This window comes from Zalophus californianus, chromosome 9, assembly GCF_009762305.2.
Source record: "Zalophus californianus isolate mZalCal1 chromosome 9, mZalCal1.pri.v2, whole genome shotgun sequence".
Taxonomy (NCBI): Eukaryota; Metazoa; Chordata; class Mammalia; order Carnivora; family Otariidae; genus Zalophus; species Zalophus californianus.
The window spans coordinates 135803338-135947516 of record NC_045603.1 but is presented as its reverse complement, the minus strand read 5'-3'; positions in this window follow the sequence as shown (position 1 = coordinate 135947516).

The window sequence follows — 144179 nt, the reverse complement described above, 5'->3', positions numbered from 1 at the left end:
CAAATCAACTTTGCCTGACCTCCACTTGAAATCTCTGCATTGCACGTTATTAGATAAACATTCTGGTAATTATGCTTGCCTGAATAATTCGGGGGTTAACACTCTAGCTCTCTGCCATTTCTTCCATCTGCCTCGCCAGTGAGGTAACTTTTTAAGAGATGGTGTGCACCAGAACGGGAAGGGGCTTTTTAAAATGCAGACTTGGGGGAGCAGCCATTGCGTATTCTGATTGGTTGGTCAGATACGGGCCCCAGGAATCTGCAGCTTTAATGAACATTCCAGGTAATTCTAATGCACTTACCATCATTATTAAATTCAGTACTAGGGAATTATGGGCTCTCTACACTGAAGTCATTTGCCTTATCTTAGAGTATATTTTGATATCAGATGTGAGCATGACAACTCTCAGAAATGGAAAAGGAGAGACTGGAGCTCCATGATACAAGGTGTTGCAACATGCTGTGAGCCAAGCAAGGGCATACAGTAATGATTCCTCCAGTGCTTCTTCAGAGGAATTGACATCCATAGCCATGCATAACGGGAACATTACAGGGCGTAGCCAGACATGCTGGGAGCCATGGCAGAGGGTCCAGGTTGCCTCCATACCTGACGACCTGAAGCCTTGCCATGGAGTCCTCTTAGATAGGGGGACATCAGAGTCAGCACCCTCCCCCGCTGGGTCCCTTGAGTCCATGGACTTATTCAGGAGTCATTTCTCTACCCCAGGTGTGTATAGAAGCAGCATTCTTGACATCTTAATGACACTGAATCTTCCAATCCCTGAATATGGTATAACTTTCATTTTACGTAGGTCCTTATCTCTTATATCTCTTCAAAGTCTTGTTGTTTCGAGTGTAGAGGTCTTGTATACCTTTTGTTAAGTTTGCCCCAAATACTTTATGATTTTTATGCTACTCTAACTGCCGTTTTTTTTTTTAATCCCTTCATATCTACATTTTTTCCCCAAGGCTTTGCTGCTACACTGTAGAAATACAATTGTTTTTGTTTCTTGACCAGGCACCCTGCCACCATACTATTTTTGCTTACTAGTCTGCTAAATGTTTTGTAGGATTCTAAGGATTTTATATAGAAGTAATAATGACCCCAGAGAATAAAGACAATTTTACCCCTTTGTTTTCTATTGTTATGATGTTTTCACTTTATCAAGGCTCGTGACATTGCCCTCCAGTACAATGCTGACGAGCAGTGGTGAGAGCCCACATCCTTGCCTTGTTTCTTATTTTACATAGGATGTTAGCTGAACAATTTGGTAGGTGCCCTTTATAAGTTGAGAAGTTTCCCCCTCTATCCCTCTTTTGCTGACAGTGTTCATCATGAATTTTTTTGAGTTTTGGCAAGTGATTTTTCTGCATCTTTTTAGATCATCATATAGATCTCTTTTGTTCTAACAAGATGGTGATTTTGTGTTTTGTGGCTTTTATATCAGGAAAATAAAATGCATTTTATTTTTACTTTTTTGCTGGATTTGATTTACCAATATTATGTTAAGATCTTGCTCATTCATATTCATGAGAGATATTAGTCTATAATTTTTTTAAAAATGTCTTTGTCAGGGTTTGATATCAGACTGGTACTAACCCCATAGGATGAGTAGAAACTGTTATGTCTTCTTCTAAATATCTTAAAGAACTTGAGTAAGTTTAGTATATTTCTTTCTGAAAGGGTTGATGAAATTTACCAGTGAAACTCTCTGAATGTAAAGTTTTCTTTGTGGGAAGATTTTTAATCAAGAATTTCATTTTCCTTATAAACATGGTGCTGTTAAGTGAAACTACATACCCCAGTCCTCAGCCCCACGAATTCTGACTATGTTAGCAGCCTTGAATTTCAGTTTCTGTCTCCTAAGTTCAAGTGCTTTCCTGAGGCTCCTTCCCCTCCAACATCCCAGTTTCATAGTCACCTCTGGTGGAAAGGCCTTCCACCATCATCCAGGATTATTTTAAGTGCCACTGCAAAGTGATTTTCTATCTAATGGAAACAAGTCACCTCTTTTCTTCTCCACCACCTCATAAATAAACTCCTTAAAAGACTGTCCTGTTCACCACCATGAACAAGAGATTATAGCATCAAGCATACGACCTAGTAGTTCCTCAGTCAACATCCCTAGACAGAGGCAGAGTAGCGGAGAGGAAGGTGGACAGTAATCAGGACAACAGGAGAGAGAGAGAGAGAGAGAGAAAGTAGGGCTGGGTTTGGGGAAAGAGCAGAAGACGAAGGAGCCAAAAAATTTTACCAGAATGATGAAAAGAAGAGAAACCTTCGTAGTCACTGAATATTCAAGAAGACATTCGCAAGATGTTTAATCTTTCTAAAAGGACACTTATTTTAAGTGCTTGGAAAGTTTGTGTGCCCTCTGTCAGTGACAGCTTCATGCTCTGTAAAATACATGGACTGGGCTTTAGTAATGACATCCCCCAAGCAGATTTTCTTTTACAGTTTGTTTGAATGCACTTTTTCTTGTCGTTTCTAACCATTTCAAATGAATTTGTTTGAACCACATAAACTTATATGATCAATATTTGATCACTATTGACCTACCAAAAGAGCCATGACTATAAAATGTGCATAGAGTATCTGTTTCATGGGTTCGACTGGATCGTGAACCATAGGGTTCAACTGAATACATTAATGCCTGGACTTTATTTTAGGAAATGTCTTTCTTCCGTGACGACAGAAGGTAACTTTATGCACATTTTTTTTGCCATCTCAGCCAGAGTAAAACAGTGGTAACACACACACACACACACACACACACACACACACACACACACATATATATATATATATATATACTGGTTTAGTAATCTTGTGCATGTGACCTTATGAGTTAGTTTCTTTGACTATAAAATGTGGATAGAGTATCTGTTTCATGGATCATTTGGAGAATACAAAGTGCTCGGCACAGTGCCTTACACATACACTCTCAGCAAATGTTAACTGTTACTAACATTATCACTATTATTATTAAGTGGCTTTCTCCTTTACAATACTCTGGACCAGATGGTTAAAATGGGTTATGCATTCATTTTTCAGGTATTTTTCAAGGACAAGGATTTTTTTCAAAAAGAATCTTAAAAAAAATCTTTAAATTTTTATCCCAGTTACTTGCAAATGGGCTCTACTAACCATATATCCTGACCATTGGTATATATAATTTGTCCCTGAGTTAATGCTCACAATGTGTGCAAAGGTTAATATAAAACAAGTCTACGATGTTCACAATGCAAAGTGTCAGCTTTCTTCTTCTATTTAACTCCCGTAAAAGTCATGTGAAAAATGTCAACACTACAATAGAAAAATGGGCAAAGCATGAACATAAAAGGAGAAGCAAATGACAAGTAAACACGTAAAACATTCTAGCGTTTTAGCAATAAAAGTTGCAAATTAAAACAGCAGTAAAACATGACTTTCACTGGCAAACCAATATATGTTCATACCCCACATTTGTAAGAATGCAGGATAATGGACATCTACTCTGATGGCCAAGCTGCAAATTAACAAACACAACCTTGATGGATAGCAGTTGTCAGTATATATTGAAGCAATAAATATTCAGAACTTTTGGCACAGAAACATCATTAGGAATATACTTGAAGGTAATAATAAGAAGTAAGGATAATTGTATTTATTTTATACTTATTTTGGTTTATATCAAAAGTTTATCACCACATTATATGAGTGCAAAATAAACAATAACGTAAATGTCTAACTAAAATACTGGTCATATAAATGATGATAAAGTCAGAAAGGTGAGAATTTAGAAGACCATGTAATACATATTAGCAGGACAAATGTGCGGGTAATTATAATCTAAAGTAGTAGAGAATCCTAGTTTTATTTTTTTATAGATTTTATTTATTTATTTGACAGAGAGAGAGCACAAGCAGGGGGAGGGAGAAGCAGGCTCCCCACTGAGCAGGGAGCCTGATGTGGGGCTCGATCCCAGGACTCTGAGATCCCAGGACTCTGATATGATGACCTGAGCCCAAGGCAGACACTTAATCAACTGAGCCACCCAGGTGCCCCAAGAAGGATCCTAGTTTTAAAGTTCACCTGATTAATGGGTGGTGGAATTACAGAATGTTTTCCTCTTCCTCATACTTTCTAGCATTTCATACTAAACATACATTATTTTAATAATTGAGGAGCTTGTGCATGCACTTATTTTAAGAAGTGCACTACTATAGTAAGAATTCTGGTGGCTTTCAGATTCTCTTTCAGTGTAACAATTATTTTAATATAATATCATGATGAGGTATTTAAGGATGCCCACCACGCTAGTGTTCATCTAACTGAGGTAAAGGAAATGGTGCCCCTTATAGAGCAGTGCAGCATATAAAACCAGCAGGTGCAATGTCCACAATAGCCAAACTGTGGAAAGAGCCAAGATGTCCATCGACAGATGAATGGATAAAGAAGATGTGGTATATATACACAATGGAATATTATGCAGCCATTAAAGGAATGAAATCTTGCCATTTGCAACGTCATGGTTGGAACTGGAGATTATTATGCTGAGCAAAATAAGTCAATCAGAGAAAGACATGTATCATATGACCTCACTGATATGAGGAATTCTTAATCTCAGGAAACAAACTAAGGGTTGCTGGAGTGGTGGGAGGTGGGAGGGATGGGGTGGCTGGGTGATAGACATTGGGTTGGGTATGTGCTATGGTGAGCGCTGTGAATTGTACAAGACTGTTGAATCACAGATCTGTACTTCTGAAACAAATAATACATTATATGTTTAAAAAAAAGAAGAAGAAGAAGAAAAAGATAGCAGGAGGGGAAGAATGAAGGGAGGAAATCGGAGGGGGAGACAAACCATGAGAGATGATGGACTCTGAAAAACAAACTGAGGGTTCTAGAGGGGAGGGGGGTGGGGATGGGTTAGCCTGGTGATGGGTATTAAAGAGGGCACGTTCTGCGTGGAGCACTGGGTGTTATGCACAAACAATGAATCATGGAACACTACATCAAAAACTAATGATGTAATATATGGTGATTAACATAACATAATAATAAAAAAAATAAAACCAGCAGGTGCTCTGCTGGCCTTTCCATGTATTCAGTAGACCAGCAGAGTTTCTACTGAAGAATCATAGAATCCATTGCAGAGAAAAACATAGCATTCAGTCAAATGACCCTCTGTTTCAAAAATGGATAGGAGTTAGTTTTGTACAGTAGCTGTGTAATCTAGTTCTACAGAAGGTCTTTTAATGCGTCCACAGAGTTCACCTCCTCGCACTGAATGTCTGTTAAGGTCAAGGATCTGGGACCCTGGTGTGTTCACAGTTCATGTGATCTGCCTTGATACTGCATTTCATGGTGTATCTCTAAAAACAGGCCGAGAAATTGATAAGAATAAACATGTCCTTTTGGGCTGTATTACTCTTCTGACACATGATTTTCATACTTTAATACTTCATATATTTCTTATATATTTATATATATATTCATGCTTATTCTAAAAATATTCAGATTTTCAAGAAGATTGTGTGCCTTCATACAACCAGATGATTTTTTTGCAAGTAATTGGTGGTAGAACTCATAACGTCCTATTTTCCTTATGTATAAAATAACGATAATTTTATCCTTACAAAATAATATGTAAGGATAATTAGATTATAGAGCAATTGTAAGAATTAAATATAATTGTATATGTGTGTGTGTATATATATATTAGCACAATGTCTCAACCAATTTTACAAGAATTATCAGCTCTTTTGAAGTCATTTAATTGGCATTTTATAGCAATAAATTATACTTTTATAACTTTAAAATTGCCCAAAGAAATATAGTAAAAATTATCCTCATGCAAAATTTGAGTCTCGATTCAACCATGCTGGGAGAAGAATGGATTTTCTTTTTTTTTTTTTAGGATTTTATGTATTTATTTGAGAGAGAGAGAGTGCACACAGGAGAGAGCACAAGCAGGGGGAGCAGCAGAGGGAGAGGGGGAAGCAGACCCCCCACTGAGCACGGAACCCAATGTGGGGCTCAATCTCAGGACCCCGAGATCATGACCTGAGCCGAAGGCAGCCGGTTAACTGACTGAGCCACCCAGGCATCCCTAGAAGAACGGATTTTCATAAGATAAGGAAGGATGACTCCATATGGTCATTAAGGGTGGGAGTCTCTCTCTCTCTCGCTCTCTCTCACACACACACACACGCACACGCACACGCACACACATGACAGTGGGGCACCAATGCCCACTGCCCCCCCCAAGATATTATAACGTCTATGTGAGTCCTCTTGTGGTCAGTATGGGGAAGTAGGGTGTTGGCACACACTGTGATTCCTACTGTGTCGATATTGGTATAAACCTTTGTCTGGAATTCTTTTAATGCATCTACTGAAGTTTAGAATATCATAAATTGATTGTTCTGTGTTCAGATTTTGATCTTAGATTGGAACATGTAAGAGAAAAGGGACCATTTGTACAGATTTGCCTCTTCTACTTTCTGATTTTGTTGTGTGTAAGTGACCATGCAAAAATTCTCAGAATTCAGCCAACCAGTAAGCATTTATTAAACATCTATTGCAGAAGTTTACAAACTGTGGCAAATATTATATTTACCAGGGAAATTTATTCAACATACAATTGCCAATGTACTACTTTAGAAACCTCCTATTGCAGTTGCTACAGGACATTATTTAGAACATTATCTACCACATCACACAGTGTCCGTGCTATAATTTTCCATATGAATGATGCATTTCAAAAGAGTTCTATTTTCTTTCATGCATGGGTAACCCCCTTCCCCCATTGGTTGCGGTACATAAGGATTGCCAAAGTGTTGCTAAAAAGAAAACCAGCAATACCCCATATCATATCACTTGTAATCTGGATAAAGAATCGTCTCTAGAGCACCATGAGTCGGAAACATGATCCTGATCCATTTCTTGTACACAGTGGTTCAGACAAGGAGCTCATTGGGAAGCAAGCATGTGCATTGTTTGTGATAGCATTGTTTGCTGAAGTATGGTGGGATGGGGGAGGTGGGGAGAAAGGACAGAGGAACCAGCAGAACCAACACGTAGATCTGAGTTTCTGCCTTCATTGCCACGAATGATGCAAGACCCTACATGGAACCGTGCGTTCCTTGGATCACATTACAATACATTTGAATAAGAGGCCTTTTATTCAACAAAAAATCATGGTTCCGTTTTTTAAAGTTCCATTTAGCAATAAGGCATGAGATATGACAATTGCTTAGAGAAATTTATGGTGCCTTTTTATTATTATTACTTTTGCAGCCTACTAGTGCTCTTTGATTCATGAGACAATTGCAAAAGTGGAAAAGAAAGTTGTCATTGTTTCCAGTTGCTGTGAATAAGATTATATGTAACAATTAAATAGTAGACTTAAGTGTCAGAATAAAAAGAAATAGCTCTTATTAGTTCCCAAAGTTCTTTGTGTGTATTTTCCTTTGTAACACAGAGCTGAGAGGAATGTAACTTCACCAAAAACCCATTTGCACATAGTTAAGGGCTACACGTCCAAAATTGCTGTGTCTTAATGCACTGACTTCCCTACGAGAGATGCAAATTTTGTGACTTGACTAAAAGATTCTTGTTTTAGTTGAGTTGTTTCTATTTTTACCAAAAAGCATTTATTTTAAATATATAGTCATACACTAATAATTCATTAGTGATATATTTTAGGGTGACATAGATTTTACTCAAGTGGAATGCCACACTTCTCAAAACATGTAGAGGAATATAGTGAATGTTTAATTCTTTATGAGCAAGTCCACCACAAGGCATTAGTTTTTCCTCCACTGTTTGAATAACCTCATAAAATCTCCTTGGTAATCCAGACCAAGTTAGTTGCAAAGCATTCTTTTAATCCTTGTCGGTCTTTACCATTTCTTCCTAAAATCATCAGGGACATGAAAATAAAAAGCCTGCACTCCATTTCTTTAAAACAGTCAGGATATGATACAAATTCTGGAAAGTAAGTCTTTATATCCATCTGCATGTGTCACCTTATAGAGGAAGCATGTCATTGTGTGTGTTCCTATGTGGGTGTGCTGTGTGTGTGTGTGTGTGTTCCTATGTGGGTGTGGGTGTGCTGTGTGTGTGTGTGTGTTCCTATGTGGGTGTGGGTGTGCTGTGTGAGTGTGTGTGTGTTCCTATGTGGGTGTGTGGGTGTGCTGTGTGAGTGTGTGTGTGTGTTCCTATGTGGGTGTGTGGGTGTGCTGTGTGAGTGTGTGTGTGTGTGTTCCTATGTGGGTGTGTGGGTGTGCTGTGTGAGTGTGTGTGTGTGTTCCTATGTGGGTGTGTGGGTGTGCTGTGTGAGTGTGTGTGTGTGTTCCTATGTGGGTGTGGGTGTGCTGTGTGAGTGTGGGTGTGTGTGTGTTCCTATGTGGGTGTGTGTATGTGCTGTGTGTGTGTTCCTATGTGGGTGTGGGTGTGCTGTGTGAGTGTGTGTGTGTGTTCCTATGTGGGTGTGGGTGTGCTGTGTGAGTGTGTGTGTGTGTTCCTATGTGGGTGTGTGGGTGTGCTGTGTGAGTGTGTGTGTGTGTTCCTATGTGGGTGTGTGGGTGTGCTGTGTGAGTGTGTGTGTGTGTTCCTATGTGGGTGTGGGTGTGCTGTGTGAGTGTGGGTGTGTGTGTGTTCCTATGTGGGTGTGTGTATGTGCTGTGTGTGTGTTCCTATGTGGGTGTGGGTGTGCTGTGTGAGAGACAGAGAGGCAAGAAAGAGAGAGACGTAAGAGGAGAAATCATCTGCTTTGAAGTGACCTTTAACTTGAAAAATGATAGAACTTAATACATATTCAATTCATATATCCACTGACACAGTCCTCAAAAGCAAAGGTAAGAGTCTCCTACAGCCCAATATTGTGATCTTGCAGCTTCTTTTAGCTTCTCTAACACTGGGCACAATCATTCCTTTCATTCTTGACCTTGTTGAGAATTCACTGGTGAATTGTCTGAAACACAAAACCAAAATACTCCCGACAGAGCAGATACAGAAAGAGAAAGCATAAAATAGCAATGCATCCCTCTCCTTCCTCTTTTTTCTTTTCCATTCTTCTTCTTCTTTTTTCCTTCAGATTCAAACACTTGTCACTTTATGCAAAGGAAAACTTTTGCAATAAGTAAGTTTTGGAGCCTTGAGGTAATGTAGTGATCCAGAACCTTACTGAATATGCATCAGGTTGAGCCAGGCTTGATCCTGTTCATTGCATAAATTATCTGCCCCCACAATAAAACAAATTTGGTATTATTTACCTGATTTTATTTCACGGTACTAGAGGACACTTCAGTAGGCCTAGTAAAGTGCTTTAATGTCTTCTTATTTAGCTATGTTTGTTTATATTTAAGAGCCTCACTCTTTCTAAGTAAATGTCCAAAGATAGGACACCAAAAACCCATCTACAATTAAAATACTTAGTACCAACTTCAAATATTTTTCTTGATTTTTATTTCACATTTTTATGTCAACTTCTCATAGTTATCGGATTAGAAGACTGAGTGTATTCATATATTATTCCAGGCCTATACAAAATGTAATCTTCCAAGTGAAAAGTAAAACCAAACAACCCAGATGTAAATCCTGTAGTTAAAACTTCCTGATCTCGTGCTTGCTTTGGAGCTCCAAATTGATACTCTTATATTATGCTAAATTTGTCTTTACTGTCAGCGTTGCTGCATCAGACTAGACTAATTCGATGCTAACATTTCATTGAGTATTATTTGTTATTGAGTATCATTGGACACGATTTACAAAAGTCTATTTGCTAAATTTAAATATTTTATGTAAATTCTTTTTCCAATAGTAGGATATATATTTAAATAAGAAATAATACTCTAAGGTATTTTCAAATGTAATAATATTGAGGAGATAAAAGGAGGGATTGAAAAGCATGTTTTCTCCATGCTTTGTCTCTTTGTCCTAAAGGAGAAAGTCAGTGAAAGGGATTGATTTAAAAAAAAAAAAAAACTCACTTAGAGGATATCCTATGAGAGATAACTTGACATTAAAAGTGATTGATAAGCTTATCTTTTAAAAGTTGAAGCGAAGAATAATTTCAAGTAGCTCAATGGATTATGGATTGTACCTAGTTCTCGGACAGACTAAATTCCCTAGCTGGGTATTGAAAGAGCTTTGCAACTCATGTGATTGAAAATGAGGATGACCAGATACTTCAGCATTCATAATTAGGACTCTTAGAGGAGTAAAAGAAAGACATACCTAATAATTACACAGAGATCCTAGGCATAAATGCAGATTGTTTCCATCTGAGCTACCTGAGATATTTCCCTCCAGGAGCAGAACACATTTTCCTTCGGATGTAAGTTACAACAATCCAAATAAAATGCTTAATCAAGATGAAGTAAAGAAAATACAAGGGACCAAGAATAGCCAAAACAATATTGGAAAAGAACAAAGTTGGAGGGCTCACTTTTTTGACTTCAAACAAACTACAGGAATCAAAACTGTATGATCCTGGCATGAAGATAGCCACATACACCAGAGGAATAAATTTAAGAGTCCGTGAATAAATCCTTGCATTTATGGTTAAGTCATTTCAACAAGGGTACCAAGATAATGCAATGGGAAAGCAATTATCTTGTCAACAAATGGAGAAAGAAATGGACATCCACATGTAAAATAATGAAATAGGACCTCTGCCTCACACCATATTAAAAAATCAACTCAAAGTATACCAAACACCTAAATATAAGAACTAAAACTATGAAAACTTTTAAAAGAAAATTTAAAAACAGAGGTAAATTTTTGTGACTTTTGCTTAGTCATGGATTTCTTAGACATGACACTGACAGCATAAGCAACAAAAGAAAAATAGATTAATTCAACTTTATAAAAAATAGCAGTGTGTATATGTCAAAAAACGCTATCAAGACAGTGAAAAGGCAACTCATAAGATGGAAGAAAATGCTAACAAATCCCAAAAGGGACCTGTATCTAGACTGTATAGTTCTTACAACTCAACAATAAAAAGACAATTCAATTTTGAAAAAAAATGAACAAAGGATTCAAATATACATTTTTCGAAGTAAATATTTAAATGGCCAATAAACACCTGAAAAAAATACTTAACATCACAATCTGTTGGGGAAATGCAAATCAAAAACACAATGAGATACTACTTTTACCCAGTAGATGGCTATGCAGGCATACCTTGGAGGTATTGTGGGATTGGTTCCAAACCACCACAGTAAAGCCAATGTCACAAGAAAGCAAGTCAAATGAAATTTTTGGTTTCCCAGTACACAGAGAAGTTATGTTTACACTATAATGTAATCTATTAAGTGTGCCAATGGCATTATGTCTAAAAAAAATGCATATACCTTAATTTGAAAATACTTCATTGCTAAAAAATGCTAACCATCATCTGAGCTTTCAGTGAGTCATCACTACTGGTCATGGGTCACCATAACAAATACAATAATAGTGAAAAAGTTTGAAATATTGTGAGAATTACCAAAATAAGACACAGAGACACAAAGTGAGCAAAAGCTGCTGGAGAAATAGCACTGATAGACTTGCTCAACACAGAGTTACCACAAAACTTTAATTTGTAAAAAAAAATGCACTATCTGCAAAGCACAATAAAGTAGAAGGCAATGACACATGGTGTGCTGGTAATTAAAAAGACAGTAACAAATTTTAGCAGGGATGTCAAAAAGTAGAAACCCCTCATACATTGCTGATGGGAGTGTAAAATGTTACTGCCATCTTGGAAAGCAGTTTTGCAGTTCTTCAAAAAAACATAGTTACCATAGGACCCGGCAATTCTAACCCTAGGTGCATGCCCAAGAGAATTGAAAACACATGTCTACACAACAATGTGTACGTGAATATTCAAAACAGCATTACCTGTAATAGCAAAAAGGTACAAATAGCTCAAATATCTATCAATTGATGAATGAATAAACAAAAGGTACTGTATATTCATACAATGAAATATTATTTGACAATGAAAATAATTATTTGACAATACAGCATGGCTGATTCTTAAAATATGGTGCTAAGTGAAAGAAGCCAGGCACAACAGACCACATACTGGGTGAGTCTATTGATATGAAATATCCAGAATAGGTATAATGCATACGGACAGAAAGTAGATTAGTGTTTGCCTGGTCTAGGAGAGGCAGGGAATGGATAGTGACCGCTAATGGTATGTAGTTTCTTTTTGAGGCGATGGAATGTTCTGGAGTTAGGAATGGGTAGTGACTGCTAATGGTATGTAGTGTCTTTTTGAGATGAGGGAATGTTCTGGAATTAGAAAGTAATTGTATTAATTTGCTAAGGCTGCCATGACATAGTACCACAGACTGAGGGGCTTAAATAGCCAGAATGTATTTTCTCCATAGTTCTGGAGGCTGAAAGTCTGAGATCAAGGTGTGAGCAGATTGGTTTCTTCTGAGCCCTTCTCCTTGGTGTGTAGATGGCCAGATGGCGTCTTCACTGGTCATGCCTCTGTGCCTGTCTGTGTCCTGATCTCCTCCGGTAAGGACAGCCAGTCACATTGGATTAGGGCCCACTTAACCTTCTCATTTTCGTGTAATCACCTCTTAAAGACCCTGTCTCATCATCTGAAGTACCAAGGGTGATGATTTCAACATAGGAATTTGGAGGGACACAGTTCAGCTCATAACAGTGCTGATGGTTCATAACTTTGTGAATATAGAAAAATCACTGAATTATGAGCTTCAAGTAGGTGGATTGAATGCTATGTGAATGATCTCTCAGTGAAGCCATTATGAAAATGAAGTAATGAAGTGTGTGCTTTGAACAATAACAACACCACCAACAATGGCAAAACTGACTACCTTTGCCTGTCTGCCCATGTCAGGCACCAGACTAAAAACAGCACACATTCAATGGCTAGAAAAAACCTAAGTTGTTACTGTTATACTCCAAATCACTCTTCTACGTGTGCTTGTGCTAGAGGTAAAAAACTCAGCATCTGCTGAATTCAGTTACTCACTGCCCTCCTGGGACGCTAGGGGTCACTGTTCTCGGCTCCCATTGGCCAATCTCTTCTCAGTGCTCACCACGCCCGTTGTACATAACATGGCACTCTATCCTTGTAATGACTAGAGCAGTGGATGTCAATCTCCTCGTTTCCTGCAGGAGCATGTTGGAGGACCACAGCCACTGACCAGTTCTCCTAAGGCCACACACTAGGAAGGGGTGGGTGTAGGATTCGAACTCATGTCTTCTGGGGCTGGAACCATTACTTGAACCTCGGGCTATTAGCTTCAGAAGAACCAACATGATGGTCTGCTCTTTTTTTTAATCTTCTTTGTTTCTCTTGACCTTTCCTCCCCAGTCCCAGTGTTTGTCTCTCTCCTGGTCTTAATGTGAAGCTTTCCAGTGCACCCCTGGTAGGACACATCCACGTATGAACATGTGTGACCCCCGCAGGGACGCATCCACATGCGAACATAAACATATTTATATGTTTATATGTATACACAAATGTTTAAAAGTAGGATTATATTAATATACAAAGTTTCCTTTGTTCCTCAACATTTTTTATTTAAGTTTTCATTTAAATTCCAGTTAGTTAACATACAGTGAAATATTCATTTCAGGTGTACAATATAGTGATTCAAAACTTCCATACAACACCCAATGCTCATCACAGCAAGTGCACTCCTTAATCCCCATCTCCTATTTAACCTGCCCCCCCCACCTCCCCTCTGGTGGCCATCAATGTGTTCTCTAGAGTTAAGAGTCTCTTTCTTGGTTTGCCTCACTCTCTTTATTTCTCCTTTGCTTGCTTACTTTGTTTCTTATTCCACATATGAGTGAAATCATACAGTATTTGTCTTTCTCTAACTTATTTCACTCAGCATAATACATTCCAGTTGCATCCATGTGGCTGCAAGCGGAAAGATTTCATTCATTTTATGGCTGAGTAATATTCTGTTATATATACCACATTTTCTTTATCCATTCATCAACTGATGGACACTTGGGTTTTTTCCATTTCTTGGCTATTGTAGATAATGCTACTGTAAACATTAGGGTGCATATATTCCTTTGAATTAGTGTCTTTGTATTCTTTGGACAAATACCCAGTAGTGCAATGACTGGATTATAGGCTAGTTCTATTTTTAACTTTTTGAGGAAACTCCATACTGTTTTCCACAGTGGCTGCACCAGTTTGCATTTCCACCAACAGTGCAAGAGGGTTCCACTTTCTCCACATCCTCGCCAACACCTGTTGTTTCTTGTGTTGCTGATTTTAACCTTTCTTACAGGTGTGAGATGGTATCTCATTGTAGTTTTGATTTGTATTTCCCTGGTGATGAGTGATGCTGAGAATCTTTTCATGTGTCTCTTGGCCAGGTGTATGTCTTTGGAGAAATGTCTGTTCATTAATGTCCTCTGCCCATTTTTTAATTGGATTATTTGTTTTTTGGGTGTTGAGTTTTGTAAGTTCTTTATATATTTTAGATATTAAGCCTTTATCAGAGATGTCATTGACAAATATCTTCTCCCATTCCGTAGGTTGCCTTTTAGCTTTGTTGATTGTTTCCTTCACTGTGCAGAAACTTTTTACTTTGATGTAGTCTCAATTGTTTATTTTTGTTTTTGCTTCCCTTGCCTCAGGAAACATCTAGAAAGATAGTGCTATGGCCAATGTCAAAGAAGTTACTACTACCTATGTTCTTTTCTAGGATTTTTATAATTTCCGGTCTCACATTTAGGTCTTTAACCATTTTGAGTTAATTTTTGTGTTTGGTGTAAGAAAGTGGTCCAGGTTCATTATTTTCCATGTTGCTGTCTGCTTTTTCCCCACACCATTTGTTGAAGAAACTGTCTTTTTCCCATCGCACAATCTTTCCTGTTTTGTCGAAGATTAGTTGACCATACAGTTGTGGATCCATTTCTGGGTTTTCTATTCTGTTCCATTGATCTGTGTGTCTGTTTTTGTGCCAGTACCATACTGTCTTGATCACTACAGCTTTGTAATAGAGCTTGAAGTCCAGAATCATGATGCCTCCAGCTTTGGTTTTCTTTTTCAGTATTACTTTGGCTATTTGGGATCTTTTGTGGTTCCATACAAATTGTAGAATTGTTTGTTCTAATTCTGTGAAAAATGCTTTTAGTATTTTGGTAGGGATTCCATTAAATGTGTAGATTGCTTTGAGTAGTATGGACATTTTAACAATATTTGTTCTTCCAATACATGAGCATAGAGTATCTTTCCATTTCTTGGTGTCATCTTCAATTTCTTTCATCGATGTTTTCTACTTTTCAGAGTACAGGTCTTTCACCTCTTTGGTTAGGTTTATTCTTAGGTATCTTATTATTTTTGGTGCAGTTGTAAATGGGATTGTTTTCTTAATTTCTCTTTCTGTTGTTTCATTATTAGCATATAAAAATGCAACAGATTTCTGTACAGCGATTTTGTATCTTGTGACTTTACTGAATTCATTTATCAGTTCCAGGAGTGTTTTGGTGGTCTTTCAGGTTTTCCATAGATAGTATCATGTCATCTGCAAATAGTGAAAGTTTTACTTCTTCCTTGCCAATTTGGATGCTTTCATTTCTTTTGTTGTCTGATTGTTGTGGCTAGGACTTCCAGTACTATGTTGAATAAAAGTGGTGAGAGTGGACATTCCTGTCGTGTTCCTGACCTTAGAGGAAAAGCTCTCAGTTTTTCACCATTGAGTATGATGTTCGCTGTGGGTTAGTCACCTATGGCCTTCATTATGTTGAGGTATGTTCCTTCTAAACCTACTTTGTTAAGGGCTTTTCTCATGAATTGATGTTATACTTTGTCAAACGCTTTTTCTGAATTTCTTGAAATGATCATATGGTTTTTATCCTTTCTTTTATTAATGTGATATATCACATTGATTGATTTGTGAATATTGAAATACCCTTGCAACCCATGAATAAATTGATCATACTGAATGATTCTTTTAATATATTGCTAAATTCGGTTTGCTAGTATTTTGTTGAGGATTTTTGTATCTATATTCATCAGAAATATTGGCCTGTAGTTCTCTTTTTTAGTGGTGTCTTTATCTGATTTTGGTATCAGGGTAATTCTGGCCTTATACAATGAGTTTGGAAATTTTCCTTCCTCTTGTATTTTTTGGAATAGTTTGAGAAGAATAGATATTAACTCTTCTTTTAAATGTTTAGTAGAATTTGCCTGTGAGGCCATCTGGTCCAGGACTTTTGCTTGTTGGGAGTTTTTTGATTACTGATTCAATTTTGTTCCTGCTTATGGGTCTGTTCAAATTTTCTGTTTCTTCCTGTTCAAGTTTTGGTAGTTTATGTTTCTAGGAATTTGTCCATTTCTTCTGGGTTGTCCAATTTATTGGCATAGTTTTTCATATTTTCTTATAAATGTTTGTATTTCTGTGGTGTTGGTGGTTATTTCTCCTCTCTCACTCGCAATTTTATTTATTTGGGTCCTTTCCCTTCTTTTTGATAAGTCTGGCTGGAGGGTTATCAATTTTATTAATTTTTCAAAGAACCACCTCCTGGTTTCATTGATCTGTTTTACTGTTTTGTGTTGATTTTTGGTTTTTGTTTTGTTTTATTTTAGTTTCTATGGCATTTATTTCTGCTACAATCTTTATTATTTCCTTCCTTCTGCTGGCTCTCAGGTTCATTTGTTGTTCTTTTGCTAGCTCCTTTAGATGTAAGTTTAGATTGTTTATTTGAAATTTTTCTTGCTCCTTGAGGTAGGACTGTATTGCTATATACTTCCCTGTTAGAACTGCTTTTGCTGCATCCCAAAGGTTTTGGGCCATCGTGTTTTCATTTTCATTTGTTTCCATGTATTTTTTTAAATTTTACATGTGGTTGACCCATTCATTGTTTAGTAGCATGTTTTTTAACTTCCATGTATTTGTGGTTTTTCCAGATTTTTCCCTGTGCTTGATTTCTAGTTTCATAGCATTGTGGTCAGAAAGGTATGTGGCATGACTTCAGTCTTCTTGAATTTCTTGAGGCCTCTTTGTGGCCTAATATGTGATCTATTCTGAAGAATGTTCCATGTGCACTTGAAAAGAATGTGAATTCTGCTGTTTTAGGATGGGATGTTTGAATGTATCCATTAAGTCCACCTATCTGGTCCAGTGTGTCATTCAATGCCATTGTTTCTTTATTGATTTTCTGTTCAGATGATCTGTCCAGTGATGTAAGTGGGGTGTTAAAGTCCCCTATTATTATTGCTTTACTACTATTGATTAGATCCTTTATGTTTGTTGTTAATTGTTTTATGTATTTTGGTGCTCCAGTGTCAGGTGCATAAATGTTTACAATTGTTATATCTTCTTGTTGGATTGTCCTCTTTCTTATTATGTAGTCCCCTTCTTTGTCTCTTATTACAGTGTTTGTTTTAAAATGTAGTTTGTCCACTACGAATATTGCTACTCCAGGTTTCTTTTAGCGTCCATTTGCATGATAAATGTTTCTCCATCCCCTCATTTTTCATCTGCAGGTGACTTCAGGTCAAAAATGAGTCTTCTGTAGCCAGCATATAGATGGATCTTATTTTTCTATCCATTCTGACATGTTATGTCTTTTGATTGGAGCATTTAGTCCATTTACATTCAAAGTAATTATTCGTAGATATATATTTATTGCCATCTTATTACTTGTTTGATGGTTGTTTCTGGAGATTTTCTCCGATCCTTTCTTGTCTTTCTCTCTTTCATGTTTTGATGACTTTCTTTAGTGATATATTTGGATTTCTTTCTCTTTGTTCTTTGTATGTTCATTAGTAGTTTCTGATATATGGTTACCCTTAGGTATGTATATAATGTCTTCCGTATAGAGCAATCTATATTAAGTTGATGATCACTTAAGTTTGAACCCATTCTTTTTGCCTCTCTTCCCCACAGTTTAGGTGTATGTTGATATATTTTATATCCGTTTTTTGTTAGTTCCCCGACTGATTTTTTACAGAAATCTTTATTTCTACTGCAATTGTGTTTTCTACCTTTATACTGTCATTTTTGGCCTCTCCTTTCCACTCAAAGAATCCCCTTTAATATTTCTTGCAGGGCTGCTTTAGTGGTCACAGACTCTTTTAGTTTTTGTTTGTCTGGGAAACTCTTTATCTCTCCTTCTATGCTGAATAGAGTATTCTTGGCTGCAGATTTTTCCCATTCGGCACTTTGATATGTCATGCCACTCCCCGCTGGCTTGCAAAGTTTCTGTTGAAAAATCTCCAGCTAGTCTTATGGGTTTTCCCTTGTAAGTTAATGACTTCTTTTGTCTTGCTGCTTTTAAGAGTTTTTCTTTATCACTATATTTTGCAAATTCAATTACAATATGTCTTGATGTGCATCTGCTTTTGTTGATTTTGATGGGAGTTCTCTGTGCCTCCAGGATCTGGATGTCTGTTTCCTTCCCTAGATTAGGGAAGTTTCCAGCTATTATTTCTACAAATAAATTTTCTGCCTCTTTTTTTCTCTTCTTCTTCTAGGACTCTTATAATATGGTTGTTATTGTGTTTAATGGAGTCACCCAAGTCTATTAGGTTGCATAATTCTTTCTTTTCTTCAGCTTCATTACTTTCTATTACTTTGTCTTCTAGATCATTAATTTGTTCCTCTGCTTTTCCCAACCTGCTGTTCATTGCACCGGGCGTGTTTCCAAACTCAATTATTGCACTCTTCATCTCTGGCTGATTGTTATTTAACTATATTAACTCTGTGGTAAGGGTCTCACTGATGTCTTCTATTCTTTTCTCAAGCCCAGTGAGTAGCCTTATGATTGTTACTTTAAATTCTCCGTCAGGCATGTTACTTATATCTGTTTCGCTTAGATCTCTGGCCATGGCCTTATCTTGTTCTTTCATTTGGGATAAATCCTCTGTCTTTTCATTCTGTTTTTCTTGCTGCCCTGCCTGCCGGTCTTTGCACCCTCAACATTGCTTTTAAGATTTAGACATATTGATTAATCCTGATCTTTCTACCAATGCCTGGTATTTTATTGTGTGAATATTATAACATTAATATATATTATTATAATATATATTATATATTTAAATATATAAATTTAAATATATATATAATATAATATAATTAATATTATAACAATCCTTTCATTCCCAACCGAAGGATGTTGCAATAGACATTCTTGTATACACCTATTTGGGTATATTTGCAAAACTTTTTTCAAGAGGAATAACCCGGCTGACCTTAAAATAAAGAGATTATTCTGGATTATCCAGCTGGACCCAATGTAATCACAAGGGCACTTACATGAGGAAGATGCAGAAGAGTCAGTTCCAGAGAAATGGGATCCTTAGAAAGACCACAACAACTATTGCTGACCTTGAAGGTGGAGAAAGTGCCCTGAAGCAAGAAACATGGATGGGCTCTAGAAATTTGAAAGACAAAAGGAATCACCCTTGGAGCTGGCACAAAGGAACATAGCCCTGCTAACATCTTCATTTTAGCCCAGGGACACCCCTTTTGAACTTCTGACCTTCAGAACTATAAGATAATAAATTGTATTCTTTTAAGCCACTGAATTTTTGGTACGTTGTCATAGAAGCAGAAGAAAATCAATACAATAGGTATTCCTTATATAATATGAACGATAAACTTTTTTCTTAACACAGAAGTAGCAAACATATCTTCTTATCTGCTACTTGTTTTAAATTTATAAAACCATTTGAATTTCATATTTTCAGTCTTTAAAATATATCTTTTTCATCCTTTTCTACCACAAAGCTGTCAGGATCCTGTATATTTTTATTCTAATAGATTTAATGGATTTTTTTACTTACAGGTCTTAATCCTAAATTACTGTTACTGGCTGAGTTCTTGCCTCCTTTGTACTGATCTCTCTGCCCTCTTCCTGTGTATCAGCTCTCTGCTTAAAATTAACTTTATGATAGTAATTAACAAGATATAATAATAATGATAATACTCACTGAATGCAAACACTTAAAATCCTCACAGTTATATATTTTATCCCCCTCCCCCACTGTGCTTTATTTTGTATTATACTTTTGTTTTGCTTAGTGTAAGTAATTGGATTTATTTGAGTACATATTTGCTCTCTATTGAATCCTATATTCAATAAATGTGTTAGGGAAACTGTTTCACCAATTCTTTAAAAAACTTTCAATTTCTAGTTCATGTCTTATATGAAAATAAATTCCCAGAGATATAAGTATTAAACTTTTAGAAATAAACCTCCAAAGTTTTAGAAGAAAACATCTGTCTGGGGCACCTGAGTGGCTCAGTCAGTTAAGCGTCTGCCTTCAGCTCAGGTCATGATCTCAGAGTCCTGGAATCGAGCTCCATGTCAGACTCCCTGCTCAGCAGGGAGCATGGTCCTCCCTCTCCCTCTGCCCTTCCCCCAGCTTGTGCTCTCTCTCTCTCTCTCTCTCTCTCACTCATTCACTCATTCTCAAATAAATAAATAAAACCTTTAGAAAGAAAGAAAGAAAGAGAGAGAGAGAGAGAGAGAGAAAGGAAGAAAACATCTATCTATAAACATGGAGTAGGGAAGCTCTTTCTAAGCTGGACATAAATACACATACCATAAATAAAATATATATAACTTTAATTATACAAACATTTTAATTTAAAAATATGATAAAGCCATGAGAAAAACACATTGCCAAAAAATGCAATGTAATTTTTAGGCAAATAGCTAATGTTTTTATTTTAAAAGTTAATGAGAAAGGGAAAACAAATCAGTGGAGGCAAAGGGCCCTGGACATGATCAAGGTTCACCAAAAAAAAAAAAAAATCAATCCAGTTGGATTTTACAGAAAAAGCATGAAATTTGCACTCTACCTTATGATTGAAACAACACGGTAGGACAGTGAAGGTTTTCAAGTGATAGAAGATACTGACTTCTGTTTACTCTTTGCCTTTCTCTGCTATAGCCAGCAATGCAGCAGGGTTTGTGGGTTCTCCTGAGAGAGTTAACTTCCTTTTGCTGCTTCATTTTTACTGCAAAAAGGTCCACCACCTGAACCAGCCCAGGCCGGCATGGGTTTTAAGAATGGTTAAAATGATGATGTAGGTTCTGTATCATTTTGTTTGCACTTTAGTATCAGAAACAAAAAATAAGCAAACAAAAAACCAAAAGAGGCACAAAGAACATACATCAAAGACTAAGACTTGGGGGTAAATAGCTCCAGCTGTCCAGTGCTTTTCTAGATCCTCATGAATGCACACTGAAAATTCTGACCCTCATGAAGGAATCTACAGGATTTGGGAGTGTGGATCTTGGTCTTGCTGCCCTTTAAAGAATTAGGTCCATGCAGGAACCACCTCAAAATCTAAAGGTCTGCTTATGATAATTATAAATACTCCTTTTCAAGCCACATTGCATTCCTTCCTGTGGAATGAGGCCTTCAAGCAGGCACGACACTGACCTAGGCAACATCCTCACCAGCCTTGTGTGTGAGCACTGGTCCGCTAGGACTTCCCAGGTGTCAGTGCCTGCCAGGAAGCAGCAGAGGTGAGCCGGGTCAGTTGGGACCAGCTTGGCTCATGATGAAGCCTAAGACATGCACCTGTCCTCTAGGAGTGAAAGCTTCACGGGGAAATCCGAAACTCCCTCCCCACTTGCATGCAAAAATCTTCTGCTCACTCCCCTCCTCTAGATCCAAAGGAGTCTTTTCTGATTTCCCCTTGAATGGAGGAGGGAAATTAAATTTCATCCCTTATTAGCACATAGCAACGTTTTGCTCCTCATAAGCACCAAACCTTTGCTAATTGAAGTGGGCATTGTTTGAGCATTGAGCCACAGAAATAAATATTCCAGGACCGTTTTTTGACTTCACCAACAGCCACTGATTCTCAATTTTTGGCCTGTGTTATAATTTCCTTGTGGACATAGCTGCCACTCAAAACCTTCCTCTTTATTACAGTAGCACATTCCAAAAAAAAAAAAAAAACCCACTTTAACACAGAAGCTGATAGAAATGTGATTTGAATTTAGGATAGTCTCTTGATTGCATATGATATGGCAGGCCTGATGTGTAATAACTAATGAAGAATTGAAGAAAATCATGATTATCTTCTGTAAGAAGTTATCAAGATGCTATCCTAGCCATTTTCTCGATCCTTTGTATTAATAGATATCTGTAGCTTATAAGCACTAGATTTATAGGAGAGAATACTGAGTATTAACTATGGAATCCTACTGTTTATTCCTAAATCAGTACCCATAAAGCATTGAAATAGTTTTCACGTTTTGCTGCCCTTGAGTTGACAATGTTGTTCACAGCTCTGTGAAAACATGGCACTTTTTGACATTTGTAGAAATAGCAATTACCCATAGTAAGAAACGAAAAGGCCCCCGTCAGCCTGTCTTACTTTCACTGTGTCCAATGACATGATCAAAATTGCTTCAGAAACACAGTTACTCAAGTGAATAACTATTAAAGTAATAAACCTGAGGAAGAAAATCCATCTCTGCTGAACCAAGTAGGAGTTAAACACTAGGCCAGCATCATTGCAAGTAAGCAGAGCATATATTTACCTTAAAACAAGACAAAACAAACAAAAATGAAGGTTTGCAGCATTTTGCCTGATTTCTCCAAATTGTCCATTCCTGAGACACAATGTAATTGGAATAACGTGGCCATATAGCTGGGGGAAGCATGCTTGTGATTCCCAAGACCCAGTACAGTCCTCCGGGATGAAGCATGTTTCCAATTACTGTAGATGCTTAGAGCCCAGAGCTTGTCCCCCGAACATAAAAGCTGCCGGTCCAAGTCCCATGGTTCAGGCTCCGCTGCTGATTTCCAAAGCAGTTCTGGCCATTTCCTAGCCTGCTCTAACCCACTCTCCTCATCTGCAGGAAGGGTCAAAAAAGTTCCCTTGCGTTCATTCTTCTAATCTTAAAATGGGGTTAAAATGTTCCTCAGTCTCACAGGTATATTGCTAAAAGGATATTCTTCAACTTCACTAAAAGCGGGGGAAAAAATAAGATAAAAATCACGGCCACACCAGCGCGTTGACAATTGCCATGTTTAACCCCCTTGCAGATCTTGCAGTTATGAAAACAGAGTATAATTAGGTATTTTTAAAGCTTCAGAATCTATTATCAATAGGGCCTACCCTAATTTGTTCACCTTCTGCTCTCTCTGTCTCTCCATCTCTCTCTCTCTCTCTCCCCACATTGCTACACAGAAAGACTGTGCAAATTTTCATTGCCAGGGGCAAGTTTCAGCAAGTCAGGCATTTCCACAGGGAACTCTTCCTCCATCTCGTGGGTCAGAACTGGACATCGTGCCCATTTCTCTACAAGAATGAGATTTCTTTTGATGGGAATTTCCCACCATTATGTCAGGTTACCATCACGTGCCACAAAGAGGCTGTAGGTGTGCCAAGATGTTGACACCCTTCATCTTCAGGGCCAGAGAGCTAAGACCTCCTTCCACTGCAGCCTTATCTGTTTACCCCAGTGCTCTGTATAGACTCCTAGTTTCCTAGAAGGGACTGGAGATGGTTCAGGAAGGACTGCATTATACTATTCATCTTAGATGTGCTGTGGTCCTTATCCAGATACCCACAGAATGTTATGGGCAGACTGTTTGTGTCCCCCCAAATTCATATTTTGAAACCTACTCCACAGGTGATGGGATTAGGAGGTGGGGGCTTTGGGCGGGCATGATAAGATTAGTGCCCTTAAAAAGAGACCTCAGAGAGCTTCCTCACTGCTCTCGCCAAGTGGGACATGGCAAGAAGATGCCATCTGTGAACCAGAAATCAGGCCGTCGCCAGACACCCAACCTGCTGGCAGCTTGGTATCGGACTTCCAGCCTCCAGAACTGTTAGGAATAAATGTCTGTTATCTATGAGCCGCCCAGTCTGTGCCACTCTGTTATAGCAGCCCTGCATGGACTGACAAGGAACAAGGGGCTCTATGCTCCAGCATCTGGCGGTGCTGGCTGAGAATCCTTGCAAGAGCTCCATCCAATGGCAGCAAGAGCCTTGCGCAAGTGTAGGTCCCATCCCGGGCGCAGCTCACATTCAAAGTCTGTCTGATATGGGTGCGTGGCCCAGACTCATCGCCTGGACTGGGGACACTGGCCAAAGGGCCTCCCTGGCTTCAGAGCTCTCCGTGAACTTTGCCAAGACCTCTGCCGCAGCTGTGTGGCTCACTCCCGCTTCCTTCAATCACAGGGTGTTCATCAGGAGAGCACTTCCCAGTTAGTACCTGCCTCTAGAGGCAGGTCTCTGCCTCAAGGTCTGTTTGCCGGGGAGCCAAACCTCAGACAAGGATTAATCCCTAAGAAGGTGATATGGTCACTTCCCACATCAGGTAGATTCTTAAGCCAAATCAGTGTTGTTTTCGTAAAGCAGAAAGGGAAATGAAATTCAGGTTAACAACAATGTCTGACATTTTTCTAAAAATTAATTGGCTTCACTGCTGACAACTGCAGGGCAGGGCCTTACCAAACCCATTTCAGTCACAATATTAAAGACATTTAGCAACAAGTAATCAGTGATCGTCACGTCTTGTGAGAACTAGTATAATCATAATTTAGGTGTGGAGACCATGCCAAGTTTGAATGTTACTACTGCCCTAGTCATAATCAGCCTTCAGTGGTTGAAGTTGGGAATATAAGCCCGTTTTTAACAGATGGAGTAATGAAAGTACGATGTTAGCACGGCTTGTCAGGGGGCGTTGGTAGGATCCCACAACCTCGAAGGCGCAAGAAAACTTAGAGTCGCTCCCCAGCACCCCTGCACCACCCGATAAGGGGGCCACTAGCCACATGTGGCTGGGAGCTCCAGCAGGTGTTACTCAGTCCGAATCAAGACCGTAGGCAAGACTTAGTGCAAACATTAAAAGCAAAACATCCACATCATTTTTCCTTACCACTTGTTGGAATGCTATATTCTCGATGGACTGGGTTAAATAAGCCTTGGCATTAATTTCACCTGTGTGTCCTTTTCCCTTTCTTTTATGTGGCTAATAGATAATTTAAAAATTACATATGCAGCTTTCATTTGCAGCTCCCCCCCCCTTTCTTTTTCCAGTGGATGGTGCCGTGCTACAAATATATCTCTCTCTTGTGCTCTATGGACATTTATCTCCTGTTTACCACGCATGCACACACTTCTTCAGAATTTAGTCTGTCAAAAGAAACACATATATATTTGGTTTCTTCCTCTGTCTGAAATTTCAGGTGCCAAATCCCTGGCGTATTTAATTGGTCTGCAATTAGAACTGGAATGTTCCTTTTAGTCCCACCAAAAACACGTCTCTGCAATCAGTCACTCTTATTACCATTCTTAGAGTAATGTAATTTGGCATGATCACACGAAATTAAGATTTGGTATTTTCAAGTTCTTCCCCCCCTTGAATGAAACAATTGCAAAGAACACATCAAATAACCCACAAATTTTACACTCAGCAGAAAGTCCAAACCTACTGTTTTTCCCCCTTACTGAATTGATGTTTACAGTGACAGTACTAGGAAGGATAAAGCCGTAATTTAGGTTTGAGGTATCATTTTTTTAATTGATGGAAGCGATTACCAGATTTATGTAATATAGTGTCCTCCTAACAGATGATACTGTAGGACAGAAAAGAGAATTAAGCAAAGCAAAATATGAAGCAGACCGAAAGGAATTTTAATTGGCCTAACCTCTAACAGTCGAGGAGTTGGGAGTATTGGAGCTGCTACCTGGCTATATTTAAGGACTTAAATTTGAATTCCATATACTCATGGAATACATTTTCTTGCCATGTCCCCTGTCACCAGCATTCTGAGGGCTAAGCTTGCAACATGCTGAGTACATTGCCTCGTTTAATGATAGCGAGGCTTGTCAAAGAAGGTGACCCTTTCACTCTGGCAGTCCAGCTAAACTCGTTTAATCCAGCTCTCTAAATTGTCCTGTATTGTGAATTTCAGTGTGTCATGTGTAACAGCTTTGTTTCTAGAAGTCATTGTTGCCAATGGATTTGGGGGGGGGGCGGTTCTCTTTATTTTTCATTCTCAGAGGTACTCAATTTATGCCCACTTAAAATTACATGATTAATGACACTGTTAGCTACATGATAAAATTTGAAAAGAATAAGCACAAACCACTTAGCTAAAATAAATAAAACTTTTTTGGTTAATTAACAGTGACATATTAAGGTCATATGCTGTTCAATTCCCAAATCACCCATTATTTCCATCTGGCTTAAAATTCTTTTTACCTGTTTGATTTATTATTAAGGAAATATCACACACACACACACACACACACACACACACACACACACACACACACACTATCTTTTCTTGGGAACGCATAAATTGAGATTTACGGCCACTCTGTAAAATACTTACTTATACAGTCATTATGGTAATTCAATTTAAAAGTCACAGCATTTCCTTTCCTTATAAAAATATCCATCCATGTAGCATCAAAAGACATATTTTACATTTGTTCTAACAGTTAAGTTAGTTGTCTATCATCCTAGACCCTGGGAATCATCCCAGCGTTGTTCGAAACCTAGTCACTGGTGGTGGTGGATGCAAAGGGCACATTATGAAGTCCTGCCTCAGTGCAGTTTCTTTCCCTATGAAGCTGGCGGGAATTAAAAACCAAGCACAAACAATTCTGCCTGAACACTTTCATCCTTTTGTAGTAATTCTGTTGCCCCACACATGTATGTAGGGAGCCATCAGGGAAGAGCAAAATGCATTCTCACACACACTGTGTCCAACCACTGACTGAGACAGGACAGTCACTGTCTGCCTCAGGGTATTGCAGATTCATGGGAAATATAACAGGCGAAACAAACACCTGCAGATACAGAGAGATGGCATTTTAATGATTTCTTACCTTTCTTTGCTTTCACTAATATTCAACAAAAACATATTTAATTGCTGTTCATTTTGCACTGTAATAGGTGCTGGCACCCTGTCTGCATCCACGAATTATCCAAATGACAAGCAACTCAGATTCTTGCAGCATGCTTCACATGTCTGCAGCCCTTGCCATTTGCAGCAGTTTTCCACATGCATTTTCTCATTTAACAGATTTGACTGATAATGATAAAATTACGATCTGGTATTATGTATGGTGCAAATGCTCTTTTTTTATGTATTATGTACTGGTTGGCCACTTTGCTTATCCAAGATACTGATTATGCCAGATACTTGGTAGTTCAGAAGGCATCAGGAGCCCCTGATTCTGACGTCTGTAGAATCCAGATAATGTGCTGATTCATTAAGTGAACCAACACATTTTTCCCTTCTTCCTTCAGACTTAAAAAAAGTCAAGTTGGGTAGGATATAATTGAATAATACATTTGACTTACCTAGCAGGTATGTTCTTTCAGTGTAGCCTAATATTAAAAACTAAAGTTCACCATATTGTGTATGAAATTCTCATTCCATCTAGAGCTTCCAAATGTGTTCAGAAAAAAATTGTATTTTCCTACCTGAATCATTAGGAAAATTTAGGGCAAGGAACATGAAGTATCACATCTATACCTCTTGGCATGAAAACTTTGACCATTGTGTGGATTCATGTTTCATCATGTCTGTTCCAAGTCAAAGTGTTATCAAACTCAAGTATTCAATGAGTTGCTATCAAATTATAAATACCTTTCAATTGGGCCTTATCTTTTTTTTTTTAAATGGTAACTGAATTGATCATAGTGAAGTTTATCTTTTAAAAGAAAAAAAATCTTTTAAAGAAAATTGTCTTCCTTCATGATCCCCTCACGGGTTTCAAAAACATTCTAAATAAATTTCCATGTACTAGTTTTCCACTCTATTTCCCTCTTTCCCACCCAGCTTTTGAATTCTCAAATTTTCATGGGTGGTCAAAGTAAATGAAAATCTTATTTTTATTTGTTTACAATTAAGTCATACAAATGAGAGCTATTTGATGTTTAGAAAACCTCAAAAGCCCCTTATAGATTTCTTTCTTTGAAGAAGCAAGTTGTCTTTTGTTAAGCGTAAACCAAATTCAAACCCCAAGAGCTTTTTAAGTTCAGTTTGAAACTCATAATGACACTATAACGAATTCTACTTTGAAAACGTATTTCCTTACCCTCCATATGAAGAAGACTTTACATCAGGCTATTTGGCCATTTTCTTTCAAATGGAGACAGTATTATGTGTGTCATTTATTGTTAATTATCGGAAAGATGTGACGTCCAGCAAAGGGAAATAGAAATAGGATGCTGTGCTATTTTTCAAACACTAAAAGACAAAATCTGTGTTACTTCATTGTGCAAAATATCCAGTTCTGTTTTATTTTTACTTCTCTCATTTCTGCATTATCTGCATCTGCCAATTTAGCCCAGAAGCACTAAGTCAGACAAAAGTAAGAAACTGAAAAAGCCCATTCATATCCCAATCTACCTTTTGTTTTAACACGAAGTAGAGGAAAATGTACAAGACCAAGATATTAATGAAATTCTAACACCAATTATTTTATATCAATCCATTTTCAATTATTTTACTTATTCATTCATTCATTTTTTATGTAAAATTCATAACTATAAAGTTCACCTTTTTAGCATACCATTCAGAGTGGATTTTAATATATACACCAAGTTGTGCAGATCACCACCACTATCTAATTCCAGAATACTTTTGTCACCTGAAAAAGAGACTATATATCCTTGGTAGTTAATCACTGCCCGCTCCCCTCTTCTCCCAGTACCTGGCAATCAGTGATTGACTTCTTAATCTCCATACATGTGCCTATCCTGGATATTATGTGTTGATGGGATCATACAATATATAACTATTCATGTCTGCCTTCTTGCACTTAGCATAGTGTTTTCAAGACTCATCCATGATGATGCTGGTATTGATACTCCATCTCTTTTTGTGGCTGCATAATATTCCATTATACGGATTCAGCACATTCTGTTCTGCCATTCATCCATCAGTGGATCTCAGCGTTGTCTTTACTTTTTGGTTGTTATGAATAATGCTCTAGTGAACGTGCACATACAAGTTTTTGTGTTGACATAGGTTTTTCAATTCTCAGCTATGCACCAAGGAATGGAATTATGAAGTGGTATGGTAACTCTATGTCTAAAATATTGTTCCAGAATAGTTACTACTGAAGGTTTGAATGCACTGGTAGCGATTGTATATGCTTCTAAACATACTGTTGCCATATTCCTTCCACAAGCAAATTCCGTCTATGGGCAAATTTTTCATGTTAAATATTTTGAAGCCCATATTCTACCTTTTTTAAATGCTGTTAATATCAGCAGCTTTAAAAAGTAAGAATTTTCTTGAATTAGACTGATTGTAAAAAAAATCTTTGTTTTCTGAGACAACAGTTGGGGGGGTGATTTTCAGAGAGTATGGTGAGTATAACCACATTATTTGTTTTCATTGTCCATCAAATACTGTGAAGTTTTATTCCCAACAAACTATTTCTTTAGAAATACACATGCTTTTGCAAAAGTATCTTCTTGGCAACAATTACACATGAATTATTTCAATATAATCATTCATTCAGGATAAACCAATAAAAAATTCAGCCCATTTTCCATGAGCACAATTCATGAGGACCATAAAAAAGTGTGTGTCAAGAAATTAGTGTTGTGTCATTGACAGCAATGTGAAATAGCATATAACTAATGGAAGGAGTGACATGAAACTAATGAAATCCCGAGGAGAATTAATATGATGCCCTTCCTGTTTCTAAAAGCATTTAGGAAAAAAGGCCCAAACTCTAATGGATCATACAGGGTGATTATCTCCAGCTTGTAATTTTAAAACAATCATTGATCATGTGCAAGAGATTTGCTAAAAGCCATGCCTTCACCAAAGTTAAAAACCTCTCTACCTGCAGTGACTTTGAAATATATGACATATCAGCTGCCAATTATGCTAATTTAAGAGCAGAAACCAACCAACGTGAATGACTGGAGCGCCTACCAACGTTAGCGTCACATTGCATTGTCAGTTTTTCAGCCTTTGTTCTGATTTCTGGTTTAATGAGAAACAATAAGTCTCTGTCCCTCTCTCTCTCTCTCTCTCTCTCTCTCCTTCTCCCTGTTTGTCAGTGTCTCTCTCTAACTCTCTCTCCAAACAAGCCATTATAAAATTAATGTATTAACGCCTCAAAAGAAATAGCTATTCCTGACAATTTCATAACTGTTTTTTTATTAAAAAATTACTTTTGCACCGTTATTCTATAAGAAGAATATGGTGGCAAGTGAGCATGCCGGTCAAAGATAAGTAGGATATGCTTTGGAGTAGACTGTGCTTTAGCAGCCAGACTGGCCTCTAAAATGCAGAAAGACTTGTCACTGGCTCCTTGATGATGATATGAGGATCCAACAGATCTTCTTGCTCCTATATTTTTTTATTATATTCTGTTAGTCACCATAACAGTACCTATATTTTTTAATTAAAATTTCCATCACTTTTCTTACAGTCATGAATTTTTCCTTTTTTTTAAGATTTTATTTATGTATTTGTCAGAGAAAGGACAAGCCAGGGGGAAGGGCAGAGGGAGAAACAGACTCCCTGATGAGCAGGGAGCCCAATTCAGGGCTCCATCCCGGGACCCTGAGATCATGACCTGAGCCGAAGGCAGATACCCAACTGACTGAGCCACCCAGGTGCCCCAAGTCATGAATTTTTCTAATTAAAGAAATTCTATTTATCCTCATGTGGAAAAGGGTCTACAACTTATTTATCCATCTACCCATTTTAGTCTTTCCTCTTTTCCTCATTTTTGTATAGTTCTGGTTTTGCACGGAGAAAACATCTGTCGTTTCATGTCTGGGAAGCGTGTTTGTGACAAACTTGCCACATGAAAGCTGAGTCTTTTTCCCCTTTCCAGGGTCCACGTCACTTCCGCGGGCTCCTCCTACATTGGGGCAGGTTTCCCCAACAGCACCCGGTAATCCGGATTACAGAGCAACCGTTGACTGATCAGTGGCCTTGCATTGTTGCCAGAAATACCTTGGCAGCAAGTCTCTAGAGGCCCAAAGTCAACATGAATGTTCTCATTTTGCAGATGAGAAGGCAGTGGCTCACAGAGCCTGACACGCTTATTAACATGAAAGGGCAGGAATACAACCTCAGAGTTTTGAATTCCTGGCCACAGCTCTTTGATTGGCACAATCTGCCAAGTACAAGAACCCCTGAAACTGACAATAATATTTGGCAAGATAATGTTCCTTTCTTCTTTTTTACTTTTTCTAGACTCATATCTATATGATCATGATAAGATTGTAAAAAAGGGCATAATCCCACAAATCCATAACTCATTATTGCTAGTGAGATAGAAAATATAGGAACATATCAAAGAACAGAGTGTCCTATTGACTTCCTTGGGAGCCCCTGAAAGAAGAGCAAAAATAAAACTTTGGTGAATAAAGGAAATCAAAACAAACAAACCAAAAAGAGAAGAAATAATAGGACAGAGAATCTAAAGCTAAACCTAAATGTAGCAAAGGTGGCTGAATGAAACAGGAGTCCTTACTTCCCCTGGTCATCACGATGTTAGAAGAGTTGTGCCAGGAATGTCCTGGGGCGGGGGGGGTGGGGGCGGTGACATGGCCCCTAATGCTGCCCGTATGCATCCACGCCACCCATCTTCAGGCATTACCTGCAACGTGTGGTCATTGCATGGCTGGAGCGCTCCAGGATGGGAAAAGGGGTTTGGCGTGCCTGCTTAGCACTTTACTCCCTTAATTCACTATGTCATAATTAATCAATATTTTCATGTTGATTGATTTTGTTAAATTTGCTATATGTTGGGGGTATGGATATGACACAATATCCCAGGAAAGCAGACATCGTTGCTAAAAACTGTTAACATGGGTTGTAGCTGAACTCAGAACCAATTATCATGCGTATTGAGTGTTAAACCATCATTAACTCTCTCCTCGCCTGGTGGTTACAGTAGTAATATGAGAGTACAAAGAAGCTGTGGGTGCTGTTCTTAGTGAGTGCTGCCATGAACAAAAGAGAGACGCCTGAAAGGTTTAGCTGACCTGGGAGGACGTAATGATGAGTCTAGTCTGAGCCATTCCCATGCATGGAAATGTTCCTTTACACACCCCTCCTCAGGAACCACATGTGTAACTTGGCAAAGCCCGATCTCCTGGGCCCAAGATCACATTCAAAAGAAACCATATTTTAAAACCAACATCCTTGAAAAATAATCTGTTTACTGTCGATCTTCCTAAAGTGGTGAATCAGGGGGTGACATAGTCATTCACACATCCAAACTTTCCAAAATTATTCTTCAGACATCTCTCCCCCTCCCCCATGTTTCACACTTATGAGTAAAATTTAACAGCAGCTGTTAAAATTCTCTCCCCCTCCTTCTTCTGGGTTCTTGGCTTAAAACATGCATATGTTTTCTTGCCCTCCCTCTAGCCCCGGCCCCTACACTGCTCATGAAGACTCCTGCTCTGACAAGTGACACCTCATCTCACTGGTGTCTGGGAACTGTCTCCTGCTCTTACTTAGATGGATTTTCTCATGAGCACAGCTGCGCTGGAAACGTGTATGCTCTGTCCTCCATCACATCAATTTTCCCCAAAGAAAATTATTGTAACGTTCTCAAAAAGTTGGATAAGGAGAGGACAAAGAAGCTTGTTACTGTGACAATCAAGACTCCTCTGACGAGCAACCCATAGTTCCTTTTTTTTTCCTTCTCCTATTGCTTGGGCGCTAGGCTGTCCGACATTCCCAAGGACAGGAAGGTATGTATCAGCTTACTGTTCCGCAAGTGAACAGCTTCCAGTATTCTCTCTCCCCTGTGCTTCTCATCCAGTGCCTCCATGGGCTCACTCTAAAAGTGACAGGATATTGGTTTCATCTTGTTTTTTATTGCTGCATGCACGTCCCGTCAAACTTCTCCAGATCACTTTGACAAGCAGACAATACCTAGGGCCAGAGAAGACAGTCACTAGGGTTCTAGCTTACATTGCAGAGCAGGGAGAGACTGCCACCCACTTCCCACCTCTGTCTGAGAAGAACCTGAATTCTTAAAGCAACCAGCTTTTGTATTAATAACTAATTTCCCAGCTATGATTCATGAAATAATGAATAGATGTGCTCAACTTAGAGAAGTTGTACAATGCATAAGTTTCATTTTTGATATGGTATATCTGGTCCTTGACTACATATTCTCCCCAAAGTGCAGTTAAGATCTTATGGTAGTCTACATAATTTCTTTCTTCCACGGACGGCATTTTGAGAATCATAAAAAAATACAGTCACGTATGCCCTAAATATGCCCCACATTTACCCTTCTTATATGATTGTAAGCAAATAACCTAATTCCAGTGATGTACCTTCTACATGGGGTGAAGCCTACTCTTTTGGAACTTAATCACTGAGTTATTAACACTTATTAAGATGTCTTATTTCTTAACTAAAATAAGCACATTTCTGGAATTTATAGGGGGTTTCAGGGAACTGTTCTACTAGAAAGTCTGGCCACCTCACCAACTGGGGAAGAATTCAGTGCTTTCTGGTCAAAGAGCATGGAAGAATCCCGGCAGGTGGGGTAAAGCACGCTGTGGTTGTGTTTGTATTAGTAAGTCTTGAGGTGGGGTTTAACATGGCAGTTCCCTCCCTTTTTTTTAATATTAAATAATGTGCACTTATCATCATCTTCAGGTTAATTGCTGTGACTTGGTTAATCCATAATGTACGGTATAATCTTGCATATTTTCATCATGTGTTATATCAATATTCATTAACTGCTCCTTAGACATGCATGTGTAATCATGAAATTATTCCTTGTCCTTATTTCATTAAAATCATTTTAACATTATCTCTCCCAAAATGTCATTGGACCTGTCATTTCCTTGTGTTTCACTGATGTCTACTTCCAGGCAAAGTGAGGAAAAGTGGATTTTTGCAATATGGAAACTTCTACTCCTCTTCAGTGGGCTACTCCTCTACACAGATTCAGTGTAGAAACACTGTTCGGGAAAGTGGTGGGTGAATGTGTTAAAAGGTAAGCTGAGGAATATTAATTTTTTTCCCAGGAGTTTGAGCCTGCACCAATTTAAATGGGGCAATACCAAACCAAAGGCAATTAGGAGCACTCCATTGACAGAAGCTAGGGGCAAGGTTTTTATACAGAAGATGCTGAAGCGAAGCAAAGCAATTATTTGCTTGGCTATAGCTTAAGCAGTCGCCCTATTTGCAACAACTTGGTTGGTTGTTGGTGATTGATTGTTCATTGTTCTTGAGTCTTACTTCCTTGATTCAAGGGCACTGAGTCTAGCTTAGGTTCTGGTTTGCATACATAGGCTACCGAGACATTAGAGCCACTCCAGCCTAATGGATTCCATGTTTAACTACTTTAACATAGTCATGGGAATGGTAGTAGTTGTCGTAAAGATCACAATAAAATAATCTGAATAAGCTCAGTCAGTCTCACTTACTTGCACAGTAAAGTTACCCAGGCTGTGGGCCTTACCATTGGAAAGAGTCCAGATGGCACCCTTTTTTTTTTTGTAAATTGGACGATGGGTCATTTTCTACTCTCTCTCCCCACTTGATGGGGAAACATTACTAGCAAAACTTCATCCTGTGGAAATAGCAGAACATTCATTTTGAGATTGCATAATTGATCTTGGTTTCACCATGTTTAGTGTGCAGTGTTAACCATTGCTTTTGGCAGAAAATTTTCCAAAGCTTTAGTAACCACAGGGGAACAAGTGAGTCTTAACTTCTGATCAACAAGAAAATATATTCCAGAAACTTTAACACAAAGCAGGATTACAGATCACTCACCTGGAAAATTAAAGAGAATACCCGCTTTTCTTAATGTAACTGGAAATGACTGTTTTCACTTTGCATGCACTAGACGAAGAGATGGCTGGAATTGTACTTCCTGGAAGCAAACACTTTCATTTCAGGGAAGCAGTTGGACTTTGAGAGATTTGATTGTGTCAGCACATCTGTGATCAAAGCTAAGCGCCTGCTGAATGTGATGTTGGTCTGCACGATGGTAATTTATGGAACGGGAGTATGACACAGGGCTTTGGGGAAAAAATGGGTAGGAGGAAACAGTGGAAACTTACATAGTTTCGAGACCTAATGCTGGCTCCAGGTCACTCTGTAAGCTGTGGCTAGCTAGAGGATGGAGCTGAGTGCTAAGTGAGGCTGGGAAGATGGTAGGAAAGAGATCGATAAGGACTTTTACGGATTCCTCATCCAATGAGGCAAATTCTTGAAATTGCCACAGTGGGTGATACATAGTTTTGATGAAACCAGCAGATGTACTGAAAAGACTCTGGAACTCTTCAACTTTCCAGTTGAAATCCTGGATATCAATAACTTTTCTGAGCCTCAGCTTTGCTATCTGTGAAACGCAGATAATTCCAGTAACACGTAATGTCCTTGTTATTACTGGGGGGGAGGGGTAAAGCACAAAGGGGCACCCACTATCAGGCCTGGCATTTGGGAACAATTAGCGTAGCATGAACACTTCCTGGCCAATAAGGTTATTCTTTGGACCAGGCGGTGTAACCAGCATTTTGACATCCCACATACCAAGATGATTGTGCATTCAGGAACTCTTTTTAGGCTGTAAAGTTCATCAGTTAGGATGTGTCTCAAAGCTCCACACTGTTTTTAAATGGCCTGCTTTTGAGATCATTGTACATAAGAAGCTTCCTGGAAGTTTGTTGTCCTAAGGAGACTCGTTTATTGGAAATGAGGAGTGGAAAGCAGGAGGGGCTCGGCATCAGTTCCTAGGCTGGCGATGGCTTCTCACCGTCAGGGACAGCAGAAGCAGGTGGCCAGCTCTATGGCCATGTCGCCGTGCTCCTGCTGTTAGAAACAACGTGAAGCTTTGGGTCAGATCTCTGACAGATGACTCTTCGGCTTGGTCATAAAGTCCAAAATCAGTGAATGATTAGAGAATAATTATAACTCTCTTAAAGAGTCCATTTGGGCTGCTCTAACAGAACACCACAGGCTGGGTGGCTTATAAAGAACAGATGTTCATTCCTCACGTTCTGGAGACCAGACATCCCAGATCCAGACTCCAGCAGACTCAGTGTCTCCTCTCTTCGTGTCTCCACATGATGGGACAGGAGACGGGACTCTCTGGGGATTCTTTTATAAGGGCACTAATCCCATCCTGGGGGCTCCACCCTCGTGACCTCATCACCTCCCAGAGGCCCCACCTCCTCACACCATCACACTGGGGGTTAGGTTTCAAGATACGAATTTGGGAGAGACCCAGACTTTCAGTCTATAGTATGTTGTGAAGATGAAATGGGATAAGACGGAGAGCCCCATGGACCCCGCCATCTCTGGAACATGTTTCATGTCCGGATCTTCCAACTCATGGGCCACATTGGCATGCAGTGGCCTCTCTCAACTGGACTCACTACCCTTGAAACCACACACTTGGCTTTTTCCCCAGGATGAGGGACCTACTTTTGTTCTCTCCTGTAGACACTGCTTTAATATATCTCTCCTTCCTATCATCAGCTCTCTTTACTCAGGCTCCAAAGCGGGGCCTTTTCTTCTTCCTCCAGAGCATAAGACATTTACTGATACCTCAGTATTATTGGTAGAGGTAAGAAATCAGTAGACCCAGCTCTCTGTTTATTATCCTTTATAATAAAATTTGGTCTCATGATACTCTGCAAGTAAAAATACAATAAAAAGAATTTAAAAAGTAAATAGTTACCATCTTTAGGATTGGCTGAATTGACAGCTCCAAGTAGAAAGGAAAGGATCCATCCCTCATTTTTCTTCCCAACTCCCATCCCTCTGGCACCCACATCTCTGCCCCCGGACTAGTTCAGCCTTATGAGGCTGTACTCACAGATCAAGAGAGAAATGGGCAAAATGAGAGCACCATCATGAGTTTCTTAATAAATTTATGTTTCTTGAACTTAAAAGACAAAACCAGTTTCAGAAATGATGCCCTTCCTCCTTTGTAGGTATTACAACATTATCCCTTTTTTGAAATAACTGTAAGAAAATGCTATTGTTGTGTTTTTAAAGTCCTTACATGGAAAAACACTAGGTTAAGAACACTCTGTTGTTTTCTCCAAAATTTGTTCTTGAATGTTTCCTTGTCTAGTGGACACAAAATCTGAGTGCAACATCTGTCTTTAAAGTTATATAAATTAGATCAAAACTAAAATGAAAATTAGCAGTGGATCTTTGGGGATATTCTTATCCTAAATTACCTGGAGTCTTTCTTTTCTCTAGAAAACTTTTCTCTGGCAAACACCTCCCCTATCTTTTTTTTTTTAATGTTTTATTTATTTATTCATGAGAGTCAGAGAGAGAGAGAGAGAGAGAGAGGCAGAGGGAGAAGCAGGCTCCCCACTGAGCAGGGAGCCCGATGCAGGACTTGATCCCAGGACCCCGGGATCATGACCTGAGCCAAAGGCAGACGCTTAACCATCTGAGCCACTCAGGCGCCCCCACTTCCCCTATCTTAAATCATCTGTACAGACATATACTCAGTGGGCTTAACAGAAGGAAAGCAAGATGGCATCAGCAGATGACAGTACAAAGTGCCATGGGATCACAGAAGAAGTGGCAACTGGAAGACAGTAATAGAAGATGATTATAAGACAGTCTGAAAGGAAACCTTAAATGGTGGACTTGGAGCACTGCCATTTCCAAACCACTAGAAAGCCCAGTTCTAGAGCCTACTTTGTTACAGGAGTTCTGATGAGTCTCCAATTTTTACTGCCACTTTGAAATAGCTGCTTCTCTCAGAATCTTTGTAAATGTCATGGGTGTTTCCTAATTCTCACACATAACATTGAACTATAGATTTATCAATGGCTCCCACTACACCTAGAAGGAAAGAAGGACATGCAAACTCCTTATCATGAACTAAGATGGCCCTGAAGATTTCCCTGGCTACCCTCTCAGCCTCGTGGAAGCATCTTCTCTCCCAGTGGTTCCTTGTACTCCAGGAGCCCCGCTTCCCACTCCCAGGGCTTGGCACAGTGTGCCCCTTGCCTGAGCCACCTTCTTTTCTCTCCTCCCTTCAGGTGTCTTCTCCAAGAAGACTCCAGTGACCATCTTTATAGAGCACTCCACCCTCTTCTCTGCTCTACGATGATTACATCCTCCTGGTCCAGCCTGCACGGCAGAGTTGGCGGGCTAGTGTGCCATTAAAGAAATTGGGCAGAGGGAGTTACAAATTCGACATAACAATGAAAAATAAACATAGAACCAGGCAAACTGAAAGCTATAAGTCATCGTAACAGAATGCACCATGCAAGACTGCACAATGAATTTAAAAAGCTCAATGAGGCAAATGGTTTCCTAGGTCTTCCTGAAAGAGGCAGTTGCTACAATTGAGTTGAGACATGTCAACAGACCAGTACCCTGAGAAAAGGTAAAGAGTTGAGTTGAGACATGTCAACAGACCAGTACCCTGAGAAAAGGTAAAGAGTTGAGTTGAGACATGTCAACAGACCAGTACCCTGAGAAAAGGTGAAGAATTGTCTTTCTAAATAGAACCATCACAGGGCACCTGCGTGGCTCAGTCGGTTAAGCGTCTGCCTTTGGCTCAGGTCATGATCTCAGGGTCCTGGGATCGAGTCCCACATCAGGCTCCCTGCTCAGCGGGGAGCCTGCTTCTCCTTCCCCCCCTTCTATGCCCCCCACTTGTGCTATCTCTCTCTCTCTCTCTCTCTCAATCTCTCTCTGTCGAATTTAAAATAAATAAATAAATATAACCACCACAGACAGGCTAATGAGCAACTTGTTCTCAAACTGGTAAGAAAAGGGAAATTCCCCCCGGTTTTGGAAACTCCTCCTTCCTCCACAGGGGAAAAGTAGTGCTACATAATTCTTTTTCTTGTGAAACCAAATTAACTTGATACCAAAACTGAGGTTGGGAAGCACCCTAACACAAGAGAAACCGAACATGTGAGCATTGAAACAAAGCCTACATCAAATGCTACATCAAACGTATATTAGAAGAATAACAAACTAACCAGATACAGCTCATTCCAGTAATAAGTTATTGATTTGATATTTGAAAGCACAGTATTTAGTTCCAATATTAATATGTTGAAAGAAAAGACCCATATGGCCACTTCATAGTTGCCAAAGAGTCATTGATAATATTCAGCTTCTGTTCCCAAGGAGCAAAATAAATCAATGAAACTTGGTAAAAACATATCTCAAACTAATGTCCAGTATTATGCTTCATTGTGGGCTACTGGAAGGACCCCCAAGGAATTATCAACAGTCAGGGATGCCTGCTATCATCTTTATCATGGAACACATTTTTGGAAATACTAACTAGAAAAATTAGGGGGAAAAGGAATAAAATAAAATAGAAAATATTGTGAAAATAGGCACAGCTCTCCTTGCACGAGGTCTTCATTTTCAGACAATCTGTATTTATTACTTTAACCAAGCTCATGCTCCCAGCACTGTTGTAGTAGGTGAAGCATCACAGCAAAACAGACACTGGCCTGGACCTAAGGGAGCCGCTGTTTAGTGGTGAGTGAAACATCCATCAGTATAAAGACAAATCATTACAAATCACATCTGTGCTGAGTGCTGCAAAGCAGGGTCCCAGGTGCCAACAGGACAGTTATGGGAATTGCCAGATCTGATCATGGAGACAGTGGCCGAAAGGAGAAAATGGGAGGGAAGTGGCAGCACCCACATTTCGTCACCCTCTTCCCATTCTCTGGGTCCTTCCAGTCACAGGGGAAAACTGAGGGATGGAGAGAAGAGAAATGAGGAAGTGAGTAAAAGGGGAAGAAATACCATCATGCCAGTACTTACGAGAAGGAAGGAGTTCTGCCTCGAAAGAGGCCCCAAGAAGGTGACAAGGTGGTCCGTGTTCACTCACCAGAAATGGCAGTGGCTCTTCTCTGCCAAAGTCGCCGACACCTGCGCTGAAAGTTTGGACCCCCAGGCTGGATGGCGAGAATCGCCAGACGTCAAGTCAAGGCAGTCCTATAGCTTCATACTGTGTGCCTGAAACACATGATGGCCCAACATCGGGTTCTTCCTACTGCAAGTTGATTTTGTGGCTCAAAGGAGGCAATGAACGTTAAGAAAATAAAGCAAAAAATAACAACAAACATCTTGAGAGTCCACCTGGCACAGAGCAGTTGCTTAGAACATGCGTAGAAGTCCTCTCTCACAGAAGCTGCGGTGGGAGGCCACTGAGTTTTGTGAGTTTAAGGCCAAACCTTCTTTATCCAGTCCTTCAATGTTAGGTTAATTTGATTAACTGATGAATTGAGCACTTACAAAAATATTTTGGATAAATTTTGCTAATTTTTGCTGTACTAATCTCAATCTTATAGCTCTTCAGACTTCTCAGTCTGAGTATTAGCTTTTTAAAATTTTGTTCTTATGAGGAAAGATGCAGAAGTTATGGGTTATAGGACATTTAATAGTCTTTCTATTGACTCCAAAATAGTTATTTTTTCTCCCCCTTTTCCTTTCGCTTTTGCTAAGTCACCTGCATAAACAAGGTGCTCATCTGCTTTCTCTCTCAGATATATATGACACAGTTGTCTAAAAGACTTATCCTTTCAACTTTTAACTGTAGCAAGCCAGCAAGCATTGTAACAACTTCGCCCCAATCAGTGGTTATATCCTCCATGTGCAGAGAACTTTAAATTTAAAGAAGAAAAAAAAAAATGAGCCTGTGTCATGTTAGAAAGTAATAAGAAATGCTTTATTTGCATTTTCCAGTGTGAATTCCCTTCCCTCCCTCCCCTCATCATGGTGATGTGAAGCCTGACACTTCCGCTCGGCGTTTACGGGATACAGAGTGACTGCAGACAGGCTCATACTTGAACACACGGGAACTGACAGCTTCCTTTTCTTTAATGGTCTCGAGTACACGAATGTTTCCACTCTGATGCAGAATGCCTGGCGAATGCATTTTGAAAGCCGTAGTATCCACTTGTTTTGACAACATTTTATAGGAAAAGCAATAGGAGGATTGACCTCCACAATTCAAGGCTTTATTAGATTCACAACCAAATTCTTAACCTAACTGAAGTGCTAAGCTTATGATTGCTATTCCTTTCTCTTTTAGCATTTTTAAGCCGGTGATTAAAAAAAATAATAATAATAATCCAGGCCCTGAATTGTAGAGAACATTTTCTCTGAAAATTTCAAATATATGCTAATTATAAATGACTTAAAGGTAACTGTCCTGGGCACACGTTTTTCATATAATTTGTTACTCTGTTTAACCTTCAACATGAAAACGTAAATAAGTAGAAAAGTGCAAGTTGACTTAGTATTATTTAAAAACCACACATACATTTTCCTTCACTGTCCAGCTCAGTGACATATTTCTAGTGTTAAATACATTGTGTTAAAAAAAATCTATAGGAAAGAAAGTAGTTTGTAAGTAAATAAAATTTAAGATTTCATTTCCCCCACAGTGACCCTGTGGCTATCCAGTAACGCCTTATAAATCTAGACATTAGGAATGCATGTTGGCATCACTGTGTCAGTTCAAAAAAAAAAAAAAAATGTAATCACAAAGAATAATATACTTCCCTGAGAGTCATAGTTCCTGTGAAACCTATTTTCTTCCTTCACCTCCCAACCCATCCCAAACACACCTTGACCTAAATTTTGGTGTTCAGAGAAAAGAATAAAAATTGCTTTAAATTTTAATGGGGTCGGGGGGGAGGATGAATATTTCTATATTTTAATAGAAGAAATTCCATGAAGGTTAATTATTCATATTCATAAACAGTTTGGTAATGGAACCCACCAGCTGAAACAAGCGAATCCCAAATTGCATGGCTGGGGGCAGTCACTGCAAAAGGATTGCCCATCCTTTTGTTGCTGGCCACCACATGTGGAGAGTTGCAGTGCCCCCACCTCCAGGAGGAAGTCAGTGCTGAGCCCTGAGAATGACTTGCCTCCAACCTGCCACGACGTTCTTGTGTACGTGGGAGTAATGTGAGATCCACAGTGGCCTCCACAGCTTTGGGAGCTCTCCCGCATAGGCCTCACTGGGGAACCCAAGGATGAAGGAAAAGGGGGTTGATGCTTATCAGCCCAGTGAGAAGGTTCTCAGTCCCCTTAAAGGCACACATAAGCTGCCGATATGGAAATCTTCAACGACCTGAATCGTTTTCCCAAATCAGGAACACTGATCTGAAAACTTCAAAGAGTTTTACTATAAAACAAAACAAAACAAAATGCACATGAATTTCACTAATGAATATTGGTAGATAAGAATCTTAAATCACATGTAAGCAAACAGAACCCACACACTTGTAAGCTATGCTTTGTGTTTTGTAAAACACAAAACCAAATCACTTGCCGCTTCCATTCCAGAAAGCTTCTCTAATGATAATAGACTTAATTAATGTGTTGGACGCTTAACCCTTAATTTTTAAATATAACTAACTATCTGCAATTGAATGCATAGTACTTAACATCCTTTAGTGAGAGTATGGGTATACTGGCTATTTCTTAATACAGTGCCTCTATGAGCTCATAAAATGAGAAAGCAGGAGGATTACGTGAAAGGAGCTCCACAGGTAGAACTTTATCCCTCCACATCTTTCCTCTATAACCTCTGCTTCTCTCTTTTCCTATTTTTAAATCAAATTTTAAAATTCACACTATGTGGTGAGCTTCCCTGTGAAAAGCCACCCCAGCCCCTTGTTACCTCTTGCTCTTGAGACCCCACTCCCAGTTCTGCTTTCTCTGGCACTTACCCGTTTTTAAATCGTATTTTCATGTGCTATTATTCTGTCAAGTTTAGAAATGAGCCTTGAGTCCCTGTTGTGAAATACCAGAATTTAACTCCCACATTCCCTTCAGTATCATCCTTATCTGTCACTCTTCCAGTGTCATCAAATTACAACTTTTCTTGAAGCTTACAACTGAGCCCAAGATGTATTTTTTTCTCTCTGCTGAGTAAATACAGTGGACCCTTGAACACATGAACTTGAACTGCACAGGTCCACTTCCACACAGCTTTTTTTCAATAAATATAGTACATACTGTAAATAGACTTTCTTTTCCATATGATTTTCTTACTAACATTTTCTTTCTCTGGCTTACTTTATTATAAAAACATGATATGTGATACATCTAACATACAAAATATGTGTGAATCGACTGTTTATAATATTGGTAGTTAAGTTTTGGGTGAGTCAAAAGTTATTCAGGGATTTTTCACCTGGGCGGGGGGGGTGGGGGGTTGGTGTCCCTAACCCCCGCGTATTTCAGGAGTGACTTGTGCTTACTGGGTATTTACCACAAAGATACAAATGTAGGGACCCGAAGGGGTACGTGCACCCCAATGTTTAGAGCAGCAATGTCCACAATAGCCAAACTGTGGAAAGAGCCAAGATGCCCATCGACAGATGAATGGATAAAGAAGATGTGGTATATATACACGATGGAGTATTATGCAGCCATCAAAAGGAATGAGATCTTGCCATTTGCAACGACGTGGATGGAACTGGAGGGTGTTATGCTGAGTGAAATAAGTCAATCAGAGAAAGACATGTATCATATGACCTCACTGATATGAGGAATTCTTAATCTCAGGAAACGAACTGAGGGTTGCTGGAGTGGTGGGGGGTGGGAGGGATGGGGTGGCTGGGTGATAGACATTGGGGAGGGTATGCACTATGGTGAGCACTGTGAATTGTGCAAGACTGTTGAATCACAGATCTGTACTTCTGAAACAAATAATGCAATATATGTTAAGAAAAAAGAAAAAGAAGAAGATAGCAGGAGGGGAAGAATGAAGGGGAGTAAGTCGGACGGGGAGACGAACCATGAGAGACGATGGACTCTGAAAAACAAACCGAGGGTTCTAGAGGGGAGGGGGGTGGGGGGATGGGTTAGCCTGGTGATGGGTATTGAGGAGGGCACGTTCTGCATGGAGCACCGGGTGTTATGCACAAACAATGAATCATGGAACACTGCATCAAAAACTAATGATGTGATGTGTGGTGATTAACATAACAATAAAAAAATTTTTAAAAAAGAGTGACTGGTGCTAATTTTCCCTTCCTACCCCTTCATTCTGTCTTCTTTGAATGAGAAGTTAATAATTTCCCCCAGACCAGTATCAACATACACACCATTCTGTTCTTCTTCCAACCCACAGAACTCTCTGTCTCTTCTTACAAATGTGCACTAAATCCCGAAAGTGTCATGTTCGAGCATTTCCAACACACCCACCTCAGGATCATCCAACCGCCTGTAGAGATGTAATTTCATGTAACAGGAGATCGGGGTCTGGGGACGTTTCTGTCCTGTAAAGTTAAAATGAACTTGTCGAAAATGAATTGGGAAATCGATTAGGTGCAATGGGTTTTTCAAGTCTTCTCTTTCTCTGCTTTCTTCCTACTAGATCATTCCATCCCATATACAAGCATACTAAAAATAAATAAACGAACCTCTCTGGATCCCACTCGACCTCCTATCATTCCACTTCCTGCTCCTCTTCTTCAGAAAATCTCCTTCATAGAAGTATATATATTTGCTATCTCCAAACCCTCTCTTCCCATTCTCTCTTGAACCCTCTCAGATGAGTTTCTTCCCCAAGGTTACGATATCCTATGGTCATTTTTTTAATTCTCATTTTACACGAACTAACAACAGCACTTACCACAGTTGGTCACTTGTCCCACATGGAAACCACTTCATTTTGGTTTCGAAATAGCACACAGAGCTCACTTTGGCAGGCCCCACTGGCTGCTCCTTTCATCCTTTACTTCTGTCTGCACCTGCCGAATGTGGGGGCAAAGTGCGACTCAAGTCCTTGGACCTGTGCTCTGCTCCACGTACCAAACTGCTCCCCTCTGGACCTCTATTAAGTGCTTGACTTTAAATATTATCTGCGTGCCACTGAAACCACATTTGCGTTTAACCAGACATCTCACTTGGACTCCTAATTTGTATAATCAGACTGTCTGCATCTCTACCTGGATGCCCAATAGGCACGTGTAAGGACTATGCCCCAAACATAACTCCTGATTTTATACCCACTCTATGGCCCTAGCTCTGGCCCCAAAACGTCTACTTGCACAAAATTTTCCATATCTGGGGGCGCCTGGGTGGCTCCGTTGGTTAAGCGTCTGCCTTCGGCTCAAGTCATGATCCCAGGGTCCTGGGATCGAGTCCAGCATCAGGCTTCCTGCTCAGCAGGGAGCCTGCTTCTCCGTCTCCCTCTGCCTGCCACTCCCCCCGCTTGTGCTCTCTCTCTCTCTCCTTTGCTCGCTCTGCTCTCTCCTTCAAATAAATGAATAAAATCTTTTGAAAAAATTTCCGTATCTGTAAATGGGCACTCCATCCTCCCTGTTGCTCAGGCCTTTCTTTATCCAACATCCAATCCAAGGACAAGTCCTTCCAGGTCTCCCTTCAGGATATGTCCACAGGCCAGCCTTGCCTCACCACACCCCTTGCTCCCACATATCTCCAAGACACACACAGTCCTTACCTGCCCTTCACAAATAGCCCTCCTAACTAATCACTTACTTCTGTCCTCGCCCCTGGATTCTATTCTCAACACACAGCCAGGGTCATGCTTTTAACCCAGGAGTCTTTGCTCCAAGCCCTGCAAAGGCTGCCCATTCCCACCAGAGTAAAAGCCAAGTCCTACAATGGCCTAAGCCGGGTCCCATCTTCTCCTCTGTTTCCTCCCGACCTCCTCTCAACTGCATCCCTTTACATGTCTCTGCCCCAGCCACTGGCCTCCTTGAGGCTCCTCGAAGATAGCAGTGACGTTCCACACCCTCACACACCGCCTTTGTTCTTCTTGCCTCCTGCGCATCTGCAGCATCTAGAACAGTGCCTGGTGAGGAAGCTTCATCAACATCTAGTGAAAGGAAAATCTAAAATATGAATGAATGTCCTGTTTCCTAAGCATCGATCTCTAATCCTTTTCAAATTCTCCAATATAAATGCAAAACACCTCTGAATAAGGTCAAACACATTAAGCAATCTATCAATTTCATATTTTCCCTCTCGGGAGGAAATGAAGATAAAACAAAGGTAAGAATGTCCAAGTTTATCCAGAAAGTCCCTTTTCTTTACCACCATTTTAACCTCAGTGGATGCTATTATATTATGGGGAAGATATGAAAGTAAGTGTTCGGTGATGGGATAAAGAGCATTCTGAAACTTTTCCTCCAGTCTGTATAATTCTGTCAAAGAGGGTTCATGGCATTTGGGTATCTTGCCCCCACAAATAACATCTAATATTTTACTTATCATTTTTAATAATCCCATGTACTGTCTGGGGAAGAAATTTGTTCCAGGAAATAAACATAAGCATGTTGCCTTCCATTTTATATCCCATTACAGTTTCTGGGGTTTTATTTGTCTTTCACATTGCACTTAAAAAATATGTTTTATCCTTTACAGGGGTTCTAATTAGGTACACAATCTTGACAATTCGTTCACATTAACTGGGCCTCAATTTTGTATCCATTCAATGACACAGTTTGGACTATGATCATCTAAATTTGCTTCCATGTACAGAAATAATTTATTCCATATTAATTTTCACAATAGCCCCACAAGTTAACACCACAGCTCTTTTTAGTATAGATTATAATAATAACATAGCTGAGTTTGAATATTAACGGCCCACAAGGCCATGTGAAATGCTGTATTTAGAAGTCAGTTCTTCTAGGTAACCAACTTTTTTAAAAAACAAAAATAAACAACAACAAACTTGGAAAGAGCAACCTTTTCACATATAAAGCTGTGACTTATTTTCTTCCAATAGGCAGACTCCTATGTTCAAATGGAGAAAATATTGCATAACACAAAATTATGGCAAGAGCACTTAGAATTAGAGCAAAATATAAAAATCAGGTATATGAGCACTTAACCACTGGATTGGCACATTACTAATTGGCTCAGACTGATTAAACGACCCAGGTACAGATAGCACTTGGGTAAACCAAAAAGGGTGTCCTAACCTAAAGGGTACAGACAGAACTCAGCAAAGTCGGCATACACAACAGATAAAATAGCAAGTATTTATCCACAACAGAAGAAGTTCAAGCTTCCAGGCCCAAAAATCATCACCAAGAATTGTAGAGTTATGCATAATGAGAACATCTGAGTGAGCAAATAACACATTAGATCTTCTAGAAGATCAATTTTCTCCTTTCCAATCCATATGTCATATAAAATATATATCAAATCTGAGCAGTTAGTTCTTCATGCAGACTGGTAGAATATGTGTGTAGTTAGTTAGGGAGCACTTGATCAAGGCCAATTTTAGGTCATTAATGTATAATCACACAACATGATAATTGTACAGAGTATAAAAGAATGCAGAGTGAATACGATATGCTCACATAAGAATGCACTTCTCATTTATTACTGTCAGCCTCCCAGGCTGATATAACATGGTCCAAGTAAAGTTCTGAGGTTGGAATTCAACAACCGGAGTTGTTTGTCCACAGAACTCTCTGGAAATCATGCTGGTAGACTCTGATCCGGTGACAGTGCCTGACCTATTAGAATTCTCTGCTGGCAGGAAACATAAAGAAACTTGGCTATAACAAGGAAAAATGGAATGCACTGGAAGCACTTGGTATACTTCAAGTAAGTCAGAAAAAATCAAAACTAACCTCAGAAAGGAAGGGAAGAAGGACGATTCTGAAAATTACTGGTTGACCCAAAGAGACTGAAAACTTATGTCCATCCAACAACCTACACATGTTTCCAGCAACTTTATTCACAATGGTCAAAACTTAGAAGCGACCAAGGTGTCCTTTAGTAGATGGATGGATAAATAAACTAGAGTCCATCCAGATGATGGAATATAACTCAGTACTATAAAGAAACGAGCCATCAAGCCATAAAAAGATATAGAGGAAACTTAAATGCATATTACTAAGTGGGAGAAGCCATTGTGAAAAGGATACATACCGTATGATTCCAACTATACAACATTCTAGAAAAGGCAAAACTATGTAGTGAGAGCCAGACTTTGGGAGTGGGGAGGAATATATAGGCAGAGCCCAGAGCATTTTTAGGGCAGTGAAAATATCCTGAATTATATTATAATGGTAGATACTTGTCATTATATATTTCTGCAAACCCAAAGAATGTCCAACACCAAGAGTGACCCTAATGTAAACTGTGGACTCTGAGCGACAATGATGAGTCAGCGTAGGCTCGTCAGTTGTAACAAGCATACCGCCCCGCTAAGGGATGTTGCTCCTGGGGGAGACCGTGCACATGTGGGAGCAGGGAGTATCTGGGACATCATCTCTGTACCTTCCTCTCAATTATACTGTGAACCTAAAACTGATCTAAAATACTTCTTAAACGCATCTAATTCTAAATACTAAGGACAGGGTAATTTAAAGAGCAAATACAGCTTCTTTTTGGTAAATCAGAGTTTCTATATTTAAAGGACTGAAGTCACCCAATTGGGATATAAAAGGGACAGAGAAGTGTCTGTATAAATATAGAAGGAGATATGTGTATATCTATTTATTAAGTTCCTGCTGTGTGCACAACACTATGGTAGGGCTTGAATTTCTAATACACTTGAACCTCTGTGCTGGCGATACAGACAGAATGCCTAAAGGCTTCAGACACATGACCCCGTGAAAAGCAGGGCTTACGGAGAAAGGGAGAAAAGAAATCCAATGGTTATATGTATTTACAATAAACTTCAGGGTAGATATCACCTTTCAGAGGCATTCAAGGAGATTTCTTTGTCTCAGCAGGAAATTCTGTTTTACACCCTGTTAGCATTTCACAGATAATAATCCTGTTGAGATCAATGTACTAACAGCACAGAAAATTATAGATAGGGACTTTGGATTATAAATTCACCACATGACAAAACTGAATTTGCTTTCATTTTTTGTATAGTCTATTTCTAGACTTTTTTTACCAGTTGTTGCCGAAACGGTTATAAGAGTTGTGATGGTAATGTAATGAAACTCAAATTTATCTAAAGTTTAAGTGCTTTGCTTTTAGTATCATCTAAATTTCTGTGATCAAATTTCACTAGATATTTTTTTAAAAACCACAAACGTATATGCTTGGTGTGCTCTGAAAAACAAACATGCAAAATGTGCCTCTGTTTTTCACCAACAGCATGTAATATGTTCAATTTTTATGAAAGTGGAGGATGAGCCAGTCTGGCCAGGCTACTATTGCTCCAAATTAAGATAATGCATGTAATGATCTGATATCAAGGATGTACTAGTTAGGGTAACAAACAGTATAGACACAGGAAGTGAAATCTCAGCTTGTCATAGAGCCCCACGGGCTTTGAAAAAATTCACAAGACAAGTCTTAAAGTGAGGGAAATTATTTAACTAATACAAAGAGGTCAAATTTAAGGAAGAAAAAAATAACATACACACATAACGTTAAGAATTGAGAATTGTATTAATGTGTTATAATCTTAATAAACATTGGCTTAGAATTAGAAGGAGAATTTGCCATCTGGCAAAGCCTAGTTAAGCTCTGTATGACCAGGAGTTGACAATACATGATCCCACATCCAAGGTGTTTGATAAAGCAGAAACGTACATAAAGTGTTACAATTATTAAGTCAATCTGAATATCTTAGGAAGGACAGGAAAACAAAATGCTGCCATGGGAAGACGTGAGGGTTCACAGGGACCAGAGAGCAGGCAGGGTCAAGGACAGCACAGGCAGGCATTGGAGAAGAGCCAACATCCGATCCCACGTTCTCTTTCTCGGTACCAGGGTTCTTCCGGTCCCCTGTCTTCCAAATTTTTCCCTAAAATCTTTCCTCAACATCTCTCTTTTATGTTCGCCTCCAGATAGCTGTATCACCTCCAACATGTAAATTGCAAGGATTTGATTCTTTGAATACTTCGTAACTTTTCAACAATTCTTCTACTCCAATAACATCGACAATCTACCGGCCCGTCTATCAGTTTTCTATTGCTATGCAACAAATTGCTTAAAACAGCTTTACTGAGATATTTTTGACATACAAAAAAATGTATACCAAAGAAGAGAGGGCCCAGGATTAAGCCCTGAATGAGAGTCTTTAGATGGACAGGAGGATCCCAGAGAGGGGGCTGAGAAGGAGCAGGAGGTAAGAATGGAAAACCTGTTTTACTGTTAAGGGAGTTAAGTAAGATGAAAGTGGATGCTTGGCTACTGGATCTGGCAAAATGGAGGTCCAGGGTATCACTGACAGCGGCAGGCGTGCTCAGAGTGTGTGGAGGAAAGAACAGGAAGAAGAAAGTGGATCAGTCTAGCAAGGAGCAGAGGTGTGGGCAGTAGCTAGAGGGAAAGAGAAGGCCTAAGAAGGAGGTATTTTGTTCTGAATTTAAAATGAGATGATGTCCATAGGCGGAGACAAGGGAGAAACTGGTGATGCTGTGACGAAAGGGGGCAATCACTGAAGCTAAATTCCTGACCAGACAAGAGTTTACGGACCTCTTTTCTCTGATATAGTCTATCTTTCTTTTGGTGTTCTCATCCCTTCCCTTCTATACCCCGATGGTAGCAAGTACGGACTTGGAAACTTAATGTCCTAAACAGCAACTACATGAAATACGGGTGTATGTAAGGTATAGATATGGTTACGGATGACGGGGATACAGACGTAGACGTAGGTGCATCGTGTCCCTGACTTGGGCATCCATAAGCACACTGTACACACGATCTTTCTGCACTATCCCTGCCACATCCTGCACAATCGGCTCATTCCTCATTTCTCCTCATCTTTGTCAGCATCACTCAGTCACTCAAAACAAAACTTAAAATCCCTCTGTCTTCTCCTCTCTCCCTGACCACCCTTCTCCTGGCCACATCCCTAACCACGTTCAGCCGGTCAGTCAACAAGCCATGTTGGCTGTACTGCCAAAACGTATCTGTGTCCCAGCTACTAAAAATAGAACTACCATATGATCTAGCAATCCCCCTTCTGAGTATGTACCCAAGGAAACAAAATCAGTCGCTCGAAGGGATGTCTACAGCCCATGTTCATTGCAGCATTATTCACAATAGCGAAGACGTGGAATCAACCTGAGTTGATTTGTACACTCTTGGATGAATGGATAGAAAAAGAGCAGCATATACATACAAGGAAATATGTTCAGCCATACAGAGAAGGAAATCTTGCCATTTGTGACATCATGGATGAGCCTGGAGGACAGTGGGCTAAGTGAAATTAGCCAGACACAGAAAGACAAATACTGCATGATCTCACTTATCTGTGGAATCTAAGAGAGTGGAACTCATAGAATCCAAGTAGAAAGGTGGTTGCCAGGGGCTGGGGGTGGGGGTGGAAATGGGGATATGCTGGTCAAAGAGTGCAGACGTCCAGTTATGAGATGATTAAGTCACCGCATGGTTCCGATAGTTTACAATACTGTAGGGTGTGCTTGAAGTTTCCTAAGAGAGAAGAGCTTCCATGTTGTCAACCAGACACACACACACACACACACACACACACACACACACACACACACACACAACTGTGTGAAGTTGTAGGTGTGTTAATTAGCTTGAATGTGATGATCATTTCACAATGTGTACATATATAAAATCATCAAGTTTGGTATTTGAGGTATGCTATACCTCAAATGTATACTTTTATTTATGAATCGTACCTCGATAAATTGGAAAAAATAGAACAACTAACCTTGTCCACCTAACTCATTCGCCTGTTTTTTCCTTTGTCTCCAAATCACTCATACCTACATGAATTAATGTTCTTTGTCAATCTCTTTGCTCCACTTTGCCACGGAGTGTAAGACCCACAGGAACGGGAAACAGCTCTGTGTTTCTCACCAAGATAACCCAAGGACTTCACCTGGTGTGCAGCACGTACTAAGTGTTAGTTTATACAAAACTGTGCAGAAGTAATAGGACATCATCAGATACCAGATGTGGGGGCTGAGCTGCACGATGGAGGCCCAGCACGAAGGAGGGGTGAGCGGCGCTTCTCACCCTACATGAGACCGTCCACTGACCGTTCCCTTCAACTTGACTGACCACCACAGTGTTCACGACTCACCAAGGCTTCCGAATTCCTTGTTCTTCTCCAACAGATACTTTTAAAAAATTTATTGACCCATACACTTCAATGTTTATGATTCTTCTAAAAGCATTCCCCTGTAGAAACACAAAGAAAGCCACAGTCTTCTCCATGACACTTCTCAGACGTTTTGAGCACTGTTACTGTACCCTATCCCCAAGCGTCTCCTCCCTCATCTAATGGATCCCAGTTTTCTTCACCTGTACTGGATCTTTCTAATCTCTTTCCAGGAGTCCTTTTTTTTTTATATGAGGCAGTACATTTTGTTCATCATCCAAATTTTAAGCTATGCTGTCAGTTTAAAACTAACAACTTCTGGTCTCAAATGGACGTAAATGACTCTCCAAGTTATCTGAGGCATATCTCCGTGGTGCCTCTCCCACTTATTCTGTGGAATCAGGCTAGAGATTTCATATACATCCACTCCATTCTCACTGACAGTGCTCACCAACTTTATTTTTTCCCACCGGGTTTCTGTGTCCATGAATTCTCTTTCTCAAATATTCCTCATTAATAGCTGACACAGGTGTGCCCACTGTCACCAAATGCACATGACTACATAGGGAGAGTGTGAGAAATCTTACCAGCCTGACGTCACAGGGGTTTTTCTACACTTGCTTGGTGAAGTTAGGCAAACCTTAACCTGAACATGCATGGATGTGTGTTTGCAGGAGCAGAGATTGAGAAGAATGGAGGGGATAGCATTTCAAACTATATTCCATGATGAGATATGAAAATGGCATCCCTGTTTAACACTGGAAGACAAAAAAAATGTTTTAAAGATACATAATCTGGGGGGTGACAAAAGGAGCAATACACCTTTGGTCCCTTTGTTGGGAGAGGCAACCAGCAGGGCTCGTTCACCTTGATGTGCCGCACTTTGGGGCAAGTGGGTAGACTAAAGAACAAACCCGCAGAGGTAAGAGAATTTAGTGCTGTTTGATACGCAGTGGCTTTGTTGGCACTTTTCTCTTCGAACAGCAGGATGACTGAAAAATAGCAGGCTCCTGCATGTTTCTTTCACAGAGGCACCAAAAATAGTTCCTTTGTCATCAGTCTTAATGGAGCTAAAAAGTCAGTCCTATAGAAATCGGAAGCAATGCCAAAGCTTGTCTGGGTCTTCCTAGTGGGTATGCAGTTGAGGGCAAATGTACAATCTGCTGCTGATCATATGTTTCATGCAAATGGGGTGAGGGGGATTTACAATAACGTTTCTTAGCAAAGACAAAAAAAAAAGGAAGAGCAAAAAAAAAAAAGAAGAAATTGGGATAAAAAGGCAATGCTGGCCCTGCCCATTCTTCCTTCCACCCTAAACATAAAGAGTATCACATGTTCTTTCCTGCCTTGGTTCCTTCCCACTTGCCTACACCTCAGGAGGTAGAAGTAGAGCAATTTAAACCAAGTCCCCCAGGAACCGATCAATAGAATTAGTGAATTTTAAATGTTAATGAATTCCATTCCTGGCAATGGAAAGACATTCCAATTCTTCATTTTTTTTTTATCCTTGACTTAGATGTACCAAAAGATGGAAAACCTGTCTAACATGTAATTCATCTTCTGTACAGACTTAAAAATGAAAATAAAATATAAAAAGAAAAATTCGCTCATGAAGAAAATCAATTTCCTCGATGGCTTTAAGTGCCCTGCATTTTTTCTGCAAACATACAAGGTTGTTGTCTCAGAAGAGAATAAGAAAGGTGTGGCCAGAGGTTACCAACAAGAAGAAAGGCTCTAAATGTTTTATTTTACTGCAATTTTTATCTTTATACATTTCTATATATGGCCTTTAAAAATCTCATAAATAAGGATTAGTGAGTCACGGACTTGCCTATGTTTGCTTGTTTCTCTTTCAGGACCCCAGACTGATGGAAACACCGCCATATAAAGAGACCCCAGATGCACCCCTCGTTTGTTATAGGACAAGAGAAACGCGGGATTTTCACTGATGTACTTCAGAAGGAAACACACCTACTCCACTTATATTTCACTGTCAGGATTAATCACGTCATATTAATATTATTACTAGATGCAATGTCAGTATTACACTTGGCCTCTCCAAATGATGGGGGCCTCCTCGGAGTATGGTGGCACATCTCCAAGAGCAAGCACCCCAGAAGACAGAGAGAGATTGGGGCAGGGAGGGGTGGGTGCAAAGGTGTGATGGCCTTCTAGGGGCACACTTCACTTCAACCCCTTCTTTTCATCCCTAAGGCCAGACCATATTCAAGGGGAAGGATTAGCTTCCACCTCCTGATGAAAAGATGGTCAGAGAATTTGCAGACATGTTTTAAATCCAGTGCAGCCTACAGGAAGAATGTTGGAAAAGGAAACAGAATCCCAACATACAAATATCATCATGCAGACACTCCATGGGATTTCATATCACCAAAGGTGGTTTCCTGGGGTTTCTTAAGTGGTAGAATCATGACCACTGAAGACTTGGTAGGATGAACGTTTTCCATCCATTTTCCAAACTTTCCAATCCTGATATATCTTAGTCAAAATAACTGACCCAGGCAGCTGTTCAGAAAGCAAAGCTGTGAGTGGGCAGATGGTGGAAGCAACTCTCAGCGGGGGTGAATGACAGCCGGCCTCCTGACACCTCTCAGAGCCTGGAGAAGGACACAGTCAGCAAATCCCTTGGTCAGTCAGGAATCAGGCCCAGGGAGATTCCAGAACCGCTCACCTATCGCTTCACATTTATAAAGAACTTTACAAATTTGGATCCCTTACAACAAATTTGATGGAGGTACTGCATATTTTCAAATACAGAAACTCAAAACCAGATACCTATTACCACCGTGAAATACTCTGCCAGACTTCAAAAACAAAAAAAAAAAAAAAGGCATTAGCTGAATTTTTATTAGGAGGAAAATCTCATAATTGCTCAGTGATCTGCAACCACTGACCTATCTCTCTTTACCTCTCTGTTGTTATCTTTGACTGGAAAAAATTACACCACAACTATGTTAATTTAAATTTCCTGAATGCACACCTGGCAATTTAAGCCATATAAATAGAATAGCCTCCTCCACTGAATAGAATATTTCTAGCAATTTGTGCTATTTTGAACGAATGGTTTTGAGTAGTAAGTTGGATTTTATCAAAATGACTAAAATTGGGTTATGACAACTAATGATAATTTTGAAATATTTGCTGTCCATAGGAAGCCATACATAGTAGTAAAACAAATAATAATACTAGAAATTAAGCAGTAGATTAGAAATAATTGCTGGAGGTCTGAGAGGAGAATCTAATGTAGAAATTATTATTATTTCTCTGTCCTAGAAGGTAAAAGTAGTAGGTGTTTTAGGTCACTTACCATAGTTTTGTGATTCAAAATTCAGTGTAAGCATATACAGCTGCCCCATGTTGCCAAACACCACGAGAGTGTGAAAACGGAACAGAATGTAAATGTTAAAATATATATACGATTCAAACGTGATGGCAATAACATTCATCTCCATTAAGCACTTTCAAAGTACAGTTCAGGCCCTGGAACAAGACATTTTTCCCAGATTTCGTACTCAAACGTGCACAACTTAATTTTACCAGTGGACGTCTCTTGCTTGAAGTGGAAACGCGCACGTGTTCTCCTGCCATTGTTTCTAAAGAATGGGAGTTTCCCTGGAGCGAGCTTTTTATTTATTTTAGAAACATCAACAGGAATACAAATGCATAATTAAGAATGGAGATACCAATCAATATTAGTCGTGGCTTACAGGGTAGCAGTTCTGCAGATGTAACCGTATAATCGGCATCCTCGGTAAAAACAAACACAAAATTAAACGGATGTCACGCCACTGTGAGTACACAGTCACTCATTTGGCAAGTATTTACGGAGCGCTGCTGGATGCCAAACCCAGGGTCAACCTTCAGGGAGCCTACAGTCTAGTAATGGTGACAAGCAAATTGGTCATTATAATACTGGGCGCGGATGGTGTGGGAAAGTGGGCATGCCTCCGGGTCAGGGAGCTTAATGTCGGCGCTTAAAATATCGACGACCACACTGGAAAGACACAGCCTGGTCTCAGGGGACTGCTGGAGGACTGTGCGTGGGCAGGTGCCGCTGGGGCAGAGCTGGCCAGGTCGCCGGGGAGCAGGTCATGCTTTGGGGAGAAGTCCGTGAGTCTGTGCTGAGCAGGTGCCCTCAGCCCGCAATACCGCCCGCGGTGACCATCGTTTGCCCTGTGCTCGGTCACATCGACGATAGGGCTTTTAACTGCCTTTCCGTTTATGCGTTTCCGCGCAGAACTGCCGTGAGAGCACACACCACCCCCGCCACGAAACGTGTGTGCTGTATCTCTTCTTCCTGCAGAAAATGCGTGGATTCCCTGAAATGAAGGAGCAATGTGGGACTCGTAAGTTTCCTTGGCCACTAATTTTAGGCTTCAGAAGTACATGCGGTAATTCAACTCACAGCACAGAAGTGTGCATCTTTGTCCTAAATGAGACATTGCTTCCTTTTCTTTCTTTTTTTCTTTTTTTTGGGGGGGGTAGTTGGAGGTGGGGGTTAGGGATGCTTTGTTCCTTTATTTCCAGATGTAAGACGAACGGACAGGACCGGAAAACTCAAGGTGCCTTTTGATTGTAAGGACAGTGTTTGAGTCCATGAATGGAACACAGATGAATAACCAGCCCTGGGATTGAGTGACATTTAATAAAAAGGATTATTTGTTTAACGTGATTGTGATGTTTTCTGAATCATAAAAATACTGAGCATTGTGACGGATACCAGAGGCTATATGGTCTACTGCTTGATTCTAAGTGACATCTGTGGGATTTTTATGTAAGTGGATGTTTTCTTTTTCTTACTCATACAACAAAAAGTCAAAGGATTCAGATTGTTTGACATCATGGAGTATTCGAAGATTGAAATATTAAATGACTTTAGGGGAAATGTGGCTTTCATGCTGGAAAGCATGACATATTAGAAACCTCTCTATCACCACATGCAGACCCCTGGTCTGAAAAGACTATCACAGGCACAATGCCTGTTTCCACGCCCACGCATAATGCGATCAGCGAAGATATAATGCAGAAGGGTAGTCAGTGGACAGAAGGAAGTAGGTGCATTATGGAAACATGTTTGTTTTAATATTTGTATTTGCTTTGCAAAGGTATGATGCACCCTCCGATTCATCTTGACGATGTTTTGGCCAGTCTGTCACCTGAAGTGTGTGACTAATCCAGACTCTGACCCACTAGATAGAGAAAGATTAACCTGCTCACAAAACACTCATTTCATGGGTGACGACCTCTCTGGATCACTGTTCTGTCCTACGTTCCAATGCTCCGAACACACTGTGCAATCCAAGAGCTCCATTTCAGTTTACGTTTTCATTTTATTTCCTTCCTTTTCTCTGATTTTCCAGGACATTTGTCATTCCTTTCTCAAAAACTGTAGTGATTGCTCCTCAGTATTTACTCAAAGAAGTTGCAAACTTATGTCTGCACAACAGCCTGCACACGGGTGTTTCCAGCAGCTTTATTCCAATGGCCAAAACCTGGAAGCAACCGAGAACCCCTTCAGTAGGTGGTGGATAAATAAACTGTGGTCCATCCAGACAATGGAATACTATTCAACACTAAAAAGAAATGAGCTCTCAAGCTGGGAAAAGACATAGAGAAACATAAATGCTTACTACTAAGTGAAACAAACCAACCTCAAAGGTTACACACTGTATGATTCCAACTCTGTGAAATTCTAGAAAAGACAAAACTATGTAGACAGTAAAAGATTAGTGGTTGCCAGGGACTAGGGGGAGGGAGGGGTGAATAGATGGAGTACAGAGGAATTTTAGGGCAGTGAAAATGCCTTGAAAGGTACTAAAATGGTGGATATATGTCATGATGCATTTGCCCAAACCCATAGAATGCACAGCACCACGAGGGAGCCCCTAATGTCTGCCGTGGACTTAGGCTGTGATGATGTGTCAATGTAGGCTCATCAGTCAATTGCAACAAACCCTTGGTGGGGATGTGGATAACAGGATGTTCATGTGTAGAGTCAGGGGGTGTATGGGCAATCTCTGTACCTTTTCCTCAAACTGCTCTGGGGAAACTATCTTCTTCTTCGATGCTGACACTGGCCTTATTTCAGGATTGAGAATGTGAGGCAATGCCAGTGAAAACTGGCAATGTTCTTGGCGAGTCATTGCTGCTCTGTGCTGCCCACTGCCCCCAAAACCTTCCAAACGTACATTACCATCAGGGTTCAAACCACCAGTTTATTGTGAAGAGTATCTGGAGTGTAAAAAGGAAAAGCTGTTTCAGTACTGGAACATTGGTACTCAAATGTGGCAGTGAAATGTGTAGAAGCAGATAACACAAGAGGGAACTCAGTCACAGCAGATGCTCGTTCATCGGGACAGTGGGGGGCTCTTTGTGAGTGTGAAGGTGTTCCCTGTGAGCAGAACTTGGGCGTGACTAGCACTCAGCTGACCATCACAACTATCTGGTTTAATCCTTCTGCAAATGCCCCGCTCCCACTCACTACGTTCTTTTGCAATTCTAGCGACGTCCTTCTGCGCATCCTCTCCCTACGGGCTGCCGGCTTCTGTGACTTCATACAACTAAGGTCTAGTCTCCTAACTTCCCCTGTCTAGCCTTCTGTCTCCATAATGATGCAGACTAGGAAACAAAATAATCAGCTGGGCTCGAGAAGCTGGTGGCCTCCCATGCAAGTATGACGTGAAGCTTGTAGCCCGGTCTTGGTGACAGCAGAGGCCCGCTACTGCCCAGATGGACGAGGCTGCAGCAGAGAAAGAAAGGTATGGCTCTCATCAGGGTTCTTTTACTAATTTCCTGTTAGGGACTATGTAAAATGTGGACCTAAAACTGAAGGTTAAGGGTATCTCATTAATAAAAAGTAAACAAGGAAAAAGAAAACGAGATCGGCAGTGAGATAGTGGGGAAATTAACTATCTCACACTTTGTTTAATACATGCACATAGGTTTTCAAACAAGCTTAATAGATTTGGCTTCCACATTTGATAAATGATCCGGGTAGCACCTCACTCAATATCATCTTATAGGTAACTAAATTGATAAGATGCTCCATCTTAATATTATTTGCATACAATACAAAAGCATTTAAATGGGACGCCACCTATTGATAAAAGGTACCAAATAATCCTTTCCATGTGGTCAGTGTTATGTAAACAAGGGAATAAAAAACTTTATGAAATAATCTTGAAAAGCAATGTCAACAATTTCACTAACACCACCAGAAATTCTGTGAAGCTGCCTACTGTGGGAGCTCACAACACAATGACATCATAAACTCATAAAAGCCTTGCTGTTTTTGCAACCGATTTGTTTAATAACCAATAATTAAAAGATTAGGAAGTCCCACCTAATGTTCCTGGTGTGGGATGGCTTGCCTGCCCCACCCCGAGGCTTTAGGCTTTGTATGACACTGAGTCATCTCTGGGATCCAGGATCCAAATCTTCTCTCTGAATGTTAAGGTGTTAAAGGATTTACCAATGAGTTAATTGGACTTATTTTAAATTTAAACTACATCTTAGAGCCACTGATGACGTCTTTTGCTCAACCTACTCAGTGGACACCTGGAGCAGGTGCTAAGTGTCCTGAGATGAGACAAGAGACAGATTCTTAGGAATGATCTTTGCAAAGACTTTTGGAATCACAGTGATAATTTTTCAATGCTACCAAATTTGCTACTGAAAGAGTATGAAACCAAAAATGTAGGAAATTGGGAGCTATCAAAAGTATTAAATGGGAATAAGATCAGATCCATATTTTTGGCAGATGGTATCATTAGGTGGCTGGATTTCTTCTTTATTTCTTCTGCACTCTGAGGTCTGGGCTACCTACCTTCTTCCCTCCATTACAATTCCTTACAGACCTTCCATCAACCACCTTGCTAACCTCCCAAACCAATACAATATCATTTGGCGCATTCACTCTGGCTCATATTTTTTGTTCTGGGAATTACCTATCATCGGATTTTAGTACTCCATGAGCTCCCCACTATTCTTTTACTCCAACACAAATTTATACTTAGAAGGCAACTTTATTTCCATTTAGATTGCCCCTGTCTCAGCCGAAGACACCTAACACTTCAGGTACACAGGCTGTTTAGCAAGAGTGGCCATTTTCTTTTATATAAATTTAGTTCTCTTTAATTCAGTTCTTACGTTTTTTTAAAAACACATTGCTTTGAGAATATGTAAACAAAATTATACTTAATGCAACTTTCCATTGGCACGTACATTGTAACTTACATACTTGGCACTGGATCCTGTTCGTGGTTCTGTCTGAATTGTTGGAAAGAGAGACCGAGACTATTTCAACAAAGAATTCGAATAATACTAAAATCCAAGGAATAATTCTAGTTTATAATTATGCAAAACCTCTTCTGCTAACGGGCATCCAGCTCATTTCCTTCCCCTCCCTACCCCACACACGATTTTGACACGATGGCATCTCTTTATTGACCATGAAAAATTCATCTTCGCTGAATTGCTTCTTCTCCTTCACTTTTCGTTCCCCTTTTTGGGTCGTTTTCCTGGAGATTTGTCAGACAACTTTAAATAGTTTGATTACTAATTCTTTATAGATTATACACACTATCAGTCTATCTATTCTTCCCATCTGCAGCTTGTTATTTTTACTATGGAACATTTGGTCAAATATTTAACATATTCCATATTTTATTGATTGATGGATTGCCTTCATGAATCATGATTTGGTTTAAATAATTCTTTTCCTCCTTATGGATGGAAAGACACTTTTCTGTATTTTCTTCTACATCTTTTAAGTTTTGCTTTGCATATTTAGTTCCATATTAGAATAAATTTATTTTTTTAGTATTATCTACTTTTTCCACATGGGTATCTGATTTCCAGTAACGTTCATTGAATGAAAAGCAAATCATTTTTCCTTTTTTTGGTCCACCAGAGGATCTACCATTCCTTAACATAACCTGATGTTAACTCAATTAAGTTCATTTTGATTTAATTAATTGGCCTAGTAATTATGGGAAGGCTTTATAAGTCATTACCGGGCAAGGAGCACAAGGCCACTACTTTGAGCTGCAGCACTGGGACTGGTGCGTTCCCTTCCGTCACAAGCTCCACGGTTGCATGCTGACTCAGCAACGCTCAAAATAAAGTTGTTCTTAGTGGACATGAAATTTACAGAGAAAACCAGCACTTCGTAGTCATCATTTTCTGAGAGTGGTATTTTACGCAGAGGTCGGTAAGTTGATAGTCTGTATTGTTTACCATTTTTTCCACTAATTAGATTGTCATAGCTCCTCACAGGTATTTAGGAAGAGGAAGGGTAAACAACTGATTTAATTTCAGACTGCTAGTCCTTGACAGCCAGGAAGATTATATTAGTCGAGCTTTCCAAGTTACAGGACAGAGAACTCAAATGATTGAAAACTATTCTAACTAAATAGTGCAGGACACATGTCTGAAGAAGGCTAGACTATCTCAAGATGGAAATCCCTAAGGCACAAAATATAAACCACTTACATGCATGTTAAATGAGAGTTTATAGACCATGAGACATGCTGAGACTTTGCCATTCCTGAACTAGTTAAGACTCTTTGCCACAAATGCAGTACAATGTGAGTCTGTAATGACTTCCTTCCAGGGTCTCTGTGACCCAGATAGGCTGAAGAGGAGAGACCCCTTCTGTTCCCATCACACAGCCCACGGTTGTACAATATTTAATCCCTTTTGCAAAGCGCTTCAGCCTGGTGTGTCTTGCCATGAACTTTATCTGTTCACTACCAAAACTCAGAAAAAGAAGCAGAAATTATAATTGAATATTTCAGAGTGATCTGCATTTTTAAAAACTGCATACATGTGTGAATAAATATGGTATATGCAATATAATTTTGTATATATTACTGTATTCATTGTAGACATGTATTATAATATACTTTGTGTATATGCATTTACACACACAAAAGTATACAGGCAAATAAGACAAAATATTATCAGAGTATTTGTTCCTCAACAGTGGGAATTTGAGTGGTTCGCTTTGGTTTTGTTTCTTATTGTTATATTGGTATTTTGCAAATTTTGTTCAATAAATTTGTATTACTTTTATACAGATAAAAAGTTACTTCTTTGGAGGCTGGAAGGCAAGAGAACAGATAAGAAATCTGCATCTGAACGTTCCGGAATGAGGCAAGTGTCTCAAGTCGAGTGGTTTCCCCAGCTCCAGGCCAGAAGCAGAGCCACCTGAATCAGAAAAATGTAGACAGCTCTGCCCCCTACCGTCCACCTTCCGTAAGTGTCCAGTGATTTTCTACATGCAGTTAGCAAGCGTCTCTTGTGGACATTGTGAAATTACAAACCCCTGAGCTTACTCCTCAGAAAGGCTGAGAATGGGGATCCTCACACATACATTCTGGGGAACGTGAGCTTAGAATTAAGGAATATCTTGACCACAGCTAGTGAAATAAACCAGCAAAATGTGGACTTCACATGTAGGAACACAGACAGAAAGGACACTTGATCTCTTTCAATTTTTAAAATTATATTAAAAGAGTATGTATTAAAATAGCATATATTTTAATATGTGAGTTAATGCTTAGTATGTTATTGATATTGATATGTTAGCACATTTAATATGTTAGTAACATTACTATATTACATATATATTTTTATGGTAAATATGTACTTTATACATTTTTATACGCTTTTATATACTCTGTATACTTTGAGGGTTTTTTCTTCTCTTTTTTTCAATTTTAATTCCAGTATAGTTAACATACAGTGTTATATTAGTCTCAGGTGTACAATATAGTGATTCAACAATTCCATATATTACTCAGTGCTCATTGAGATAAGTGTACTCTTGGTCCCCTTCAACTATTTCCTCCATGCCCCCACTTCCCTCCCCTCTGGTGACCAGCAGTGTGTTCTCTATAGTTAAGAGCCTGTTTCTCTGTTTGTCTTTTTTTCCCTTTGTTTGTTTGTTCTGTTTCTGAAATTCCACACATGAGTGAAATCGTATGGTATTTGTCTTTCTCTGACTGACTTATTTCACTTAGCATTATACTCTCTAGATCATCTATGTTGTTGCAAATGGCAAGATTTTATTCTTTTTATGGCTGAATAATATTTAATTGTATACATATGTACCACATCTTCTTTATCTATTCATCTATCTATGGACACTTGGTCTGCTTCCATAGTTTCACTATTGTAAATAATGTTGCAATAAACATAGGGGTGCATGTATCCCTTTGAAATAGTATTCTTGGTATTCTTTGGGTAAATACCTAGTAGTGTGACTACTGGATCATAGGGTAGTTCTATTTTTTTTTTAAGATTTTATTTATTTGTTTGAAAGAGAGAGAATGAGAGAGAGAGAGAGCACACACGAGAGGGGGGAGGGTCCGAGGGAGAAGCAGACTCCCCGCCGAGCAGGGAGCCTGATGCGGGACTCGATTCCGGGACTCCAGGATGATGACCTGAGCCGGAGGCAGTCGCTTAACCAACTGAGCCACCCAGGCGCCCCAGGGTAGTTCTAATTTTAAGTTTTGGAGGAACCTCCACACTGTTTTCCACAGTGGCTGCACCAGTTTGCTTTCCCACCAAAGAGGGTTCCCCTTTCTCTGCATCCTCGCCAACACTTGTTATTTCTTGTGTTATTGATTTGTAGCCATTCTGACAGGTGTGAGGTGGTATCTCATTGTGGTTTTGATTTGCATGTCCCTGATGATCAGTGATGTTGAACATCTTTTCATGTGTCTGTTGGTCATGTGTATGTCTTTGAAGAAATGTTTGTTCAGGTCTTCTGCCCATTTTTAACTGGATTATTCATTTTTGGGGTGTTGAATTGTATAAGTTATTTATACATCTTGGATACTAACAGATATATCATTTACAAATATCTTCTCTCATTCAGTAGGTTGTATTTTAGTTTTGTTGATTGTTTCCTTTGCTGTGCAGAAGCTTTTTGTTTTGATGTAGTCCTGATAGTTTATTTTTTTGCTTTTATTTCCCTTGCCTCTCAGGAGACATACCTAGAAAGATGTTGTTACGGCCAATGTCAGAGAATTACTGCCTGTGCTCTCTTCTAGGATTTTTGTGGTTTCAGGCCTCACATTTAGGTCCTTAATCCATTTTGAGATCATTTTGGAGTATAGTGTAAGATACGGGTCCCGTTCCATTCTTCTGCATGTGGCTGTCCAGTGTTCCCAACACCATTTGTTGAAGAGATTGTTTTTTTTTCCCCATTGGATATTTTTTCCTGCTTTTTGAAGATTGACCATAGAGTTGAGGGTCCATTTCTGGGTTCCCTATTCTGTTCCATTGATCTGTGTGTCTGTGTTTGTGCCAGGACCATGCTGTCTTGATGACTACAGCTTTGTAAGTATAACTTGAAGTCCAGAATTGTTATACTTCCAGTTTTGTTTTTCTTGGCTGTTCAGGGTCTTTTGTGGTTCCACACACATTTTAGGATTGTTTGTTCTAGTTCTTCAAAAAATGCTGTTGGTATTTTGAAAGAGATTGCATTAAATGTGTAGATTGCTTTGGGTAGTATGGACATTTTAACAACACTTGTTCTTCCAATCCTTGAGCATGAGATATCTTTCCAGTTGCTTGTGTCATTCAAATTCTTTAATCAGTGTTTTATAGTTTTCAGAGTACTTTATGTACTTTAATACACTTTTATATACTATATACTTTGTACATATATTTTCATAGTATTTATACTTTTAATTTATGTATACATTTGTGTATATATTTGTATGCATGTAGTTTTATATATGTACAATACATAGCCCTGCATGTGTGTGTGTGTGTGTGTATGATAGGGCACATAGAGAGTACACATACATACTCATACTTCTGCAAATTATTTTGCACTTGTTGGGTTTTTGGGGTTTTTTTTAATATAAAGAGCCTAAACTGTGACAACCATCTGCATTTTAACTCTACAGCTGGCAAAAGCCTTTCCTCATTTTGAAGTTATCTGAAGTTCCAATTTGTTTTAGAAGTTGACACATCCAAGGGTTTTTTTGTTGTTGTTGTTACTTTTTGTGAAATTCAGCATTTCCTCAGAGCTAGGTTTGATATGATGAAGTCTTCAGATCTACAAGCAATTTATTTACAGTCAGCAAAAGACACTGAAGGCGAAGTCCTTTCTCAAATATGCTCTCAACCATTGCCACTGAATTCAGAAACTTGTGCTGGTTTGGAGGAAACACATAGGCAATGTGATAAATACAGTCCCACCTTAGCCATAACCAAATGAAAATAGACACATCAAGAGTCATACTTACAGAACCAGAGAGACTGGAAAGAAACCAAGGGGGAAATCTGTGTGAAGGCAAATCTCTTCTTCCTGTACATCCTGATGGCAGATTCTGGTCCCTTGGGCACACCCAAATCAAGTATTAATACTTCAGTGGTTCTCGCATTATTTTGCATGATTTCCCCATCTGTTAAATATTGAAATGTAGTTCAGGCTTTTCGATACCATCGTGTCAAATCTGCTTTAAAAACCTGGGGTAATTGCTTTAAAAATGAATCCACATATGTTGTATGTATTCAGAAATATACTGGGTTTGGGTTTGTGATACTTTCAAGCAGGAATTTGTCATTTCCAAAGATGAATATTTGTTCTTTTTCATGTAATGATCCCCTGGCATTGAATCTGTCCATCCCCCAAGAGTGTGTAAGCTACTGTGGGAAGCCGCTTCAGTCTCTCGTAGGATGGACCAGCAAGTCATATTTGCCATGGCTGATGCTCAGTCACTTGTGGGGCAGTGTGAGGATCGAATGAGATAATTATGTGAAAGGCCATGAAATGAGCAAAGCCCTGGATAAACATTCAGTGCTAATAATGTCTCACTGCTGTTAAAAAGAAGGAATTAAGAAAGATATGTGGATTTCACCATCCTCTTCACCCCTGGCCAATTCAATTTTGCAGAATCATCTGAAAATGTTGGTATTGTGTACATATTAACTGAGAAAGCGTCACAAGCTCTGCACTTGATTTTCGCTCCATGCAGTAGACTTTAACAGAAAACTTGATCAAAAATGGAAATGTCCTTATTTGGTGCATCTTTTTCTACATATTAACCCGCAGTCTGCCAACTTTTCTATCACGTCATTGGGGGAGAATTAAGTTTTAAGAGACAAAAAAAAAAAAAAAAGTGGTTTTGTTTCTGAGCAAAAGCAGTAGAATATTTACTTTCACTTGGACAATAACTTTGATTTTTGTACTCTATGGGCCATAGTCAGGAGATCTTTGTTCTCAAGCTCAATATATAATAGAAATCCAGATAAATTCAGGAAGTGGACAGCACTCTGAAAGGGTTTTGCTGAAGAGAGTTCAGTGGGGGACTCGCCTTGCAGAACGGGACCCGTTTTATACCCTTTTCGGTCGCTGTTGGCCACCAGCTGCCCTGTGTCTATTACCGGGACATTCTGGAGCCACAGGAGGGCCGCTCAGCAGGAACTGGGTCTCTAGAACTCGGTGCCACGGGATATCAGGAGGGAATAAACACCCCGACGTCTCCCGCTTCCCACCCATCACCTGCCCCTGCCTGCATGGTTAACTCTACATGAGCTGGAAGGCCCCACAATAGGCAGAGATCAGTGTCACTGACCACAAATCAGTGGGAAAGGATGGAGGATGAACAGAGGTACCAGAGGGCAAGGGACAGAAAGGGCAGCCTGCCCGTGACGTGTTTTATGAAGCTGGAAGAGCGGTCAGGAATAAAGGGAGCCCGTGTGCCTTGCCTCCTGCAGATTCCTCGATGGGACCCATTCTCCGCCCTCCCCCCACCTCCACCTCCTCCCCTCCCCCACCTCCACCTCCTCCCCTCCCCCACCTCCACCTCTCCCCTCCCCCACCTCCACCTCCTCCCCTCCCCCACCTCCACCTCCTCCCCTCCCCCACCTCCACCTCCTCCCCTCCCCCCACCTCCTCCCACTATTCTTTCCCTCCCTCCCACTTCCTCCAGCCCCTCTGACCCTGTGTGACCCCTGAGACTCGCTGGGCTGGACGCATTAACAAAACGGAAAGACGGGGGGCGGGTTCTACAAGGTGATCAACCCGGTCCAGTCTAGGAACCAAACTGTGGCACCACATGGCAAAGGAGGCTGAATGACTCCACGTACCAGCGTCCTATTAAGGCAACTAAACTGCTTTCCGTGATGAAAAACAACCAGATTTTGTTTCTGTTACTCTTGAGGGAACACAGAGTTTTGCAAAAGAAGTAGCCAAGACAGCGTTTAGGCAATACCTCCTTTTCAGGGAATTAACCAAAGGTGTTTGCCAGACGGACACAGAAAGTCACTTCTTACTGGGCATGTGGTGGCGCTTGCAAATCTCGCATGAACCAGTAAGGCTAGCGGGAATCTCTCCTGCTCGGGGGCTGCCGGGTGGGCCGGCGGACCCTGCAGAGGACCGGGCGGCGGCGCGCGGAGCTCGCTGTTCCTGCGCCCGCTCGTTCCCGGCTGTGTTTTCCCTTTTCGGTCTTCTCTAATTTCTCAGAAAGAACTAGCCTTTGGCGTGGGTGTGGAAGAACCGTTCAGTGTGGCATCTCCAGCGCACAGGGCGGCTCAGCTCCCAGACGCACGACCTAGGCGCCGGTCCTACATGTCACCTCCTGGGGCCCTGTCCCAGGAGCCGTGTCGGCCACAGAGGACGCTGGCTGTGCTAACAGCCAACGAGATCACGCGTCCCGTGTTTTCTTTTCTCTTAAATCTGAGCTTGTGACTCACAGCGCCTCCCCGAAGGCTGTCTCCAGGACTCCTTCCTCCAGGGCAGACTCCGCTCCCACCAGCGCCCGGTTGGCAGCCAGACAACCCCATCCCTCGTCTCTGTCTCTGGCCCACACGTCCCCGATTATCTCTTGTGTCCCCTTTGTTTGACAGCGCACTTCAGTGCCTTCGAAGTCCAACACATGAAGCAAATTGAAGTGAGAACAGAGTCGGCGTGGAGCGCAGGGCTGTGTCAGATCCAGTGCCTGGGTTCCTTTCTCCGCCTCAGCTCAGCTTCCGCGTCTCCCCAGGAATCCACATGTAGGCGTTCACGGCGATGCATCTTGTTCATGAGTATAGCGTTCTGTAACCACCACTATATCTTAGAAGAGTGTGTTATCCAGGAAAAAAAAAAATGTAGTTTTTACAATGTACTTTTTACAATAATAAAAATATTATTTTAATAAATGTTTAAAAATTTATTATTTTTATAATAATAAAGTGCTAAATTAAGGCAAGTCTCTAATTATATTTCCATGGCAGTATTTCCTTAATGTGTCACACATGAGGATTACTAACCAAAAACTTCTGAAGGATAACCTGAGAAGCCAGTCCGAAGAGACTACACATGTATGACCCAACTCTCTGACATTCTGGAAAAGGCAAAACGATGGAGACAGTGAAAGCATAAGTGGTTTCCAGGGCTTGGGGGAGGGAAGGATGAACAGGCAGAGCACAGAGGATTTGGACAGTGAAACTCCCCCCATATGATACCATGATGGTAGATACTCGTCATTATGCATCTGTCCAAACCCCTAGAATACACAGCACCAAGAGTGACCCTAGGGTCACCTATGGAGTCAGGGTGATGATGAAGTGTCAGTATGTTCATCCTCGGTAACAAATGTACCATCGGGTGGGGGGTGTTGATAGTAGGGGAGGTTACGTTGGGGGTAGGACAGGAGATATATGGGAAATCTCTGTACCTTCCCCTCAATTTTGCTGTGAACCTAAAGCTGCTCTAAAAACATAAATAAAGTCTTGGGGCACCTGGGTGGCTCAGTAGTTAAACATCTGCCTTCGGCTCAGGTCATGATCCCGGGGTCTTGGGATCGAGTCCCGCGTGGGGCTCCCTGCTCAGTAAGGTGAGCCTGCTTTTCCCTCTCCCACACCCCCTTCTTGTGTTCCCTCTCTCGCTGTGTCTCTCTCCATCAAATAAATAAATAAAATCTTTAAAATAGATAAATAAAGTCAAAAAAAGGTTAACTGGAAGCAGTCTTTTTCAAGAAAAGCTTGAATGGGCTCATTCAACATCATTTAAAACACCTTTCTATTTAAGAATGGCACAAATACACATGTTTTTACTACAATTATATTAAAAAGGCCCCACACACAATCCCAGCTCTCCTGGCTTTTATTTCCCCCTCCTTCCCATTGATCAGGACTGCCTGAGTTTCCTGGAGTTCCAGGTTCCTGGTAAACACGAGTGTCCGGACCGGCTTAGGGAAGCACACACAGGACTCTCCAACGATCCTGACTTTCTAGAGAGAGGGCAAGTGCCTTGTCACATTTTGTTCTCACTTGTGTTTTGTGTTAGTCCAAATCAAAATCCGTCCCGAGGGGCAGGGGCAAAGTAACCGCGCTGAGTAAACGTCTCAGCCAGTGGCTATTTGCAGATCTCAGTGGTGAGTCACAGAAACACATGTCCAGGGATCCCCCACCCTGACTCAGGGTGCAGTTGGGTTTCGGGCCCTCCCTGCCGTGCAGCTCCCTTGGTGATGCCCATTGATCCAGTCACAGGAGCCCTCCATCAGATGCTGGGTCCATTCAGAGATTCCGGTGGCACCGCCACGTAAATCCAGGTGGTGCAGAAGAAACCCCAATTATAGAAACTACTGGAAGCCCAGCATAGACAGGGCTCCGGGCTTGCACAGATTTCCCCAGTCAATACTCGTACCTGTCACTGCAGGACAGAGTGTCTCTTCCCTGGGCCAGGTTTCACTGCAGCCTCCTGGTTGATTTTTTGAACGCCTCTGTGAAGGAATCTCTGTGAGGAATAGACCTATTTTTATTCATAATGACTTTTCCATGTGTCTTTGGTATAGTCTACAAACAGAGCTCAACGTCCTGCGTGTTAACGGATTTTAATCTGCGAACTCACTAGAATCAAAATGTCTGTTTAAAAAGTAACACGGCGATTCTGAACGGTCTGTATCACCGTGTAACCTGATAGATACCAAAGGTTCCTCAAGCCGTTCAGAGAAGGATGACACTAGAAATAAAGCTGAGGGAACATTTCATTTCATTCACTACAGTGAAACTACGTATTGGCATGATTTTTGTAAGCCAGTAGGAGAAATGCTCTCACCAAGCATTTAAATTAATAGACACTTTTCTTAGCTTGAGTTCTCCCTTCTGTGTGTTTTGGAAGGAATTTTAGAGTGGGGATCAGCAGCCGACTACCACCTCCATCAATGGTTTATTATGATATCATGAATATGACCCTTAAAGGCTTTTGTTCTTTGGTTTCCTTGTACATAAAATGAGAATAAAAGTGCTGAGTCTGACCGAAAGGGTTGTTGCAAGGATGAAATGAGGTGATGTGAACACTATGTAAAGAATTGCCCAAATATGTCAAATCCTGTTATGATTAAGCCTGGGAAGTCTTTGGGTGAGATTTCATGACTACCACATAAATGATGTGGGCATTAAAAGACTCACTGGTTTCACTGAATCAGTATATTTTAAACAAACAATTATATAATGAATGCTGTTGTGGGTTTTGTTACAAAATCAAGGTTGCTTGAAATGCAGGAAATGAGCTTGCACAGCCTCTGTGAAAACAGTTCCAGAGTCTAGTCCATTTCTGGCCGCCAGTGCCCTTGTTAAATATATATATAATGCATGTGTGTCATAAGGTCTGTTCTCTGTCTCACGGTCATGCCTTTTTTTTCTCATACATTTTTAAAAATGAGATTAAAATATACCATGAAATTCCGATTTTTAAAATGTACACTTCAGTGGTTTTCAGTATACAGATCCACAAAGTTGTACATTCATCACCACGATACGTGTCCCAAATAATCTCACATCAGAGAACAGAAATCCCATACTCACTAGCAGCAATTCCCCTTTCTCCCCTAACCTCCAGCCCCTGGAAACATCCATCTTTGTGGATTTGTCTTTTCTAGACATTCTACAATATTTGTGAATTTCCTAATTTTTCTTCTGTTGCTGATTTCTAATTTCATTCCACTGCGATCAGAGCTGATATCTCATGATTTCAGTACTTTTAACTTTAAACAGGGTCTCATTTTACAACTTAACCTATGATCTATCCTGGAGAAGTTTCCATCCGCTCTTTAGAAAAATGTGTATTCTGCTGGTGTTAAATAGAGTCCTACAAATACCTGTAGGTCCCACCCAAACCCAGTATGGCCTCATGGTAACTTAGGTAGTTCTATCTGTGAAGACTCCATTTTCAAGTAAGCTCACATTCTGAAGTTCTTGATGGGCGCGGATTTGGGGGTGGGGGGGGGCGTCATCCAAGCATGCACAATACTTTCGTGAATGCCGCGTATGCCTTCAAAGCACAATATCTCGGCTTCCCGGGAAATGGTGTCTTTTGACTGCTTTTATTACTTTATATAGGTCAGACCTTCCTATTCCTTTGCACATAGAGTAATTTTTATTGAAAACGGGAATTTTCAATAATGTTATGTCAACACTAGAAATCAGATCCATATTCACACAGGGTTTTTTTGTTCTTTATTCATGAATTTCCAGAACCAGATCTGTAGTGTCTGTATTCTTTGTCTGTGTTTAGTTAGCTTCATGGTCAGCTAATGATTCAAGAGAAATTTCCTTAAATGCCTGGAAGTGGTAAGTCTCTCGGTCTCTGTCTATGGGCTCCGTGCTGGTGTTCAGCTATGCCAAGACTCAGCCAGGTGTTTGAAAATTCTGCCTCATCCTCACTTTCTACTTGAGCAGAGTCTTGCGGTCAGCCAGACGTGAGAACTTAGGTCTTCTCTGAGCATGTGGGTAGCTCTGGGCATGAGCAGGGCTCCATGCATGCATGCATGCAACCTTCAAGATTCCCAGGAATATGCCAGAGCTTTTAGAAATCCCCCTCAAGATACCTTCTCCTCCAACTTCCCCTTTTAACCTTTTTGGTTTGCCTCATGCTGGGTGTGCTGTTACCCACCACCTAGGGCCACCGGAAAAATGAAAATGTTGCCTGATCCGTTCCAACAAATGCCCTGCAAAAAGTTTACTCTTATGAGTGATCTCAGAGTCAGGTCAGATAAAGACAAGGCTGATGAGTGGGATCTTCTGGGAACCACAGACAGTTAAAATAATGACAGTTCTCTGGGAATTGGGTTTGGGCCATCGGTGGCTTGCCAGGCTGCTGGTTTTCCCCAAGATTGTGTGTTGTTTCCAAGGCTACCACACAGCTGAGGGAGAAGGGGAAATGGGAAAAGTTACGTTAAGACTCCACAAAACTTAAAAAAAAAAAAAAAACTCCACAAAACTTGCTGTTCTTCCCAAGATTAGGCAGTTTGTTGTTTGTTTGGCTTGGGTTTGTTGTTGTTGCTGTTGTTGTTTTTTAATATACATTCCCCGGATTGTTGTCTTTGGTTAATTTCCTGAGCTCTGAAAATCAAGTCTATTCTGATCGTTGTTGCAAGGTTCTCGTTGCTTTCATAGAGTAGAGGATTTTCAGAAGTCCTTACTCCATCAGCCACGCTGACATCCCGTGGCCTTATCTCTTCAGATTGGTAAACAATTTCCTTATTTTGAATTTATCAGAATCCAAGGAAACTAAGTGCCTTAAAATGTGAAGACCTCGATTTGACTCAGTGGCACGTGTATCCTTCCGGAAACACACTACGGAAGGAAGCTCCATTCTTGCGTTGGGGAAAGCTACATTTTTGTCAGTTACTGTCATTACTCTCTTGATCACAAGGAGAGGAGGCTAGTTTGGGTTTAATTATAAACGCACAGTTTATCCCTTGAATGTTGATTCACTGGGCACATAAAAGTGGCCTACTCTCTTCTACTTCTGGATATCACTTTCACCAAAATGACTTAGAGTAAGCATTTCTCACAACAGATTCCTCCATCTTTGAATTCCTTGCTAATGCATTTCAGTGTGACATTTCAAATTTGTATTTTGTCAGTTTTTTAATATGATTGATTTTAGTAGACTGCACCATTCAAACAACCTTGGGGTTAAGAACCATTTAAAGTGGAATCAAATATATTATAAAGTTCCATGGTTTGCTTTGGAAAATATAACATATTTAAAATTTATAAAATGTGAATATAGGGAAAGGGGTAAAAATAATCCAAAAACCCACTCTTTCATTTCTGGAGCCTCCGTGAACATATCCTAATACCGTGCCTAGCATTTTCACACATACTGTATAATTTGCTACCTCCAACAATCTTTTGAAGAAGTTAATAGAAAGGACTTGTATTTCACAAATTACAAAATGGAGATCTTAAATAAGATGCCCACAGTTACCCAACTAGTGATGGATAGAACCCAGTTTCAAAGGCAATCTGTTTCTTTTCCTTTTCATTGGGCTTTGGTTTTGAAAATAATAATAATGATAAATACACCTCCTGATTATCTGAACTTCCATGAAGATTAAAATAGCTTAAGGAATTTTCCTTATATTTCTCTTTCTATATAAGAATATATAGATAATATTTTTCTATTTGCCTTTTTAGATAACAGCCAGAGGCAAAATCTTTGTTCTTAATGCCACAGACTATAACGCAATACAGAATGTAATATTATTAGGAAAACATGAATCACAAATGAGTACTGGTGTTGCCCAGAGTTTTTAGGAAAATAAATGACAGATAGGAATTTTTTTATCAAAATATAGCCTATGTACAATAAAAGCCTGAACTACTTATTATTTTAATGTATTGCTTTCAGCCATTTTAATTACATATTTGGATTTTCAAAAATATCACTAAACCAGTAATAAAAATAATGTTCCAAACCACTGAGATTTTCTTGGCATGATTCAGCATTTAAGCATATGGCACTTGACACTCTTTCGTGAGTCATTGTTTCTGAGGAACTTTCTTTTTAATGTTACAATACTTTCTGGTAAGGATTTTGATTTTGCAAACAATTTTACATCAATTGACGTTTCCAGAAGTTTTTCATTATTACATAAAAATTATATTTCAGTCCTCTTTACACAAGATCAAAATATGCAACAGGAACTATTACCACTTTCTTATGAACTACATAGTGATAATACACATTCGGTAGCCATTCTGGCTCATTCTCTCTTTCATCTCAGAGAGTCACTTATGAATAGGGTAGTGATTCTGCCATTATATATGTCCATTATTTTTAGCAAGATCTATAAACTCTGTGTGATTAAGACTTGTCTCTTTAATGGATCTAGAAACTTTTTTGCTCTGGTAGAGTCAGAAAATAAGTCATCATATCACATTCCAAGTGGCTTCATCAAGCAGGGGCCATCTTCCCAGCTCGTTGATCAAGGAGTCTCTTAGGTAAGGTGGTTACCTTGATAACTATTTCTACACTTTTCTATTTATTTCAGTCCATTAAAGGCTGTGAAAATCTCCTAGGTGGATGATAATTTCCCAGGTATAAAAAAGAAGTATGCATAGTGTTTGGTGTTAATACCCACAGGAGGTGGGTATTAAATAAACATAGTTCATTGTTGTAACATATACAAGATTGGGAACTTCAAATAGATTGTCCAATGTCGAGACTTTTGAAGGGATGCTGTTCATAGTAAGAGTTCCAGAAATAGAAACATGCCCCAAACAGGGCCAGACATACTACAAAGGGAACTAGACATTTGTATGGGACTCTGATTTGGGTGGGAAGGATACTTTTTGTGAGAAATTAAATCCTTGTCTGACCTTCACACAGCTATAGAGTCCAAAGTAATATTATCAAAGGGTTGTGGAACCCCCAAGCTGGTAAATTAAGAGAAAATATATTTTGGCTCGATGAAATAATTGGTGGCTCCAGCCAAAGAAAATGTAAAATCAAAATCACCTTTTATGGGTTCCACTTCAGGCATGGCCGAGGAAGCTCCTGCCAGACCAATTTTCCCACAAATAACAGCTATAAACTTGGATACATTTTTTAAAAACTGCCTGGACGTAGGTCAGAGTGAACAAAAGCAGGAAGATGATAGCAGAGAATCAGTTCGGAAGAAAGAATGGCCCGGGGTGATTTTCCTGTCTTTTTTTTTTTTTTTTTTTTTTTTTTAATGACTTAAGCCCGAGAGTCAGGCTGGACTCAGCCCTGACAGGGTAAAACATTGGTGGAAAATCCATATTTTTCTGGCCTTCAGAACCACATGACAGAGTTTGGAATAATCATTGCCACTACAAAGTGAGGAAGAAATCCCAAAAAGAACAGAGACAGAGAGATGAAGCACCAAATCCTGTGTAAGAAATTTGGCCAACTGACTGGCTGATTTTGAACCAGGCATACACTAGGCAAACACACAGCATTTTGAAATGAATTTTGAGCTACACCGAAGAGGCAATGTTTATGAGTCCAAGATAATGAATTGTCTGCTGTAATTTAGAAAATCAGCACTCTATTTAGGAATACAATAGAATTCAGAGTAGAATATTCAGGAAACAATACAAATTCAGCCAACAGGTGAAAAAAGGACACCCTAACCCATTCTCGAGAGAAAAGACAATCAATGGAAACCAATTCCCAAATGCACATATATTGGAATAAGCAGACCATATTTTATTTTAACTATCTTACCCATTCTCAGTGGCATAAAAGAAAATATGCTCTCAATAAATAAAACTATAAGATGTTTCATCAGAAAACTAGAAACTTAAAAAGTCCCAATTTCAAGAGTGAAAAACTCAATCTATGAAATACATTTGCACTGATTGGGCTTCACAGCAGGATGGAGTTAACAAGGGAGGGAGTCAGTAAACTTTGAAATGGATCAATAGACTTTTCCATCTGAAGAACAAAGAAAGATGTTTGAAAACCAAAGTGAACAATATCTGAATTCTCAACATACATGTAACTGAGGTCCCACAGGCAGAGGACAGAGAAAATGGGACATAAAAAAAATTACTGAAAAGAATGACTGAAAAATTCTCAATTTGCTGAAAGATCTCATTTACAGAATCCAGAGATTCAGTGAATCCCAAGAGTAGGTATGCATAAAATGAGTTAGCACATCAAAGTCAAAATACAGAAAACCAAAGGAAAAAAAATGTTTTAAAAGCCAGAGGACAATGATATATTATCCATATGCAAAAAAAAAAATTGATTCAAATATTTTCTGATTTCTTGTCAGAAATTTTGAAGGTCAGAAGACAGTGGCACAACATAATAAACTGCCAAGCCACCACTCTACGTCTAACAAACACATTCTTCAAACACGAAGGTAAAATAAAGACAATCTCAGATAAAAGGTGACAAAGACAGTGTGATACTCGTGACTTGCACCAGGCAGAGGTTCAAACCATCACGGAGAAAATGACACCGTTGTTTACACAAAGTAGCCTAGGAAATCTACAAACAGCTACTGAAACCCCAAATTTAATTCAAAAAGATCAGAAATCAATTGTATTGTTGCATGCAATCAGCAAACAATGGGAACTATAATGAAATATAATAAAATAAAACATGAAACAGATATAAAAGTTGTACAAATGTCCCACAACACAGGGCGCGTCCAACAACAAAGGCAAGTGAAGATGAACTTAAAAAAATTACAACACAGGAAACAACTCAGCACATGAGAGAAACAACAGGGAGCCTGAACCCAAACCGGGGTCTTTGATGGAAACAGGGAGCATGTTTTCGGACCCTGGAAGAAAGGCTACCTTGTCACAAAGCAGCAAAAAACCTGGCTACGCTGTGCTCTGCCACTGGGTGGAAAGTGCAATTTATAATCAATGAACTTGGATATTTAGCTGAGATTTCCGAGCGAAACTGGAAGATGTGACCTCGTTTCTCCTTGCTCTTTGTAGTAAAATGCTACAAAAAAAGGGGGGGTGGAGAAATTGAGCAATGAACGTTACATGGAAAAGAACCAGCACTTGATGATTTGGAAAATTCTGTCTTTCCAGAGAGCGTGCTCTCTAAACAGGGCCAAGGGTGTGACTGGAAAACCATTTGTTAAAGAGACTACATGTATGACTCATGGATCCAATCGACCTTCTCAGGCAGGTTATCCAAGAAAGAACTGTGTAGGATGCTCACATTTAAAGGTCCTGGTCTTTTTGACATCCGTGGAATGATTTCCCAGGGCAGGGCTGTGGACCCAGAGGTCAGACAAGGCAGAGCTGTCCTCCTGGAGAGCCCCAAGGACAGAGCATCAAACCACAGAGGATGATTCTCAGCCTTGTAACCTACTGCAACTTGCCTGGAGGGGTTGAGAACTTTCTCTGGACCAGTACCGTCCCCCTTCCACCCTTACTCCTTCCATTTATCCGTTTGGAATGGAAATGTCTATCCTATGCCTGTCTAACCATTATACTTTGGAAGCAAATAACTTGTTTTCTGGTTTCACTGTTCTGTGGATGGAAAGAAATTTTGGCCCAGAATGGATTAGACCAAGAGTCTTATCCATACCTGGTTTAGATAATTTGGATAATGAGATATGGAACTTTTTCCAGTGGGTAATATTTAAGTGAGGTTTGGATTTAGGGTTAATGCTGAAATGGCTTAAGATTTTGGAAGATGTTGAGATGGGGTGAATGTATTTTGTACATGAGAGAACATGAATTTTGGGGTACCAGGGAGTGGATTCTACTGGGTTGAATAGTATCCCCACCTCAAAAAAATGTTATGTCCCCCTGGAACCTGTGAATACGATCTTATTTGGAAACAAGGTCTTTGCAGGTGTGATGAAGTTAAAGTTAACATGAGGTCACACTGGATTAGAGCAGTCCCTGATCCAAGTGTCCTTACAGGAAGGAGGAACTCTGAACAAGGACATGCACGGGGACTAAAGCCATGTGAAGCCAGAGGCAGAGATTGGAGTTATAGGACCATAAACTAAGATTATCAACGACCAACAGAAACCAAAGAGGCAGGGAACCATTCTTCCTTACAACTTTTGGGGGTTAGAAGGGTTCTGCCAACACCTTGATTTCAGACTTCCGGCCTCCTGAACTGTGAGAGAATAAATTTCTCTTTTAACCTACCCAGTTTGTGGTACTTTGTTATAGTCACCTCAGGAAACGAATACACTCTGGGACTAATTTAAAGAATGGCCTGCATTAATGTGAGTTCAAATAGAGCATCATTCCATGAAATAGCTAATCCAAGAAGAAATAAAACTATTATTGCCATTGATTTAGAAGATCATCCTCATTGAACGTTTAAGAGAATAGATGAGCAATTAAAGAAAAAGGAATAGTCAAGAAGCTTTTTGCTACAAGATCAGAACTCAAACAATATTACTACACACCAACAAAAAATCAATTGTAATGTAATAATAATCTAATAATATGAACAAATATTTCATAATAGCTACCCCCAAAACTCTAAAGTACCTATAAATAAGTTTTTTAAAATAATCTGCCTAGGGGCACCTGAGTGGCTCAGATGGTTGGGCATCTTCCTTCAGCTCAGGTCATGATCTCCAGGTCCTGGGATCGAACCCCATGGCAGGCTCCCGACTCAGCGGGGAGTCTGCTTCTCCCTCTCCCCCTTCTTGTATTCCCTCTCTCTCTCTTTCTCTCTCTCCAATGAATACATTTTAAAATCTTTAAAAAAATAATTCAGCTCTACCAGAATCAGGAACTAGGTAGCTTCAACAGCAATCATTCCTCACAGTTCTGGAAGCTGGAAAGTCCAAGATCAAAGGGCCAGCTAATTGGGTTCCTGGGGAGGGAACTCTTCCTGGTTTGCAGAGAGATTCCAACTTGCTCTGTTCTCATGTGCTGGAGAGAGAAAGGCAGGCAGCTGTGGTCCCTTCATCCCCTTATAAGGCCACCAGTCCCACCACGGGGATCCACCCTCATTCTCATCCAAACCCAATTACCTCCCAAAGGCTCCATCCCCAAAGACCATCACACTGGGAATTAGCTTTAAGACACACAGTCAGATACAAGATAGATAGATGGTAGAAAGGAAAAGTATATATTTTATAATATAAATATATGTATATGTATATGTATTTAATATATACATATATTATTTTTACATGTATACATTTTATATATATATAATGAAGGAAAAAAGAGAAGATAAATAGATACATTGTTTTTGAAGTTCTAATCAAAATTCTTAAGTGGATTTCAGAGAATTACACACATGCATCTAAAAATGATTCTGGGGGCGGAGCAAGACGGCAGAGGAATAGGAGACCTGGATTTCGTCTGGTCTCAGGAATTCGGCTGAATAGGGATCAGACCATTCTGAAACCTACGAACTCAACAGGAGATCGAAGATAAGAAAGAGTAACGACACTCTGAACAGAAAAGCGACCACTTTCTGGAAGGTAGGACGTGCGGAGAAGTGAATCCGAGGCGATATTCGGGAGGATAGACGGCGGCGGAGGGGGCCTCCGTCGGCCGCTTCTGGCAAGTGCTAGAGCCGCGGAGCACAAAATCGGACCTTTTAGAAGTCGGCTCCGCGGAGGGACGTCGCTCCAGTGGCTAAGCGGGGGGTGGAACCCTCGCGGGACAGTGTGGTCTCAGGACCCTCGGGGTCACAGAAAGACCGGGGGTGCCTGAGTGCGGCAGAGCTCCCAGGTATCGGAGCGGGGAAGCCGGCTGCAGAGACGGAGCCGAGGCGCGGGCTCTCAGCTCGGGGTGGCCATAAACTGTGATCCGCGGCCCAGTCGGGCCACTGCTCCTCCAGCAGGGACACAACAAGCGGCAGAGCCGGGGAGACTCCCCTTCCTCCCCGGGAGGAGCGGCGCGGGAGCGCACCGCAGGGATCTGCTGGGTTTGGAGACTCCACACGGGGTCGGGTGCCAGAGATAGAAACGCTCGGTCACAGGCCGGGTGAGCACGGAGTGCGGCCGGAGACCGGGGACATGGGAGTGACTGCTTTTCTCTGGGGGCACACTGAGGAGCGGGGCCCCGAGTTCTCAGCTTCTCCGGGTGGAGATTGGGAGGCCACCACTTTCACCCTGGTCCTTCAAAGCTGTACCGAGAGCTTGCAGGGAACAAAAGCTCCTGAGATCAAACCCCAGCAGCTTGCTTAGCCCAGACCGACAAGGGCGGGGCAGTTCTGCCTCCGGCAAAGACATTTGGGAACCACGGCAACAGGCCCCTCCCCCAGAAGATCAGCACGAACAGCCAGCAAGCCAAGGCCAAGTTTCCCGATCAAGGAGAACAGGAGAACTCCAGCGCTAGGGGAATACTGCACATAGAATTCGTGGCTTTTTTACCATAATTCATTAGTTTTTCAAAGTTAATTTTTTAACTGTTTTTTTTTTATTTTTCTTTCTCCCTTTTTCAACCAACATCTTATCAATCCCTTTAAAAAAATTTTTTTTTATTTTTCATTTCTAGAGTCATATTTTTATCCTTTCATACTAGTTACCCTTATTTTTGGCATATATATATAAGTTGTTCTCTCTTTAAACTTTTGACATACAATTTCTTCTAACAGATCAAAATATACCCTAAATCACTAGTGTATGGCTTTGTTCTAGTCTCCTGCCTGATCACATTCTCTCCATTTTTTTTTTCTTTTTTCTTTTTTCTTTTTTTTTTAAATCTTCTTCTTTCTTTTTAAAAACAACTTCTTATCTCATCAATTCCTTTTATAAAGTCTTTTATAATTTTCATCTTTACAGTCATCTTCCATCCCTTCACTGTACCAACCCTTATTTTGTACATATATAAGTCTTTCTTCCTTTAAAATTTTAGCAGGCACTTTCTTCTAACAGACCAAAATATGCCCAAAATCTCCTGTGTGGCACTGATCTATGCACTAGCTTGATCATCTTTGATCATATTCTGGTTTTTTTGTTTTGTTTTGTTCTGTTTTGGTTTGTTTTTATCTTTTTCTTTTTCCTTTTTTTTTTCTCTTTCTTCTTTCTTTCCCTTTCTTGTCCCCTGGTTTCAGGTCTTTTCTGATTTGTATAGAGTATATTTGCTGGAGACGTTGTTAATCTGTTAGCATTCTGTTCTCTCGTTCATCTATTCTCCTCTGGACAAAATGACAAGATGAAACAAATCACCTCAGCAAAAAGAACAAGAGGTAGTACCGTCTGCCAGGGACCTACTCAATACAGACATTAGTACGATGTCGGACCTAGAGTTCAGAATCATGACTTTAAAGATACTAGCTGGGCTTGAAAAAAGTGTGGAAGTTATTAGAGAAATGCTTTCTGGAGAAATAAGGGAACTAAAATCTAACCAAGTCGAAATCAAAAAGGCTATTAATGAGGTGCAATCAAAAATGGGGGCACTAACTGCTAGGCGAAATGAGGCAGAAGAGAGAATCAGAGATATAGAAGACCAAATGATGGAAAATAAAGAGGCTGAGAAAAAGAGAGATAAACAACCACTGGGTCACGAGGGCAGAATTCGAGAGCTAAGCAATACAATAAGACAAAACAACATTAGAATAGAACAACATTAGAATAGTTGGGATCCCAGAAGAAGAAGAAAGAGAGAGAGGGGCAGAAGGTATACTGGGGCAAATAATAGCAGAGAACTTCCCTAATGTGGGGAAGGAAACAGGCATCAAAATCCAGGAGGCACAGAGAACCCCTCTCAAAATCAATAAAAATAGGTCAACACCCCGACATCTAAGAGTAAAACTTACGAGTCTCAGAGACAAAGAGAAAATCCTGAAAGCTACTCGGGAGGAGAGATATGTAACCTACAATGGTAGAAACATTAGATTGGCAACAGACCTATCCACAGAGACCTGGCAGGCCAGAAAGGACTGGCATGATATCTTCAGAGCACTAAATGACAAAAATAGGCAGCCAGAATACTATATCCAGCTAGGCTGTCATTGAAAATAGAAGGAGAGATAAAAAGCTTCCAGGACAAACAAAAACTAAAGGAATTTGCAAACACGAAACCAGCCCTCCAAGAATTATTGAAAGGGGTCCTCTAAGCAAAAAGAGAGCCTAAAAGCAGCACAGATCAGAAAGGAACAGAGACAATATACAGTAACAGTCACCTTACAGGCAATACAATGGCACTAAATTCATACCTTTCAATAGTTACCCTGAATACAAATGGGCTAAATGCCCCAATCAAAAGACACAGGCTATCAGATTGGATTAAAAAACAAGACCCATCAATATGCTGTCTGCAAGAGACTCATTTTAGACCCAAAGACACCCCCACATTGAAAGTGAGGGGGTGGAAAACCATTCACCATGCTAATGGACACCAGAAGAAAGCTGGCGTGGCAATCCTTATATCAGACAAATTAGATTTGAAAACGAAGACTGTAATAAGAGATGAAGAAGGACACTCTATCCTACTTAAAGGGTCTATCCAACAAGAAGATCTAACAAGTGTAAATATTTATGCCCCGAACATGGGAGCAGCCAATGATATAAGGCAATTAATAACAAAAGCAAAGAAACACATTGACAACAATACAATAATAGTGGGGGACTTTAACACCCCCCTGACTGAAATGGACAGATCATCTAAGCAAAAGATCAACAGGAAATAAAGACTTTAAATGACACACTGGACCAAATGGACTTACAGACATATTCAGAACATTCCAGCCCAAAGCAACGGAATACACATTCTTCTCTAGTGCCCATGGAACATTCTCCAGAACTGATCACATCCTAGGTCACAAATCAGGTCTCAACCGGTACCAAAAGATTGGGATTATTCCCCGCATATTTTCAGACCACAATGCTTTGAAACTAGAACTCAATCACAAGAGGAAAGTCGGAAAGAACTCAAATACATGGAGGCTAAAGAGCATCCCACTAAAGAATGAATGGGTCAACAAAGAAATTAAAGAAGAATCAAAAAATTTAAGGAAACCAATGAAAATGAGAACACAACTGTTCAAAATCTTTGGGATACAGCAAAGACAGTCCTGAGAGGAAAGAATATAGCAATACAAAACTTTCTCAAGAGACAAGAAAGGTCTCAAATACACAACCTAACCCTACACCTAAAGGAGCTAGAGAAAAAACAGCAAATAAAGCCTAAACCCAGCAGGAGAAGAGAAATCATAAAGATCAGAGCAGAAATCAATGAACTAGAAACCAAAAGAACAGTAGAACAGATCAGCGAAACTAGGAGCTGGTTCTTTGAAAGAATTAACAAGATTGATAAACCCCTGGCCAGACTGATCAAAAAGAAAAGAGAAAGGACCCAAATCAACAAAATCATGAACGAAAGAGGAGAGATCACAACCAACACCAAAGAAATACAAACAATTCTAAGAACATATTATGAGCAACTCTATGCCAGCAAATTAGATAACCTGGAAGAAATGGATGCATTCCTAGAGATATATCAAGTACCAAAATTGAACCAGGAAGAAATAGAAAACCTGGACAGACCTATAACCACTAAGGAAATTGAAGCAGTCATCAAAAATCTCCCAACAAACAAAAACCCAGGGCCAGATGGCTTCCCAGGGGAATTCTATCAGACATTTCAAGAAGAATTAATACCTATTCTCCTGAAACTGTTCCAAAACATAGAAATGGAAGGAAAACTTCCAAACTCAATTTATGAGGCCACCATTACCTTGATCCCCAAACCAGACAAAGACCCCATCAAAAAGGAGAATTACAGAACAATATCCTTGATGAACATGGATGCAAAAATTCTCACCAAAATACTAGCCAATAGGATCCAACAGTACATTACACGGATTATTCACCATGACCAAGTGGGATTTATCCCTGGGCTGCAAGGCTGGTTCAACATCTGCAAATCAATCAACGCGATACAATACATTAACAAAAGAAAGAGCAACACTCATATGATCCCCTCAATAGATGCAGAAAAAGCATTTGACAAAGTACAGCATCTTCTCTTGATCAAAACTCTTCAGAGTATAGGGATAGAGGGTACATACCTCAATATCCTAAAAGCCATCTATGAAAAACCTACAGCGAATATCATTCTCAATGGGGACTCTCAGCTTTTCCCCTAAGGTCAGGAATGCGGCAGGGATGTCCACTCTCACCACTGCTATTCAACATAGTATTAGAAGTCCTAGCCACAGCAATCAGACAACAAAAAGAAACCAAAGGCATCCAAATCGGCCAAGAGGAAGTCAAACTCTCACTCTTTGCAGATGATATGATACTGTATGTGGAAAACCCAAAAGGCTCCACCCCAAAACTGCTAGAACTCATACAGGAATTCAGTCAAGTAGCAGGCTATAAAATCAATGCACAGAAATCAGTGGCATTCCTCTACACCAACAACAAGACAGAAGAGACACAAATCAAGGAGTCGATCCCATTTACAATTGCACCCAAAACCATAAGATACCTAGGATTAAATTTAACCAAAGAGGCAAAGGATCTGTACTCAGAAAACTATAAAATACTCAGGAAAGAAATTGAAGAAGACACAAAGAAATGGAAAAACGTTCCATGCTCATGGATTGGAAGAACAAACATTGTGAAGATGTCAGTGCTGCCTAGAGCAATCCACACATTCAATGCAATCCCCTTCAAAATACCATCCACCTTTTTCAAAGAAATGGAACAAATAATCCTAAAATTTGTATGGAACTAAAAGAGACCCCGAATAGCCAGAGGAATATTGAAAAAGAAAAGCGAAGCTGGCGGCATCACAATTCCGGACTTCCAGCTCTATTACAAAGCTGTCATCATCAAGACGGTATGGTAGTGGCACAAAAACAGACACATAGATCAATGGAACAGAATCGAGAACCCAGAAATGGACCCTCAACTCTATGGTCAACTCATCTTTGACAAAGCAGGAAAGAATGTCCAATGGCAAAAAGACAGTCTCTTCAACAAAAGGTGTTGGGAAAATTGGACAGCCACATGCAGAAGAATGAAACTGGACCATTTCCTTACACCACACACAAAAATAGACTCCAAATGGTTGAAAGACCTAAACGTGAGACAGGAGTCCATCAAAATCCTAAAGGAGAACACAGGCAGCAACCTCTTCGCCTTCAGCCGCAGCAACTTCTTCCTAGAAACATCAAAAACGGCACGGGAAGCCAGGGCAAAAATGTACTATTGGGATTTCATCAAGAGGAAAAGCTTTGGCACAGCGAAAGAAACAGTCCACAAAACCAAAAGACAACCGACAGATTGGGAGAAATTATTTGCAAATGACATATCAGATAAAGGGCTACTATCCAATATGTATAAAATCTTATCAAACTCAACACCCAAAGAACAAAGAATCCAATCAAGAAATGCGCAGAAGACATGAACACACATTTTTCCAAAGAAGACATCCAAATGGCCAACAGACACATGAAAAAGTGCTCAACATCGCTCAGCATTAGGGAAATCCAAATCAAAATCTCCATGAGTTATCACCTCACATCCATCAGAATGGCTAAAATTAACAAGTCAGGAAACGACAGATGTTGGCGGGGATGCGGAGAAAGGGGAACCCTCCTACGCTGCTGGTGGGAATGCAAGCTGGTGCAACCACTCTGGAAAAGAGTATGGAGGTTCCTCAAACAGTTGAAAATAGAGCTACCATACGATCCAGCAATTACACTACTTGGGTATTTACCACAAAGATACAAATGTAGGGACCCGAAGGGGTACGTGCACCCCAATGTTTAGAGCAGCAATGTCCACAATAGCCAAACTGTGGAAAGAGCCAAGATGTCCATCGACAGATGAATGGATAAAGAAGTATATATACACAATGGAATATTATGCAGCCATCAAAAGGAATGAGATCTTGCCATTTACAACGATGTGGATGGAACTGGAGGGTGTTATGCTGAGTGAAATAAGTCAATCAGAGAAAGACATGTATCATATGACCTCACTGATATGAGGAATTCTTAATCTCAGGAAACAAACTGAGGGTTGCTGAGTGGTGGGGGGTGGGAGGGATGGGGTGGCTGGGTGATAGACATTGGGGAGGGTATGTGCTATGGTGAGTGCTGTGAATTGTACAAGACTGTTGAATCACAGATCTGTACTTCTGAAACAAATAATGCAACATATGTTAAGAAAAAAAAAGAAGAAGATAGCAGGAGGGGAAGAATGAAGGGGAGTAAGTCGGAGGGGGAGACGATCCATTAGAGACGATGGACTCTGAAAAACAAACTGAGGGTTCTAGAGGGGAGGGGGGTGAGGGGATGGGTTAGCCTGGTGATGGGTATTAAAGAGGGCACGCTCTGCATGAAGCACTGGGTGTTATGCACAAACAATGAATCATAGAACACTACATCCAAAACTAATGATGTAATGTATGGTGATTAACATAACAATAAAAATTATTTTAAAAAATAAATAAAAAAAAAATAAAGACCTCACCCAGGAAAAGACATATGGGGGGAGAATTGGAAGAAGAGTTAAGAGAGTAGGAAATGATGATTAAGCCTTAGTAAAGGTTTGGTGGGGAGAGGCTGTTTTCTTTTTTTTTTTTCAATTTTCAAATCTTTAGCTTTTTTAATATTTTATGCCCACAGAGCCTCACAGCCAATGAACAGTTAAAACCAGGTCACTGCTAGTGGAGTATGAAATCACCGATTCTGGGGAAAGTCCTGACACCAATGTGATCATCAGAAGTTTATTCCCTGGGGTAAAAGTTAGGCCAGGAAAAACAGCAGGGCTGCAGTCATTTAGCTCCATGTAAATTATTTTGCCACATCTTTCCACATAGGACAAGCAGCTGAGAGACTGAAGATACCAAAGCCTTGAGATCAGGAGGTTGGGTCCCAGTGAAGGGGTCCTGTGTCCTGGGGCGAGTCAGGGTTCTCAGCGTTGTGTCCCCATCTGAAAGCCAAGGTTAGGAAAACCCGTCTCCCAGCTGTAGGAAGGACCCAGTTAGTGAGAACACCCCCGAGCGCTCACCGACAGGACTGTGAGAAAACATGCTCTCAGTAAGTGTGAAATCCTTCTGGTCCTTCCCCCCCTCTGGCCCCACGACCCCCATTCCCAGCACTGCCACACATCGCATCGCTAATTTTGCCTGGAGGGCATGCTAGGGGCTGGCAGAGAAATCAGGTACAGTGCTTTTCATTGACCTCTAGCAAAAAAGACTGTCCCTTTGAAAAAGAAGAAATAGCTTAAGCTCATTGGCTCCCTTGAATATTTTTACGATGAGATGAAAGGCATCGCAAAACATCATGTGAATTTTCAGCTAATTTATGGAACTTTTTCTCCCTAAAATATCTGAACTAAAAAAAAAAGAAGAAGAAGAAAGTAATAGGTTTTTTTTCAAGTTTGATTTTTAAAGAGATAGTTCAGTATATGTTGTTAACTATTTCTAAACTGTTTTTGTTTTATATGATTTTCCTTTAGAAATCTAATGCTCTCTCTCTCCTTTGGGTTTTGCTGAAAGCCTCATAAGTCACTTGAATTAATTTCACAAAAATATCGGGATCAGGACGTATATCGTCACCACATGTCACAGTTAACAAAGAGATAATTAAGTTTGTCTCTGGCGACTTGGATTTTGCCTCTAAGTGTTACACGTGTATGATGCAGATGCTGTACCTTTTCCAGGGGGAAATATCCTCAGAAAAGGAGAGTTTCCGAGCTGGTGTCTCAGGACCTGCCATACTTTGCACCTTGTGATGAGTTCTTTATGTCTGGGCACAAGAGCAAGACAATTGAAGAATGTCACAATTAAACTTAACCATTTGAATTTTATAGTCATTAATTTATTCAGAGCTTGGCACATAGTTTTATTGACTATATGCTATGCTCTTTGTGATAGAAGGATCCCGACTGAATCCAACATTGACCCTTCTGTCAAGAAACATGATAAAAATGTGCATGCAAAAATAACAAAAATGATAAGCTAGGAAATAGTGAACATTGACTAAGGAGATGGAAGTTTTGCAGAAGCACAGAGATGTTTATATGGTACTATTTCTTTCTGTAGTTCATGTCCAGAATAAAAAAAAAAACCCAATACAGTGTATTCTAGAGGAAGGGTACCAAGAATAGTATGAATACAAAGAGAAATGGCAAAACCATGGTAAACATATGGCTAATCCGGGCCAAAAATATCTGCCTTACCTATTTTTTTAATGATGGGTTAATTATGGGAAATAAGCATCAGCGTAACTGATTCTGTCTCTAATTTTTTTAGACCTGACAAATTGATTCCAAGCACACACAGATGACGAGCATGTTTCCAAGTGCTTCTAATTTTACCCGGTGAAATAATGTTTCCTAAGCCACCTTGGCCAGGCGTGAGGGCAGGAGAATAAAGCCTAAAATGCAATATATATTGCTCTTCTGTGTCTCTGCACACTGCCTTCCTGCCCAGTAGTGCCGCACATCACTGAAAGCCTGCTGGCACGTGTGACCACAGAAATGACGCCAACAAAAACCAACACCTAACGGCCGGGGGGCTGCAGCTTCTCCCAGTGCCAGACCACACCGGCCATCACGGTGCCGCCCATGGCAAGGTAGGGGCAGGTTCCAGGGAGACGGATGCACAGATTAGAGGATTAGACTCATTCAGTGGCAGGCAGCATTTAGGGGTGGGTTCATTATTTTAGTTATCTAAGTCATGATTGTAATAAAGATCTCAGAAAGCACTTAAAATATTTGTTTTAAGGAAGGAAGGTTGTAAGAACAATCATGGGGTCATGAAATAAGTTTGGACTGATGCATGAAAGACAATTTCTGAGTCTAAAGCCTTTGAGCTGGTTTTATATTTACCTAAACAGGGGTGAGTGAGACGGGGCACTAGTAGGAGCCCTACATGAGAACAGTTCATGCGAATTACAGTTCAACAGCCTCACATTTGTCTGTCTGTACCCTGTGTGAATATAAGTAAAAACCTTTTTTAAGCCAACAGCAAGCAAACACATATAACAAGTTCCAATGGAAACTGCTTTTCTCTTATAAACACACGAATATACCGGAACCATAATATAAAGAACGGAAGGAAGCCTTTCAAGTCCCCAAGAGTTAATTGACAGACTCGTTCAACCAAGGCTTGCTTTGATATTTGTAGGAGTAAGTCTAAAGCATCTACTCTAATGTGCCATTAAACTTTTATCAGATCACAGTCAGGATGCATGAGGATTAAAACTCATTTTAGCTGAATAATGTATGCTAAAATGTATAGCATCTTGTTAAGGCTGTAATCATCACTGAGTTAATGCACTACAATGGCCTGATGGGCATTAGCCCATTTTGAACGTAAGCACTAATATCTTGACAGCAGAAGGGGAATGACTTCATCACTCAGAAAATGCAGGACAAGCACGTCCACGTGGGTCATCTTAGCTCCTGTCTGAGTGAGCATTCACATACACTGCTCACCATTAATATATTCACTGAGTTGTCGCTCAAACGATTCTGAAGCAACTTTTCTGAGTGACCTTCTTCTTCAGTGATCTTTATTGTTGTATTCCTAGCTCCATTATCACGAGGGAGCATCCTTCCCTCCAATCACCTGTGTGCCCTTGTGCTTAGATTTTCCTTTGTTAAAAATTTTCCTCGGCTCTAATTCACCCTGAAGCGTGAAGGGCTGCTTACATCCACACGTCACGCCTCCCTGGTGCATCACTGAGATAGAGGAATGAGTGTTCGGGCTCCGCTGGGGGGAGTGAGAAAGGGGAAGCGCCGGGGTCTTTGTGGTGTTTCCATCCCATCCTCCAACCCTTGCCTGCTTATTCTACTCAATAGTAAGAGTCTAGCCGTATACTCACCGATCGGGTAGGTTTCTTATTCAGCTCCTTTTTTGAAAATAAGAGGCCATGAATATTCTTTATGAAAGCTTTAATCTCTTCTTCATCCCGTGTGGATTTGCCTTAGCAAGGAAACCACTTATGTAGTCTCATATTTTTGTTTATTACGATTGCACTTCAGAGCACTCTCCGTAGTCTTTTTGCCTTGTGGAAACTGAGGAGAGGCTTTCTATGATGCCTTGAAGAAAGGAGAAGACAACATTATGGATAAGATGTGAGGTGGGTGTGGATAGACAATGTCTTTAAGAATAACCATTAGGAACACGATACCCTCCATTTATCTCGGGTTTTCAGTAAGAAAATAATTATTTGGTTCACAAAAAGAGATTACCACTAAGGGCCTGAGAAATAAACTATGTTTAGGGTGGGGAACCCCTCCTCTGAAGTTATTTTGTGTGACAGTCTTCCAGAAGCCCCCAGTTTTCCATCACGACTTTGGGCCCAGGGTAGCACTGTAGGGGATCCGTAGTAACGGTCATACCCAGGGGGGTACAACACAACCTTCTCTGACCAGTACTACATGAATGAGTTATCGGATTGCTTCTCAACCTTCACGGATGGCTGGAAGGAAGGTTCTGGGGGACTTTTCAGGAGAGCGGATCAATAATGAGCGGGGTTGGGGGGGAGAAAAAATGTAAAGTTACAGGGAGGCAACATGCCAGAATGACTTGGTTGAGGGGTTTTAAAGAAGAGGGAAGAAGGCAGACTCAATGACTAGTTTGTCTCTGGGACTATGTGCCTGCATCATTCCAGTAAAGAGGAAAATGAGAACGGAGTACCACCCACATTCAGACAATGGTCTGCTTTATAATAGGGACTGCCTGCATCCATCTCAAAGCACCAGCACTTACCATAGAGCATGACTCATGTCAGAGACACAGTGAGTATCTGTTGGGTGAATGAACAAAAACATGAATACAATAATCTAATTTTAATTTTAGGATTTCCTGGCATTCCATAAAGACATTTTATGTTCTTTTAATGTAAGCAATAACACATCGAGATGTGCTAGATTTTTTTACAGTTCCAAAAAAAAAAAATGTAGGAAAACAAAAGAGCAGGAATTGGGAATCAAAGCCACCTGTCACTATTTGCAGTGCACTGAGAAATATTTCACAGAACTCCGTATCAAGTGATTTTTCAATGGAAGGATAACCTCCAAAGGTCAAGACCGCTGGAGGGAAGGGCCCCAAATGGCAAAACATGCAGACAGACTTAGAAATTCGGAGGAAAACCAGAACAGGAGAAGAGAGGGGGAGTATTTAAAAAACAACAGCGATTTTTCATATAAAGAGTAGATCAATCCAGCTTAAAAGCCATATCCATGGATTTAACAATAATAGCAACATGCCCTGTGTTACAGAGTATCACTTAATGTCCTTTCAGATACATGGCTGAATTCACTGGAGCCTCACCGAGAACAATGTACACACAGAAGAAACCAGTTGAAGTCCTCAAAGGGGTGGATTTGCTGTATTTATCACAGATTTCAATTAAGAGTCTCCCCCATGAGAAAAGCAAATGGCAAGAGCACTGCTTGCCTCGGCTGCTTCTGAGCATTTAAAAATGCTTCGGAATAAATACACAGCACACAGTGGATCAGTTTTGTGATTCCTACTTGCCTGGAGTTCACTCATTCGACAGATATTTCCGAGAGCCCATTACATGCCAGGTGACATGCAAGGTGCTGCAGAAAGAGCAGTAGAAACATTGAATGTCTGACTACAAAGGCTTCGTGTGTGTAGGAACGGGAGGGGATGAAGGAAGAATAAACATATAGATGGTAGAGATAAAATACACAGTCGCAGGTTTCAATAATTGCAACTGAAGGGGCAAGTCAAGGGAGCCATTTGCCGTTTTCGAGAGGAAGGCAGAGCAAGCGTTCTCTAGGGAGGTCATGTCTCAACCAAGCCTGAGGGAGGTGAGGAGTGAGCACTGAGGATACCTGGCGAACAGGAGTCCAGGCAGAGGGAGCTGCAGTGCAAATGTCCTGAGGCTGGATTGTTTTTGAAGGGTGGAAAGAAGGGCAGAGTCCAGGATGGAGGAGGGGGTTGCAGAGGAAGTGGGGAGAGGGTGTGATGAGGTGTGGGTCCCACAGACCCTGGGAGCCAAGCGAGGCCACCGGGGAACCTCAGCAGCTCCTCTTAGGGACTCTGATAAATGTTGCTGGACAGTTCTATATTTACTGAACATTGCAAAATTCACTTTCTCTACTTTTGACACCAAATGCGTGGGTTTTCCACACCAAGCTGTTTTCCAATGCTCTGCAGACACCGCTGACTGTCCTACAATTTCATTCAGATCTGTCACTAAGCGCCCAACATTAACATAGGGCACACAGGTTAAAGGGCCCAGTCCCAGAACATTGCCTCCATTTCAGATGGCCATTCCCAAGTAGAGAATCCCCCGGGGACCCCCACACTTATGTCTGAGTTGGCAACACACCCCCTCTTCGGGCTCAACAATTTGCTCTAAATGCTCACAAAACTCAAGGAAACCATTTACTTACATTTACTGGTTTATTACAAAGGATACAATGAAGGATACCAATGAACAGCCAGAGGAGGTACATGGGGTGAGCTCCGGAAGGGTCCTGAGTGCAGGAGCCTCTGTCTCTGTGGGGTTGGTGGGCATCATCCTCCCACATGAGGACGTGTTTGGCAGCCTGAAGTTCTCCAGACCCCATGGCTTAGGGGTTTTTATGGAGGCTTCATCATGTAGGTATGCTTGATTATTGACTCAATCACTTGCCCCTCTCCCCTCTCCAGAGGATGGGGATAAGGCTGAAATTTCTAGGCTTCTAATCATGGCTTGGCTTTCTGGTGACCCACCCCCATCCAAGGGGCCACCAAGCGTTGCCTCATGAAAACAAAAGAAACTTCTGTCACCCAGGAAATTCCAAGAGGTTTAGGAGCTCTGGGTCAGATGCCTCTATCTCCCCCCAACAGCTGGGGAATCACAAGAGTTTTAGGAGTTATGTGTCAGGAACCAAGGACAGAAAGATATATATCTATATTTCTTCTTGTTCACACTTGCCCTTGCAAAGCTTTAAGAGCTAGGATTCTGCAGCCCATCTGTCTTTGCTCAACCTCAAATAATCAGGTTGCATAGGGTCGCACGGAAGAACACGGTCATCCATACTCAAACTGACCAGTTGCCAGAACAAAAAAAAACCAACCATTATTATTTCCTGAAAAAACCATTCCAGAATCATGCCTAACAGAGTGCTCTAGAAATATAAATACCCGTGGTGAATGGTGTTGATAGGGATGGCCAGGGGACAGCAGAATCTTGAGAGGGATTTTCACATTTCCATCCATCCTACACGTCTGTCCCATGAAGCTTGCTCATGTCTGACTTCTTACATTAATTAATTTGGATATTACTCCTCTGAAATAATATAACTAAGTATTTACATCATTTATTTGGTATTTATAATTACTCCAACTGGTAACTGACTATCCTGTAAGTATTCTGTGTGCGTGTTTGGCAGCAAGAACGGCTGGTGCGGAGGTTTATAAACACTGACACAGCACTTGGGCTGGACCTGTATCTTCATAGCTAGCTCATAAAATCCATGAGAACAGGATTTTTTCCACCTCTCCTGGCATCTCCTGTATGGACGAGCACAGTGCCTTTTGCAGAGTAGCTATGAGATGCCTGTGGACTGATTGGTGGAGGTAGAAAACATATAAATAGGGGCACCTGGGTGGCTCAGTCATTAAGCATCTGCCTTCGGCTCAGGTCATGGTCCCGGGGTCCTGGGATCGAGCCCCGCATCGGGCTCCCCGCTCCGCGGAAAGCCTGCTTCTCCCTCTCCCACTCCCCCTGCTTGTGGTCCTTCTCTCGCTGTGTCTCTCTCTGTCAAATAAATAAATAAAATCTTAAAAAAAAAAGAAAGAAAACATATAAATATACAGGAACAAGACAATGTGTAGCCTACTTGGCTGATAACCTGCAGCAGGGATTTGACCTCTGATTCCCATTCAGTGCTGGGTGTCCAACACCATGAGTTTTCTTCTCTTTTAGTTTCGAGTTTCCCTGGCTCTCAGCGGAGTGAATCCTATCATAATGGCGGGGACGGCCAAAAACCTCTGTGTGCTTCTCCTTCAACCTCACACCCTAACCACATGCGCATCAGAGTGGAATTTTGTGGAAACTTCCCTCTGTCTAGTAAACATTGTGTCTGGTATTGAGAACTCACACAAATGATAAATGGCATCAAGTTATTTTTGGTCTTCTTGCTTGAAGAGCGGTGGGAATTTTTACTCTGGAAGTTAACACGGGATTTGGATAGGGTAAGGATACACCATATGTGTGTGCCTTTACATACGAATTTGAAGTTGCTAAGATAATGATTTTAAGGTTTATTTGGAGCTCCTGCAGAAAGGGAAAACCTTGGGAGAAATACTTCTCTGTATGTTGGGTTTTTATCCTATAAAAGGGATAGAAAAAAATCCGTTAGTCCGATTAATTTTGCATAAATGTGCAGGGCCAAACATTGTGATATAGCCTGCTTCTATAGCATATAGTTTCTATAGTATATAACTTTGCTACTTACTCAGAAATAGTATAACATATTCTGCTGAAAGAAAATTGTTTCAGAAAAAAGAAATCTCTGGGCCGACCGTAAGTAGCGCACAAGACATATGTCACTCAGAGTGATGGGCTTTCAAACAGCATGATGGTTGTCGTTAAACATATGTAGAAGATTTAAAATCAAATTTCTTCCTCAAAATGTCCAAACTGCATATTAAACAGGAAACGGGTGGAGCTGGAAAAACCCTCACACGCTCTGAATGAGGACAAAAGTCACTATCCTTCTGACAGTCACTTCTTTCAGTTTGACCCTTTGCAAGTCATCCTTTCTACCTGGCCACGGAGGGTGGAATGCAGTTGCCCTACCCTCTGTCATCCAGGCAGCCACCCCGTGGAGCTCCGGGAGCCGCTCAATCACACGGGCGTCCCTTGTTTGCAGTCTGTTGCTGCATTCTCCAAAGAGAATGAGCAGCTTGGGATCTATAGCATATTTATACCCCTTGTCATGTGCACATATAAACATACACATATACGCATACGGAAATTAATTTTTATATATGCACATGCGTTTATACCCACACACGTTTATATTCCTGAGTACAAAAATGCCAAAGATTTTCAAAGTTGTGACAACAACCTCATGATGCCATTGCGTTCTTAGAATGTCCATTGGACATCTGGAAAGTACTTTCTGCACTAAAAGTGTCTGTGTTTTTCTGTGCACACAGATAAGACCCTGACACGTCAGTCTTGGAATGTTATCTATCTCTTCATTTGGGGTCTGGTGTTGAAAGAATCAGGGGTAGCTCTGGGAAGATGTTCAGTTATCTGAACTACTTTGGGCTTATTTCTTCAGACTTTAGTATATTGTCCTTGCCTTGGTATGCACTCCAAGTGAATCCAGTGGTGCAGGACTTGTGTAGACAGAAAGACCGAAGGCCAGCTGCATGTTGTCTTACGAGCCTCTGTTGGGTCACAAAACCAAAGGATGAGAGCTGAAGGGGTAGCAGTAATACGAGAAATCAGAAGTTCTACACATGGACCCATACAAATCTGTCTTTGCACAAACGGCAGGACAGGTGGGGATTGGAGGGTGATCAGGAACCAGTTTGAGCCCTTGCTTCCATTATGAGAGATGTTTCTATTGTTGTGTGCAAGCTGCTAGAATGTCATTTAGACAAGGAAAATAATCCAGTTGCTAGCAAGGGCAATTACAGTTTTTAAAAGTTTTTTTAAGTTTCTTTTATTTTAATTTCTGTATAGTTAACATACAGTGTTTATATTAGTTTCAGGTGTACAATTTAGTGATTCAACACTTTCGTACATCACCCGGTGCTCATCACAAGTGCTCTCCTTCATCCCCGTCACTTGTTTTTCCTAACCCTCCACCCCTCAGCCCTCTGGTGACCATCAGTGTGTTCTCTGTAGTTAAGAGTCTGTTCCTCGGTTTGCCTCTCTCTCTGTTTTTTTTCCCTTGCTCATTTGTTTTGTTTCCTAAATTCTACATATGTGTGAGATCATATGGTATTTGTCTTTCTCTGACTGATTTAACTTAGCATCATACTCTCTAGCTCCATCCATGTCATTGCAAGATTTCATTTTTTATGGCTGAGTAATATTCCATTACACACACACACACACACACACACACACACACACACACCACATCTTCTTTATCCATGTCATCAGCCCATGGACACTTGGGCTGCTTCCATATTTTGACTATTGTAGATAATGCTGCTATAAACATAGGGGTGCATGTATCCCTTTGAATTCATGTTTGTGTATTCTTTGGGTAAATACCCAATAGTGAGATTCCTGGATTGAGGGGTAGTACTATTTTTAACTTTTTAAGGAAACTCCATACTGTTTTCTACAGTGAACCGGTCTATATTCCCCAGGTCTTTATATATTTTGGATACTAATCTTTATCAGAGACATCATTTGCAAATATCTTCTCCCATTCAGTAGGTTGTCTTTTAGTTTTATTATTTTTTTCGCTGTGCAGAAGTTTTTTATTTTTTTATTTTGCTGTAGTCCCAATAGTTTATTTTTGCTTTAATTTCCCTTGCCTCAGGAGACCTATCTAGAAAAATGCTTCTATGGCTCATGTCAGAGAAATCACTGGGAAAAAAAAAAAGATAGCAGGAAGGGAAAAATGAAGAGGGGGAATCGGAGGGGGAGATCAACCATGAGAGACTATGGACTCTGAGAAACAAACTGAGGGTTTTAGAGGGGAGAGGTAGAGGGATGGGTTAGCCCAGTGATGGGTATTAAGAGATTGTCTTTTTCCCATTGCATAGTCTTGCTCCTTTTGCAAGGGCAATTAGTTTTAAGTTCTGAGTACAAATTTTAATAACTGACAAATGTGATGATAGGACAGCATTAAAGAAATGAACCACAGGGGTGCCTGGGTGGCTCAGTCTTTAAGCATCTGCCTTCGGCTCAGGTCATGATCCCAGGGTCCTGGGATCGAGCCCCGCATCGGGCTCCCTGCTCAGCAGGAAGCCTGCTTCTCCCTCTCCCACTCCCCCTGCTGGTGTTCCCTCTCTCACTGTGTCTCTCTCTGTCAAATAAATAAAGTTTAAAAAAAAAAGAAATGAATCATCATATAGACTAACCTATCTATGTACACATATACACATATGAAATACATATACTTATATATACACACACATATGTATAGATATATGAATTAACCCATATACGTTTGGTGAAAGTGAATACAGGAGATACAGAGAAGCATCACGTAGAGAAATTTAAGTGTAAATCAAATAGACAATTAATACAATTAACTTTCTTTCCTTTTAAAATGTGCCTCAGATCATTATTTTCCAAAGAGTTTGCAGGGCTTTAGAATAAGCCATAGAAAGAAGTGCATTGTTCTTGCTGAGGCCACTCACTACTTACAAAGCGATTAGAGAGTCAGTGAACTCTCCAGGCAAATGAGACAGCCAGAAAAGAGTATTTTACAAAATTATTTTGCCCCTAAAATGTCATCAAATGTTTTATTTTGCCCAGTATCCCTTCCCCCTCTGTTTCTTTTGAAAATTACCCCCTATCCCATTCCCGATCAAGTGCATCCAAGTTTATTCATACAGGACGGGCATGATCCAGACCTGTGATAAGTTTTTCCCTTTCACGGTCCAGGAGTAAGAGCATAAATTTAGAAATCCAATATACTTGAGTTTAATATGGACACTGCACAGGAGAGAATGCATCTCCTTCTGGGAGAATGGGTGCCGGGGTTCATGTAGCATAGAGGTGCTGGAGACGTCTTTGCCATGATTTGGAGAGAAATCTAAAGGAGGTGAACTCAGCAACTGAGTCAGAGGCCATGCTGCTGTCACGGCCTGACCCACTCAGCCCAGGGCCTCCAGATTAGAGCCAATACATTGTCTTCATTGTTCCAATGTTTGAGTGATGTCTCTGTGACTTGAACTTTAAAAACAATGGAAAAACCTTGGTGTTCTTGAGGCAAGCAGTCACTTCACTATTTTAGGGAATTAAAATGTCGTCCATCTTTTCCATTGTCTCAGAAGCAGCCTGGATTGATACTTTACACAAACTTTCTCCTTTCCCAATGATTCGCCCCTCTCTGAGGACATGTCTCAAAGCTGGGCTAACATTGGTATTACTGGGATGTGACTGACAGCGATTAGATCACATGGAGAGTGAACGTCAAGGGTCCTTTCCTCTCTGAAACACTCCATGGTTTTTTCTTCTCATTCCAGCTTAGTCTACCACATGGGTTTATCTTGTCATGGAAAAGAATTACTTTTCCTTTCTTATCTTGGACTAAATCTATTTTCTGGAGGACTTAACCCACATCAGATTGGTTAGCCCTAAAATAAATTATTCCATCTGGTAAAATTAATAGACACCAGATGAAAAGAAAAAAAAAATTGTACTGCAGTTGGTGGAAAATTACCCTGGTTATTGGTGTGAGAAGTAATGTGGTACATTACTGAGACACACACACACGCACACACACACACACACACGTCGTTGACTTGCTACATTTGATCTTAGCCAAAAGGCCAAGGTGTGATTCACTGGCTCCTTGATCCCTTTAAATATGAATATCATAATAACTATAGGACTATTTTAATATTTACCTGGCATTTTTGCTTACTGATAAATTCCCGTTATAAAGTAAGGATTTACAAATTAAACATGAAACTAATTTTCTGATTTGACATTTTCATATACATATGAGCTGTGCAAAGATCATAACTCTTATATACCCATACTTTTAGAAGAGACAGAAGGATAGAAATAAAAATATTTTGAAACTACTAAGGATAAAGGGAGTTAAACTAGGTAGACAAGTTCGCTTGGGCCAAAAAGGTCACTCAAGCTGTGAGACACAGAGGCTAAACCTCTCAGCACGCAGGCCTTTCTAAGAAACACAGGGGATCTCTAGGGATTCTCACTGTGGAAAGGCCAGATAATCTTGTCCCACTCTTTTTCTGTTGTTTTGTTTTTTCTTTTTTTTTCTTTTTATTAATATATAATGTATTATTTGTTTCAGAGGTACAGGTCCGTGATTCAACAGTCTTGTACAATTCACAGCGCTCACCATAGCACATACCCTCCCCAATGTCTATCACCCAGCCACCCCATCCCTCCCACCCCCCACCACTCCAGCAACCCTCAGTTTGTTTCCTGAGATTAAGAATTCCTCATATCAGTGAGGTCATATGATACATGTCTTTCTCTGATTGACTTATTTCACTCAGCATAACACCCTCCAGTTCCATCCACGTCGTTGCAAATGGCAGGATCTCATTCCTTTTAATGGCTGCATAATATTCCATTGTGTATATATATACCACTTCTTCTTTATCCATTCATCTGTCGATGGGCATCTAAGCTCTTTCCATAGTTTGGCTACTGTGGACATTGCTGCTATAAACATTGGGGTGTCACACACTCTCTACCCCAGGCAGGACTGTCAGCTTTGCAAATACAAATGAGAATATTATGAATGGCCATCCACAATTCTGAACCAGATGGTCCATGCTGACTATCATCCAATGTTGTCGGGCATAGTTATTGAAGCATTGTTGAGACACTTCTTCAGTTATCCAAAATATTATAGTAATAGGAAAGAATTTGCTTTGATGTTAAATTTCAGAAACAAGGAAATGTAAAATTTGCTGATGTTTTCTAAAACGTCGTTTATCCAACGTGAACTAATACACCAGGCTTGGAGACATCTTTGCCATGATTTGGAGAGAAATCCAAAGAAAGTGAACTCAGCAACTGGGATGTGACTTGGGTACTTACGTAGGCTTTGCTTCCAGACATAACTACTCACCTTACCCAACAAATTAATTTCACTGTGGAAGAAATGAGATCTGTTGAAAACTCAGAAACGCTGAAGATTTCATAATCTACCTCAACAATTTCACATATTTTAAGTTGAAGAAACCAATAAAGTGGAACAAAGCTGCAATGTGAAGCATAACTTGTCTCTCTTTTAAGTGGACCCATGTTTAACTGTTCAGGCATTGTACAGCATGAGTGCTTACAAAGATAATTCCTTTCTTTAACAACAAATTATTGGCTGCCTGTACATGCCAAGCACTATTCTAATACTTAGGATATATCAGAGAACAAGAGAAAAATTCAGACCATGTAAAGCCTATATTGTAGTAGGAAAGATAGAAAATAAACAATAAAGCATGAAAAGTGCTATTTTAAAAAGCAAAAGGAAAAAGTAGAGAGACCTGGATTGCTAAGGAGGCAGTGTAGGCAGAGATTGGGAATATTGTGATATAAAACCCCGGTCAGGGTGGCCTCTGAAGGGGATCAGAACATGCTACTCCAAAATATGTCACTTTGGCATAGAGGCAACTGAGAAGTAGCAGATACGGGAGAAACATTCTGCCCTCTCCTTTCTTCTTAAAAGCAGAGCAGAAATTTCCCTGTGTAAAGTGGACATAAATTCTGCTTTTGCAAGGGTCCCTCTCTCCCATACCTGGAGGAGAACAGCCTCGATCATGGAGGATGGAGGCTGGCACCAAGGGGAATCTGCATAACAGACTTTACCAAATAGCCCTTGCCTACCCTTACTTTTCCATATATTTATCCTCCAACAGTTTATCACCCCAAGAGCCCAAAGCCCCCTTTACTTTGTGTCACTTCCCACAGTTTATCACTGTCTGTTAAAATGGTGTATAAGCCCCCAGTCTAACTGCCTGTCTGGGCTTTCACTTCTTTTCTGTAAAGCCCTCGTACACACAAAAACATTAACATCAAAAAAAAAAAAATCTGTATATCTGTTCTCCTGTTAATGTAGCTTCTGTTCATCTAATTCACAAGACCTCAGAGACTGAATCTAAGAAGGTAGAGAAAAAGGTTTTCCTCCCCTACATTTCATCAAGCATAGAATTTCTGAGCACAGACCTGAAGATGGTGAGGAAGTTAGCTACAGAGAAATGAAGGGGAAGAGCATTCTAGATTGGACAAAGCAAGTGGTACAAATGTGACAAATGTGAATGCTCTAAATAGGAAGCCTCAAGCCAGACAGGACAGGAGTGGGGGATGGGGCAGGAGCAGTGCGCGTAGACAACTGTGAGAGTGTTGGCTTTCAGTCCAAGTGAGTGGGAGCCATCGCAGGATTTAAGCATAGGAGAGACAATTATGTGGCTTATATTCCAAAAGGATTCTGGCTGCTGTGTAAAAACAGACCATGGGAAGGCAGGAATAGAAGCAGTGAGACCAAGTATAAACAACTTTGCTATATCATGAGAGATATCATCTCTTACTCAATGACGAAAACCCATGAGATTTTATTAATATTTAGAAAGATCTGAGGATAGGGGCGCCTGGGTGGCTCAGTCGTTAAGCGTCTGCCTTCGGCTCAGATCATGATCTCAGGGTCCTGGGATCGAGCCCCGCATCGGGCTCCCTGCTCCGCGGGAAGCCTGCTTCTCCCTCTCCCACTCCCCCTGCTTGTGTTCCCTCTCTCGCTGTCTCTCTCTCTGTCAAATAAATAAATAAAATCTTTAAAAAAAAAGATCAGAGGATACATGTGCATAAGGCACCCATATATCTGAAAAAGAATATACACCTCATATTTTTAAGATTCTTGTATAATTTGGAGATATAACATGTGTTATTGAACTTGTCCTCCAATTAGCCTAAAAATCATGTCATTTATCATTTTATTTATTCCCATGCAATTGGTAAATAATTACGCCATTTGTTGGTAGAGGCATGAACATTGGCTTAAAATCATACATTTTGCTGGCATTTTTCTAGTTATGTTCTTTCTAATCCATGTGGTTAGGAATGGATTAGGAATGGATTAGGAATATAGCTCAGGTATCATAAATTTGATATTTGGCATCTTATAACATGAATCCAAATTCCAGCCTTACTCTTTTTTCTTTTTCTGCACTTTGTATGTGTCTGTGTACTTGTGTGTGTTCTAGCAGTAAGAGGGATTTGAAAGAAGCATAAGCCTAGTTGGAACCTGCAGTCAGCATCTAAGGGGTGGGGCGTGGGACCAAGAACAAGGACCCAAGGGAACTCAGTGCAGTCATTCGCATTGTCTGAAAACAAACAAAAACACGGAACCCTGGTAAGAGAAAGAATGGTTATCAAATTCAGACTTTAAAGAAAAATTAGGGTGTAAGAGACCAAGGTCTCAGGTGACAGACCCAAAGTCCTTATATTATTCTTATATTTACAAATATACAAATAATTCACTAAACTAGGACGTACCCATTTAAAATGGCACAGTTAATACCTCTTTGCCATCGCTTGATCTTTGGAATGTTTTTAGAGTTCGTTTCCTGTGCACTGTAAATTTGGTTTTGCTTTACTGCAAATTACGTGGTAAAAATGCCGGTGAAGGACCATTCAAGATAAGGCTGAAGAGGTAAGCAGGGACCAGACCGTGCAGGTGTTTTAAGTTTATCAACAGTTTTACTCTTTTCTCTATTTTAAAACTTGCGTGACTTAATTAATATTTATGTCTGTATCTCCTCATTTTAAAAATGCAGATAATATTAAAAATCATTTCATACAACGTCCTGGATTATATGTAGTGGTTAGCATAATGCCAGATGCAATATCTTTAAACAAATGCACTCCTTCTTGATCTTCGTATTAACATTTTTCAGAAGTTCTGGGGCGCCTGGGTGGCTCAGTCAGTTAAGCGTCTGCCTTGGGCTTAGGACATGATCTCAGGGTCCTGGGATCGAGCCCCGTACCAGGGTCCCTGCTCAGTGGGGGAGTCTGCTTCTCCGTCTGCACCTCCTCCCCCTGCTGGCGCACTCTCTCTCTCCAATGAGTGAATAAAATCTTAAAAAATTTTTTTCAGAAGTTCTCTAGACATTATTCTATAAGGGTATCTGGGGAACTAGAAAGAAGAATATAAAACTGAGGGCAATAAATGCCAGAGAGCTAAAGATGGCACTCATACTCAAACCGGTTAGAGTCGTGAGGAGGAGACTTTAGATGTAAACATTTCGCGGTGTCAGTGCAAACCTGTGGGAGGAATCAGACTCTTAATTATGATTCTGAACTAATTAGGCAGTAGTAGCTAAAACTTGCTGCCAGTGGAAACTATCTCAAAAGCAGTAGCCAAGGATTTCAGACATGCATGCAAGCTAGACACAACTTATTGGCATTACAAATAAATGTGCACATTGCCACCTCAGTTCACAGGAAACCCTTGAGTGCGTCTCTTTACCACTGGTGTGTTCACGTCCCCTTCATGTTAGACAATCTCACTAACATAGCAATTTCGTTGGTGCATTGTTCTGAAGGACTGTTTACAATAATCATGTTTGAAGAGAGGGAACACTGACCCAGGAATTGTGTTTATTTATTTATGTGATATGTGAAATTTTATCTATCATCTATTTATGTATCCCTAAGCAGTCTTGAATCAGTGGATGATAAAAAGTAATAGTAGTTAAAATGCACAAAACCAGGAGCTATGAAGATGAAGGGGTTCAGAACATGCCACCCCAAAATATGCTACTTGGGCATACTGATTATAGTGAGCCAAAGGCACTCGAGAAATCAGCTTGTGCAGGAAGGGCTCGCCGGTCTCCCTCTCTGTACCTAGAAGCAGGTCATCAGATTTCCCACGGGAAAGGCCGTCCCTACACCGGGAAGAAACCACATTCTCATCACCAGAGACTGAGGGTACACACCACAACGAACCTGCACGAACAGACCTCCTAAAATAACCCTTCTCTTCCATTCTTTTCCTCCATCTATTTCATAGTCACTGACCCACACTTTACTGCTCCAGCCCAAGCTCCTTTGTTTCGTTAGGCTCCCATAATTTATTACTTTTTGTTCTTAGAAGTATATAAGCTTTTGGGTCTCACAGCTACTTTGGGTCTTCAGTTTCCCTGTGAGGACTCTTCTCGTACATTTAAAAATGTCACATAAAATGTATGTGCTTTTCTCCTGTTAACCTGGCTTATGTCAAATTCTTACATCTAATTCACAGGCCCAGCTAAAGAAACTAAGAGGGTAGAAAGAGTATTTTTTCTCCCCTACAAAGGGGTGCATGACTAAACAGAACACAGTCCCTTTGATGGCCCCATGCACTATGTTACAGAAGTAGGTGCTCTTTACTGTGACCCTCCCAAGCTCTGGCCTCAGGACTGAGATGAAGTGGCGTGGTGAATTAATGATGCTGCACATTCTTTAACCCATCTTGCAACGCGAGTGGGGTTGACTTCCCCACCCCTCAGGCCAAGTGGCAGAGGTGAAACTATGTTCTAGGTCCCACCTTTCCCTGAGAGCCTGGAGCTACTATAGCAGCAGTTAGACTACCCTGCTGGAGAGACCACAGGGAGACAGGTCTCTGGGGGAGGGCTCGGGCAAGCCCAGCGTTTCTGCCCTCCCTGTCAACATGCATCAGAAATGGGAGAGAAGCTCTCTTCATCCTCCAGACCAGCCTACCGTCAGCTGATTGTCAGTAAGCAAAGCCCAACTGACACGAAAGAGAGCAGAGCCCCATAACCAGTGGAAGATGCCAGGCTGAGCCACTGAATTCTGGGACCATTTGTCAGCCAGCATCGGAAAGTACATTTTAACAATCAAAAAGCGTTAACTGTGTCATAGCAGCAGCAGCGAATGGAATCTCCGATGCTTGCTCCTTCTGAGCATCACGTGTGGCTCATGCTGCACGTGGAATCCCACTGGGGTCGGCTTGATCATGTTTCCTCCTCAACACTTCTGAACTTTTCTCTCATGGTACCAGGTAAGATGCATGAAACAGAAAACAGCCACACAGACAAAACCTCGGCTATGCAACTGTTAACCTTTCTGAAGAAAGGAAAATTCAACGACAAACCTTCCCCTTTAACGTGCGACACCCCCCGCCAGCAGCCGTAGTTGAAGAGGATGGAGGACTTATCCAGAATTCCTGGCAGATGGGCAGGTGCTTTTAGTTAGTTAGGAAACTAACTTGCCACTTAATTATTGAGGTGTAAGGTTAATCATTATTAAAGTATCTTATTCTAAGATGTACAGAAATGGAAGGAAGAAAAAGAGATTCACATCAAACATCAAATAAGGAAAAACAATGAACACTACCACGGTCCTTCTTTCTTCAGTGACCACAGATAATACTGCAACTTACTTCCTCTGCTACCCATTTCACATTATCTGTGGCCACTCCAGAAGCTTCTGAACCATGAGCCCTGCCTGGACTGAGTTGTAGCTTTTCGTTGACTTTGATCGCAAAACATGGAAATACTTAGAGGCGCCCCAGGTGATTTCTGGCATTTCAAGCATTCATATACTTGACCAGCGACAGCATGCTATGTAACATGCCCGGGGCTGGGGGGTGAGGAGTGACTTACTTACTACCTTTGCCAACTTCAGATTCTCCATTTACAAAATAGCAACAAGTAATAGCAGCCTGTCTCTTTCCAGTTGCAGACACTAGCTATCTGAGCCCCACGCCCATAGCATGGGAGGACCGGGGGAGGGGGGTGGGCTGGGGGCCAAGACCGCCCTGGGGTGGGAAGGGAGGCACAACCCCACTAGCACAGGAGTGCAAAGGCATCACTCCCAGAGAAGGCGGGCTCAGAACCGCAGTCTGAAGAGTCAGGTAGGAAGAAGGAATCGGATCCAAAGGGAAGGGGCTGCCACCCAACCACAACCAAGGAGAGACTGGAAGAGACTCTGGCTGACCCGCAGAGAGAATGCGCTTGAAGAGAGCAGAGTGGTGTCTGGCAGCGTGAAAGATTCTTGGCTGGTTCTGGCCCTGGACGTGAGCAACTGACCTACCACCCCCGCTTTCCCTCCAGATGAGCAGGTGACCTCCGGTTCCTCATGCTCACTACAGGCACCTTCACCAGACTACCGACTCCATGGCTGCATGGCCCCAGAAACCTGATTTCCATATGGTACACGTTGTAGGAAAACCCTTTCTGAATTAGCCGGTGAATTGACTCAGTCTTTCCGTTCATGTTGTGCGTGTCAGGCTGGCCCCTGTGCACTCTTCTGTCTGACTCTGTTCTGGGAAGTTTCCCTAAAGCACGCTGGAATCGTGAAATTAGTGCCGTCCGAGGTGCAAAATCATGACGGCCCAGCTCTACAGAGCCCGCAGATTATATCATTTCATACTTGTAATCGATAGCATAAAATATATAAATCCTTTACGCAAGCACCATGGGGCTCTCTAATTCTAAACTCTGTTTTTGTGGCTTCTAATTTTATTAAAATCTCTCATTTTGCTTCCTCGGATTAAGGAGATCTATAATCTACTTCCAGGATTGTTGATAATAATGTAGTCAAGATTAAGATACTGAATATGATCACAGTACACATGTGTGCATCTGCATACATGTGTGCGTGCACGTGTGAGCATCTGCATACGTGTGTGTGCACGTGTGAGCATCTGCATACATGTGTGCGTGCACGTGTGACTCAAAAGGAGAAAAAGGAAGAGAAGTTAGCACATCTGGGAAAATTGAGAAGAGAAAAGAAAACCTCCGGTTCCATTAAATCCATGTTCTTTAGCTATTTTATGTTTGGTTCTCACGGTAAGTCACCTGATCTGTACCCCTGGAAACCAGATCTGCCTTCCACTCCCCTCTATTTTATTTCTAAGTTCTTGGCCAAAAGTGGCTGATGCTGGAATTCCCCCTTTGAGCCCAATGCAAATCCTTTGATCACTCAGAGAGACCCACCTACTCAAATAGTTTGCCACCTTCTCTTTGTACTGCTCCCATGACAGGCTCCACAGGCACCATAATACCCAGGCATGACCTTGGCACAGGATGCACCGTGGACTTGAATGCATGGGCCCTCTGTTGACACAAGGTGAACATCAAGATTATTACAGACATAAATGTCTGAGAAAGAGAGCGAAACTCTAACCAAAGCAAAATCAAAGTCCTTACAGACTGTTTTCTTTAATAATATGAACAGATAATAATTTCCCAGATTATTTTACTCTTAGAAAATATCATAATCAGAAAATACCTTTGAACGCTTACTGAGGACGTTTGTTTAAAGATCCTGATCCCAATTGTTGAATTTATAGCTTTAGTAATGGCTAAGATGTGTTTCATTAGGAGTAACTTAATATTTTTTCACTATTTTATCTAACAGATACATAGATATAGAGATATTATGTCGGTGAATCAACAGGCTGGAGAATATGACAGAGTTTCTCTCTGAAATATGTCACATATATCTCATTTCTGCCTTTCAAATTGTGACTTTTGAAAGGTAGTTACTCATGTTATGCTAATGAGAAATATACTTTCCTGTTTAAAAATACATCATCCAATAATATTACAAACATAAACAAAATAAGAAGGGAATCTTTACAATATCAAAAGAAATTTATCATTGAATATTTCCCTTTTTTCATCATTTAATTACAAAATATCTATTGATTATCAATCAGGTGTAAGGGAAGATCTTTACTGTAGGCAAAATACAGTAAAAGAAAGACACGGTTTCTATATTACGAGAGCTTAGAGCTTATTAAGGTGTGTAAAACATGTACCTGGACAAAAGTAATTAGACTAAGAGAATGGGTTAATTGCCATAGTGAGGTGTATTTGTATTATTGGTTAAATTTGGGGAAAAGACAAGATTTTCAGCTCAGAAAATACTAGTAAGTATCTACTATGTAGTAGATAAAAGTTATACTAGGCAATAATTATACCAGGCATTCAAGATACAAAAAAAGGCAAGGCACAACACAAGCCATGATCTTGAGAAACCTATTGCTTATTAGGGCAATGTGATTATAACCTATTTATAAGACCTGATACCAAGCTAAGGGTTTTGCATTTCATCCCATAGTCAGGAAGGAGCCATTGGAGGGTTTCAAGAGCAAGAACACTTGGGTAGATTTCAAACTGAGAAATACAGGTACCCGTGTGTCCGACAGGTTTGAGAGCGGCCAGACAGGAAGCAGAGATACCCTTTAGATTTTTTATTTTGCGGTGTCATTTAGAAAGGAAAAGAACAAGTATAATTGAAAAATGTTTTATGTGTTAAATCAATAGGAATTACTGATGTGTTGATACTAAAACTTAGACGAGAGAGAGAGAGAGAGAGAGAGAAAACAAGAGAGCAGGACTCCCCAGTGTGAGGTTTGGATACTTTGCCAATAGGTGCAGAGAATCCAAGAAAGCCAATCGTGCATGGGAAAGACAGGAAAGATAAAGTCTGAGATAAGAGTGTCTATCTGCAGTGCAGTTTTAGATGAAACAGACCTAAGATCATTCAATTCCAACAGAAGAGCTATTTTAAAAAATCTAAAAATCTCTAGGCTGGAGGGAAGAGATACCAGAAGGAATCTTCCCAAATCAGGAATGGAGGGAAAGCAAAAGAAATAGTAACTGTCTACCCAACGTAATGGAGGATTTTTCCAGTGCTAAAATCTTTAAAGTATGCCTGACTTTGGAAAGCAAACATTCTGACTTTGTCTGGGGAGAGTTCACTATGACAGATAGCTGTGATTCACGTGGAACCCGTAATAGCGAGCGGGGGGCAGGGCACTGAGCAAGTCTGTTGGGTTGCAAGTCTCCTACATTTCACCTGCTGGGGTAAAATATTCACTTGAAGATTGTGATGCTAGACATGTTTATTTTAATCCCTTGACTGACCACTTAAAATAGTAAAAAGAGACGTTGCTAAAAAACAGGTATGTTAAAATGAAATATTAAAAAAATATCCAAGTGAACCAAAAAAGAAGACAAATGTGTTACTCTGCCCAGGCTGCCGTAACTCCACAGGCTGGGGGCTTAAGCAAGAGACATCTATTTTCTCACAATTCTGGAGGCTGGAAGTCCACGATCAAGGTGCCAGCAAATTCCATTTCTGGTGAGGGATGTCTTCCTGCCTTGCAGGTGGACTCCCCCTCATTGTGCGTTCATACAACCTCTTCTCTGTGTGCACGCAGAGACGAAAAGAGAGCGCTCTGCGGTGTCTCCTTTTATAAGGGCATTAATCCAACTGGATCAGGACCCCACCCTTCCGACCTCACTTAACCTTAATTACTTCCATAAAGACCGTATCTCCAATATACAGTCACACTGGGGGTCAGGGCTTCAACATATGAACTTGGGAGTTGGGGGGTGGCACAAATATTCAGTTCATAGCATTGACGAAAAAGAATCTGAGAAGCAAAAAGCAGAGGTGACAAAAAATGAACAATCAAATGGTACAATTAAGCCCAACAAAACCAATAATTACATTAAATTCAATAATCTAAACATACTAAGTAAAAGATAAAGAGTGACAAGCTGGGTTCTTTTTAATCTCAACCATGTGGTGTCCACAAGAGGCCCACTGTAAATACAATGCTATAGAGAGGTTAAAAGGGGACAGGACAGAAAAAAATAAAGGAGATAAACCATGCAAACTCTAATCAAAAGAAAGCTACACTGACTGCATCAACATTAGGCAAAGTGACCTTCAGAAAAATGAAAAGTGAAAGAGAAAGTAGGGCTTTACCGAAAGACAGAAAGGTTTAATTTACCAAGAAGACATAACAACCCTGCGTGTGTATTCACTAAAAACAAGAATTCAAAATACATTTGAAAAATTGATAGAACAAAAAGTGTGTGTAGACAGATTAACAATTATACTTGGAGATAGATACAGAAAAAGAATTTGACAAAATCCAACAGTCTTTCGTGCTAAAAACACTCAACAAATTAGAACTAGAAGGGACTTTTCAAAACCTATCAGGCACCCACAGAAAACCCACAGCTAACGTCCTACTTAGTGGTGAGTGATTGAATGCTTTTATCCTGAGATCAAGAACAAGACACCAGCACTGCTCCATCCAACACTGAGTTCCTACACAGGGCAACTAGCCAGGGAAAAGAAATCAAGGCATAAAGATTGGTGAGGAAGAAGTAAAACTGTCTCTATTTGTAAATTTCATGACCTTATATATAGAAAAATCCTAAGGAATCTGCAAAAAAAAAAAAAAAACCTATTATAACTAACAAAGAATTTCAGCAAGGTGAAGGACGTAAGATCAATATACAAAAATTAATTGTACTTCTATATGCTAGCAATGAACATTTAAAAACCTAATTAAAAAGACATATTTACAATAGTACTCAAAATGATGAAATATTTAGAATAAATTTAGTAAGGTAATTAAAAGACTTGTACACTGAGAACTATAAAATACCTTTGAAAGAAATTAAGGAAAATCTATTCAATAGAAGGACATACCATGGCTATGGGTAAGTAGACTTAATATTGTTAAGATGACAAATATCGCCAAATTGATCTACTGATTCAGTGTAAGCTCTGTCAAGCTCTATCAAAATTCCAGCTGGACTTTAGACATAAACTTAAAAATGGATCCTAAATTTTACATGAGAATGCAGAGCATCCAGAATAACCAAATCTTGAGAAAGAAAACACTTGGAGGATTCGCACTCCCCAGTTTCAAAACTTCCTACAAGACTATAGTAATACAAACAGTATGATGCTGTCATAGGCTGGCCATAGAGTTCAATGTAACAGAATTGAGAATCTAGAAACACACTTGACGTTTATTGTAAAGTGAATTTCTACAAGACCGACAAGACAAGTCAATGGGCAAAGAACAGTCTTTTCAACAAATTGAGTGGAAAAAAATCCTTCGGTAAGCAAATGGATCAATGGACTATGGTTCATCCGTACAATGAATACCATCCAGCAGCAGAAACAGTGGACCACTGAGACATCCATCATCTCAGATGGGTCCCAAGTACATTATGTGAAAGAAAACAAGTCAGACCCAAAAGTCTGCATACAGGGTGATTCAATTTATACGTCATTCTGGAAAGGAGAAAATGGCAGGGACAGATTGGCACAGGGTTTGACTACACATGTCACCACCGGGAGCTTTTCCGGGGATGGGGAGCTTTTTTACACCTTGGTATGGTGATGATCACATGACTCTATACATTTGTCAAAAAGTACACAATCGGGCACAGAAAGTGAATTTTATGGTCTATAAATGTAAAACTGCACTAAAAATACACAACCAAATCTATCTTCTACCTAAGGTAATTCAAGAAAAAAATTCTGACATTCAATGTGATATAATTCTTGGTTCCCTGTTCAAATATTATTTGCCACAATTATCTTTTCTGTGATTTCTCAGGGAAAAAGTATCCTTTGAAAGATTCCTTCAAGAAAAATAATATGTAAAAACAACTAATTTGAATCAAATTTGTGTCTGAAGAAATCTGACCAATTTATGTATTCTATAGATTCTAAAATATCTTCATCCATTTACATGTGTAGGTTTCCATTGGGGGGAATCTGAGTCCATGGAAGTGCAGAGTTATATCCCATTCTCCTTGAAACTTTGAATAAGTAACCAAGTCATTGATTTTTAAGCATCTCCAGAGGAGGGAACTTTAAAATCCCACTCTTCATGAGCTCTAGAATCAGCTCCATCTTCTTTAATGGGTTTCGTATTAATATTTCATTTCTGTAACAGCTGGAAATTGTTGCCTTGTTGCCCAAATGCCTATAAAGTGCTTCCTGTCTTTACATGGGACCAAGCCCACCAAAGAGCTTCTACCTGGGAGCCCGTGAGGGGGAGGAAGGAGGCGGGGGGCGGCGGGGGTGGGGAAGCTTTTACTCTGAAGTGTGTACACAGCCCATCTCTCAGACAAGCAGATTGTTCTCCCGGCTTGTAGAGCTGAGTGAGTCTGAGGAGTGACACACGGATATTTTGTGGGCAGATCCCATGTAGAGTTAAGGATAATGGTATTTGTCTGCTCCCTTGAATTCTTCTCTACCTTTCTCATGACGGGCTTCAGTAAATTTCCTAAATTTATATTTGTCAGTCATCTTGTTCATCTGAATTTCAGGAGTATTTAGCCAACGGTTACAAATCCCCAAAGGCCATGGCTTATGAAGCATGACTCACCACACACTTACTTCCAGTTCAGTGGCGATTTCGAGTTTTAATGGACTATTATAATTATTGTCATTATTGTTATAACAGGTCTCTTTGGTAAAATCAGAAGATTTTAGGATTTTAGAATTTTAGGATTACTCATGTAAAAAAGGAAAAAAGAGAAAGCCATTGTGGGGTGTTTTTACAAGAGTTCATCTGAACAGTTCCTGTTATTTCCTTGTTCCTTTTGAATCATATCCTGTGATTCAACTTTAGGCATAATAGTTTTGCATCGCTCTTGTTCCGTTCAGAATGGCCATATGCTGTTGATACAAAAGTGCTGTAGTCTGAAATGATACAGATATTTGCATGTGTAGTAGGTGAAGCAATGCACGTAAATATTGCCAAGCAGCATGTAAATAGGTTAAGGGTGTTTACTTTCAAGAGGAGGTTAATGTCTCCAAAACACAACTGGCAAGCATACAGCTGTGAACCGGGAGGAAGCCGGGCTTATGCACGATTGCACACGTTGATTCATAAACAGTATGTGAGGTTGGGCTGGCATGGTCTTCTGGCAATAACAAACCTTTCTTTGCAAAGCTTATCTGTGGGGATGTGGTCAGTCTCTGGTATATATTGACCAAACTATTTCCTCTGAGTTTTGCCATGAATCACAGGGTAAAGGTTATTAAGTGGTAAAGAACTTGGAAAGATTGCTCAGGTATCTTAGGGGAAATATTCTCAAAAGACATAGAAACAAAAGGAATGTGGCTTATATCAGCACCAGTGATTGAAAGTGAGCTCAGCCTTTGCACATAAAAATGAAGTGTGTAAAAACTTTTGAGACTATTGGGAAAATTTGATCACCAGGTGGATATTTCATGATATTAGGAATTGTTACTAAAGTTTTAGGTGTGATAATGCTGTTGAGGTTATATTTTGTAAAAAAAGAAAGAAAGAAAGAAAAATATCTTTAGAGGTAAGCATTGATTACGGTTGCTATGATGTCTGGGATTTGCTTCAAAAGAATCCAGGACATGGCGGAGTGAAAAGAGGGGCTTTCAATGAGGCAAAGTTGGCCTTGGGTTGATGTCGTTGGCAGATGTGTGATAGATCCAAGAGGCGTGTGATAGATAGATAGATAGATAGACAGGCAATCAAATTGCTTATTCCATGAACTCAGTTTGAAAAGTTATAAAGCACTGTGTAAGCATATAATTTAACTTAAATTATGAGTCACAGCCTTGCGATATCCTTAGATCTCTAAAGAAGCCCGCTCAACCCCAGCGGGTCCATGATACCGGGGACTCTCCATCTATTTATAAGTCGTTGCAATTTTCCACAATAACAAGTTAAATAAATCAAAATGTTTTTAGAAAGGAATCCTAGTACTTCCCTAATTAATATTCTGGGGTTTTTTTTTAACTTAAAAGGGGACTGACAAAACAGACTCAACGTGAGATCTAGATGGCCAAGCTCATGTTATTTATTGTCAAAGGGAATTCTTGTGGTCTTTTTGTTATTGTTTTGAGTTTTTTGCTGGAGAGGGGAGAATATTTATTTAATAACTTTGAAGCTTATTTGCCTCAAATGTTTGCCAGTTGTCTGTCCACCCCTTGTTTTCTCTTCCTCTTTCGTGTTATCGGCTGCCCTTTTTTTTCTGTCTCCTTACCCTCCTTTAGTCTCATGTTTTATTCAGTATTTTTCAATGGCTCTCTATCAGAGTCAGCCCACAGATCTGATCTGTCACCACTGGATGCGGACACCGTCCTCAGCTTCTCTGTACTCATTGGGGAAGTTTCCAAAGTAGACCCGGCTGTTGGTGAGGTTATGTCAGAGGGACGTAAAGAAGTAGAAAACTCTAAAACTGCAAGAAGGGAAACATTGACATTTTCTTTATCCCTATTTAGAATCCCAGAAAAAAATCCAAATAACTCACCAGGGGCAATACTTTTGATAACTCATTTCCAAAGAGCCTAGAGATTTAAATAAGTTGGAAAGCCTATCTTTTCAAACTCCTCCACAAAAGGGAATGTTCTCAGTTTCTTAGTTGTTTTTACCTTGCCCTACAGAACAGGGCTTTCAGTGGGTTAGAAATAGGGGAGGGGAGGAGATCAGTGTCAGGGGGCCAGCCCCATCTCGTGTCCGTGGAGGAATGAGTTTAGGGTAAATGAGGCAAAAATCAAATCCAGCCTGCCATTTGCTGATGTGCAAACTTGGATCAGAGATTCAACATCTCTGAATATTATTTCCTCAAAAGGAAATTGGTATTTCCTATTGAAGATATAAATAATATCTTATTTATAAGTTGTCTTGGGGATTAAATTGATTGAGAAAATGCAAATAAAGTATAAATCTAACATTCTTCCTAAAACTTTGTAGGAACCCATTAAATATCAATTCCCCTCCATCTTTATACTATCCCTAATTACATCCAGCAGAGAACAGGACAATTAAAAAAATGAAATGGGATTGCACGTCATGTCTCCTGGATTCTGGAAGAGAAGGTGGACATCTGTGCACCTTCCTCCTCTGCTAGCGCGAGCCTGGGGAATTTGGCTCCCTAATGATAAAGAAGATAAAGAGAATTCCAGCACCTTGAAGCAAGCATTCCTTCAGGTAGTCAGCCTGTGAAGGGAATGCAGGAGACTTGAAGAGAAGAAAGGCCTGGCTCAGAGTCACGGGTGGATGTGGCAAGCTGTTCAACGTGTCTGAGCCTCAGTCAGCTCCCTGACAAAGTAGGTATAATCAGATCATTTCTGACTACTTGCACATGCTGACCAAATTGCTTATTCCATGAACTCAGTTTGAAAAGTTAGAAAGCACTGCGTAAGCATATAATTTAACTTAAATTATGAGCCACAGCATTGCGATATCCTTAGATCTCTAAAGAAAATAATACAAATGCATGCATGCATACACAAGCAAATAGACAAAACAACACCTCAAACACTAGCCTACGTGGCCCCAGAGGTGGGCAAGGAACAGAGTGTGATTCATCTATTGCCTTGGGAAAGGAAAGCATTTATTGCCTTTTACACAGTTAGTTACTGATAAAAATTCATTTTCTTCCTTGACTTGTAGGCTCTGCCCCCACAGATTCAGGAAAAAGCCCCCAAAGCAATTCCTAAATAGAATTTGGACTACAAGTGAGACAATTGGTAAAAAAAAAAAAAAAAAAAAAACTGGCCAAAAGCCATTATTTATTACAATTTAAATAATGCTGTAATGCCTGTAACTTGGAAAAGTTATGTTTTTGGAACTTAGAATTTGTTTTGTAATAATAGAATGAGTACGTGTTATAGTAAGAGCCTCTAAGAAGTCGATTCTTCCTCAAGAAAATACTGCCCCATGATTAAGAGAAGTATTTCTTTCTCATTGATGGGTCCATACTAATGAATAGGAATAGTCCTTGAAATGGCCATACGCAAGAAAGTTGAACAGAGTTTAAGAGTTATCATAGCCTTGTTTTTACGATGTTGGTTTTTCTGTCTTCTCGTAATCAGTGAGTGCACTAACAACATGTATCGGGTGAAGCTATGAAAACCTCGCTAAATACCAGCCATGGACGCCCAGACCCTGCAGGCTCAGGGCCCTTTCTCCCCAGTCCTGACCAGAACGGGGGGTATTTTAAGAGCTGGCTGCTGCGTCAGGTTTGGACTTCCTGATCCCACTGTGGTCTCAGTCCCCAGGAGGCGTGGAGGTGAACACTCGAGGTCACGACTTCCCTTGGCACTTGGTGTGTGTCGGCCAGCCAGGAAGCCAGGAAATGGGTCTCTGACTCACCTGATTCCCAGCTCTGCACTCGCTTCACATGGAGGCAGACTTCTGACCAGAACACCAGCCAGCCTAGAAATATTTAGGCACTCTGCCTTGTGTTTACCTGTATGAACAGACCCTACTGGGTATGGAAGGGAATTATGTCGTATTTCCCAGTCCATCTATGCCCATCCCCAAGGCTGGTAAAACAAAAGCAGGGTCACTGTGCTTTGGAGAGTAAGGGGCTCCTGAATGGAGAACAGTGCTGATGTCATCACTGAACTGGCCGCTGGGAAGGCGGGCAGCTGGTGGAGACGTGTGCTCCCAGTCCTCCGTGTGGGGCTTCCTGAGACTTGCTAGTAGGACAGTGACAAGCAGCTGGTGCTATGGATCCGTGGCGAGACTCGGGAGGACGCCAGGACCAGGGCCAGAGGACCAGGCTGAGTCTTGTGGAGGCAACCACAGATGTTGGAATAATGAAGGGAGACTAAAAGCAAGACCACAAGATAGCGTTGATAAAGTTCTTGGTTGGGCAGTTACGTGCTGAAAGAGTGAAGGGCACAGCTTAGAAACACTCTGGAGGACACATTGCCATGAAGTGGGTCTGATCGGATGAAGAAAAACAGGGAAGGTTAATCGCGATGCACCCAAGTTACAGGGACCATGGCTCCATGGTGGCGAGGAACACGGTGGTTGTAGTGAGGAAAGACTCTGGGTTTGAGGAAGTGAGGACTCATTTCTGAGTGTGATGCAGTTTCTCCGCAGGATGGGGAGGGCCAGGGGCAGCCCTGCTGAAGGGCCTTGGATCCCAGACAGTTGCAGCTGCGGCTCTGGGTAGAGCCTTGAATTAGGCGAAGTTCCCCATCAGCCTGCTGGAGGGAAAAATAGGAGGGGCCGCCTCCCAGCCTCCTACAGACTGAGTGGGACACAGGAAGCAAATGGAAATGCACTCACTCAGTCTGTCTCTTATAATATCATCGTCTGCAGAAATTACTCCACACATATTCAAGTTGGTGATAAAATTAATCTCCAAACTTTGAATGCAAACCTGATTTTTGGTCTCTTATTCACTGAAACTTGAAAATTTGCAATATCCAAAACTGAGATATGCACAGGAAATAGGAGATTATAAATTATAGTAAGAAATCAGATCTAACAAGTCAGAATTTATTGACATAGAGATAAACAATAAAATTCTATGAATGCCACAGGGTAGAAAAAAGAAATGACCATAGGTCGATGTTAAACTCACCTCTGAAGGACATGAGGCAAAGCCCTGACTTTCAGTGTTAGCCTCCCATTTTCTTTCACTTTCCTAGATTATTTGTGTTCCTTAGACATTTCTCTTTAATATCACTTTATCTCCGGGTATAGTATTTTACTTGGGGGATGGATGATAAGAGCCATTTTGAGTAAAGAGTCAAAAATGTAAAATGCACATTGATAGCAGTAAACCAAATTACTGCCTAGTAGATGGATAAGGAATACAATGATGATTTAAATATGGTTTACTAAAATGAAAAATCGTATCATTTCATAAGCCTGACAGCATATCTAATGATAAGATCAAGCAAATATTATTTTCCATGACATAGTTGAATAATTTAGAAACAAGAGACGTGAGTTAAAATTGACTTGAATATTTAACTCAGAGAACTTGATTTGACAGAAATACCAAAGTGTCAGATCGAAACCCATCCTTTCTCTTCTTGATTACTAATATGATCATTAGCAAAAAAAAATGTGCTAGAAATCATTATTTGCCAGAATTTGGTTAGGAAACTTTTCAATCAAGGATCTTTTTTTTTTTTTTTAAATTTTTATTGTTATGTTAATCACCATATATTACATCATTAGTTTTTGGTGCAGTGTTCCATGATTCATTGTTTGTTCATAACACCCAGTGCTCCATGCAGAACGTGCCCTCCTCAATACCCATCACCAGGCTAACCCATCCCCCTACCCCCCTCCCCTCTAGAACCCTCAGTTTCTTTTTCAGAGTCCATCATCTCTCATGGTTCGTCTCCCCCTCTGACATACTCCCCTTTTCTTCCTCTTCTGTTATCTTCTTCTTTTTCTTTTTTCTTAAAATATGTTGCGTTATTTGTTTCAGAAGTACAGATCTGTGATTCAACAGTCTTGCACAATTCACAGCGCTCACCGTAGCACATACCCTCCCCAATATCTATCACCCAGCCACCCCATCCCTCCCACCCCCGACCACTCCAGTAACACTCAGTTTGTTTCCTGAGATTAAGAATTCCTCATATCAGTGAGGTCATGTGATACATGTCTTTCTCTGATTGACTTATTTCACTCAGCATAACACCCTCCAGTTCCATCCACGTCGTTGCAAATGGCAAGATCTCATTCCTTTTGATGGCTGCATAATATTCCATTGTGTATATATACCACATCTTCTTTATCCATTCATCTGTCGATGGGCATCTTGGCTCTTTCCACAGTTTGGCTATGGTGGACATTGCTGCTATAAACATTGGGGTACACGTACCCCTTCGGGTCCCTACATTTGTATCTTTGTGGTAAATACCCAGTAGTGCTATTGCTGGATCGAACGGTAGCTCTAATTTCAACTGTTTGAGGAACCTCCATACTGTTTTCCAGAGGGGTTGCACCAGCTTGCATTCCCACCAACAGTGTAGGAGGGTTCCCCTTTCTCCACATCCCCGCCAACATCTGTCGTTCCCTGACTTGTTAATTTTAGCCATTCTGACGGGTGTGAGGTGGTATCTCATGGAGGTTTTGATTTGGATTTCCCTGATGCCAAGCGATGTTGAGCACTTTTTCATGTGCCTGTTGGCCATTTGGATGTCTTCTTTGGAGAAATGTCTGTTCATGTCTTCTGCCCATTTCTTGATTGGATTATTTGTTCTTTGGGTGTTGAGTTTGATAAGTTCTTTATAGATTTTGGATACTAGCCCTTTATCTGATATGTCATTTGCAAATATTTTCTCCCATTCTGTCGGTTGTCTTTTGGTTTTGTGGACTGTTTCTTTTGCTGTGCAGAAGCTTTTTATCTTGATGAAATCCCAATAGTTCATTTTTGCCCTGGCTTCCCGTGCCTTTGGCGATGTTTCTAGGAAGAAGTTGCTGCGGCTAAGGTCGAAAAGGTTGCTACCTGTGTTCTCCTTTAGGATTTGGATGGACTCCTGTCTCACGTTTAGGTCTTTCAACCATTTTGAGTCTATTTTTGTGTGTGGTGTAAGGAAATGGTCCAGTTTCATTCTTCTGCATGTGGCTGTCCAATTTTCCCAACACCATTTGTTGAAGAGACTGTCTTTTTGCCATTGGACATTCTTTCCTGCTTTGTCAAAAATAAGTTGACCATAGAGTTGAGGGTCCATTTCTGGGCTCTCAATTCTGTTCCATTGATCTATGTGTCTGTTTTTGTGCCAGTACCATACTGTCTTGATGATGACAGCTTTGTAATAGAGCTGGAAGTCCGGAATTGTGATGCCGCCAGCTTTGCTTTTCTTTTTCAGTATTCCTCTGGCTATTCTGGGTCTCTTCTGGTTCCATACAAATTTTAGGATTATTTGTTCCATTTCTTTGAAAAAAGTGGATGGTATTTTGATGGGGATTGCATTGAATGTGTAGATTGCTCTAGGTAGCATTGACATCTTCACAATGTTGATTCTCCCAATCCATGAGCATGGAACGTTTTTCCATTTCTTTGTGTCTTCTTCAATTTCTTTCCTGAGTATTTTATAGTTTTCTGAGTACAGATCCTTTGCCTCTTTGGTTAGATTTATTCCTAGGTATCTAATGGTTTTGGGTGCAATTGTAAATGGGATCGACTCCTTGATTTGTCTCTCTTCTGTCTTGTTGTTGGTGTATAGGAATGCCACTGATTTCTGTGCATTGATTTTATATCCTGCTACTTTACTGAATTCCTGTATGAGTTCTAGCAGTTTTGGGGTGGAGTCTTTTGGGTTTTCCACATACAGTATCATATCATCTGCAAAGAGTGAGAGTTTGACTTCCTCTTTGCCGATTTGGATGCCTTTGATTTCTTTTTGTTGTCTGATTGCTGTGGCTAGGACTTCTAATACTATGTTGAATAGCAGTGGTGAGAGTGGACATCCCTGCCGCGTTCCTGACCTTAGGGGAAAAGCTCTCAGCCTTTCCCCATTGAGAATGATATTCGCTGTAGGTTTTTCGTAGATGGCTTTTATGATATTGAGGTATGTACCCTCTATCCCTATACTCTGAAGAGTTTTGATCAAGAAAGGATGTTGTACTTTGTCAAATGCTTTTTCTGCATCTATTGAGAGGATCATATGATTCTTGTTCTTTCTTTTGTTAATGTATTGTATCACGTTGATTGATTTGCGGATGTTGAACCAGCCTTGCAGCCCAGGGATAAATCCCACTTGGTCGTGGTGAATAATCCTTTTAATGTACTGTTGGATCCTATTGGCTAGTATTTTGGTGAGAATTTTTGCATCCATGTTCATCAAGGATATGGGTCTGTAATTCTCTTTTTTGATGGGGTCTTTGTCTGGTTTTGGGATCAAGGTAATGCTGGCCTCATAAAATGAGTTTGGAAGTTTCCCTTCCATTTCTATTTTTTGGAACAGTTTCAGGAGAATAGGTATTAATTCTTCTTGAAATGTCTGATAGAATTCCCCTGGGAAGCCATCTGGCCCTGGGCTTTTGTTTCTTGGGAGATTTTTTATGACTGTTTCAATTTCCTTAGTGGTTATAGGTCTGTTCAGGTTTTCTATTTCTTCCTGGTTCAATTTTGGTAGTTGATACTTCTCTAGGAATGCACCCATTTCTTCCAGGTTATCTAATTTGCTGGCATAGAGTTGCTCATAATATGTTCTTATAATTGTTTGTATTTCTTTGGTGTTGCTTGTGATCTCTCCTCTTTCATTCATGATTTTGTTGATTTGGGTCATTTCTCTTTTCTTTTTGATCAGTCTGGCCAGGGGTTTATCAATCTTGTTAATTCTTTCAAAGAACCAGCTCCTAGTTTCGTTGATCTGTTCTACTGTTCTTTTGGTTTCTAGTTCATTGATTTCTGCTCTGATCTTTATGATTTCTCTTCTCCTGCTGGGTTTAGGCTTTCTTTGTTGTTCTTTCTCCAGCTCCTTTAGGTGTAGGGTTAGGTTGTGTATTTGAGACCTTTCTTGTTTCTTGAGAAAGGCTTGTATTGCTACATACTTTCCTCTCAGGACTGCCTTTGCTGTATCCCAAAGATTTTGAACAGTTGTGTTTTCATTTTCATTGGTTTCCATGAATTTTTTTAATTCTTCTTTAATTTCTTGGTTGACCCATTCATTCTTTAGTAGGATGCTCTTTAGCCTCCATGTATTTGAGTTCTTTCCGACTTTCCTCTTGTGGTTGAGTTCTAGTTTCAAAGCATTGTGGTCTGAAAATATGCAGGGAATGATCCCAATCTTTTGGTACCGATTGAGACCTGATTTGTGACCTAGGATGTGATCAATTCTGGAGAATGTTCCATGGGCACTAGAGAAGAATGTGTATTCCGTTGCTTTGGGATGGAATGTTCTGAATATGTCTGTGAAGTCCATTTGGTCCAGTGTGTCATTTAAAGTCTTTATTTCCTTGTTGATCTTTTGCTTAGATGATCTGTCCATTTCAGTCAGGGGGGTGTTAAAGTCCCCCACTATTATTGTATTGTTGTCAATGTGTTTCTTTGCTTTTGTTATTAATTGCCTTATATAATTGGCTGCTCCCATGTTAGGGGCATAGATATTTACAATTGTTAGATCTTCTTGTTGGATAGACCCTTTAAGTAGGATATAGTGTCCTTCCTCATCTCTTATTACAGTCTTTGTTTTAAAATCTAGTTTGTCTGATATAAGGATTGCCACCCCAGCTTTCTTTTGGTGTCCATTAGCATGGTAAATGGTTTTCCACCCCCTCACTTTCAATCTGGGGGTGTCTTTGGGTGTAAAATGAGTCTCTTGCAGACAGCATATGGATGGGTCTTGTTTTTTAATCCAATCTGATAGCCTGTGTCTTTTGATTGGGGCATTGAGCCCATTTACATTCAGGGTAACTATTGAAAGGTATGAATTTAGTGCCATTGTATTACCTGTAAGGTGACTGTTAACTGTCTGTTGTCTGTGTTCGTTTCTGCTCTTTGCTGCTTTTAGGCTCTCTCTTTGCTTAGAGGACCCCTCTCAATATTTCTTGGAGGGCTGGTTTCGTGTTTGCAAATTCCTTTAGTTTTTGTTTGTTCTGGAAGCTTTTTATCTCTCCTTCTATTTTCAATGATAGCCTAGCTGGATATAGTATTCTTGGCTGCATATTTTTCTCGTTTAGTGCTCTGAAGATATCTTGCCAGTCCTTTCTGGCCTGCCAGGTCTCTGTGGATAGGTCTGTTGCCAATCTAATGTTTCTACCATTGTAGGTTACATATCTCTTCTCCCGAGCTGCTTTCAGGATTTTCTCTTTGTCTCTGAGACTCGTAAGTTTTACTATTAGATGTCGGGGTGTTGACCTATTTTTATTGATTTTGAGAGGGGTTCTCTGTGCCTCCTGGATTTTGATGCCTGTTTCCTTCCTCACATTAGGGAAGTTCTCTGCTATAATTTGCTCCAATATACCTTCTGCCCCTCTCTCTCTCTCTTCTTCTTCTGGGATCCCAATTATTCTAATGTTGTTTCGTCTTATCGTATCACTTATCTCTCGAATTCTGCCCTCGTGATCCTGTAGTTGTTTCTCTCTCTTTTTCTCAGCCTCTTTATTTTCCATCATTTGGTCTTCTATATCGCTGATTCTCTCTTCTGCCTCATTTATCCTAGCATTCAGTGCCCCCATTTTTGATTGCACCTCATCAATAGCCTTTTTGATTTCGATTTGGTTAGATTTTAGTTCTTTTATTTCTCCAGAAAGGGTTTCTCTAATAACTTCCACGCTTTTTTCAAGCCCAGCTAGTATCTTTAAAGTCATGATTCTGAACTCTAGGTCTGACATCGTACTAATGTCCGTATTGAGTAGGTCCCTGGCAGACGGTACTACCTCTTGTTCTTTTTGCTGAGGTGATTTCTTTCGTCTTGTCATTTTGTCCAGAGGAGAATAGATGAATGAGAGAACAAAAGGCTAACAGGTTTACAACGTCCCCAGCAAATATACTGTATACAAATCAGAAAAGACCTGAAACCAGGGGAAAGGAAAGGGAAAGAAAGAAAAAAGAAAGAGAAAAAGAAAAAAAAAGAAAAAAAGATAAAAACAAAAACAAAACAATTCAAAAAAGGCAGAATATGATCAAATATGATCAGGCTAGTGCATAGATCAGTGCCACACACTAGATTTTGGGCGTATTTTGGTCTGTTAGAAAAAAGTGCCTCCTAAAATTTTAAAGGAAGAAAGACATATATGTACAAAATAAGGGTTGATACAATGAAGGGATGGAAGATGACTGTAAAGATGAAAATTATAAAAGATTTTATAAAAGGACTTGGTAAGATAAGTTGTTTGAAAAAAGAAAGAAGATTTAAGGAAAAAAAAAAAAGGAAAAAGGGAGAGAATGTGATCAGGCAGGAGACTAGAACAAAGCCATACACTAGTGGTTTAGGGTATATTTTGATCTGTTAGAAGAAACTGTACCTCAAAATTTTAAAGAGAGAACAACTTATATATATATGCCAAAAACAAGGATAACTACTATGAAGGGATAAAATATGACTCTAAAAATGAAAAAAAAAATAAAAAATGTTTTTTTTTTTTTTAAAAAAAGGGATTTATAAGATGTTGGTTGAAAAAGGGAAAAAGAAAAATAAAAAAAGTCAACAAAAATTAACTTTGATGAAATAATGAATCATGGTAAAAAAAAAAAAAAAAAAGAAGCCATGAATCTATGTGCAGTATTCCCCTAGCGCTGGAGTTCTCCTATTCTCCTTGATCGATCAACTTGGTCTTGGCTTGCTGGCTGTTTGTGCTGATCTTCTGGGGGAGGGGCCTGTTGCTGTGGTTTCCAAATGTCTTTGCCGGAGGCGGAATTGCCCCGCCCTTGTCGGTCCGGGCTAAGGAAGCTGCTCCAGTTTGCTCTCAGGAGCTTTTGTTCCCTGCAAGCTCTCGGTACAGCTTTGGAGGACCAGGGCGAAAATGGCGGCCTCCCAGTCTCCGCCCGGAGGAGCCGAGAACTCGGGGCCCCACTCCTCAGTGCGCCCCCAGAGAAAAGCAGTCACTCCCGTGTCCCCGGTCTCTGGCCGCACTCCGTGCTCACCCGGCCTGTGATCAAGCGTTGCTATCTCTGGCACCCGACCCCGCTCGGAGTCTCCAAACCCAGCAGATCCCTGCAGTGCGTTCCCGCACCGCTCCTCCCCAGGAAGGAAGGGGAGTCTCCCCGGATCTGCTGCTTGTTGGGTCCCTGCTGGGGGAGCCGTGCCCCGACTGGGCCGCAGATCACAGTTTGTGGCAACCCAGAGCTGAGAGCCCGCGACTCTGCTCCGTCTCTGCAGCCGGCTTCCCTGCTCTGATACCTGGGAGCTCTGCCGCACTCAGGCACCCCCGGTCTCTCTGTGACCCCAAGGGTCCTGAGACCACACTGTCCCGGGAGGATTCCACCCCCCGCTTAGCCACTGCAGCGACGTCCCTCCGCGGAGCCAACTTTTAAAAGGTCCGATTTTGTGCTCCGCGGCTCTAGCACTTGCCAGAAGCGGCCGGCGGAGGCCCCTCCCCCGCCGTCTATCCTCCCGAATATCGCCTCGGATTCACTTCTCCGCACGCCCTACCTTCCAGTAAGTGGTCGCTTCTCTGTTCAGAGAGTTGTTGCTACTCTCCTGTTCGATCTCCTGTTGAGTTCGTAGATGTTCAGAATGGTTTGATCCCTATTCAGCTGAATTCCTGAGACCAGACAAAATCTAGGTCTCCTACTCCTCCGCCATCTTGCCTCAATCAAGGATCTTTTTATCAATATTGCTCAAAGTGGTCATTATCTCTGATTTCACAAGCAAAGTCACCGAGGCATGAGACAACCTTCTGAAGGTCATAGAGGAAATTGGTATGATGGCTGACCGTCTGAAATCAACTCACTAGCCCAAATGAAGGCCACCGGGGGCAAAACAATAGAGGAAAATAAATGGTTTAAAGGGGGGTTTGGATGCTGTTAATATCCAGTATTTTTCTGCAAAAAAAAAAAAAAAAAAAAAAAATTCGAAAAAGCATTTCTAAAGAGCTACCCATTTTTAAAACATTTTTTTGGTTCTATTCTGAGTCCCTTCGAAAAATGTCAGAACAAAAGTAAATATATGTTGAAATGTCTTCTGTTCTGTTCAAAAATTATTTGCAGAGATTTTTATGCCAAGCTATGTGCTAGAGGTTGGGTTATTAAAAAGTAAATAAGAGGGGAGCCTGGCTGGCTTGGTTGGTAGAGCATGTGACTCTTGATCTCAGGGCTGTGAGTTCAAGCCCCATGTTGGGCATGAAGCCTACTTAAAAATAAAAAAAAAAAAAAACAAGTAAATAAGATACAGTTCCTGCCCTTGCATAGCTTTGAGTGTAGCAGGAAAAGATTGGCACATGCACAGACGGTTGTGATACGTTACAGTAATTTAAATGATGTCCCTGATATCCTCACTGCAGGGTACCAAGGAAATGCAGGAGACAGATTCTGAGCGAATCAGAAAAAGCTCTCTAGAGGAAATGATCTCTGAACCAAGATTTGGGACAGAGGTAGAAATGGGCTAGGTAACAAAGGCATATCCAACAGCGTGGGCAAATAGCAAGCAAGCAAGAAGCAGCACCGCATGGATGTGGGTGTGGGTTTGGTGGGCCAGCCAATGTGACCAGAACAGAGGCTTTGAGGGAGGACAGGTTGGTCCAAGCCAGATGCTGAATGAACCCCTCTAATTACTTTCTGAATATATCCATGCCCTTACTGATTCTGCTACTCATTCATTATGGGGAGACCATAAAAGGGAACATGGTCCACAAAAGCATCTCCCCAAAACTGGCCTTTAGGTGCCCCCAGGACCACTGTTGTGAATGGTCTCTTTTTCCTCCAGGAGGCTCTAAAACAGGTCAGAGCTCTTCACTAATTAACTTAACTTGGAGGCCTTGTGTACACAAGACAGAAAGCTTCCCTCCTGTTCTCTCTCTTCCATCCCACATTTTGTCCATGCAAGTTGTCAATATGGCCCTTAGAGTTCTGAAATAAAATCCAATCACAGTGTTGAAAGGGCACGGTGATAAAATGACATCATCAAGATTCAGCCAGTGTGAATGCAAATCTCCCGTTTCAGCATTTCCAGGGAGAAACTCGAGGGCAAAGAGTAACATTTTCTTGCAAGTTAAAGTTCAAGAAAATTAAATCCAAAGATAAAATATCAAAGGAATTAAATATTGAAATCAGTTTTTCTTACCTTTCACATTAAAGAAATGAAAGTTAAAATCCGTTTTCATAATCTTCTTATCTGCTAAGCCTTGGTTAAAGGGGTTCTTGTTGCTTCCACTGAATAAGGTTCCCCTCAGAGTTGTGTTAAACTGACAAAGTCTCGGATACATTTTATTTTTTTAAGTCAATTAATTAACATATAGTGTATTATTAGTTTCAGAGGTAGAGGTCAGTGATTCATCAGTTGCGTATAACATCCAGGACTCATCACATCGCGTGCCCTCCTTCATGCCCATCCCCCAGTTACCCCACCGCCCCACCCACCTCCCCTCCAGCAACACTCAGTTTGTTTCCTATGATTAAGAGTCTCTTATGGTTTGTCTTCCTCTCTGATTTTGTCTTGTTTTATTTTTCCCTCCCTTTCCCTATGTTCATCTGTTTTGTTTCTTAAATTCCACCTATCAGTGAAGTCATATGGTATTTGTCTTTCTCTGGCTGACTTACTTCGCTCAGCATAATACCCTCTAGGTCCATCCACCTAATTGTAAATGGTAAGATTTCATATCCTTTTTGATGGCGGCATAATATTCCATTGTGTATATATATATACACCACATTTCTTTATCCATTCGTCTGTTGATGTACGTCTGGGCTCTTTCCATAGTTTGGCTATTGTGGACATTACTGTGATAAACATTGGGGTGCAGGTGCCCCCTTGAATCACTAAGTTTGTATCAGATACATTTCATTTTTAAGGATACAAGGAACAATTAGTCTTTTGCAAAAGTTAAAAATTTCCCAGCACAGACACCTGCACCTAAATCCAGAAAGTAATCCTCGGCCCCAGGAGCTCCGTCAGGCTCTCATCACGTCGTATTTGGGGTGTCCGTGGATCTTCCTTGCAGAGATTCAGTGGAAACTGAGCAAAGTAGGCTGAAGTGGAATCAAAATTAAAGTAATTGATGAATGGAATTAGGATAGCTTTACTCTGAATTATGCAACACACAAAGTAATGAGTGGTTCCACAATCATCTGATACTCGAGAACATTTTTATCTTCTTTTCACATTAATTTTATATTGTTCCACTCATCTAGGAACTTCTTTGCGTAATCAGAATAATCATTATTGAATGGCAGGTAACGAAATGCCTCGTGCGTACATCTGTCCTGGAGAGAAAGCTTTTCCAGATCCATTACTCACATTGTAGCATAAAATTACTGCAGATGCAAGGCTAGTTTGGAAAAAAAGCAAACCCACTTAAAGAAGAAAAAACTGTCCTCTTGGAACCGTCTCATCTGTCCAAGGAAATGGATCTCCTCCACATGCACTAACCTTCATAACCATCATCGGATCAAGTCTTTAAAGAAAAGAATAGATTTTTAGAAAGAAGACATCTTCAAGGTGAACCATGCAGGCGTGTCTATCCAAGGTCATAGTGCCAGACAAATGGCCCTGGAGTGTGTGTTAAGAAACTTGATTTTCATGTCTCATTTCCACTGCCCAGCTTTTCAGAAAGACCCTGAAACAGAGTCTGGTTGTTTCTGTTATGTGAGGAAACTGAAATGGAATAGAATTAAGGTCTTTTCTGGAAATATTATTTATGAGATTTCCTGACTTTTGAAAACCTGCGTTTTCTGTCTTCTCCAGAATGAGGTGTAGCAATCCAAAGCAGCAGAGAGCAAAAATAAAAATGAGGAGAGACCCTTTAGAAAGACTTCCAGTGCTTCTGAGTTAAGATGTTGGGACTCATGCCATGCTACTTTACTCTAAGAACAGAAATGCTGACTCATACCCATTTATCTAAAAGTCCAAAGGACACAAAATCAGGAAAAACAGCATACAAACTGCAACAGTCCCCTACAGATGTGGGTCCACCAATACACTGGTTTTACTTTCTCTATTCTTTTATTGGGACTTGTGTTTCCCATTAGTAGATTATTCAGTCATGTTTTTTGTTTCAAGCAATATTTATTGCCAACTACATTTTGGGTTGCTGTGATCCATGCTGGAAATGGAAGTATTACTGAGGAATTTTACCTCCCCCATCCCAGAGTCTATGGTTCCAGGGAGGTAACACCTGAGCTGAGTCTGGGAGACATCGACTCTCTATTTATTATTTTAAGACTATTGCAAAAACACCAGAGGCATTTGACAATTTCTGTGAACGTTTATGTCAGGTAGCTTCAGGTGAACGCATGCAGGTCCGCCATGAGCCAGCACCAGCTGGGTCAACTCCCTGCAACCGATGATGACGGTTACCCTGGCCTGTTCCCCTTACATCCACGGGCAATACACACCACACAGGTTACTGCAGCTGCCTTTGAATTTTGGAGTCCTCAAACATAAGGGAAACCCAAATCTTTTTTCTTTATAAGATTAATCATTTTTTCAACATGTTTTGTGCAAGTTGAAGAGAAATAGGGGAAGGCAGACGACATGTATGTATCTCTAAGGTCAGAAGATACATATACCTTCTACCTATAGAGAATACGTATGTATTTTTCTCTATGCTGTAACTTCCTGAGCACTCTTGTACGTGAATATATGACGTCTCGAGAAAAGAGGAATCAGAAAATGTCTTTACTGATATCCAGTGACCTAGAGTGAATGAGACTTTACACATATAAGGAGCTGATATTTTAATTCCTTGCATTATGTTTATTCTTGATCTTGGATTACTGTTGGGGTTCTAAAAAAATTAAAAATCAGTGGCACTTCTATATCCATCCATACTTGGAACCAACTAAAAGACAGATGCAGGGGCACCTGGCTGGCTCAGTCGGTAGAGCACACAACACCGAATCTTAGGGTCGTGAGTTCAAGCCCGGCACTGGGCATGGAGCCTACTTATAAATAAATAAATAAATAAATAAATAAATAAATAAATAAATAAATAAAGTGAAATAAAATAATAAAATTAAATTAAATTAAAAGGCAGGTGTAGAAGTTTGGTAAATGGAGATCAAAACATCAACTTTATCACTGCTAAGTTGGAAGGCTCAGCTGAAGAGTGGAAGACAAAGGTGATCTAACAATGGACTCTGGAACCAGATTCTGACAGTTCAAGTCTCCCTTCCCAGGGGCTGAGCTCTCATGCTAAGTGCCCAAAAGCCAAGAGCCAAAAAGAAACTCCCTGGAGACAGGTGGATCCCAGAGAGAGAAGTGAAGGGACGAAGACCGCATATCCAGATCCTTCTTTCTTGAACTTGCCACGCAGACGGTCACTCCTCCTCTCCGACCGGGGGATGACAGAGTGCGCAGAGGGGCCAGGAGGGGAGAGAGGCTGTCTTGCCTCCTGCTGTTACTTCCAACCTCGTCCTGGTCTCTCACTCTAGAGGGGTTTTCTCACCTTATGTTCCTGTAGTGATATTATGCTTCCAACTCATCTAATTATTGCAAAGAGATTCAGAATCATACATTTATATTCAATCTAACAAAGGCCAACAGGCCCTGGACTGTGGGTAAGTATAACATTGACCAGGAAGCCAACTTAAAGCAGGTAGACCAGAAAATAGTACCCACCATTTTTTTTAAGTAAGTAAATATTAGCCTTAGCCACTTACCTGAGGTGTGACTTGGGACGAGGAGCCCCTCTCAGGCTCCTGGGACTTGACTGTGCAGGTGGATAAACTTTGGCATTTCCAAGTGCATGATGGAGAAGAGAACATCCACTCATTCTGCAAGACAGATTTCAAAAGTCTCACTGGGGAAGAAAAAAATAAGTAGTCTTTTAATAGGCCTTGTTGGAATAAAAACATTTAGATGCAAAACTTAGACTATATACCAAAATAAACTCTAGGTAGATTCCAGAGTGGAATGTGGAAAAGCTAAAAATAAACAGATAGTATAGAGAAGTAATGAGACCTCTAGTGTTGGCACTATTTAAAAACTATTTAAAAACTGAAATGGATTTTAAAATTAAAAAATAAAATTTACAGCTAGAATACATTTAGAAATTACTCTACAAATTTAAAAACTAGCATAAATAACAAAATTAAAATCAGAACACGTTGACACACTAGGAAATATATTTGTGTGGGTTAGCACAAGTAAATTCAGCCTATCCTGATTTCCAGACACAACAACTGAAGCTCCAAACGACACATCCTTAAAGATTATAAACAAACAACTCTTACAATTAGAAATACTACCAGAGTGAAATCATATGATATTTGTCTTTCTCTGACTGACTTATTTCACTTAGCATAATATTCTCTAGTTCCATCCATGTTGTTGCAGATGGCAAGATTTCGTTCTTTTTATGGCTGAGTAAATGTTCCATTGTGTGTGTGTGTGTGTGTGTGTGTGTGTGTGTGTGTGTACACACATATACTACCCTTCCTTACCCATTCATCAGTCAATGGATACTTGGAATTTAAGAAACAAAATAAATGAGCAAAGGGGAAAGAAGAGAGAGAGAGAGACAAACCAAGAAACAAACCCTTAACTATGAGAACACACTGATGGTCAGCAGAGGGGAGGTGGGTGAGGGATGGGTGAGACAGGTGATGGGGATGAAGGAGGCACCTGCTGTGCTGATGGATGGAAGTGTTGACTCACTGTGTTGTACACCTGAAACTAATATTACACTGTATGTTAAGTGCCCTGGAATTTAAATAAAAGCTTTTTTAAAAAGGAAAACACTACTACAATACAAATATATGAAACCTCTTTGACATGGCAAGAAATAGAAATTGCAAATGAAAACAACTTAAAATATGATTTTCTACTAACAAATTAGTAAAAATGATTTTAATTAATAAAATATTGTTCCTGTTGGACGCCTGGGTGGCTCAGTCGGTTAAGTGTCTGCCTTCAGCTCGGGTCATGATCTCAGGGTCCTGGGATCAAGTCCCACATCGGGCTCCCTGCTCCGTGGGGAGCCTGCTTCTCCCTCTGCCTGCAGCTCCCCCTGCTTGTGCTCTCTCTCTCTATCTCTAACTCTCTCTGACAAATAAATAAATAAAAATCTCTAAAAAATATTATTCCTGTAAACTATTACAGCTTATATTTTTTGCTTTTGAAATTATAAATAAACCTTTTATTCTGCACAAGAAAGAGTGTCACATCCTTGGACTTGGCAATTGCATGATGAGAAATGTAGCTTACAAAGCCGAGGTAGTATGGTGATTCAGGGCAAGAATTCTGCAGCCAGACTGCCCGAGTTCAAATTTTAGTTCTATTATTTATGGACTGTAAATAATAAAGAAGTAAAAGTTTACTAGACAAGAATAAGTACCAGTGCAACTGAACAAAGAAAATGATATCATAACTTAGAATATGACATTGTGCTTATGGCCAGGCAAAAGGCTGATTAAAGGGACTGTCGGGCACCTGGGTGGCTCAGTCGGTTAAGCGGCTGCCTTGGGCTCAGGTCATGACACCGGGGTCCCGGGATCGAGTCCCGCATTGGGTTCCCTGCTCAGCGGGGAGTCTGCTTCTCCCTCTGATCCTATCCCCTCTTGTGCTCTCTCTCTCACTCTCTCTCTCAAATAAATAAAATAAAGTCTTTTTAATAAATAAATAATGAAAAATAAAAGCCTTTGTCAAAAAACCCTTCTGTAATGGTGTAACAGTTAAGTAAAATGCCGTGTGGGAAAAGACAACATGTCTGCACCTAGTGAGCAGCATAGTATGAAACATGCACGCACATAAGGTACAAGGCTGAATTTTGAGCCATTTGTAATTAGGACCTCTGGAAGTGTTTCTTAAACTGTACAAAATATATAAGTACCACGTGCTAACCAATTGTGCCAAGGGAAGGAAAAGTAAACTAAGATGAAAACAGAGAGGCAGGCAAACCATAAATGATGCTGAACTCTAGGAAACAAACAGGGTTGCTGGAGGGGAGGCGGGGGGGGGGGGGAATGGGGTAACTGGGGGATGGGCATTAAGGAAGGCACTTGATGGAGTGAGCACTGGGTGTTCTATGCAACTGACGAATCACTAAATTCTACATCTGAAACTAATACAAAAAATGTACAAGATATAAGTATAAAGAGTCAACTGTTGCAGACAAATCAGTCACATATTAACAAGCATTGAATGCTTCCTTGTTTTTACACTGTTTGGTACTAAGGATAACAGGAGTCTTTGCCCCTAGAAGCTTCCTGGACTGCCAGAATGGGCAAACAAATGCCATACAGTCACATTCTTTAACAGGTGTATTTGGGGGACGATGGTGTGGATCAGGAACTATTGAAAAATGAATTCCCGGGTAGGGATTAGAGAATGACAACACCTAACTAGAGATGATGCCTTTGAGATAAACATGATAGCAAATGGCAGTCCCAAATAAAGACAAGAAAAAGGGGCTCAGAAAACTTCAATATCTTCAGAGAGAGAGAGAGAAAGAGAGAATAAAACGTTTTGAGAACAGTGTTTAGATCATTGCAAAAGACAGTATGCTATAGGGCCACTATGCAAAGGAAGAGACACTCTCCTATTAATCAATAACCACCGCTGAGCACTTAAGAAGAAACACTGGAAAAGTAACACTTTCGAAAATATAATTAATGAAGAACTTGCTTTTATTACCCAAACTTTGCATATTTCACAACTGTAACAACGGAGTTGAATTTTTTTTTTTATTTATGATAAAGACCCTTCTATGGAGAGAAATGCACACGGGGTGAGACAGGAATTAAACACTTGCAAGTTAGAGAGTGCACAAGAAGCAAGAACGAGAAGTCAGGATGGAACAGGACAGAGCCCAAAGCCAGCATTTCTGTGGGTCAAAGGTCACCTACTCCCTGTACCACATTACAGGGTGTTTTGCTCAAAAAGCTGTGTGGGAGAATGAATTGGGAAATTGTGGATTAACCAAACAGGATCAAGTTCCTTGATTACTCCTTGGGACATTGATACACTAATACGCATGGAGCCCAACGGGAGGGAACTAGAATTGGGGTGATTTCCCAATTTCTTTCAACACAGACCCACATTTTTCCATGGAGCAGCTTGTGAAATGAATACTTTTTGAAACACATTTTGGAACATCTTCTCAAGATAAACTAAGAATTTTTATGAATCTCTGGGGAGATGAACCTGAAAATTAATACTAGGATTTTGTAATTCCTCATTTATTGTATGGTTCAGTTAATAAAACATACAATAAAATTTTAGAGTATGTATTTGACAAAGGAATCCCTGTTGGACCACTTCAGTTAATGTCTTGTTGGCCAGACTGGGGGGCCCCAGGGAAGCCACAGCACTCCTTTGCCTCAAGAAGAAAACTACATCTTACACTATGCTAAGGTGCTTTAGCAATAAGCAGTACTTTTGCAATACAGAGATTTCAATAAAACAAAATACTGACATTCTCGCGGTTAGACTACATGTGTAACATGGGGTCAGAGCTCACAAACCCCCATCTTGGGTCACTTCATTCAGACTACAAGTAGAGTCCCTACAAAAGCTATCCGTGTCAAGCATGTTGGCCATATAAACTGATCCTATACCAGGACAGCAATTTGCAGAAAGGACTTCTGACAGAGGTAAGAGACCCAAGTCCAAATGAACTAAAAAGCATAGGCAAAATTAGGAAAATATCTCAGAAATGATCTGTGGGGAGACTTGATATGGGGTTAAATAAGCAACCCAAGGAAAACCAACCAACCAGTACAAACTAGCAAATCCACCTGCCCAGCATGTTGTCAAGCTCAAGTCATAAGCCATCAGCTGGGATATGTCACTGTGCTAATAGCAGTGTCCTAGGGCAAACAGGACACCAGCTTGCTCCATAAACAAGACCAACCAGAAAACTAGTTCTAAAGCCAGAGGCCCTACCACTAAGTCCTATGTTTGCATCCAGGTGCTTCTCAGAACAAAGGCCAGTCATTATTTCATCCCCAAGTAGGTCACAAAGGAAAGCTGAGTCTAATTTTTATGATAAATGATAGATCAGGTCATTGTATAGAAGCACCTCTCACTCTATCTGATAGAAATGCACGTTGGAGGGGTGCCTGTCTGGCTCAGTCAGTAGAACATATGACTCTTGATCTCAGGGTTGTGAGTTTGAGCCCCACGTTGGGTGTAGAGATGACTGAAAAATAATAAAATCTTTAAAAAGAAATGGATCTGAAACATATCGTAAAACATCATCATCCTTGAAAATAATTTTAAAGAGAGAGTGAATATCCCTATTTTAAGATGTTACTACACATTACTTTTTAATGGGAAAAAAACAATTTTAAAGAAAATCACCCCCCCCCACCCCCGTGGCCTCCCACGGTGCAGAGCAGGATTTGGGTGTCCTCAGTTACCGGTGCTGGAATGGTGCAACCCGTTAGCACATGTGCAAAAACAATGCTATGGGGAAAGAGCAAGATCTGAGCATGAGACAAATGTAAATCTGCTAGAATATAAAGTTCTAGAGGTAGTTACGGTGCTTTATTGATTTTTATATATCCGTTGTGTCTTCCTGGCAGTGACCTCTGAGATGTTCATTTAGTGAATGAAGGAAGGAAGGAATGAGTGACAAAGGGAAAAGACCATTGACCAGAAGGCATGGTCAGTCTGCTGATCTGAAACCTTTATCTCCTTATTGGAGGGCAAATACCTTGTTAACCATCTTGGTGTTTCTTCTCAACTGCAGTGCACCTGCACCTGCTCTCAACTCTCTTCGGGTCAGTCACTAAAATCTGAAGACAGTACCCTATTCCTCACCACCTGACTCTATCTTTCCTTGATTTTGGAATATTTATATTGAAGACTATTTCTAAATACTTTCTATTGATGATTCATATTTTAAGATGGATTTCTAAAAATAGAAATCTTACGTAATATCCAACGAGTCTCCCAAGTGATAATTAATGGACCAAGGGTCACGGACATTTTTAAGGTCCTTGATACCTACACATATTTTTAAGCCAATTGTCAGATTTCATTCATTTTCATACTGAAAGGCAAAGTCCAGGAGCCCACCTCATTCTATTACAAAACCATGCACCATTTTAATCCTTTTAAAATTTGTAAAAAGGAAGAAGATCACCTATAGTATCTTATCTTTTTAATTTATTTAATTAACAATGAGGGTTGGCTTTTCTTAGATTTTATCAGGCATTTGGGTTTCCTCTTTGGGCAAGTGTGCTCTTGTTCTTTGCCCATTTTTCTGGAAGCCGGTTGGTTGTGCCCTCTCTTACATGGGATCTGCATGTTTGCATGGTGTGTGCTTGCTTTCTGTTGTTTGCCTTTGGGCTTGATCACTATGTTTTTAATGCCAGAAACGTTCACATCTTAGGCAGTCAAACCTGAAATATTTCCTTTTATAATTTTTGCCTGTAGCTTTTAAGCCTACTAGATCCACAACTTACATTCGTAGCTTGGCCTCTAACCCTTTACCCCTCCCTCAACAGTTACTCCTCTGTCCCTCTTCATGCCCCTCCACCCACTTGCATACTCCCATATCACGTCTAATCCACCCGGACTTCCTGGCACATATAACACGAGATGAGGGCAAGGTTCACATAAATGGGGTGAGTTCCTTCCCCTTGATCTGTGATGCAGTGTAATCATCTGCCAAGTTCCTACAGATGGTTTGGAGTTCTCAGCTTGATGGGATAGCACCTGATGTGCTTTGGCCAGATCCACACCAGTCAGTCAATGTAATTATTAAAGGCCAAGGTACCTTAACACTTCGTGACAAAGGTTCTCTCATCACACCCCTGTTTCCAAACGTTCGTAACTTAATGATGTTTCATGGATCCATCCATGTTTTTATGTATTTTGTGTTAAGTCATTTGAGGTAGAATATCTTTATTTTTGCCATTTCTTTGATATGTATTGAAATAAATCTACATATTTGGGCAGGGTGGAAATGTGATTAAAAAAATAAGAGTTTATAATGTATAGATTTTCTTCAGATATATTAAAACCTGCATATCTGTTTCACCAAAAGGTCTGTTTTTGAATCCTGGCTTATAAATATTTTCTCTGATCCCTACTATCTAGGTAGTATTTGTTTTTAAAACATGTATATAGAATCAAAATCAACTCTTTTCATGCATCCTTTCTTTGACACCCATATTCTTTTCTTGTATCATACATCATATATTTTTCCTTGCTGTTTCCTTCCCCGCTCCATACATCAACGGGTACTTAATTGATTAATTTTATATTTGAATACTCTTATTAAGCAAAAGACACATGATAGATCATACTATAACCAAGAATGGTGTTGTTTTATTTTTTTAACTGAAGGCAGCTCTGATTTAGTCTTTCTTTACATACAAAGGATTCAGATCAAAGCCTTTCTCTTTTTGAAGTCATCAGAGAGAATGAATGATATAGTTGTCTTAAGATTTGATGTGATGCATTTTGGAGTTTCAATTTGAAGTGAACAATAAGAGCATATCTAGAAAATTTTGAAAAAGAGACCAAAGACCAAAGTGATATTGTATCCAAATAGGTAACAAGTGAGCACTTAAACCATAAAAAGAGAAACAAAAGTTGCCTCGTTGCTGAGCTCGGTCTAGAAATCACATCACAGTGATTGAATTTCACCTCTGCAAAGAGCTGTCTGTAAAGGAGTGACTACATGGTCATCCGTGTCCTGGGCTAATTTCTGGCAGATATCTGTTGTGACGTTCAGGGTCTCCGACTCCTCAGTACGTGCCACCATCTTGCCCCACTGCATTGGTGTGTGTGCACGTCTTCACGTCGCTTGCCTTGACTACATCATTTCCATTATGACTCACCCCGACATCAGATCAAGCCGGAGGCCTTTAGACCCATTTCATTGTAAAGGTGATTCATAGATTTCACAAGCCACGTGAACATTGCATGTGACATTGCCAAATATGTACACCTCTGGACTGGATAGCATAAAAATCCCCAAATACTCTACAGTAACAAAAGATCTTGCTTCAGTGTAACATTTTTTTAAGCATGGCATCCTAATATAATCACCGAAATATTATTACTATGGATTAGGGAAGTAAAAAGTTTATTTTTCAGCTCCCTTACCTCCCAAGTTCAAGAGAGCAATGCCACATTATCCAAAGCTGACTTTTGAGATAAAGTTAGCCATTGTTCTGAGTGTGGCTGATTGTGACAGCACTTACCAAAAAAAAAAAAAAAAATCACATTTTTAAGTTCAGTCGATTAGAAATATTACATTTTATTAGGTACTGATATTTTGCTTTTAAAGTAAATTTCCTAAATTTTACATTTTTATGTGTAGAAAATCTGGATTCTTTTTTTTTTCCAAATTCTTATTTAAATTGTAGTTAGTTAACATACAGTGCAATACTGGTTTCAGGAGTAGAATTCAGTGATTCATCACTTATGTAGAGCACCCAGTGCTCATCACCAGTGCATTCCTTAGTACCCATCCCCCATCTAGCCCCTCCCCCACCCACCTCCCTCCCTCAACCCTCCCTTTGTTCTCTAGTGAAGAGTCTGTTATGGTTCGTTTCCCTCTCTCATATTTGTTATGTGTGCATTATAGAATATGCACACATTTTATTTTTCTTAATATATTTTAAATGAAACATTTTTAGAATCAGAGAAATAAAGAGAGTAAACTGTAAGGTAGTAATTTAAGTAACTGTGAAAAACTTGACAGCATGGTCTCTCACTGAACTTAACCATGTAGTTGAACTCAGTCCACCCATAATTAGATGAGTTCAAACACAGGGTCTGTATCTTAAAGGTAAGAAATAATTAACAAATTCATAAGGAAGCATTCTTTATTAAAAATCCAGTGGTTTTTTTTAATTGTTTAAAGTTAACATAATTTGTTAATTTTAAAAGAATTTTATACCTTTTATCTAAGGGTAACTGTGGTGTTGACAATGACAAAAGGTTTCAGCTCAAAATATTACTTTTATACTTCAGATAGATACTCATTTATTTTTTTTCTCTGAACTATTTAACAAAAATATAAACATCATCTCAACTTTCAAATAGTACATCCCAGTCAGTTTTCATCCCAAGAAGTCATGTGCTTGCATAGAGTAGAGAGAAATGAGTATAGACCTAATGTAGGTTTAACCCTTGAACCTGGAAACATAAGCTAAAGCCGTAGAGATTTGGAATAAAGCATTATATAAGAATCTTTATAGAACTTTGAAAATGTCCAGGATTCCACTCATTTGAAAGACTATTTAGACGGAAAATGTAGAGCAATACTCTACTGAATAAAGTCCAGCTTTTACTCAGACGGAAAATTCCATTTAGAGCTGCCTCATGAGAAGGAGCTTAATTGCAAATCAACAGCTCCATTCCCAAGCATTTGCCCTTTTGATTACCGAAATGGAGCTTATACATGAAGACACTAGCAGAGGTCAAGGTTAACCTGTCTAAGATTTTCCCCTGCTGTCTGGCATCCCAAAGAGAAACTTGGCCTCCTGCAGACTTCCATGACCAGGGATTATGGCCCAAGGTTTAAGGCAGTAAATCCAGATCCACACTGATAATGGCAGAATTAGAGCTGGTGCTTTGCCAGCCATAAACAATGATGTGGCAATGCCTTCTGCAAGTTTGCCATGACATACAGCCGCCGTTGTAAGACTTGGAACGCAGCCCCACGAGGTTCCCCACCAATCACACCTGGTGAGGGTCCTGGACCCCTCCACCCACTGAGGCTTAGCTAGCAGGAATGGACAGGAGTCAGGGTTCTGGGACACGTCTGCTCTTAAATGCCTCGTAGCCATAGGATGGACATCATGGTCTTGAGTCCAGCTTAGGTCCTGCCATACCTGTGCTGCCCTAGGAATAATGGACACCTGATGCTCCTCTTGCCACCAGAGATTTCCCCAGTGATACCGCCTCGTCGGACCTGGTGAGGGTGCTGCTTGTCCACCTTCTAAATGACATTTCTCAGAATCTGGTTGTGTTGTTGCTTAGGTGGTCTAACTCCGGCCCCCTCTTCTGAAGAAGCAGGCTTGCCAGGAAGCTGCTCTTAGGGAGGGGAAGGGTCATCTCCTCTTTCAGGCCCCCCTTCCCCTGCCCCCTATCAGGACTCCCCAAGGCAGACGCTGGGTAAAACATATAGTCCGAACACCAAACCCTACCTTCCAACTTGGACATTCAACAGCGATATTCTCGGGGATCTGACCCCATCACTTCATCCCTTGGAGAGTGAATGCGGACCTTTCTATTTGCCATATGGCCTATATTCTCATGCAGATCGTTCCAAACATACTCTACAAATTTGGTGAAAATCTGCCAATTTTTCAATGATTTGGTTACAAACAAACTAAATTTCATGAGCTCTATGAAATTTCTCTTACCTTTTTTTTTTTTATTTGCCTTGCTCTTGGGGCTGGGGCTAAGAATACAAAAGTAACCTGGTCCCACAAAGCTCAGGCTCTGGAATCAGAGAATCTGAGTTAGGCTCTTCTTTCTGTTACATCCTAGTGCGTGTGAACTTGGCAGTGTTTTCTCTCTGTTTCTATGTAGCACACGCACATAGATACCATACCTATGCTTTACTTATTTATATTTATACATATAAACATTATTTAAATAACAAACACACCCATATGTTTTATATATTAATAATATTTAAATAAACAAAATGTAATTATTTAAAAATCCTTTCAATAATAACAGAACCCATTGCCACCAACCTGAAGTTTCTCTTTTGTTTTTCTGCACCAAATAAGATCCTTCTAATCCGAATGGTGACATGGAGTCTCAAAAATGGTGGGGGTAAAACGATAGCTCCATAGATTTTATATAGAAAGAATCAAAACAAGGAGGATTAGTCAGGACCTTTATTGAATTGAAGAGATTCTAAAAGGTCCATCTTCTACCAGATATTCCATACCCAAATGTCACATCATCAGTCTTCTGTGTTATTATTAAAGCGGGTCACTGTTAAATTGTGAGAGTGTTGCCTGGTGGCAGAATACACAACACCATCCACACCTATGATATTCACACAAACTGCTTCATTGTATCAGTCGCCTGAGCCACTTTCCAGAGCTGCGTTTGCTCCACCTGAGTTTGTATTATGGGCCAGGGTCAGGGACGAGCCAGAGAACAGGCCATTAGAGAGGCTAGTGGCTTTGATGGAGCGTCATCTGAAGAGCCCTGAATTCATGATAGATTTGCACAAGGTTTCAGGTGGAAATTGGGATTTAAAAAGGGAAATAAGAGCAGGAAATGCACAAAACAAAACAAACAACAATTTGGACCACTTTACAATTGCTGGAACAGCAAAGGGGTTTGATTGGAGCCAAAAAAAGCAATCTGGGAGGACAAGGCAGATTTCCTAAAATCTGAGAGCTGCTAACTTCTAGCAGAGTGAAGAAGCGGGGGTGGGGGTGGAGAGAGACAGACAACAGCAGGGGGTGGGGGAAGGGGGAGACATATAGACTGGGGGGAGGGGGACAGTGAGGGAGAGCTGTCTTCTCCTTCTCCCATTTTATGATTGATTTTGAATCTCCCCCCAGTCACCTAGTCATCACCAAAGTTTGACTGGAATTCTGACCTGTAGTCATCTGATATATTTTACTCCCCTGAATTAAATCATCAATGCCCTCACTCAACCAGCAGAGCCAGCAAAGTGGTCCTGGAATTGAGCTCAAAGCAGGGCTAGGTAGTGAGAGGAATGGACCAATTCCAGCAAAAAAATTTATTGTTACCAGTTCAGAGATAAAGCAGTGTTTTAGGTTGCCACAAGCCTCGATTTGGGGGACCTTTATTTATTTATTTATTTTGCAAAAAGGATAATATTTTGGATGCCACCCACATTCTGCAGATTATATATACAACTTTTATCTGGCAGTGTGTCTCCATGTACTCTTAAGTTATTTAACTGCTTTGAACCTTTTCCCCTATTTTTAAGCAAGTGCCCTTCAAGGGTTTTTTGATAAATATTCCTAATATTTATCAAAAACATGATCATTCTGAATGGCAAAATAAAATGTTGAAAAAGACATAGGTTGTTGCAGTAAAGAGTTATAACATGCCATTGCCAACAAATTTGGAAATTAATCAAATTGAATAGATAAAAAACTGAGTTAGCTGGCAAACACAGTAAAGAGGTTTTTAAAAGTTAATACCAGATATGTTATTGACATGCTTTACAGTCCTTTTCTGTGGATGTGTGAATATTTTTTTCTAATCCACACATTGCATTCATCACTCGTGGATCTCAGTGCTGCCTGATAGAAGTAGAATGAGGGGCATGTAGGTAATCTTAAATTTTCCAGTAGCCACATGAAAATTAAAAAGAGGCTATATTAACTTTAACATATATTATTTAAACCAGCACATTCAAGAATTATCATTTCAGTATGTAGTCGATATAAAATGATGAATAAAATATATTGCCTGATTTTGTTCCCACAAAGTCCTTGAACCCTGGTGTGTATTTCATACTTGCAGTAGGTGTCAGAACGCAGCCCCTTTTAAGTGTCCAGACTCACAGGAGGTTAGTGGCTCCTACATCAGGCCGTACAAGTCTAGATCATAATCATTATTCATTTCAAGTTCAATATGACTCATCGTCTGTCCTAAAAGCATTATAGATTTACTTCCTTACACTCTGTATTTTTGACATTACTCACTGCTTATAAATGCTGATCCCAATAATATATCTGTCCGTGAAGGAGAGGAATAATCAAGCCATTTAGCTGATGGTGCCAGGAAATTACTTCACGTGGACAGATTGTTAAAATTGCTTTTAATGGCATAACAAACTGACATTGTTTTCTCAGTTTTATACTTCTTTAGGTAATTTAGAGACATTACTGATTTTTCTTAAGTACTGGTTTGAAGTTTCCATTTTCTATGCTATTTCAAAGATCATAGATAGGCCTCAGGAATAATGAAAAAATAATTTACCAACCTAGGTAATTTTTCTTAAGTCATGATTTCTGCCCTCATGACACGAACAGAGTAGAAGATCATAATATTGAGTGTCTTACGTGTGTTGACCTTGAGTATATTTTTATGGACCATAGGCATCACTCTTGAAAACAGAGGTGATAAACCATCCACATTACAATATTATTATGAAGACAGTGTCATTGTTGAACACACAAAAAAATTTTTGATGTGATGCTCTCTTGCATCCTTTAATAAGAATTAATACTCCTAAACGTGGATACAGTTCATGAGCATCCCTGGGTTGGCGATGGCAAATTGTACCTGTGAATGTTGGAGATGGACCCAAGAATAGTAGATCACAAACACTCTCAGGGTTAGATTTTCGTGAAACAAAACCAGTATTACCTGATAGATGTATGTTTGTCTGGTTGCCCCATATGCCCATACCTTGCAAAATTAATGGCACTTAGATGTCAGTAAATATTTGCTTAAACAAATGGCAAAATGGCCATCTGAAGATTCCTGTTATTTTCTCAACACCACAAGTAACAAAACATTTCTGAGGGTAAAAATTACATGCCGAGACGTCCTGCGATGTCAGAAAGAAGAAAAAAATATTGTGCTGCCTCATTGTCTTGGGAGTAGCAGTCTATATTCAAAAGCATTTTTACTAAATAACCATATTTATAAATGACATATTACTACTAGGTCGATACTCTTCTGGAGATATTTAATATTTTTTTAGGGTTGAAATTTCCAATTAGGGTGTAGTTGGTATATAGCAATCTGAGAAAATACCATTTAAAAGTTCAGATTAAGAGGTGAACATTTTTTAAAAAACTTAATTAGAATTGATCTCTCGAGGGAAAAGCAATTAACATTGAGGCATGATCCTCAAACGTTTAAAATTTGCACATAAACAGATTTTTGCCGTTTGGAGAGACAAAAATTGAAAGAAAAATCAAGTGCAAACAGCCGTTTATTCATCCATAATGTGCCTTCCAGGGGATCGTAAACACAGTGAAAGAGTGAAACAAGAGAAATATTATACGTTGTAAACTCACGGGAAGCTCTTTTTCCTTCATGGTTAAAGGAGAACTTGGCACACCTTTGTTGTGTGTAATTATAAACCACTTCAGTCTTCACTCCAGACGTTAGCAGACAGGGCGGCCTGTCCTGTTCTGGTGCCAGTCAGCTTACGGATATATTTTAGGGTCCATGTGCCTTTTGGACTGATATCAATATTTACTTACAGATGGCGTGAGCGAACATCTTACATTAAATATCAGATAGGAAACCGTTTTTCTATGAAAATAAAACCATGTCCACATAATTCAAGGATTTTGACAACTTTTATCCCAATCATTTTGAAGAATGTTAGCTCTATTGCTCAAATATCTGGGATTTCTTTTATTTGGGTTGAAGGAACTAAGTCAACAAGATATCCTAGACCAAAAATGACTACACTGCAGTTCAAATATTATATTTTTACAGAAATGACAAATAGCACCTCAGGATAGATCCAGCTGCCATCATGTGGCCTACTTGCCACTGTGTTTGATTTTGTAACAGTGGTTCTGAAACTTTCTGGACTCAGGACCCCTTTACACTTCTAAGAAACCTCAGACCTTTGGATTATGTGTGGGTTATATCTATAAATCTGTAGCATATTCGGAGTTAGAACTGAAGAAAAAAAAGACAATTGACCATTGATTCATTTTAAAATAATAATAATAAACCCACACTCTGTTAGCATATTTTTGAGACTGACTGTGTGTTCTAAAACCAAAAAACAAAGTGAGAAGAGGGGCATTATTTCACCTTTTTGAAAATCTCTTTAATATCTCACTTAACAGAACATAGTTGGAGTCTCTGAATTCTGAATATCTGCATAACTACTTTTTCATTCATTCATTCATTCTTTTGAAATATGTTGCATTGCATGATGTATATAAAAAAAATCCGGCCTCATACAAACTCTATATTTAGAAAAGAAAGTCGTTTGCAGTAGACTTTCCAGATAATTATTATATTTTCTGATACTATACCAAAATTTGTCACATGGGAGTTCCATGGGAAAACTGTAATTTGGAATTTGAAACCGTAACAATACACTTTTTTGGACTCTGTTACATTAATATCCGTGGGTTTATCTTGCACTTTGAATGGGTCTTTTACCTATGTGTTCTGTCATAAAACCATGCCATTGTCATTTGGAAAATACCAGTTCATGAGTTTTTCAGTTCTTTCAAATACTGACCTATTTCAATATAAAATACCAAAAATCCACTTCTACCATCACCACTGAGCCCATTAGAAAAGAATGTTAAGTCCCAGAGAGTTGCAAGAACTCCATGGTAGATACAAGTGTTCCAAATTCTGTCACTTAAAAACCCAAACATTACGGGCAACAAAGAAGTGTCTGTTGTTTTCCCTGAGGTAACAGATGAGTTTATTCTGTTCGAGAAGAGGTCTCCTGAGTCTGAATAACCAAAGATCTTCTGTCAGTCATTCTTTTAAGTAAAAAATGACTTTCCATGAAAAGGTGTCTAGTTCGGCTCACATCTCAATCACACATGTGCTTTTCCTTAAGATAATCATTGTGCTTTGGTATCTATCCGGAAGAGCATTGTTCCAATTTCCCATTTCATCACACAGAAAGGTAAAAAGATTGAAGGGTTAACATTTAATAAAATGAACATACTTTACTGCTATAGTAAAGAGCTTCTCTTTTTTTAAGATTTTATTTATTTATTTGAGAGAGAGAATGAGAGATAGAGAGCACGAGAGGGAAGAGGGTCAGAGGGAGAAGCAGACTCCCCGCTGAGCGGGGAGCCCGATGCAGGACTCCATCCCGGGAC